Here is a 135,000-nt window from a genome sequence, read left to right as displayed (position 1 = left end):
ATGAATGAGCTGTGTTTTTCCACATCAAAAGGCCCTGGAATCAGAGCTGGTGTTTGATCCGGTCCATCTTCTGGCTGAGAACCAGTCCTGGGTTTCATGGCAGGGCCTGCCCTGCCCCTGTGTGTGTGTGTGTGTGTGTGTGTGTGTGTGTGTGTGTGTGTGTGTGTGTGTGTGTGTGTGTGTGTGGGTGTGGGTGTGTGGGTGTGTGTGTATGCGTGCGTGCGTGCGTTTGTGTGTGTATCTTGTGTAGAAGCATGCATGTGTGTGAAGCCTGGCAGTGAAAGAGCTTAATGTTTCTCTAGTTTCAGTGATGTATCTACAAAAGGAGTATGATTCGGAATAACTCTGAACTTTTAATAATGTTTAAGGATAATGTTTAAGGAAAGTGTTTAGGGATAATGTTTAGGGACAATGTTTAAGGATAATGTTGATGGATAATGTGTAGGGATAAAGTTTAGGGATAATGTTTGTCAATAATGTCTAGTGATAATGTTTAGCTATAACGTTTTGTAATAATGTTTTGCGATGATGTTTAGTGATGCTAGCAATAATGTTTAAGGATAATGTTTAGGGACAATGTTTAACGATAATGTTTAGTGATAATATTTCGCAATAATGTTTTCATAAATCTTCATGAAGATCGTTGCCATTGACACAGCTCTCTCAACAATACGCTTCTCAGAGAGATTAGTGATAGACATCTCTGCTAAACGTTCTGTTGTGGTTAATTTCTGCATTACCAAATGAGGAGAGTTAAACTTAACACACGAGTCAGAGTTATACTTAAACTACATCTTTAATAATAAGAACTTTGCAATAGCACTGACTTTCAATGATGCACCATTTCTAATGAACCATTGAGAGTGACAACACAAAAGTACAAAGATCTTTTATAGCCAAGATACACCCCTCAACCTACATGACGAACAACAGATACATAGAATGGTCATAAGGTTAAGATTTGTATGAAAGATATCTATAATACATAGCAGACAGCAACTGCTGTGTCAGCAGTTTTCATTGTAAAGACCAGTGTCTGGTCCTCCTACTCCAAACTGGAGCGGTCTCTCCCTGGTACGGTATAGCACAAAAACATTACCTCATGTTATATGGAATGCTCTTTAGGTTTTATCACCCAAAGACATTGTAAATCTCCTCTGTCTGTGTTATCTCATAGAGGCCCATCCTCAGTAGAACACACACACAATAGTTAACAGAATACTCTATTCTGTCGAATAAAACAACCATTATAATACAATACAAGCATTATAACATAATCTTGCAATTTCCCTGACAGTTCCCATAGCAACCCCTGCCTTGTCTTGTTGATGAAGAGCTAAATATCAACAAGGGAGATGATGCTGCTATAGGCTATAAAGATATATTAGCAGGAACAACATGTCACAACCAGTTAGTGTGTGTGTGTGTTTACACTCTGCCTTCACCCATGTCAGTTTGAGAGAACACACGAGCCTGTTTCCTTTTGGAAGACACAGAAACACAATGAGAGAGAAAAGAGAAATATAATCTATTTGCGTACTGACTTTGTTCCAAGACTAAAAAGGTCTAATGGTTCTATTGCAATGTTCATGAATGTGTTCTTTTATCTATACCAGCTGTATGCTGAGAGACATTTAGTCCATAAGGTGAAACCTCAGACAGTGAGATTGTAGGACAGAGAGCTCCAGGGTTGTCTATTGATATGCTTCAATAAGTACAGTGCTTTTTCTGCCGTGGAAACATGAAAACTGAACTCAGCCAATGAGTAAGATTGGGCTTCCTTTGTGCTGAATCAGTGTTTCCCTCTGATGAAACCTAATATCGTCTAACACACACACACATGCATGTCTGTACACTCACACATACACTCAGATACACACACCTATACACGCACACACATACTGTACACACACACACTCAGAACCAACCCCAATAGAATGCAGTTTCTCCTGATCTATCCAACAGATCTCTGATCTCATACAGTAGACAGTAGAGTTGGAATAGGGACAACACAACATCACATTCACTATCTGAGAGATGCAATGACACTGTCAAGTCTTATTCCATATGGAGTGAACTGACGCTCACTTTATTGACATTGAGATGTGGAGAATGACCTCACTTTTCAATGCAATCATTTTGTTTTTAATTATAAATGTTGTTTCTCTCTCTATTTCTGTCTTGTAGCCCTGTTCTTCTTTCATCCTCTTTTTCCTCCCTCCTCCTTTTCCTCCTCCTCTCATTCTGCCTTTTTACATCTCTCTTTTTCTTCTCTCCCTCCTGTCTTCCCCTCTCCCCCTCATCTTCTACTCCTCCTCCTCTGTCTGTCTCTCCATCTGTATATTGTACGCCCCTCTCCCTCCTCTTTACCCTCATCCTTCTTCCTCTCCTCTATCTCCATCTCTGTTCCAACAAGCGCTCACAGACTCACTGAATTTGCAATAAACCTTTCTGGGAAGGGGGTTCCGCTAGCGGAACACCTGGCATACAGCCAGTGAAATTGCAGGGCGCCAAATTCAAACAACAGAAATCTAATAATTAAAATTCCTCAAACATACAAGTATTATACACCATTTTAAAGATAAACTTCTTGTTAATCCAACCACAGTGCCTGATTTCAAAAAGGATTTACGGCTAAAGCACACCATGCGATTGGCCTAGCCACAAAAAACCATACAGCCATTTTCCAAAGAAGGAGAGGTGTCACAAAAGTCAGAAATAGCGTTAAAACTAATCACTAACCTTTGATGATCTTCATCTGGTGGCACTCCCAGGACTCCATGTTAGACAATAAATGTTTGTTTTGTTCAATAAAGTTAATCTTTATGTCCAAAAACCTCATTTGAAATTGGCGTGTTATGCTCAGAAATGCATTGTCTCAAACAAACATCCGGTGAAAATGCAGAGCCACATCAAATTACAGAAATACTCATCATAAAAATTGATATAAGATACAAGTGTTATACATAAAATTAAAGATACACTTCTTGTTAATCCAGCCGCTGTGTCCGCTTTCAAAAAGGCTTTACAGCTAAAGCACACCATGCGATTATGTTAGGTCAGCGCCTAGCCACAAAAACCATACAGCCATTTTCCAACCAAGGAGAGGTGTCACAAAAGTCAGAAATAGCATTAAAATGAATCACTTACCTTTGATGATCTTCATCTGATGGCACTCCCAGGTCTCCATGTTGGACAATAAATGTTTGTTTTGTTCGATAAAGTTCATCTTTATGTGGAAATACCTCCTTTTTGTTCACGCGTTTAGTCTAGTAATCCAAATGCACAAAGCGTGGGCACAAAGTCTAGACGAAAAGTCAAAAAAGTTCCATTTGAGTTCGTAGAAACATGTCAAACGATATTTCTAATCAATCCTTAGGGTGTTTTTATCATAAATATTAATAATGTTTCAACCGGACAAAACTGTTTTCATTAGAAAGGAAAGGGAACGGAGCTCGCGCTCATACGCGTGACTAAACTAAAGACTTTCAGCTAAGCCATCTGCTTAGAGTGGTCTTATTCGCTCCCCTTTCACAATAGAAGCCTGAAACAACTTCTAAAGACTGTTGACATCTAGTGGAAGCGTTAGGAAGTGCAATCTGACCCCACAGACACTGGATATTTGATAGGCATTCACTTGAAAACTACAAACCTCAGAATTCCCACTTCCTGGTTGGATCTTTCTCAGGTTTTTGCCTGCCATATGAGTTCTGTTATACTCACAGACATTATTTTAACAGTTTTGGAAACGTTAGTGTTTCCTATCCAAATCTACTAATTATATGCATATTCTAGCTTCTGGGCCTGAGTAACAGGCAGTTTACTCTGGGCATGCTTTTCATCCAAACTTCCCAATGCTGCCCCCTATCCCTAAAGAGTTTTAATTGCAATTCATCTGATCACTCTTCATAACATTCTGGAGTATATGCAAAATGCCATCATTCAAACTGAGGCAGCAGACATTGTGAAAATTAATATTTGTGTCATTCTCAAAACTTTTGGCCACGACTGTATATTGTGTGTTTTGGATCATTGTCTTGCTGCATGACCCAGCTGCACTTCAGCTTCAGCTCACAGACAGATGGCCTGACATTCTCCTGTAGAATTCTCTGATACAGAGCAGAATTCATGGTTCCTTACTGTGGAATGCAGTGTTTGGTTTTCGCCAGGCATAATGGGACCCAAGTCGTCCAAACAGTTACACATCTGTCCATAGAACATTCTGCCAAGAGTCTTGATGATCATCCAGGTGCTTACAGATGCTTTTTGGCAAACTTGAGTCAACTGTTTGGTCAACATTGGTCCCATTATGTCTGGTCAAAACCAAACACTGCATTCCACAGTAAGAACCTTATAGCAACGGACAAGCATGGTGGTGGTAGTGTGATGGTTTGGGGATGCTTTGCTGCCTCAGGACCTGGATGACTTGCCTTAATAGAAGGAACCATGAATTCTGCTCTGTATCAGATAATTCTACAGGAGAATGTCAGGGCATCCATCTGTGAGCTGAAGCTAAAGCAAAGCTGGGTCATGTAGCAAGATAATGATCCAAAACACACAATCAAGTCTACATGAAAATGCTTAAAAAGCAACACATTTGAAGTTTTAGAATGGCCTAGTCAAAGTCTAGACCTAATCCAAATTGAGATGTTGTGGCAGGACTTGAAATGGCAGTTCATGCTTGTTAAAGCAGTTCTTCATGCAAGTGTGGGCCAAAATTCCTCTGCAGGTATGTGAGGCTGATCAACAACTACAGGAAGCGTTTGGTTGCAGTCGTTGCAGCTAAAGGTGGCAAAACCAGTTATTGAGTGTAAGGGGGAAAAAACAGTTATTGAGTGTAAGGGGGAAAAAACAGTTATTGAGTGTAAGGGGGAAAAAACAGTTATTGAGTGTAAGGGGGAAAAAACAGTTATTGAGTGTAAGGGGGAAAAACCAGTTATTGAGTGTAAGGGGGAAAAAACTGTTATTGAGTGTAAGGGGGAAAACCAGTTATTGAGTGTAAGGGGGCAATTATTTTTTCACATGGGGGAATTGGGTGTTGCTTTGTTAAATGAAATAAATGAAATAAGTATATAATTGTTGTGTTATTTGTAAACTCAGGTCCCCTTTATATAATATCAGGTTTTGGTTGAAGATCTGATAACATTCAGTATCAAAAATAGGCAAAAAATAGAGAATATCAGAAAGGAGGCAAATACTTTTACACAGCAGTGTGTGTCTCTCTCCCTCTCTCTCCCCTCTCCCTCCTGTAATCCTCCTCCTCCTCTCTCCCTGATGTTGATAGGAGAGGACAATGTTCTGTACTGGGGTGACAGACCATTCACAGAGAGGTGACAATTAACGTCACAAACACACACACACAAACGTATAAGAACACGAACATACACACACGCATGCAAAGAAGTGACAGTCACATCATGTAGACAAATATAATCACATAGACAAAGACAACAAACCTCACTGTGGTCTCCAGGTGACAAAGACAACAAACCTCACTGTGGTCTCCAGGTGACAAAGACAACAAACCTCACTGTGGTCTCCAGGTGACAAAGACAACAAACCTCACTGTGGTCTCCAGGTGACAAAGACAACAAACCTCACTGTGGTCTCCAGGTGACAAAGACAACAAACCTCACTGTGGTCTCCAGGTGACAAAGACAACAAACCTCACTGTGGTCTCCAGGTGACAAAGACAACAAACCTCACTGTGGTCTCCAGGTGACAAAGACAACAAACCTCACTGTGGTTTACAGGTGACAAAGACAACAAAAACCTAACTGTGGTTTCCAGGTGACAAAGACAACAAAAACCTAACTGTGGTTTCCAGGTGACAAAGTCAACAAACCTCACTGTGGTCTCCAGGTGACAAAGACAACAAACCTCACTGTGGTTTACAGGTGACAAAGACAACAAAAACCTAACTGTGGTTTCCAGGTGACAAAGACAACAAACCTCACTGTGGTCTCCAGGTGACAAAGACAACAAACCTCACTGTGGTTTCCAGGTGACAGACAACAAACCTCACTGTGGTCTCCGGGTGACAAAGACAACAAACCTCACTGTGGTTTACAGGTGACAAAGACAACAAAAACCTAACTGTGGTTTCCAGGTGACAGACAACAAACCTCACTGTGGTCTCCATGTGACAGACAGCAAACCTCACTGTGGTCTCCAGGTGACAGACAACAAACCTCACTGTGGTCTCCAGGTGACAAAGACAACAAACCTCACTGTGGTCTCCAGGTGACAGACAGCAAACCTCACTGTGGTTTCCAGGTGACAGACAACAAACCTAACTGTGGTCTCCAGGTGACAGACAGCAAACCTCACTGTGGTCTCCAGGTGACAGACAGCAAACCTCACTGTGGTCTCCAGGTGACAGACAGCAAACCTCACTGTGGTCTCCAGGTGACAAAGACAACAAACCTCACTGTGGTCTCCAGGTGACAAAGACAACAAACCTCACTGTGGTCTCCAGGTGACAAAGACAACAAACCTCACTGTGGTCTCCAGGTGACAAAGGTGAAGAAGTGGAAATCAAAAGCAAAACATGTTAAACTGAAGTGATGTATTTAAACAGAAAATACACAGATTAATTTGCTGACATTTTCATACATCAAAACGTTCCCTTTGTGTGTATCATAAGAAGCCCCACTCGTGACTGGTCGGCAGGTCAGTGATGTCAGCCAATGCTGTCAGGATTTGGAAGTGTTTATCTGATGGAGCTCAGCTGTTCTGAGAGTCGTTACTATGGAGACGTGCTTGGAGGAACAGACTATGACGCTATCTAACAGAAAATGGCCTTTTAAATAAGCTAACCCCAAGACTCTCAATTCATTTTTACTTGATTCCTCACATCCTCTCTGCTCACCTCCTTCTCAAAACACATTGGACAATAATATCTCAGGGGAGGGACCATGGACCTTCTCCTCCAATAAGGTTGAATTAGGAGTCCAACTCTTACCTTTTTATCCTAACCCCTTACCCCTGGACTATAAAGCTAACGCTTCACAAAGAACAACTAGCTGAAGTACATCAACAAGTCTGATGTCACTTCTGTTCTTCCTGCATGGCCAGACCATCTAGTGACAACTAGTGACTACTAGTGACTAAAACTATGTAACAGAAGAGCAGCTGTTCTGTGTTACAGAAGAGAAAATACACAAGAACAAACAGCCCATCCTTAGACACCACATACTTCTGTAATCACACACTGTGACGTGGAATGATGAACGACTGGAGAGTTTATATTAGTTGATGAGAGAATATCGAGCAGTTGAGTTTCTTTCAGTTTGATTAGCGTCATTATCTCTTAATCTAAGCTTCTTTCCCATGTCTCTCTACATTTGTGTTAACAGTGACTTTCTCATGTCTCTCTACAGTTGTGTTAACAACAGTGACTTTCTCATGTCTCTCTACAGTTGTGTTAACAACAGTGACTTTCCCATGTCTCTCTACAGTTGTGTTAACAACAGTGACTTTCTCATGTATCTCTACAGTTGTGTTAACAACAGTGACTTTCTCATGTATCTCTACAGTTGTGTTAACAACAGTGACTTTCTCATGTATCTCTACAGTTGTGTTAACAACAGTGACTTTCTCATGTCTCTACAGTTGTTAACAACAGCAATTTTCCCATAGAGGGCACTGAGTCTGAGTCATCACTAGGCTAAACAGACACCCACTCTATCAGCGACAGTGCCTTTAGAGAGAGGAGGGAGGGAAGAGAGGGGATAGGCTGAGAGAAGGAAGGTATAGAGTGAGGGGAAGTAGAGAGGGAGGAGAGAGGGAGCGGGAGAGAGGAGGGAGAGAGAAGGAAGGAGAGGGCAGGTAGAGATAGATAGAAGGACTATCCTCTGAGTTGAGAGTCAATTAAATTCAAAACAACTTTATTAGGAAAGGCATATTCAGTTTACAAGTGTAAATATCAACATCAAAACCAGACCTCTCTCCAATATAATACATCCTCCTTTAGACAGCACACTATGAATGGGGTGGTTGAGTAGGTAACCCTCCCCTCAGATTCCATCCACCTCTACCCAGCAGTTCCTCAGTCACATTAATAACAGTGTCTATCTGAGTGAAGTCTGATCTCTCTCGGGAGGCTGGAGATCGATGCGCTGTGATGATTCTAAGATAAGAAAACTCTAGGTGGCTAATCAATGATGCTAACAGCCCAGCCTGCTAAGCCCAGCATGAAACCAACTGGTTCTAGGTGTGTGTGTGTGTGTGTGTGTGTGCAGAAACCAAATGGCAATCTCTTAAATCTTGTTTGAAAAACACTCTTCCAATAAGGGTTTTAATTGAAGGTTGACTTTAGGATGTGATATGTTATCCTCATCTGTATTCTCAAAGCTATATAACAACATTACTGCAATGTTGCTCCGGTGAGCATTAAGAACATTATTGCACTTAATGGACTGTTGGGAAACATCACCATCTTGTGGCTGAACATTGACATAGAAAACCTGCCTTCACTACTGCTGATGGTCGATTGTCTGAAAACTACAGGTAATTAACTGCTGCTCGACTTGGACTGAAATAGGTGCCGGTACTCATTTTTGGTGCCGGTACTGTTTATATTTAGGTGCAGGAACTCCACAATACTTTGGAGCTAATATTCTATAAGAGGTACAGGAGCTCAAGTAGAACATTTGAGGTGCCGGTACTCAGCTCAGGTGAACTCCTGCCCAAGTCAAGCACTGCAGGTAACTGCCAAAATAATGGAAACACTTGAGTACACGTGGGATACAAAGTATATTGAAAGCAGGTACTGTATGTCCACACAGGTGAGGTTCCTGAGTTAATTAAGCAATTAACAGCCCATCATGCTTAGGGTCATGTGTAAAAATGCTGAGCAAAACATTATTTTGGCTACCATGGCTATGTCCCCATAGGATGACAATGCCCCCATCCACAGAGCACGAGTTGTCACTGAATGGTTTGGTCACTGAATGGTTTGGTCACTGAATGGTTTGGTCACTGAATGGTTTGACCAGCTTGAAAACGATATAAACCATATGCCATGGCCGTCTCAGTCTCCAGATCTCAACCCAATTGAACACTTATGAGAGATTCTGGAGCGGCGCCTGAGACAGCATTTTCCACCACCATCAATAAAACACTAAATAATGGAATTTCTTGTGGAAGAATGATGTCGCATCCCTCCAATAGAGTTCCAGACACTTGTGGAATCTATGCCAAGATGCATTGAAGCTGTTCTGGCTCGTGGTGGCACAAGGCCCTATTAAAACACTTTATGTTGGTGTTTCTTTCATTTTGGCAGTTACCTGTACATTACTGATGCTGAACTGATTGCTCAATTCAAATCAAAGTTCACTGTCATATTCACAGGATACAGCGTAGTACACAACACAATGAAATGATTTATTGCAAGCTCTCCTTGCAGTTCAACAGCAAAAAAAAGTATTTAACAAAAATATAGTAAGAACCATTAACATGCAGGACAAAAAGTCACTGTTGTAGTAAATCATGTAATAATCTAATTTCAGAGGTTTACTGAACATATGACAGTGCATACAGACCTGGGCTTCCTGTTGTATTTATTGGACTGTTTTCATTCTTCCCAATGTCATGTTATATCAGGAAGAAGAATATGGATCTCGTCCACTAAGATGATATGGTCCACAGAGATAGATGGACAGGTAGGTCTTATTGGATTACATTATGAAGAAGATGACCAGCACTGGTAAACTGTGATTTACTATGTTAACACATGAAATGATAACCTTATCCACAAAATAAATTGGTGCTGATTACAATACTTATTTATGACATTTGTTACTGCATTAATAACTGGAATTGAATAATTACATTATCAATGTAAAATGTTAGTACATGATCTGCTGATTTATGTAATATGTATTACATTATAAATAATTATTACATTATTTGGTCACTATTACATTATCAGTTATTTTAACAGTATTTCAATGTTTGGTATAAACCAGTCAGTCAGTGACATCTACAGGAGTGATGACCAGTGGGGATGAGTTTCTACCAGTGTAATTATTACCAGGGCTGAAGAATGGATAGAGTTTCTCAGTGAAGGTACAGCCAGTGAAAGAGTAGATATGAGACCTGGCCTCTATATTGTAGAAGGAGACCTGACCCTCCTCATAATCCACAAACACCCCCACCTTCTGGGGCTTCTCTTTCAGGTAGAGGGGGACAGGGGGGACAGCACCAGCCCAGTAGTCTCCATTCCTCAGCATCACAGTCCAGTATCCATCCTCAGGGTTCAGGTAAATCGTCCCTTTTCTGTTGATGGACTCTCTGGCCACTCCTAAAGACCAGCCAGTCTTCTCCTTCACCTGCACCTCATGGTAGAATCTCCCTGAGGAGAAGCCCTCCTTTCCCAGGACACAGACAGAGATATCAAACCTCTCTGGGTTGTCAGGGAGATGCTGCCATATGTCTCCACATCTAACTTGTTTCCTGTCTTCAGACAGGATGAGTTTAGGATGTGCTGTATCAGGATCTAGAGTCACATCCACTGTGGAGAGAAACACACACTTTATTAGAATTACAAAATATCACTGGATATATAACATACGTCTGGGGAACTACATTTTACTGTATAATACATTATTCTCTGACATATGGCTATTTTGCAAAAGGTATGACATCTAATGTAATGTATTCATGTAAGCACTCTAGATAGAGTTGTTGTATAAACCGTGTGCATAAACCTTCTGCTGTCTATCATACACAACAGAAGTAAACATGCAGGACTGTTGAGTCTAACTGCAGAGTAACATACAGGACTGTAGAGTCTAACTGCAGAGTAACATACAGGACTGTTGAGTCTAACTGCAGAGTAACATACAGGACTGTTGAGTCTAACTGCAGAGTAACATACAGGACTGTTGAGTCTAACTGCAGAGTAACATACAGGACTGTTGAGTCTAACTGCAGAGTAACATACAGGACTGTTGAGTCTATCTGCAGAGTAACATACAGGATTGTTGAGTCTAACTGCAGAGTAACATACAGGACTGTTGAGTCTAACTGCAGAGTAACATACAGGACTGTTGAGTCTAACATACAGGACTGTTGAGTCTAACTGCAGAGTAACATACAGGACTGTTGAGTCTAACTGCAGAGTAACATACAGGACTGTAGAGTCTAACTGCAGAGTAACATACAGGACTGTTGAGTCTAACTGCAGAGTAACATACAGGACTGTTGAGTCTAACTGCAGAGTAACATACAGGACTGTTGAGTCTAACTGCAGAGTAACATACAGGACTGTTGAGTCTAACTGCAGAGTAACATACAGGACTGTAGAGTCTAACTGCAGAGTAACATACAGGACTGTAGAGTCTAACTGCAGAGTAACATACAGGACTGTTGAGTCTAACTGCAGAGTAACATACAGGACTGTTGAGTCTAACTGCAGAGTAACATACAGGACTGTTGAGTCTAACTGCAGAGTAACATACAGGACTGTAGAGTCTAACTGCAGAGTAACATACAGGACTGTTGAGTCTAACTGCAGAGTAACATACAGGACTGTAGAGTCTAACTGCAGAGTAACATACAGGACTGTTGAGTCTAACTGCAGAGTAACATACAGGACTGTTGAGTCTAACTGCAGAGTAACATACAGGACTGTTGAGTCTAACTGCAGAGTAACATACAGGACTGTTGAGTCTAACTGCAGAGTAACATACAGGACTGTTGAGTCTAACTGCAGAGTAACATACAGGACTGTTGAGTCTAACTGCAGAGTAACATACAGGACTGTTGAGTCTAACTGCAGAGTAACATACAGGACTTAGACAATAATTTTCTGATTGTTTCAAGATCAAAAAAATGAAAGGTAACACATTACTTGAAGGGGGTATACATAAGGCATTTATAACATCTTTATGAAACCAGTCATAAAACCTCCATGAGTGTTGAACTATCATTCATAAGAACCTGTTAACAATACTATCTAATAACCTAGTACTACCTTAAAGAATCTAAACTGTCACTTTAAGGAGTCATTATTGTCATACTAACCATAGTCCATGGTCATATTCTTCAGGTTTCTTCTCACATACTCAGCCTCTCTCTGTTGCTGTGGGTCTGAGGTGAGAGTAGCTATGATCTTATTCATGTCAGCACTTCTGATGTTCATCAGTTCTTTCTCAAATGTTACCTCTTGTTTTAACACAGCATTCTTCTTATTGAGTTCACGAACATCATGTTTAAGATTAGAGTTCTCCTGCTCCAAGTATAACTTAGAGATGTTCTTCCGATCAGAAATCTCCTCATCAGAATCTTTTTCCTCCTCTTTAACTTCTATTATCTTCCTCTTTTTAGAGACACTCTCTCTCTCCTCCTCCTTAAGAGAAAACATGAAACACACAGTTCAGGTAATATAATACATTCACAGTTCAGTTCATCTCATTCTAATAGTGTTAGAAGTGCTTGTAGATAAGTGTTTGTAGTCATTTCACATAGTGTATTGTTAATGACAGCACCTCTATGACGCTCTCTGTCTGTCCAGCGTTGCCATTGTGGTCTTTGTGTCCCCCGTCTCCAGTGACCTCAGACAGGGTGTGTCGCTGCAGTGCTGGGACAGTGTAGTGGTGCCTGACGTGGCTCTCACAGTAGGAGACAGTGCAGGTCAGACAGGACTTCACCGCTCTGAGCTTCTGTCCAGAGCAGATATCACAGGCCACATCCCCAGGCCCAGCGTAGCCCAGAGCAGGGAGGGCAGGACTGAAGCCTGCCTGCTGGAGCCCCTGGAGCAACCTGGCCAAGGCTGTGTTAGTGTAGAGCACAGGCCGGACTCTGGATCTCTTACTGCACTGGAGACACACATAGTCTCCTGCAGGGTCGGGCTGGGCCCAGTATGTGCTGATGCACTGCTTGCAGTAACTGTGTCCACAGGGAATGGAGACCGGCTCCCTCAGCACCTCTGAACACACAGAGCATCTGAACAGATCCTCAGTCAGCAGACTGACACTGAGAAAGAGATGGGGGGGTGTTAGTACATGGCCTTCCTCCTAAACTCTACCAGACTGCAGTCTTCTAAAGCAGCTGATTTACTCTCTCTGGCCTTAGATCAGACTCCACTCTCTCCTGCTTAGTCCAGAAATTCATACAGAAATATATATCTAGCTGCAGTCACTCTGGACAGGCCTTTATACCACCCCCTCTCACCTTAGATCTGGAAGACAGACTTCTGCTCTGAAGTTGATGTCTTGGCCCATTGACCTGTCACTCTTCATAGACAGACAGCTGGGAGCAGGAGACTCCACTCTCTCCTGCTTGACACTATGTATCAGACAAAATCATACCTTAGATTTAATATAGTGTTCGCGAAGCACAGCGAGCTAGTTTTCCCTTTCTGAATGTCACAACTGTCTTCAAGAATGGACCAAGGCGCAGCAGGTATGTGGATACTCATGTTTTTTAATTAAAAAAAAAGGAGTAAAGTATCCACTGGACAAAAAACAATAAAGACGACAGCAACAGTCTTGCAGGCACATACAACGCAGTGCAAGGACAACTACCCACAACCCCAAAGAAAAACACACACTCCTATATAGGACTCCCAATCAAAGGCAACTCAACACACCTGCCTTCAATTGGGAGTCCAATCACCCACACAACATTTAACAAACACAAACCCTCTGCCACATCCTGACCAAGACTAACACAATTACGCCCTCTGCTGGTCAGGACGTGACAACAGTTCAGGAAGCTGAGCCAAGAGCAGAACATAGCTGGTCCCACAACTGTCAGACATTGGTATATAATGGGTTAAGATAAACAAACATGCATCTTTTATATGTTGCATATATTAGTTAAAGCTGGAACAATGTTCTCACCTTGAGTGAGGGAGATTTACAATTTTGAAGTTGATGTCTTGGCCCATTGACCTGTCACTCTTCATCGTCAGACAGCTGGGAGCAGGAGACTCCACTCTCTCCTGTTCTATACTATGCATCAAATAATGAAGCATCACATTATGACAATTTCAAGGAATATACTCCTTCCTGTTTGACCCTACACATCAAATTGAATATAAAATAAGGCCTAATTCTGTTTCATGTTTTCTTATTATGAAGGCAATATCTGAGACAGTAAGGTGGTTTGTAAATATGATTGTGTATGTAGTTTGTGCTGTAGAGTATTTATCAGAATGAAACTGAGCATTGGTTAGTGTTTATCCCTCAAACATCCCCTCTCTCTGACTCACCTCCTGCTCATGACTCCAGGATCTCCCTCAGGCTCCATACAGTCTGATGTCTCTTTAAGACTCTGGACTGCTCAGACAGATCTCACTCAGAAAACCTAGCCAGTAAACATAAACAGTTATGTCTATATATACAGTACAATATAAGGCTCTATCTATACGTAATTTCACACAGCATTGTATCTTAGTAATCCTGCATTATGTCTCCTTTTATAAAGCACAGCTGTTTTTTATCAACCAAATTTTATGTCACGTTTGGTAATGAACCCTATAGTGGGCTGTAATGTCACGTTTGGTAATGAACCCTATAGTGGGCTGTTATGTCACGTTTGGTAATGAACCCTATAGTGGGCTGTTATGTCACGTTTGGTAATGAACCCTATAGTGGGCTGTAATGTCACGTTTGGTAATGAACCCTATAGTGGGCTGTTATGTCACGTTTGGTAATGAACCCTATAGTGGGCTGTTATGTCACGTTTGGTAATGAACCCTATAGTGGGCTGTTATGTCACGTTTGGTAATGAACCCTATAGTGGGCTGTTATGTCACGTTTGGTAATGAACCCTATAGTGGGCTGTTATGTCACCCTTTATAGAGTATGACATAAGCTCATAGATGACTTGTGAATCATCTATATAGAGCTTAAAGACTTGATGTATGCAATATAAAGCCTTTATAAGTTGTAGTTAGTTTAAAGAGGAACTCTGCCTTCTTACCTGATCTCATAAATCATCTGTTGTAGGGTTATTCAGTAGGCTTCCTGTTCATGTTTTCAATCTCTGCAAAAGAGAAACCATTGTCAAACAGGAATAGGCTGTATGCAGAAGCTGGCTGGCTGCTCAAAGCCAAAGTAAAGTAAATATTTCCAATAATAAATATATATATATAAATATTCCTTTACTTATACAGATACAGTGCCTTCGGAAAGTATTCAGACCCCTTGACTATTTCCACATTACGTTACAGGCTGTAACCTAAAGGCTGTAACCAAAATGTGAAAAAAGTCGAGGAGTCTGAATACTTTCCGAAGGCACTGTAGACCCAGAAATCCATTTTTGTCCTCTCTAGTGGACATCAGTTCTTGGTCTGTATCTCTGAGGCCATACAAGCCACTGTATTAAGTCCTGTTGTCCCTTTGACAGGACATTCTGGGCTTTCAACGATAACACGTGTGGGGGTGTGTGACCTTTATATTCCTGGTTAAAAAAAAAATTATGCATCAAAATTATACATTTGATGGAAATTTGAAAAGAAGTGTGTGTAATTATTAATGATAATTTTTGTGATTTTGATATTTACATTTTTTCTAGTAAGTAAATATCTCAGGAATAGTTCAGTGAGCTGTCAGGACTGTGTAATATTTGTTTCTAAATAAGAGTTTATCAAGAAATTACACCAGGATGCCGCAACTATGTTATTCACCTACTGTCATTTTTTCATATTTGTGCCCTAATAACCACTAAAGAGGACAATTTTGCCCTTACAATAAAATATATATAGCAACATATTTGCCCCCCAAAAATAGGTAATGTTTTCACCTAAATACACATATGTTATGTAAAAAATGTATAAACTGTTGAGAGGCGGTCTTAGGAGATATGGCAAATGTGCCCACTCTGGTTTTGGCACGTGCGCTCTAGCCAACAGCTCGCAGAAAGGGGCCTACAGTGTGGGTAGGCTACCAACGTTATGAAATTATTATAAACACAACATGAGCTGAAATAATAAATCCCAGAAATGTTCCATACACACAAAAGGCGCCTTTCTCTCAAATGCTGTGCACAAATGTGTTTACAGCCTTGTCAGTGAGCATTTCTCCTTTGACAAGATAATCCATCCAACTGACACGTGTTTTATATCAAGAAGCTGATTAAACAGCATGATCATTACACATGTGCACCTTGTTCTGGGGACAATAAAAGGCCACTTTAAAATGTGCAGCTGTGTCACACAACACTGAGGAGTATTTATGCCTGTAATAAAGCCTTTTTGTGGGGGGAAACTCATTCTGATTGGCTGGGCCTGGCTCCTCAGAAGCCATGGCTTCACCCCTGCCCAGTCATGTGAAATCTATAGATTAGGGCCTAATGAATTTCAATTGACTGATTTCCTTATATGATCTGTTACTCAGTAAAATCTTTGAAATTGTTGCCTGTTACGTTTATATTTTTGTTCAGTATATATCAATATTTGCGCATAAAGGCGTTTCCACCGCAATTTCCCACATTATACATTTTACCTAACGTTACACAAAAAGGTCTCACCATGTCAAATTTGTCTGTCTGAATCTATAAAATTGTATCGGCATTTCATGTTTCTATATATATGAGCCCGCTCGTGACCTTTTTCATGCGTCAGGTGGTTGGATGGAAACCTGGTTATTTAGATCCAAGTTGTAGCGCCTTTAGAAAAATGTCTTTCCCTAGTGAGTATACTGAAACTCCTGAAAACTACAGAATGGAGCCCAAAATGTACTCCACTATGACTGTCATTCATAGCCATTTTACACATATCGGATACAAAAATGATCATTTCAGTAGTACCAGAACTTTATCAGAACAATCAAATACTTGCGTTAGCGGGTTACATAACGTAGGCCTACACTCTATACCTTAACACATGGTGGTTACGGCACATGCATTTCATGAAAGACAATAATAATAAAACAAATTGTTTCTATAAAACTTTAAAACATGAAATAAAACATGAAATTAGATTATTGCATCTTATTTACCAATCTCTGCAAACAATTAGAACAGGAGTATCGAACTGCGTGTCCTCTAAAATGGTGTGTTTAACTTTACTTTTACTTTCAGTTTGACAGTTAAAGAGATGCAATTCTGCGTCCTGCTCTACTCCACACAGTTGACTGGACTGGTAAAGACTGCAGTGTCTTCTACTGACCAGCAGGTAGCACTAATATACAGAGTGTTGTGCACTTTAACTCAGTAAGCCTTTTCTCTCTCTCTCACACACACACACACACACACACACACACACACACACACACACACACACACACACACACACACACACACACACACACACACACACACACACACACACACACACACACACACACGAGTGGATTGGTTGGGGATGCATTTTATTGGTCTGATCCCAAACCAATCTCACACTACCTATCATTAGGCCCTTGATGCCATTTGTAGCACTGAAGAGAATAAAGTCACAGCTGTGCTTGATCCAGTGACTCTGCTGTTAAGCACACTATCTCCTGTGCCATAAAGGTCAGGATCTCTTGTCTGCGGACATTACTTCTCCTTCTGGTTTTGAGTGGATAGCTACTCTAGTCTCCAGGCTCCATTTTAAGCTCTGTTGGGGTGTGTTGACTTTCCACCATATTGGAACTGGGCCTCGGAGTGTGTCCTAGTGTGTTGTGGTGCAGGTGATCTCAGAGGGAAAGAGAGAGAGAGGGAAAGAGAGAGAGAGGGGGAGAGAGAGAGAGATTTCTACTTGAGACCAGGAATGAGCAAACATTATAGGATTTGGGGGATTTTTTTTTTACTGATTTGTTCGTAAAACACACACACCTTCCATCTCAGAGAGTAGCTTTGTCTTTCTCTCCAGCCCCGGTATCTCTCAGAGAATAGCCCTGTCTGTCTCTCCAGCCCCGGTATCTCTCAGAGAGTAGCTTTGTCTGTCTTCCCAGCCATGGAATCTCTCAGAGAATAGCCCAGTCTGTCTGTCCAGCCCCGGTATCTCTCAGAGAACAGCCCTGTCTGTCTCTCCAGCCCCGGTATCTCTCAGAGAATAGCCCTGTCTGTCTGTCCAGCCCTGGTATCTCTCAGAGAGTAGCCCTGTCTGTCTCTCCAGCCCCGGTATCTCTCAGAGAATAGCCCTGTCTGTCTGTCCAGCCCTGGTATCTCTCAGAGAGTAGCCCTGTCTGTCTCTCCAGCCCCGGTATCTCTCAGAGAGTAGCTTTGTCTTTCTCTCCAGCTCCGGTATCTCTCAGAGAATAACCCTGTCTGTCTCTCCAGCCCCGGTATCTCTCAGAGAGTAGCTTTGTCTTTCTCTCCAGCCCCGGTATCTCTCAGAGAATAGCCCTGTCTGTCTGTCTGTCCAGCCCTGGTATCTCTCAGAGAGTAGCCCTGTCTGTCTCTCCAGCCCCGGTATCTCTCAGAGAATAGCCCTGTCTGTCTGTCCAGCCCTGGTATCTCTCAGAGAATAGCCCTGTCTGTCTGTCCAGCCCCGGTATCTCTCAGAGAGTAGCCCTGTCTGTCTGTCCAGCCCCGGTATCTCTCAGAGAGTAGCCCTGTCTGTCTCCTCAGCCCCGGTATCTCTCAGAGAATAGCCCTGTCTGTCTGTCTGTCTGTCCGCCCTGGTATCTCTCAGAGAGTAGCCCTGTCTGTCTCTCCAGCCCCGGTATCTCTCAGAGAATAGCCCTGTCTGTCTGTCCAGCCCTGGTATCTCTCAGAGAATAGCCCTGTCTGTCTCTCCAGCCCCGGTATCTCTCAGAGAATAGCCCTGTCTGTCTGTCCAGCTCTGGTATCTCTCAGAGAATAGCCCTGTCTGTCTCCCCAGCCATGGTATCTCTCAGAGAACAGCCTATAGGAAGCAGCAATGCCATCACTTTTGGCCAGATGTACTCTCGGTCTGTGATGAAGCCAAGGACAGTGTCTCAGTAATCTGAAGCAGTTTCCTCGTCGTCTCCTCTCCTTTATCTACACCAATCTGAAAACACAGGCTAGATGAAAGCAAGGAGGTGCAGATGCAAGGATTTGACATTAGACTATTGAGACACACCCCTTGGAGAGGGGTGTGGGTGTGTGTGTGTGTGTGTGTGTGTGTGTGTGTGTGTGTGTGTGTGTGTGTGTGTGTGTGTGTGTGTGTGTGTGTGTGTGTGTGTGTGTGTGTGTGTGTGTGAATTAGTGAGAGTTGTCCTCTGGCTCATGCTGTATCCAAGATGCCATCTGCAAACAGATATTCTTAGAGCCTGAGGGTATCATAACAGGATATGATATGGAGAATAATCACGACCAAGTAAGGAATCTTGTAGGGTTTGACCCTGTCTGTGTCACATTGTGTTAGTGTGCGCTCCACTATGTTGGCAAGACAACAAACCACAGGAAAGACGGTTGTTTAATGTTAAGCCATGTTAGGATTTTGAAAGTCATGTACAGCTGACATTAGGATGGTAATTCAAAATATAGGGATAACTTCTAGACAGTAAGGAGTCCTACACTTTACAATAGTAACACATCAGTCTGGTCCTATGGAAGATTCACTGCACATGATGCGTACAGTAAGTAATGCCATCGATTTTGGTAGTGTTTACGTCTGTGTGTGTGGGTGTGTGTGAACATGTTTGTGTGTGTGTGTGTCATGCTCTCTCAGGACAAAAGCAATACTGTGTCATCAGCCATCAGCAGCGCACACACACACACACACACACACACACACACACACACACACACACACACACACACACACACACACACACACACACACACACACACACACACACACACACACACACACACCACACACACACACACACACACACTGCCCTGTTTGTTGTCAAGTGTGTCCCTGCTGCTAGCTGGCCCTGTGTGTTAGCGGCTTCCTGTCTTCGTCTCCTCTCTTCGATCTTATCCACAAATCTGAAGAAGAAGAAAAACAGGCGGAAGGAAAGCACCACAACGGATTCATTAGCTTTCACCTACAGATGAAGGATCTTCATTTTGCATTGCAGGAAAGTTTTCCTGCAACAGGGTGATCAAATAAACATCCCACATTTGTATTCAGCTCTGAGTTCTGTGTCACAGTGCAGATGAAGTTCATTTATATTTGAGGAGAGAAGCTGCATCAGAGTATTGAGATGCAGCCCTCAGCCCTCTGACTGCAGGCCTGGCTGTCTGACTCACTAAGCCTCCTCTGCCTGATCTGAAGGAACAATATCCTTTATGTATCACATAGCTACAGTAATACCACCATAGAAACAGAATCGCATTCTTGTTCTGTGAATACTGCTAGTGTATTAGCTATACATCTGTAACAGCACAGAAGAAATGTCTCAACATCGATCAAGTTCAATGCAGATCCATAGATTATATAGATATACAGCTCTTGTTCTATGATGTAGGCCTATTTGTCTACTCTAGGCTATTTGTGCATGATGAAATCATTGTCATCACATATTCTAAGTATTTACATCTAGATAAAGAAATGGGAGCTCTGCACACGGAATATAGTTGCTTCCCAGTGCTTCATTACCACACCCAAAAAGACAATATAGAAAGACAATCTAGTGAAGGTATTTCATTTTTAAAAAGCATCTTACTATACTGAACAAAAAATAGAAACGCAACATGTAAAGTGCTGGTCTTATGTTCCATGAACTGAAATAAAAGATCCCAGAAATGTTGTATATGCACAAAAAGCTTATTTCTCTCAAATTTTGTGAACATATTTGTTTACATACCTGTTAGTGAGCATTTCTCCTTTACCAAGATAATCCATCCACCTGACAGGTGTGGCATATCAAGAAGCTGATTAAAAAGCATGCTTATTACATAGGTGCACCTTGTGCTGGGGACAATAAAAGGCCACTCTAAAATGTGCAGTTGTGTCACACAACACAATAGATGTAATAAGTTGAGGGAGCGTGCAATTGGCATGCTGAATGCAGAAATGTTCACCAGAGCTGTGGTCAGAGAATGTAATGCTAATTTCTCTACCATAAACTGCCTCCAACATTGTATTTGGAAATCTTGCAGTACATCTAACCAGCCTCACAACCGCAGACCACATGTAACCACACCAGCCCAGGACCTCCACATCCGACATCTTCACCTGCGGGATTGTCTGAGACCAGCCACCTGGACAGCTGATGAAACTGTGGGTTTGCACAACCGAATAATTTCTGCACAAACTGTCAGACAATGTCTCAGGGAAGCTCATCTGCGTGCTCGTCGTCCTCACCAGAGTCTTGACATGACTGCAGTTCGGCATCGTAACCGACTTCAGTCGGCAAATGCTCCCCTTTGATGGCCACTGGCACGCTGGAGAAGTGTGCTCTTAATGGATGAATCCCGGTTTCAACTGTATCAGGCAGATGGCAGTATGGAGTCGTGTTGGCAGGCAGTTTGCTGATGTCAACATTGTGAACAGAGTGCCCCATGGCGGTGGGATTATAGTATGTATGGGCAGGCATAAACTACAGACAACAAACACAATTGCATTTTATTGATAGCAATTTGAATGCACAGAGATACCGTGACGAGATCCTGAGGCCCATTTTCGTGCCATTCATCACCTCATGTTTCCACATGATAATGTACGGCCCCATATCGCAAGGATCTGTACACAATTCCTGGAAGCTGAAAATGTCCCAGTTCTTCCATGGCCCACATACTCATCAGACGTCACCCATTGAGCAAGTATGGGATGCTCTGGATCGATGTGTATGACAGTGTGTTCCAGTTCCTGCCAATATTCAGCAACTTTGCACAGCTAATGATGAGGAGTGGGACAACATTCCACAGGTCACAATCAACAGCCTGATCAACTCTATGCGAAGGAGATGTCTTGCTGCATGAGGCAAATGGGGGTCATACCATTTAATGCTTTCCGATCCACATCCCAACCCTTTTGGTATCTGTGACCAACAGATGATTATCTGTATTCCCAGTCATGTGAAATCCATAATTAGGGCCTAATTTATTTATTTCAATTGACTGATGTCCTTATATGAACTGTAAAATCTTTGAAATTGTTGAATGTTGCGTTTATATTTTTGTTCAGTGTACTTGCAATAGACCTTTGCAGGCACTAATGTGCAGTCATGTCATATTCTCCAGAATGCACCAAAAGCCTTCTCTTGTAGGGGGTTGGGATTCCCTAACCACCCGCTGTTATGACAGAAACACAAAGCAAGACATGACAGCGGCTGTTGGAATTGTTTTAACACTGTTAATAATTGACTCTGTTTCGACCAACCGTTTCGACCAGCTCTTATACTGATTGACAGCACATCATCGATATCGAAGCATTTTCCCCAAACCCCACATATCTCTGGAAGATCAATGAACGCCTGCGTATTCGTCACACTGGTGCGTGATCCCCAAACATGGAGCGTCATCAACATAGAAATGATAAACTAGAGCGGGTATATTGTCTCTGACCGAATGGGGACATTTGCCATTAAATATTTTTCTGACATTTTAACATATTTACAGATAAGGTAATTTAATAAGATTAAATATTGCGGCAATTAGAAAATATAACTACATACGCTAGTGTCGTTCACAATCTAGACATTATGTGTCTATGGTCATGCAGTCGTGCTTTCGGATCGCCGTGAACGCGCATGTCAGGTTCGCTGCAGATATTCTTCCTTCAGCGAAGCGCTGCCTGTAAGAATCCCGACGCTGTGTGTTTTGACACTAACAGCGAAGGCAGCCTATTTCACATACATGTACACAACAGGACAACCTGCTATTTGATTCAAACCGACTTCAGTCCACCTCTTCCGCGGCGTTTTAGCGGAAATTCGGAGAAACAAAAAACAAGCCGCTGGCAGACCGACTACAGACGGATGCAATTCCCAGCAGCAGTGGCGAGTTAGATGGAGAAACAGAGGGTGGACGAGTCGCTGTCGTAAATAATTAAATATCCAGACATCTGTTGAAGCTAAAAGAAGGGGAAAATGCATCTCCACCAGGTGCTAACGGGAGCTGTGAACCCCGGTGACTGCTGCTATTCTGTGGGGAGCGTCAACGACATTCCTTTCACCGTAGGTTTTATTTTGATATTGAATTGATCTGACGCTATTTGGGAGACGATGATTAGCTACCTAGCTGTCAGCGATAGCATCCTTGCTAACAAACCAGCGCTAGATAGCATCTTGGCTAGACAGAGCGCTAACAAGATTCACAGAGTCGTCTGCATGAAGTGCACGGATATATTCACGGGTAACGTTGAGTCAGGTCTGTGAGGCTGCCAATCCACCACATCATTCATTCGCCCTGACATTAACGGTCGGCATTAGCCAGCTAACAGTGGGTGTTCAAGGTTATCCTACGGTGTTCGCAGAGGATATAGAGCCAGAGCTAACGTTCTGTTTATTTGCTTTGGTCCTAAGACGGAAAGCCTGTAAAATGACCTTTATGATGCTGCGTGTTAAAAGGGTCGACAGGGGAATTCCTTTGATGTTTTTACGCAATCTCATATATAACATCGCACATCGATAATAATTCAGTTTTCTTTCCAGCATCCAAACAATACATTGAATGATATGATTGAAACGCCACACCTATCCCGGGGCTAGGGCTTGGTGTGGGGGTGTGTGTGTGTGTTGTGAACGAGACTAGCTAACATTGGCGTCAGTGTGTTTCATGTATCATTAGCTCGAGCGGCTGTCAAGCTAGCATCAGCTGTGCAGGCGGTGACGTAGACAGCTAGCTGGCATCCTTTCAGAGCAAAGAGGTTGCGTGTTATTCTGCATGCATCATATCGCATTTACTATCCATCTGAATAATATGATAGTCGTTTGGAAATATAGTAGTTAGTCAGTGTGCATTTTCTCATTTGATGTTGGTCACCATCAACCCCCCCCCCCCCCCCCCCCATGTTCATAGGACACCCTTACAAACAGGCCCTCCAAATGAAATCAATAGTTCCTTATTTTGTTCATTAAACAGACAAGACACACCAACCCGATCAGTCAACACACACATTTTATAGTAAGAATATAGTGGAATAAAATACAAAAAAAGTGATATTTTGAAACAGAACCCAAGCCCATGCTTTTTTCATCTGCGTTTCATATTTTTCCTACCATCGCTCCTTTGTTCGGGAGCAGGCGTAGGGTCTTAACTTAGTCATAATGTTGATAGAAAATAATAGCAATCCTATTTTGATGTGAGTCCGTGTTCATATTTGACAACCTCTGCAGGCTTTTGGAGTTGCCTATACCGGATCGATCAAAATACTAGCCCTACTGTTGATTTAGGCTACATTATAAAGCGGGTGCTTCGAGCCCTGAATGCTGATTGGCTGACAGCCGTATACCACGGGTATGACAAAACATATTTTTTTTTTACTGCTCTGATTAAGTTGGGGGTTTGTGGAATATGGCCAATATACCACGGCTAAGGGCTGTAGAATAAGCTTAGTGCCTCAGCATTATGCATATACAGTACTAAGCCGTAGGCAGAACTTTACCTCAATCATGACTAGGTCAGTTGGCGGAAATAAAACCATAGGCTTTGTTGCCTGCAGTACCTTTCATATTAAGAAAAGTAGACAAAAAGTTGTCTGGATGCTAAAGTTAGTGTAAAAACGTCTTGGTTTGAAAGGTGTATTAGTGTCCTGTCTGACTATCCTGGTTTGCTGCCAGCCTGACAGAGTGGAAGTTACTTTGGTCTATTGATTAATACATGAGTGATGTTTGCATTCTTTGTCTTGAAATTCCTTTTTTTAGCCTGTGTCTGTTTGTGTAATAGATTGCCTATCCCTCTGTGAGTGAGTGAGTGAGTATATGGAATTATCCTCTGTATGACTGTGTAACAGAGTAGCAGGCTATCTGAAGTAATAATGATATGATCATAGAAATCCCATTAGAAGTGGGCCTATTATATGGATATGATGATCTGTAAGAATTTACCATCTGCTGACAGTAGCCTGAATGGCTTTTGGCCTTAGCTCTCACACACAGCTAGCTTAACAGTAAAGTATATCTGATACTAGCCCACACACAGCTAGCTTAACAGTGAAGTCTATCTGATACTAGCCCACACACAGCTAGCTTAACAGTGAAGTATATCTGATACTAGCCTACACACAGCTAGCTTAACAGTGAAGTCTATCTGATACTAGCCTACACACAGCTAGCCTAACAGTGAAGTCTATCTGATTGTAGTCTACACACAGCTAGTCTAACAGTGAAGTCTATCTGATACTAGCCTACATACAGCTAGCCTAACAGTGAAGTCTATCTGATACTAGCCTACACACAGCTAGCTTAACATTGAAGTCTAGCTATCTGACTCTATCCCACACACAGCTAGCCGAACAGTGAAGTCTAGCTATCTGACTCTATCCCACACACAGCTAGCCTAACAGTGAAGTCTAGCTATCTGACTCTAGCCCACACATAGTTAGCTTAACTTTGAAGTCTATTTGCTACTAGCCTACACACAGCTAGTCTAACAGTGAAGTCTATCTCATACTAACCTACATACAGCTAGCCTAACAGTGAAGTCTAGCTATCTGACTCTAGCCCACACATAGTTAGCTTAACTTTGAAGTCTATTTGCTACTAGCCTACACACAGCTAGTCTAACAGTGAAGTCTATCTCATACTAGCCTACATACAGCTAGCTTAACAGTGAAGTCTATCTGATACTAGCCTACACACAGCTAGCTTAACAGTGACGTCTATCTGATACTAGCCTACACACAGCTAGCCTAACAGTGAAGTCTATCTGATACTGGCCTACACACAGCTAGCCTAACAGTGAAGTCTATCTGATACTAGCCTACATACAGCTAGCTTAACAGTGAAGTCTATCTGATACTAGCCTACACACAGCTAGCCTAACAGTGAAGTCTATCTGATACTAGCCTACACACAGCTAGCCTAACAGTGAAGTCTATCTGATACTAGCCTACATACAGCTAGCTTAACAGTGAAGTCTATCTGATACTAGCCTACACACAGCTAGCCTAACAGTGAAGTCTATCTGATACTAGCCTACACACAGCTAGCTTAACAGTGAAGTCTATCTGATACTAGCCTACATACAGCTAGCTTAACAGTAAAGTCTATCTGATACTAGCCTACACACACTGAGCTGCAGCATCTCAGAGCTGACGAGAGGGAACAGCCTAAGCAGGATTTGAACCAGTAACCCCTGCCAGGGTAAGCTGTTCACAAGCTGCTGCGCCACAAAGCGCCAGACCCCCTGTCAGTACGGTAGTACACTCACATACTGTAGTTATATGGGGAGGCTACAGTACGTGTAGTGGTACAGTCTCAGGGTGTGTTATTAGGTCGGCTTTCACTGTCTCCTATGGGTGATATCTTGGCCCTCCAGGAAATTAGCTTTAAAACTGCTATATTTTCTGTAAGCCTCATGACAAAATGTGTAGAATAGCATTATAAAACTGCAATTGTTTCTCTCTGCACCATGGCAAGAATGTGTTGAAATGCAGGAAGGGGAGCGGAGGTTAGTGCCCCGGAGGTCAGTGCTATATGCGGTACACGAGTTTCAAGTTTGGGGAAGCAAATTTTAACCTAAAAATTCTCCTTTAATAATAAAGCATTCCATGCATCACATTTGCAGACTTATGTAAAGAAGCCTATTATTCCTAATGTGATGAGTAGATTGGATAGTCATGATTTAGGCTAATAATATAACTCTTTTCACAAAATAGACCGTTCAGTGGGCTTTAGGCTATATCAGATACATCTGTTCTCCTTTCTTTGCACAGGAAAAATGTGGCCTTTTATAAACACATTTTGTGCAGTTCTACTAAACTTTATATGACTGGAGACATTAGGATCATCTTTTTTAATACGACAAAAAGTACAGGGTAGCATACTCTGCTGACCGACAAATCAGATCAATAAAAACAAGGTCGTCTCATCCATATAATAGGCCTACGAGAAGGTGGAGACCCAAATAGCCTACAATATGACATCCATCTAACCTGGAGGAGGAAATGATTGTCCAAAAACTCACTTTGATGTGGCACTGACTGACCCAACAATGATAAAGAGTGAATATTCCCACTCACCGGGGATCTGGCCGATGCTCTCCGCTGGTGTCAATAAGATAGGCTATACTGTTCGCTCAATCAAGTTGAGAATTTTCATAACTGTAAAAGATTTGTCTTTTCTGTCTTCTCTTGACAGCAATAGCCATTTTCTTTCCAAACTGTTTCCCCCTGATTGTATTTTGAGAGAGATGAGAACCTCATCACAGCAGCTGCTTGTGGTATGTAATGTTGGCCTCTGTGTGAAACTTGCTCTAGAGGGAAAATACTAAACACTTTCATGTCACTCTCACACACATGGTTGGCGCTCAGGGCGTTCTCTATATTCAGACTTCTAAATGTTATTAATAATAGCGTACAGTGTAGTGATTTTTGAACCAGCTGCTTCTAGTATGTGGTGAAACAACCATGGGAATGGAACCTAAGCTAGAGGCTACTTGCTTTGGGACATAGGCTAGCATAACATGGAAAACATGGTAACAGTTTATTGTAGGCACATTCATAAAGCCTTTAGAACAGCCACATGAGACATTTGCTTTACGAATGCATTGGCCTAACAAAATGGTGCATTTTGATGCCATGTGGTGGAGAGATACAGGCGCTGGAAATGGGGGTGTGAGCATGTGGGTCTGAGCAGGTGTGATGCAGTTGATCTTTGTGTGATGTTGTCGTTTGTACGTGTATGTTTTGTTTAAAATAATACAATTCCATCTTACACAAAATCATGAATGCATTGGCCTATACTACTACAGCTGAAAGCATAGGCCTAACGACTACTATTGTGTTCCATTGGGTTCCATCCCTGAGGGCTGGTGGCTCAGTGTCTGTCCGCGTCCACAATGGCACCCTATTCCCTATATAGTGCACTACTTTTGACCAGAGCTCCATGGGATCTGGTCATGCACTAAAAGTAGTGTACTATATAGGGAAAAAGTAGTGCACAATAGGCCGTTTATGCATCCCTCAGAGATGTCAGGGTCCATTTCAGGGGAAAGAAACCTCCAGAACCACACTAGGTCTTTACACTACACCGCTTTACACCACTCCAGCCAACGCTTGGCAATGCGCATGGTGATCTTAGGCTTGTGTGCGGCTGCTCAGCCAACGAAACCCATTTCATGCAGCTCCAGACTAACAGTTATTGTGCTGACGTTGCTTCCAGAGGCAGTTTGGAACTCGGTAGTGAAGTGATTTTTACAACCTAGGACAGACGATTTGTACACGCTACGTACTTCAGCACTTGGCCGTCCTGTTCTGTGAGTTTGTGTAGCCTAACACTTTGCGGCTGAGCCATTGCTCCTAGATGTTTCCACTTCACAATAACAACACTTACAGTGGACTGGGGCAGCTCTAGCAGGGCAGAAATTTGACGAACTGACTTGTTGGAAAGGTGGTATCCTATGACGGTGCCACATTGAAGGTCACTGAGCTCTTCAGGTGCGGACCATTCTACTGTCAATGTTTGTCTATGGAGATTGCATGGCTGTGTGCTCGACGGGTGTGGCTGAAATATCCAAATCCACTAATTTGAAGGGTTGTCCAAATATACTAAAAGTATCTTATTTATCCAATACAACAATACAATCCTCAGCTGGTTGTTGCTGGAGTAAAACAAGTGCTTTTACAAGCCCATTCATTGCGCAACAATTGCAATCACGTGTTAAAAATACTTTTGGTGCATGATTTAAAGAGCTACCATTTTTATTTCTCAACTAGTAATTGAAGTGTGCCTCCCATTCACCATTCAAGTTCAGGAAACAGGCTGTCAGCACGTCACCCACCACTTTACAATGTCAGCTGGGGGCAGTATGCATTTTTACAACATACTTCATTGTTTGAAACAAGAATGATTTATTTCATATTATGAAGCACGTCTTACCTTGCTTCAAAGTAGCCTATAGGCAAAATCCCACCATGGAAACATGGAGGCAATTATTTCATGAAGACTTCATAGGCGGCTTGGGAATTTGAAGTTCAGGCAAACTACAATTTATCCTACCATTTCTACTGTTCTGCGTGTCAGTTATGATTTTCATATGCGCATTTTCATGGAACAGTTTCATTTCGATAATAACTTTTCCTTTCTCAATGATTGGCGTGTGGTTAATCGTAACTTTTAGATGTTTATCATTTTTATTAAGTCAACTAAGGAGAGATCACCAGCCTCAGCAGGCCAGGTACTTCTATGCGTGCCCAGGCGCGCCCGCTCCCCCTCAACATTATCAGGACAGAGAAACTAGACACATGCTCGTTGCTCAAACGGAGCACTCCAAACCAATAACAATGAAAACATGTATGATGGTTATGAAATAAACTAAAACTTGTTACTGACAAGTATAGCAGGTTGTGAATTCTGGAACAACCTTTTCACTGTGAGAATGGTGAATTATTGTAGTTAATACATACATTAACATAAATGTAATGTAATCAAATGACAGGGATTAAAGGGACATTTACTACTGGTGACAAATGTAATGGGGAATTGATAAAAAAATATCTAAGGGCAAACAATTCACCCAATGAAACAATGAATGCGCAGGAATTTGCGGGTGTCGGCTGAGCCATTCTGGAGAGACTGGCCTGTATCTTCACCACACACCCCTCCCTTCTTCCTGTCTCAACATAAAACATTACACTCAAGACCCATTATCTTATTTTAGATGTGTGTTACTGACAGCCGCGACTCAATAATCAGCTAGGCCTATTGCCGAGCGCGCTACCCAAATTGCGTGCGTAGGCCTACTAGCTTGTGATGTGAAACAATCCACAGCAATTTTTTTAAAGACGCTAATGATCCTTGATTCCTCTGTGGCTAAGTCAGGCTTTCTGGGGAAGTATTGTGAATGATTTGATTTATTTCTGTATAGACAGGAGTAATTATATAATGTTTGCACATTTCCATTTACTTCCCTATTGGACCCACCATTATGCCATTTCTCTCCTGGAACAATTTTAATCATAATATGATTACAATTGTAATCATATTAGCAACCCATCCTAGTTGTTGCATGTTTAGAGTCTGTTCTGTGTAGAATAGTGTTTCCCCAGGTGCTCTGTTTAGAATGGTGTTTCCCCAGGTGCTCTGTTTAGAATGGTTTTTCCCCAGGTGCTCTGTTTAGAATGGTGTTTCCCCAGGTGCTCTGTTTAGAATGGTGTTTCCCCAGGTGCTCTGTTTAGAATGGTGTTTCCCCAGGTGCTCTGTTTAGAATGGTGTTTCCCCAGGTGCTCTGTTTAGAATGGTGTTTCCCCAGGTGCTCTGTTTAGAATGGTGTTTTACCAGGTGCTCTGTTTAGAATGGTGTTTCCCCAGGTGCTCTGTTTAGAATGGTGTTTCCCCAGGTGCTCTGTTTAGAATGGTGTTTCCCCAGGTGCTCTGTTTAGAATGGTGTTTCCCCAGGTGCTCTGTTTAGAATGGTGTTTCCCCAGGTGCTCTGTTTAGAATGGTGTTTCCCCAGGTGCTCTGTTTAGAATGGTGTTTCCCCAGGTGCTCTGTTTAGAATGGTGTTTTCCCAGGTGCTCTGTTTAGAATGGTGTTTCCCCAGGTGCTCTGTTTAGAATGGTGTTTCCCCAGGTGCTCTGTTTAGAATGGTGTTTCCCCAGGTGCTCTGTTTAGAATGGTGTTTCCCCAGGTGCTCTGTTTAGAATGGTTTTTCCCCAGGTGCTCTGTTTAGAATGGTGTTTCCCCAGGTGCTCTGTTTAGAATGGTGTTTTCCCAGATGCTCTGTTTAGAATGGTGTTTCCCCAGGTGCTCTGTTTAGAATGGTGTTTCCCCAGGTGCTCTGTTTAGAATGGTTTTTCCCCAGGTGCTCTGTTTAGAATGGTGTTTTCCCAGGTGCTCTGTTTAGAATGGTGTTTTCCCAGGTGCTCTGTTTAGAATGGTGTTTCCCCAGGTGCTCTGTTTAGAATGGTGTTTTACCAGGTGCTCTGTTTAGAATGGTGTTTTACCAGGTGCTCTGTTTAGAATGGTGTTTCCCCAGGTGCTCTGTTTAGAATGGTGTTTCCCCAGGTGCTCTGTTTAGAATGGTGTTTTACCAGGTGCTCTGTTTAGAATGGTGTTTTACCAGGTGCTCTGTTTAGAATGGTGTTTCCCCAGGTGCTCTGTTTAGAATGGTGTTTTACCAGGTGCTCTGTTTAGAATGGTGTTTTACCAGGTGCTCTGTTTAGAATGGTGTTTTCCCAGGTGCTCTGTTTAGAATGGTGTTTTCCCAGGTGCTCTGTTTAGAATGGTGTTTCCCCAGGTGCTCTGTTTAGAATGGTGTTTTACCAGGTGCTCTGTTTAGAATGGTGTTTTCACGCAAATTGCATTTAGGCAAATGTTTGAAAATGACATTTTATTGGCTGCCTCATTACATGAGTTGCATGTTCTGTTAAGATGCATAAATTACCATAATCTGTGACTCCTGTCATTGTGATCACCGTGGGTGAACGCCCAGTGGGTTATGCACACAATGCATATGGGTCCAGTAAATCAAACTATTCCTTGTCACGTTGTCCGTTGCCACATTTTACACACACACACACACACACACACACACACACACACACACACACACACACACACACACACACACACACGCCTGCCTGCCTGCCTTTTGACAAGAGCCTTCAAAGGCCATTTGGTATGCAGCCTATTTTCCCTCACAAAGCCAGTGTTTAGGTGGTCTAACATAAACCTGCCTCACACATAGCTGACTGCACTGCCAGACCAGTCAGAGTTGGCAACACGACATGACCCAGGCATCAGGGACAATGCAGGGAGTATGAATTAGGTCTATTATATGTAACATGAGAAGAGATGTTGGCTGAAGACTGAACTCTTTTCATCAGGTTAATATTCATATAATAGAGAGGGAGACTGAGTTCACAATACCAGCCCCCCCACACACACACACACACCACGCAAACACAGACACAAACACACCACGCAAACACAGACACAAACACACCACGCAAACACAGACACAAACACACCACGCAGACACAAACACACCACGCAGACACAAACACACCACGCAAACACAGACACAAACACACCACGCAAACACAGACACAAACACACCACGCAGACACAAACACACCACGCAAACACAGACACAAACACACCACGCAGACACAAACACACCACGCAGACACAAACACACCACGCAGACACAAACACACCACGCAGACACAAACACACCACGCAGACACAAACACACCACGCAGACACAAACACACCACGCAGACAAACACACCACGCAGACACAAACACACCACGCAGACACAAACACACCACGCAGACACAAACACACCACGCAGACACAAACACACCACGCAGACACAAACACACCACGCAGACACAAACACACCACGCAGACACAAACACACCACGCAGACACAGACACAAACACACCACGCAGACACAGACACAAACACACCACGCAGACACAGACACAAACACACCACGCAGACACAGACACAAACACACCACGCAGACACAGACACACCACGCAAACACAGACACAAACACACCACGCAAACACAGACACAAACACACAACGCAGACACAGACACAAACACACCACGCAAACACAGACACACCACGCAGACACAGACACAAACACACCACGCAGACACAAACACACCACGCAGACACAAACACACCACGCAGACACAAACACACCACGCAGACACAAACACACCACGCAGACACAGACACACCACGCAGACACAGACACACCACGCAAACACAGACACACCACGCAAACACAGACACACCACGCAAACACAGACACACCACGCAAACACAGACACACCACGCAAACACAGACACACCACGCAAACACAGACACACCACGCAAACACAGACACACCACGCAAACACAGACACACCACGCAAACACAGACACAAACACACCACGCAAACACAGACACACCACGCAAACACAGACACAAACACACCACGCAGACACAAACACACCACGCAGACACAAACACACCACGCAGACACAAACACACCACGCAGACACAAACACACCACGCAGACACAAACACACCACGCAGACACAAACACACCACGCAGACACAAACAAACCACGCAGACACAAACACACCACGCAGACACAAACACACCACGCAGACACAGACACAAACACACCACGCAGACACAGACACAAACACACCACGCAAACACAGACACACCACCCGCAAACACAGACACAAACACACCACGCAAACACAGACACAAACACACCACGCCAACACAGACACAAACACACCACGCAAACACAGACACAAACACACCACGCAAACACAGACACAAACACACCACGCAGACACAAACACACCACGCAGACACAAACACACCACGCAGACACAAACACACCACGCAGACACAAACACACCACGCAGACACAAACACACCACGCAGACACAAACACACCACGCAGACACAAACACACCACGCAGACACAAACACACCACGCAGACACAAACACACCACGCAGACACAAACACACCACGCAGACACAAACACACCACGCAGACACAAACACACCACGCAGACACAGACACACCACGCAGACACAAACACACCACGCAAACACAGACACAAACACACCACGCAAACACAGACACAAACACACCACGCAAACACAGACACAAACACACCACGCAAACACAGACACAAACACACCACGCAAACACAGACACAAACACACCACGCAGACACAGACACAAACACACCACGCAGACACAGACACACCACGCAGACACAAACACACCACGCAAACACAGACACAAACACACCACGCAAACACAGACACAAACACACCACGCAAACACAGACACAAACACACCACGCAAACACAGACACAAACACACCACGCAAACACAGACACAAACACACCACGCAAACACAGACACAAACACACCACGCAGACACAGACACACCACGCAGACGCAAACACACCACGCAAACACAGACACAAACACACCACGCCAACACAGACACAAACACACCACGCCAACACAGACACAAACACACCACGCAAACACAGACACAAACACACCACGCAAACACAGACACAAACACACCACGCAAACACAGACACAAACACACCACGCAAACAGACACAAACACACCACGCAAACACAGACACAAACACACCACGCAGACACAAACACACCACGCAAACGCAGACACAAACACACCACGCAAACACAGACACAAACACACCACGCAGACACAGACACAAACACACCACGCAAACACACCACGCAAACACAGACACAAACACACCACGCAAACACAGACACAAACACACCACGCAAACACAGACACAAACACACCACGCAAACACACACCACGCAAACACACACCACGCAAACACACACCACGCAAACACACACCACGCAAACACACACCACGCAAACACACACCACGCAAACACACACCACGCAAACACACACCACGCAAACACACACGACACAAACACACCACGCAAACACAGACACAAACACACCACGCAAACACACACCACGCAAACACACACCACGCAAACACACACCACGCAAACACACACCACGCAAACACACACCACGCAAACACACACCACACACCACGCAAACACAGACACAAACACACCCACACCACGCAAATACACACACACACAAAGAAAACACTATACGCAGACACACACACACTTACACAAGATACACACAGACCATACACAGCTGTCACCTACAGAACAACCCAGTAAGGTAGGGCCCCTGACGTTTATAACCCGAGGCCCTTTAACATATTATTGATGTAGGAATGTACCATTGGCAGCAGTTGGATTGACCCTCTGTTGGATGTGAAGATGTTAAATGGTGGTTGAATAATGGAGGACGTCTGGCTCCATCTTGGAGAGTAACATAGTTCACCCTGACCAGGGCTCTAGGCTGCCCTTCTTCACAAGCAGCACGTGAGCTGCTTGTGAAGAATGTAGGCGCACACAAAGAAATGTAGGAGCACAATGTAAAATATTTGAGACATTAAAGCTAGAATCTTACGTTTTCTAGGTGCACTGGTGCTCTTAAATATATATTTCAGGTTGCACAGTAAAATAAATAGGCGCATATGTGAGTAAAATGCTTGTACTGTAGAGCCCTGCTGTGTGTGGGGGTGGGTGGGCGTGTTCACAGGCCCACGGTCGGGCGGGCGGGCGGGCGGGCGGGCGGGCAGGCAGGCAGGCAGGCAGAGGCGAGGTGAGAGGTGCTTGGACAGACGTGATGAGCTGAGCGGTTGTTTCTGCTGTATCAGGTTCATGTAGATCGATGACACACACACACACACACACACACACACACACACACACACACACACACACACACACACACACACACACACACACCTTACTGTGTACAGGTACAGAACAGTGGTCTCTCAGTCATGCACACCTCATCTCTCCCTCATTTTTTCTCCCTCTCTCTCTTACACATGCATTATCTCTTCTCCTTTACTTCCTCTTTCTCCTCAACCTCTCTCTCTCTCTCTTCGGTCTTTATCTTTCTCCCTCTACTCTCCTCTTTTTTCTCTCACATACATTCTCCCTCTCTCTTCAGCCTCTCTCTCCTCCCTCTCTCTACAACCTCTCTCCTTCCTCTCTACAACCTCTCTCTCCTCCCTCTCTCTACAACATCTCTCTCCCTCTCTCTCCTCCCTCTCTCTACATCCTCTCTCTCCTCCCTCTCTCTACAACCTCTCTCTCCCTCCTCTCTCCTTCCTCTCTACAACCTCTCTCCTCCCTCTCTCTACAACCTCTCTCTCCCTCCTCTCTCCTTCCTCTCTACAACCTCTCTCTCCTCCCTCTCTCTACAACCTTGTTCTCTCCCTCCTCTCTCCTCCTTCTCTCCTCCCTCCTCTCTCCTCCCTCTCTACAACCTCTCTCTCCCTCTTCTCTCCTCCCTCTCTACAACCTTTCTCTCTCCCTCCTCTCTCCTCCCTCTCTCTACAGCCTCTCTCTCCCTTCCCTCTCCTCCCTCTCGCTTCAGCCTCTCTCTCTCCCTGCTCTCTCCTCCCTCTACAACCTCTCTCTCTCCTCCCTCCCTCTCTCTCTCCCTCCTCTCTCCTCCCTCTCTCTACAACCTCTCTCCCTCTTCTCTTCTCCCTCTCCCTTCAGCCTCTCTACAGCCTCTTTCTCTCCTCCCTCCTCCCTCTCTCTACAGCCTCTTTCTCCTCCTCTCTTCCATTTCTCTACAACCTCTATCCTCTCTCTCTCTGCAACCTCTCTCTCCCTCCTCTCTCCTCTCACTCTCTTCAGTCTCTCTCCCTCCTCCCTCTCTCTACAACCTCTCTCCCTCCTCTCTCTCTTCAGTCTCTCTCCCTCCTCCCTCTCTACAACCTCTCTCTCCTCCTCTCTTCCATTTCTCTACAACCTCTCTCCTCTCTCTACAACCTCTCTCTCTCTCCTCTCTCTCTTCAGTCTCTCTCTCCCTCCTCCCTCTGTCTACAACCTCTCTCTCCCTCCTCTCTCCTCCCCTCTCTCTTCAGCCTCTTCGTTCCAGAGTCACAGTGTTGTAAACACCTCTCAGGTCTCACATCCTCTGAAATGTTTCTCAACACACCTCTCTTTTCACGTGAACAACGCTGCATCTTTCCATGGAACCAGAACACCAGCAGCTGACTAGACTGTGTTAGACCTGGAAACATGGGACCTGTTCTAAGAGAACTCATCATTACCTAACCACTAGCCTGAATAAAACATGGAGACTTAGGATGCGTCTCAAATGGCACCCTATTCCCTTGCATCCCTATAGACCCTGGTCAAAAGTAGTGCACTATATAGGGAATAGGGTGCCATTTGGGGAGACACACTTTTCTAAGCATGGTGTAGAGAGTGATGTGATGGAGGTACAGCTGCTGTACTGTAGCCTCTCTGTCTCTCTCTCTGTTGGACTACAGTGCAGTTCACCAGACAGTCTCAGTAGGTATATTTACCTATCAGGAGGAGTGGACTGTATATGTAGCCTGGTCCCAGATCTGTTTGACTACAGTGCAGTTCACCAGACAGTCTCAGTAGGTATATTTACCTATCAGGAGGAGTGGACTGTATATGTAGCCTGGTCCCAGATCTGTTTGACTACAGTGCAGTTCACCAGACAGTCTCAGTAGGTATATTTACCTATCAGGAGGAGTGGACTGTATATGTAGCCTGGTCCCAGATCTGTTTGACTACAGTGCAGTTCACCAGACAGTCTCAGTAGGTATATTTACCTATCAGGAGGAGTGGGCTGTATATGTAGCCTGGTCCCAGATCTGTTTGTGCTGTCCTTTCAGCTCTACTGGTCATTGCTCCCAAGTGGTGCAGCGGTCTAAGGCACTGTATCTCAGTGGTAGAGGCATCACTGCAGACACCTGGTTTGATGTTGGATTGACTGAATTGTCTCTGTGTGTGTGTCTCCCCTCTCCCAGGCCTATGGTTCAGGCTGTGATATAGTGATCTTGGCCAGTGATTTTGAGTGTGTTCAGATCATCCCTGGAGCTCAAAATGGCAACATCCAGGTGGGCTGTGTCGAGTGCTCCCACCAGCTGGGCAGGGTAAGACACACACACACACACACACACACACACACACACACACACACACACACACTAGTAGTTACAGTAATGTTGTGATGACAAATGCAGTTCTGTTCTTCTCCTTGCTCTCTTCTGTCTCCTCCTCCTCTCCTCCCTCCTCCCTCCTCCTCTCCTCCCTCCCTCCTCTCCTCCCCCCTCTCTCCTCCTCTCCTCCCTCTCCCCTCCTCCCTCTCCCCTCCCCCCCTCCCTCTCCCCCCTCCATCTCCCCTCCTCCCTCTCCCCCCTCCTCTCCCCCCTCCTCTCCCTCCTCCTCTCCCCCTCCTCTTCTCCCTCCTCTCCCCCCTCATCCCTCCTCTCCTCCTCTCCTCCCTCCTCCCCTCCTCCTCCTCTCCCCCTCCTCTCCTCTCCCCCTCCTCTCCTCTCCTCTCTCCCTCCTCTCCTCCTCTCCTCCCTCCTCTCCTCCCTCCTCTCCCCCTCCTCCCCTCCCCTCCCTCTTCCTCTCCCTCTCCTCTCCCCCTCCCCTCATCCCTCCTCCTCTCCCCCTCCCCTCATCCCTCCTCCTCTCCTCTCCCCCCTCCTCTCCCTCCTCCTCTCCCCCTCCTCTCCCTCCTCCTCTCCTCCCTCCTCTCCTCCCTCCTCCCCTCCCTCCTCCTCTCCCCCTCCTCTCCCCCTCCTCTCCTCTCCCCCTCCTCTCCTCTCCCCCTCCTCTCCTCTCCCCCTCCTCTCCTCTCCCCCTCCTCTCCTCTCCTCCCCCCTCCTCTCCTCCCTCCTCTCCTCCTCTCCTCCCTCCTCCCCTCCCTCTTCCTCTCCCCTCCCTCTTCCTCTCCCCCTCCTCTCCTCTCCCCCTCCTCTCCTCTCCCCCTCCCCTCATCCCTCCTCCTCTCCCCTCCTCTCCCCCTCCCCTCATCCTTCCTCCTCTCCTCCCTCCTCTCCTCCCTCCCTCTCCCCCCTCCTCCCCTCCCTCCTCCCCTCCCTCCTCCTCTCCTCCCTCCTCCTCTCCCCCTCCTCCCCTCCCTCCTCTCCTCCTCTCCTCTCCTCTCCTCCTCCCTCCTCTCCTCCTCCTCTCCTTTGGGAATGACTGCACCATAACCCCTGGTGTGTAAAACTACTGATTCATGTTGGGATATTGAACGTTAATCTGTTTGTTTAGATTGCAGCGTCCTATGGGAACACAGTGTGTATCTTTGAACCATTCGCTACCAACCCAAACAAACGCCACAAGGTAAGCAGAGAGGCATTGACATTTTATGCTGAATAAACTGCCTTGTGTATGTGAGAGAGGAGAGCATGCCTAGTGTGTGTGTGTGTGTGTGTGTGTGTGTGTGTGTGAGAGAGAGCATGCCTAGTGTGTGTGTGTGTGTGTGTGTGTGTGTGTGTGTGTGTGTGTAATGCTGCATTGAGAGTTCCACTGTGTTTTAACTGCTTCATTACTGTTCTGCTGTGTGATTTTATCAGCCCTGAATATTCTGTTCAAGTTGTGAGTTGTGTGTGGCTGTAAATGACTGTATTAACAGAGGCTGGAGCCTGAGCATGTAGCTTATTATAGCTGCATGTCTGTGCATGTGTTGAATAACTATCTCTCTCCCTCTCTCTCTCTCGCCCCTCTCTCTCTCCCCTCTCTCTCTCTCCCCTCTCTCTCTCTCTCCTCTCTCTCTCTCACCCCTCTCTCTCTCTCTCTCCCCTCGCTCTCTCACACCTCTCTCTCTCTCGCCTCCCCCCCTCTCTCTCTCTCTCTCGCCCCTCTCTCTCGCCCCTCTCTCTCGCCCCTCTCTCTCGTCCCTCTCTCTCTCGCCCCTCATTCTCTCTTTCCACTCTATATTGTCTCCTCCTGTGTCCCTCTCCCTACACCTCTTTCTGTCTCTGCCATTAACAGCAGCTTAACTACCAGTGGCAAAAGACAGGACAGTTCTTCCTTAATGCTATCACCTATAACCTGGGCTGGGACCCACAAGGTAACGCCTCCTAACTAACTGTTGTGTGAGTGTCTGCGTGTACAGTTAGTATCTGTTTGTAACTGTGACATATATCCTCAAATTTTATTTGTCACATGCGCCGAATACAACAGGTGTAGACCTTACAGTGAAATTCTTACTTGCAAGTCCTTAACCAACAATGCAGTTTACAGAAAAATAAGAGTAAAGAAAATATTTACAAAATAAAGTCAAAATAAATAATAATGAGAAGGCCATATACAGGGGTTACCGGTACCAAGTGAATGTGCAGGGAACAGGTAACCATGTAGCCATTTAACCATGTGTATGTGTCCTGTAGTGAATGTGCAGGGAACAGGTAACCATGTAGCCATTTAACCATGTGTATGTGTCCTGTAGGGAATGTGCAGGGAACAGGTAACCATGTAGCCATTTAACCATGTGTATGTGTCCTGTAGGGAATGTGCAGGGAACAGGTAACCATGTAGCCATTTAACCATGTGTATGTGTCCTGTAGTGAATGTGCAGGGAACAGGTAACCATGTAGCCATTTAACCATGTGTATGTGTCCTGTAGGGAATGTGCAGGGAACAGGTAACCATGTAGCCATTTAACCATGTGTATGTGTCCTGTAGGGAATGTGCAGGGAAACAGGTAACCATGTAGCCATTTAACCATGTGTATGTGTCCCTGTAGGGAATGTGCAGGAACAGGTAACCATGTAGCCATTTAACCATGTGTATGTGTCCTGTAGTGAATGTGCAGGGAACAGGTAACCATGTAGCCATTTAACCATGTGTATGTGTCCTGTAGGGAAGCGTATTCTGGCAGCTACAGAGCGCCTGCAGCTGTGGGCCCCTCCGTCAGCACACACACTGATAGAGGAGGAGGATGGACCCATGACCGATGACAAACCTGCCCTCAACGACTGGAAGTGTGTCTGGCAGTGCATGTGAGTGACAGGAGCTGAGTGTGGTGCTTTTCAAGTGTTTAGTAGACATCAGGCCTGTAGACCGTTACAGCTCTTTAAAGGTAGTCAGCAATATGACGTAGTTGACACATCAGGCCTGTAGACCGTTACAGCTCTTTAAAGGTAGTCAGCAATATGACGTAGTTGACACATCAGGCCTGTAGACCGTTACAGCTCTTTAAAGGTAGTCAGCAATATGACGTAGTTGACACATCAGGCCTGTAGACCGTTACAGCTCTTTAAAGGTAGTCAGCAATATGACGTAGTTGACACATCAGGCCTGTAGACCGTTACAGCTCTTTAAGGTAGTCAGCAATATGACGTAGTTGACACATCAGGTCTGTAGACCGTTACAGCTCTTTAAAGGTAGTCAGCAATATGACGTAGTTGACACATCAGGCCTGTAGACCGTTACAGCTCTTTAAAGGTAGTCAGCAATATGACGTAGTTGACACATCAGGTCTGTAGACCGTTACAGCTCTATAAAGGTAGTCAGCAATATGACGTAGTTGACACATTAGGCCTGTAGACCGTTACAGCTCTTTAAAGGTAGTCAGCAATATGACGTAGTTGACACATCAGGCCTGTAGACCGTTACAGCTCTTTAACGGTAGTCAGCAATATGACGTAGTTGACACATCAGGCTGTAGACCGTTACAGCTCTTTAAAGGTAGTCAGCAATATGACGTAGTTGACACATCATGTCTGTAGACCGTTACAGCTCTTTAAAGGTAGTCGGCAATATGACGTAATTGACACATCAGGCCTGTAGACCGTTACAGCTCTTTAAAGGTAGTCAGCAATATGACGTAGTTGACACATCAGGCCTGTAGACCGTTACAGCTCTTTAAAGGTAGTCAGCAATATGACGTAGTTGACACATCAGGCCTGTAGACCGTTACAGCTCTTTAAAGGTAGTCAGCAATATGACGTAGTTGACACATCAGGCCTGTAGACCGTTACAGCTCTTTAAAGGTAGTCAGCAATATGACGTAGTTGACACATCAGGCCTGTAGACCGTTACAGCTCTTTAAAGGTAGTCAGCAATATGACGTAGTTGACACATCAGGCCTGTAGACCGTTACAGCTCTTTAAAGGTAGTCAGCAATATGACGTAGTTGACACATCAGGTCTGTAGACCGTTACAGCTCTTAACGGTAGTCAGCAATATGACGTAGTTGACACATCAGGCCTGTAGACCGTTACAGCTCTTTAAAGGTAGTCAGCAATATGACGTAGTTGACACATCAGGTCTGTAGACCGTTACAGCTCTTTAAAGGTAGTCAGCAATATGACTTAGATGCAGAACGTAAACGGCATAGTGGGTAAATGCAGAAATCACTCCGCCATTTCCTGGTCGCTAAAATTCGAATAGTTTGCCTAAATTCAGTTTGTGACAAAAAAAAGCAAGTATAGTGTAGAGTCATTGTACCATCTAAACAGCTGTGAAATATATTTTCCATAACCAAAGATATTCTATTTTCAGCTGTTTGAAGCTGGTGTACAGAACCGAAACTAAAATACGCAAAAACAAAAGTTAAGGACAGGAAGCATATAGCGCATATAGAACAGATCTACCATTTCTTAGACTTGCTTTCAATGAGAATTACATATCTATAACTCATATTTCTATGTTAATTTAGTGGACTTATCCAAAAAGTTACATATTGCAGCTTAAAGGTAGACTCAGCGAAATGATGTAGATGCAGAAAGTAAACGGCATAATGGGTACATTTCTGCAGTGACTGCGCGTGGCAATGTCGTTTTACTGAGGCTACTTTAAAACAGGGAGATGTTTGACACATAAACAGCGATAAGCAGCTGATACTGACTCAGCATGTTGGTGTGTGACTGTCCTGGAATGGGGAAGTGAGAGTGTGAAAGCGTTTCCCAACACGTAATGTTAGTCAGTCAGTCAGTCAGTCAGTCTACTGAAAGCACGCAGTCAGAGTTCCTAGTCTGTGATTGGTATTTGTGTTCTCTGTACTCCTCTCCAAGGGATCTACAACTGTCTCACTGTCTTTATCCTTTTAACTCGGTCTCATTGTCATTCAAATGTCCAGGTAACTGTCAAAATAAAACAAACACCTGAGTAAATGAGGGATACAAAGTCAATTGAAAGCAGGTGCTTCCACACAGGTGTGGTTCCTGAGTTAATTAAGCAATTAACAGCCCATCATGCTTAGGGTCATGTGTAAAAATGCTGAGCAAAACATTATTTTGGCTACCATGGCTATGTCCCCATAGGATGACAATGCCCCCATCCACAGAGCACGAGTTGTCACTGAATGGTTTGGTCACTGAAAGGTTTGGTCACTGAATGGTTTGGTCACTGAATGGTTTGGTCACTGAATGGTTTGGTCACTGAATGGTTTGGTCACTGAATGGTTTGGTCACTGAATGGTTTGGTCACTGAATGGTTTGGTCACTGAATGGTTTGGTCACTGAATGGTTTGGTCACTGAATGGTTTGACCAGCTTGACAACGATATAAACCATATGCCATGGCCGTCTCAGTCTCCAGATCTCAACCCAATTGAACACTTATGGGAGATTCTGGAGCGGCGCCTGAGACAGCATTTTCCACCACCATCAATAAAACACAAAACTATGGAATTGTACATAAACAAACTTTCAGTATTAAAATCAAGTCATGTATTGAAAAAGTGTAAAATGGGGAAGCACCTTTTTGAAGTAAAGACTGTAAACATGATGTTGTGGAAGAAGTGAGTGGTGTTTGCTGTTTTACTGAGTTCCCATAGAGAAGTGAAAGCAGCTGAACTGTCGCTCTCTATCTCTCTGTCTATCTCTCTGTCTATCTCTATTTCTCTCTCTATCTCTATCTCTCTGTCTATCTCTCTGTCTATCTCTCTGTCTATCTCTCTGTCTATCTCTATTTCTCTCTCTATCGCTATTTCTCTCTCTATCGCTATTTCTCTCTCTATCTCTATTTCTCTCTCTATCTCTATTTCTCTGTCTATTTCTCTGTCTATCTCTCTGTCTATCTCTCTGTCTATCTCTCTGTCTATCTCTATTTCTCTCTCTATCGCTATTTCTCTCTCTATCTCTATTTCTCTCTCTGTCTATCTCTCTGTCTATCTCTATTTCTCTCTCTATCTCTATTTCTCTCTCTATCTCTATTTCTCTCTGTCTATCTCTCTGTCTATCTCTCTGTCTATCTCTCTGTCTATCTCTCTGTCTATCTCTCTGTCTATCTCTCTGTCTATCTCTCTGTCTATCTCTCTGTCTATCTCTCTGTCTCTATTTCTCTCTCTCTGTCTATCTCTCTCTCTATCTCTATTTCTCTCTCTGTCTCTATTTCTCTCTCTATCTCTATTTCTCTCTCTCTCTGTCTATTTCTCTCTGTCTATTTCTCTCTGTCTCTCTCTCCAGGACTGCAATGTCTGTTCACATCACCAAGTGGTCTCCTGATGGGGAATACTTTGCAACAGCCGGCAAGGTACACTCACTCGAAAGCTGACATTTTACAGGCCATATCTTGTTTCCATATACTGTCAATATCCCAATCATGTCATAAATGTTTTCTACTTCTCATGTTGATTCTCCTGTAACACCTGTAGAGTAATAAACACATAGTAATGTGGCATCTAGACTTTGTGATAGCTTATTCAGGATCAAGTGTAGCCATTGTGCTTGGTACTGCACTAACCATTGTGTGTGTGTGTCTGTCTCACCTGTGTGTTTCTCTGTCCAGGATGACTGTCTGTTGAAGGTGTGGTACCCCACCACTGGGTGGCGCTCTGCTGTGGTGCTCCCAGACCTCCCAGATAAGAAAGGCCCTCAGGTCCACTTCTCCTTCATATACCTGGCCCACCCCCGCTCTGTCACCGGCCTGTCCTGGAGGAAGACCAGCAAATACATGCCCAAGTCAGAACACACACACACACACACACAAAGGACCAAACACACAAATGCACGCGGACACACATTTTAAATGGGGGGGAAAAAAATAAGTCAAGCTGATTGTATATTCTAACCTGTTGTATAGATTCCATACTAATGGAAAGATTTGGGCTGTACTAAACTGTCAATCACCAATATAAAATGATGTTTTGTGTCTCTCTCTCTCTTCCACCCACCCCTCCCTCTTGCTCCCCCCTCCCTCTTTGCTCTCCAGGGGTAGTGTGTGTAATGTGTTGTTGACGTCATGTGAGGACGGTGTGTGTAGGTTGTGGTCTGAGACGGTCCTGCCAGAGGACAGTATCCTGGGTGGTCAGATCACTGACAACACATACAGTTCCAGCCTGCCAGGCCTGGGGGGCAAGGACAAGATTCAACACGCCCTGGAGGTAGAGACAACACAGTACAGGCACACACACACACACACACACACACGCGCAAACTCACACGCAAACTCACACGCAAACACACACGCAAACTCACGCACACACACACACACACACACACACACACACACGCAAACTCACGCACACACACACACACACACACACACACACACACACACACACACACACACACACACACACACAAAATGTATTCTTCATACAAACGTTGTAGTTGTCATTTTGAATGTACACTTTATTAGTTAGTCATTTTGAATGTACACTTTATTACTTAGTCATTTTGAATGTACACTTTATTAGTTAGTCATTTTGAATGTACACTTTATTAGTTAGTCATTTTGAATGTACACTTTATTAGTTAGTCATTTTGAATGTACACTTTATTAGTCAGTCATTTTGAATGTACACTTTATTAGTTAGTCATTTTAAAAAGGCACAGAGATGTAGAACAGATTGATATTGTTGGATTCTAGCTTGAAATATACTTATTCATGTTAGCATACGAGAACTTACTTTATGTGTATAGTGAATGTATATGTATAATGAATGTATATGTTGGGGTCAGTGGAAGGTGGATAAGAACTAGGTGTATGGAAAGTTACTGAGTGAGACAAGAGGGGGAGGCAGGAAATGTAAATTCTGTCTAACATGTTATTGTTAAATCTCATGGATCCTATGGAGGGAGGCAAAGGGTAACAGTCTGGTTTCAGTCACTGATAAGGTAGGACAGCCGTGGAGGAGTGAGGAATTTGACCGAGGTCAGATGATGTGACAAGGAACAGTCCTATTACACACAATGACTACAACAATAAGAGGAACCAATTAAGTTCCTGACTTGCAACAGATATGGATTGGCTGTCTAGATGTCAAGGAGTTGACTCCTCCTAGTAGGAGGGTATAAATATATGGGCTTGGTAAACATGTCTTTGTCTTTGCAGCTGTTTGACCCAGTGGCAGAATAAACTTCTTTTGAGATTTTCCTAGTGATTCGTTTGAGTTTGTACTCTGTTTAGAACCTAACAGTATGAAGGGCTTCAATAACATGATGCTTCTCTTCTCTCTTCCTGTCCCACCCCCTGCCCTGTCATTGGTCCTCCCCGTGCCTGTCCTGTCCTCTCATTGGTCAGTCGATGAGCCACCTGAAGCACCTACGTCGTGGTCGTCGGAGGTCGTCTGCCCTGGTGTCTCACACTGAGCTGCTGCCGTCTCAGATGGGGACCCACGAGACACACACACACCGCCACATCTCTCACCACGCTAACGCTCTCTGTCACTTCCACATCTCTGCCAGCATCAACCCTGCCACGGGTACGTAGCACACACACACATCACACACACATCACACACTGCATCAGACATACATATACAGTTGAAGTGGGAAGTTTACATACACTTAGGTTGGAGTCATTAAAACTCGTTTTTCAACCATTCCACAAATTTCTTGTTTAACAAACTATAGTTTTGGCAAGTCGGTCAGGACATCTACTTTGTGCATGACACAAATAATTTTTCCAACAATTGTTTACAGACAGATTATTTCACTTAGAATTCACAGTATGACAATTCCAGTAGGTCAGACGTTTACATACACTAAGTTGACTGTGCCTTTAAACAGCTTGGAAAATTCCAGAAAATGATGTCATGGCTTTAGAAGCTTCTGATAGGCTAATTGACATAATTTGAGTCAATTGGAGGTCTACCTGTGGATGTATTTCAAGGTCTACCTTCAATCTCAGTGCCTCTTTGCTTGACATCATGGGAAAATCAAAAGAAATCAGCCAAGACCTCAGAAAAAAATTGTAGACCTCCACAAGTCTGGTTCATTATTGGAGCAATTTCCAAACACCTGAAGGTACCACGTTCATCTGTATAAACAATAGTACGTAAATATAAACACCATGGGACTACGCAGTCGTCATAGCGGTCAGGAAGGAGACGCGTTCTGTCTCCTAGAGATGAACGTACTTTGGTGCAAAAAGTGCAAATCAATCCCAGAACAACAGCAAAGGACCTTGTGACGATGAGGAAGAAGCCACTGCTCCAAAACCCGCCATAAAAAAGCCAGACTACGGTTTGCAGCTGCCCATGGGGACAAAGGTTGTACTTTTTGGAGAAATGTCCTCTGGTCTGATGAAACAAAAATAGAACTGTTTGGCCATAATGACCATCGTTATGTTAGGAGGAAAAAGGGGGAGGCTTGCAAGCCGAAGAACACCATCCCAACCGTGAAGCATGGGGGTGGCAGCATCATGTTGTGGGGGTGCTTTGCTGCAGGAAGGACTGGTGCACTTCACAAACTAGATGGCATCATGAGGGAGGAAAATGATGTGGATATATTGAAGCAACATCTCAAGACATCAGTCAGGAAGTTAAAGCTTGGTCGCAAATGGGTCTTCCAAATGGACAACGACCCCAAGCATACTTCCAAAGTTGTGGCAAAATGGCTTAAGGACAACAAAGTCAAGGTATTGGAGTGGCCATCACAAAGCCCTGACCTCAATCCTATTGAACATTTGTGGCAGAACTGAAAACGTGTTTGGGAGCAAGGAGGCCTACAAACCTGACTCAGTTACACCAGCTCTGTCAGGAGGAATGGGCCAAATTTCATCCAACTTATTGTGGGAAGCTTGTGGAAGGCTACCCAAAACGTTTGACCCAAGTTAACCAATTTAAAGGCAATGCTACCAATACTAATTGAGTGTATGTGAACTTCTGACCCACTGGGAATGTGATGAAAGAAATAAAAGCTGAAATAATTAATTCTCTCTACTGTTATTCTGACATTTCACATTCTTAAAATAAAGTTGTGATCCTAACTGACCTAAGACAGGGAATGTTTACTAGGGTTAAATGTCAGGAATTGTGAAAACTGAGTTTAAATGTATTTGGCTAAGGTGTATGTAAACTTCCGACTTCAACAGTACATACAGCTGAACATACACACAGCATCAGACATACATATACATACAGCCACACACACACACACACAGCATCAGACATACATATACATACAGCCACACACACACACACACACACACACACACACACACTGCCTCAGACATACATATACATACAGCTACACACACACACACACACACTGCATCAGACATACAGCTGCACACACATCACACATCACACACACACACACACACACACACACACACACACACACACTGCCTCAGACATACACACACTGCCTCAGACATACATATACATACAGCTGCACACACACACTGCCTCAGACATACATATACATACAGCTGCACACACACACACACACACACACACACACACACACACACACACACACACACACACACACACACACACACACACACACTGCCTCAGACATACATATACATACAGCTGCACACACAATCTCTCCGCCTCAGACACACACACTGAACTAGCAACATCAGCCTTAGCTTGTGCCGATGTTCCTCCCACATGCAGTAATATCCTGTACCCGCCCCTTTTCTCTCTCTATCCCCCAGACATCCCAGCGGTGCTAGCGGAGTCTGCCGTGTTTACCCCGGAGGACGGGAGTGGAGGAGGAGGGTTTGTGGTCCACTGGCTCAACAACAAGGACCTGTCCTTCACCACCTCCATGGACCTGTTTATGCTGCAGCTCCGCAAGCTCTCAGAACAGCAGCTGGACCAAGCCACCGACGACGCCCTCGACCAGAACGGCTCCCCCATTAAGTTTGACTTTGGTACGCTCTGTTTCAGAAACCCTCAGATCTACATGCTGTTGTTGTGAGATATATATATATATATATAAACTAGTTCTGAGTAGCTGACCCAGTACAAAACCGTTGTAGAGTTGTGAAATACATCTGGGTAATATCAGTCTGTTCCAAGGTATTCTATACACACTGACATATCATACTCTGTCCGTGTCTAACTCCCACCCTCCTTCTCTCTCTCCAGACCTAGATGAGATGTCAGAGAAGGGTTCATCAGAGCATGGTGAGGAGGGTGAGGGTGGTGAGGGCAGTACCAAGGCGTCGTCCCCAGGCTCCAGTAGCTCGGTGCCCCTGCCCTCCATGTTGCTGGAGAGGAAGATGGAGGCGTTAACTCTGGAGTGGAATAAGAGTCCTGACATGCTGTTTACCATCCACCCCACCGACGGGTCCTTCCTGGTCTGGCACGTCAAATACCTGGACGAGTACATCCAGGGGATCTTCAGACAGGTGCAGGTAAGAGGAGACTGCACATGAATCAACACACGCACGGACATGAAGAGAAACACATATTGTACATGGACACACACCTACCAGCATTATCCCACACAAGAGGAAGCAGAATTCTGCTCCAATTGGACTATTCTCTCTCTCCCCTCCCTCTCTCCATCCCTTTTTCTCCAGGTGTCGTTCTCGTCCCGTATCCCGGTGGCGTTCCCTACAGGCGACGCCAACTCCCTGAGTAAGAACATTCTGATGTACGCCTGCTCCTTCTCCAACGTGGATATCTCCAACGCCGGGGAGGAGCAGGGGAGAAGGGCCCGCCGTTTGCCCCGTTCTGCCTCTGCTGGGCTGGGTTCCTCAGCCCTCAGCCTCTCTCTGGGCCAAGCTCCAGGCATCGGCCCCGCTGTCATGATGGTGTCCAAACATGTGGACGGGTCTCTCAATCAGGTGAGAGGGAGTGGCAGACTGTGACTGTGTCCCAAACCCACCTATTCCCTATGTAGTGCACTAATTTTGACCAGGGCTCATAAGAGTATTGAGGTCCTTACATTCATGCTTAAAAGACAAACTACAACCATATAAAGTAAGACTTGTGTGTAGACATTTTGTGACTCAAAGTTTTCCTTTCAATCCGTTTCCCTCTCTAGTGGGCGGTGACGTTCGCCGAGCGCTCGGCGTTCTCCAACGTTCTAACCGTGTCTCATACGTTCCGTTACTGCGGTCACCGGTTCCACCTCAACGACCAGGCGTGTCACACCGTCCTCCCCCTACTGCTGACCTCCTCCCACCACAACGCTCTCCTCACCCCCCCCTCCGCCCCCGGCAGCATCGACCTCGACCAGCCACCCACACACACACCTCCCCCCAGAGGACGGCGCAGGTAGGGAGGGAGGGAGGGAGGGAGGGAGGGGGAGGGTGTGTGTGTGTGTGTGTGTGTGTGTGTGTCTGTGTGTCATATGCGGAAGCCATGAGGACCCTCTAGGACCCTCAATGTCTAGAAAATGTGTGTGTGTGTGTGTGTGTTTACAAAATGTTCACTCGAGTGTGTATCAGAAATACGTGTGTGTGTATATGTGCGTGTGTGTGTGCATGCCTGCAAGCGTGTGTGTGTAATATAATCTCGTGTGTGTGACAAACACATTTTTTATACAAACTCATTATCCAGAGAGACTTATAGTAGTGAATGCATACTTTTTCGTACTGGTCGCCCGTGGGAATTGAACCCACAACCCTAGTGTTGTAAGCGCCATGCGCTGCCAACTGAGCCACACACTGTGACAAACTCTGTGTGTGTGATCCCCCAGGAAGCAGCTGCGTAACGCGGCCACCAGGACCTTCCATGACCCGAACGCCATCTACAGTGAGCTGATTCTGTGGAGGGTGGACCACATAGGACCCCTGTCCTGCACTGGAGGGGTGTCAGAGCTGGCCCGCATCAACTCCCTACACACATCAGCCTTCTCCAATGTAGCATGGCTGCCTACCCTGGTACCCAGCTCTGTGCTAGGTTAGCACACACACACACACACACACACACACACACACACACACACACACACACACACACACACACACACACATACTCTGCAATACAGAAGCCATTTCTAGTGTGCTCTGAAGTGTATTGTTGAAGGATGTATATAATGTATAACAGTTGTCCATGTGTGTATCACATGTTCAGACAAGGTACTGGTGAAGTACTCCATGATTGTCAAGGGGTGGTTTGGCGACACCTGTAGGGCTTCAAGTTGAAGTTGCAATTTTATTGGGCGTATATAGTAACTACATGCAGAACCTTAGTCAGAGCGCTCACATTTAAAACAGCATCTCTCCCCTCTATCTCCAGGTACGTACTGTAACAGTTCCAGTGCGTGCTTCGTAGCGTCAGACGGTAACAACTTGCGTCTCTACCAGGCTGTGGTGGACGCCAGGAAACTACTGGACGAACTGTCAGACCCTGAGACCTCAGTAAGTAAACACAGAGACAGACTCACAGACACGTACAGATGCCCTCAGTCAGATTAACAGTGAAATCCTGAGACCTCAGTAAGTAAACACAGAGACAGACACACAGACACGTACAGATGTCCTCAGTCAGATTAACAGTGAAATCCTGAGACCTCAGTAAGTAAACACAGAGACAGACAGACAGACACACAGACACGTACAGATGCCCTCAGTCAGATTAACAGTGAAATCCTGAGACCTCCGTAAGTAAACACAGAGACAGACTCACAGACACGTACAGATGTCCTCAGTCAGATTAACAGTGAAATCCTGAGACCTCAGTAAGTAAACACAGAGACAGACTCACAGACACGTACAGATGTCCTCAGTCAGATTAACAGTGAAATCCTGAGACCTCAGTAAGTAAACACAGAGACAGACTCACAGACACGTACAGATGTCCTCAGTCAGATTAACAGTGAAATCCTGAGACTGAAGGGACTGGAACTTTAAAGCTTCAAGGTAGCTGGTTAAAGACTCTGTTAACCTCCCTCCCTCCCTCCCTCCCTCCCTCCCTCCCTCCCTCCCTCCCTCCCTCCCTCCCTCCCTCCCTCCCCTCCCTCCCTCCCTCCCTCCCTCCCTCCCTCCCTCCCTCCCCCCCTCTCTCTATGTCTCTCTCCATAGAAACTAGTAGGAGAGGTATTTAACATAGTGAGCCAGCAGTCGACGGCCAGACCAGGCTGCATCATAGAACTAGATGTCATCACTAACCAGGTAAGAAATACCTATCTGACTGTCTCTTGTGCCGAATACAACAGGTGTTGACCTTACCGTGAAATGCTTACTTACAGGCCCTTAACCACACCTGTCTTTCTATCTAAGCAGTAAGTCAAGAGACCATGCTATATCATTAATCTAGTCACAGGTAAATGGTGGTGCTCTGTGCACAGAGGAAGTATTTTACCTTACATATATATGGTAGCTTATCAAAATGTAATTTGTTTTTCAATTGTTTGTGGGTCTTTGTAATCTGAGGGAAATACGTCCATCTCTCTCCTTCTCCCTCCCTCTGACCCTCTATCTCTCTCAATTCAATTCAAATCAAATGGCTTTATTGGCATGGGAAACACATGTTAACATTGAAAAAGCAAGTGAAGTAGATAATATACAAAAGTGAAATAAACAATAAAAATGAACAGTAAACATTACACTCACAGAAGTTCTCTCTTTCTCTCTATAGTGTGGATCGACCACCCAGCTCCTTCATGTCTTCCAGGAGGACTTTATTTTGGGGTATACACCTCAGGAGGACCCAGAGCTCTACACTACATCCTACCCTTCTACCGAGGGTACGGGAGGTTGGAGGGAGGGAGGGAGAGAGAGAGAAAGGCAGGGAGGGATGAAGAATTGAGGGTGCGAAAGGATGGACAGAAGAATGGATGGATGGATGAATTATGAATTGTTTAATGTATGAATGACATGATTAGCCTCAGGAGGACCCAGAGCTCTACACACTGACCTTCCTTCAACTCAGGATGGGATGGACAGGCGGATGGATGGATGGATGGATGGATTGATGAATGAGTGGATGACTGAACTGAAGAACTTGTAAAAAAGTTGTTGTGTTTCTCTCTCCTCTCCAGAGTACCACCCTACTCCGTTCTCTGAGAAGTTCTTCCTGGTTGTCATAGAGAAGGACCTGAACATGAACTCTGTGCTGCAGATGTGGCACCTGCACCTACAGTCCGTGCAGGCCTGTGTGGGTGAGTACCTAACCTAACCACAACCTAACCTAGGCCTGTGTGGGTGAGTACCTAACCTAGGCCTGTGTGGGTGAGTACCTAACCTAACCACAACCTAACCTAGGCCTGTGTGGGTGAGTACCTAACCTAACCACAACCTAACCTAGGCCTGTGTGGGTGAGTACCTAACCACAACCCAACCTAACCTAGGCCTGTGTGGGTGGGTGAGTACCTAACCACAACCCAACCTAACCTAGGCCTGTGTGGGTGAGTACCTAACCTAACCACAACCTAACCTAGGCCTGTGTGGGTGAGTACCTAACCACAACCCAACCTAACCTAGGCCTGTGTGGGTGAGTACCTAACCTAACCACAACCCTGACCCAACCTAACCACAACCTAACCGAACCTAGGCCTGTGTGGGTGAGTACCTAACCACAACCCAACCTAACCTAGACCTGTGTGGGTGAGTACCTAACCACAACCCAACCTAACCTAGACCTGTGTGGGTGAGTACCTAACCACAACCCCGACCCAACCTAACCACAACCTAACCTAGGCCTGTGTGGGTGATATAATACAGTACAGTATAATAGAGTACAGTAGGCCCCAGTATAATAGAGTAATGTACAGTAGTCCCCAGTATAATAGAGTACAGAAGGCCCCAGTATAATAGAGTACAGAAGGCCCCAGTATAGTAGAGTACAGTAGACCCCAGTATAATAGAGTACAGTAGACCCCAGTATAATAGAGTACAGTAGACCCCAGTATAATAGAGTACAGAAGGTCCCAGTATAGTAGAGTACAGAAGGCCCCAGTATAGTAGAGTACAGTAGACCCCAGCATAGTAGAGTACAGTAGACCCCAGCATAGTAGAGTACAGTAGACCCCAGCATAGTAGAGTACAGTAGACCCCAGCATAGTAGAGTACAGTAGACCCCAGCATAGTAGAGTACAGTAGACCCCAGCATAGTAGAGTACAGTAGACCCCAGCATAGTAGAGTACAGTAGACCCCAGCATAGTAGAGTACAGTAGACCCCAGCATAGTAGAGTACAGTAGACCCCAGTATAGTAGAGTACAGTAGACCCCAGCATAGTAGAGTACAGTAGACCCCAGCATAGTAGAGTACAGTAGACCCCAGCATAGTAGAGTACAGTAGACCCCAGCATAGTAGAGTACAGTAGACCCCAGCATAGTAGAGTACAGTAGACCCCAGCATAGTAGAGTACAGTAGACCCCAGCATAGTAGAGTACAGTAGACCCCAGCATAGTACAGTGCGGCGGTCCCCGGCATAGCGGAGTAGTACGGCGGTCTCCGGCATAGCGGAGTAGTACGGCGGTCCCCGGCATAGCGGAGTAGTACGGCGGTCCCCGGCATAGCGGAGTAGTACGGCGGTCCCCGGCATAGCGGAGTAGTACGGCGGTCTCCGGCATAACGGAGTAGTACGGCGGTCTCCGGCATAGCGGAGTAGTACGGCGGTCTCCGGCATAACGGAGTAGTACGGCGGACTGCGGCATAGCGGAGTAGTACTGCGGCATAGCGGAGTAGTACTGCGGCATAGCGGAGTAGTACTGCGGCATAGCGGAGTAGTACGGCGGATTGCGGCATAGCGGAGTAGTACGGCGGACTGCGGCATAGCGGAGTAGTACGGCGGATTGCGGCATAGCGGAGTAGTACGGCGGATTGCGGCATAGCGGAGTAGTACGGCGGATTGCGGCATAGCGGAGTAGTACAGTGGATTAGTATACACATTGAGGCCTGTGTAGTTTGTATATGGATTTTGTTGAAGATAACGTTTTTTCTCGGTTTGTTTAGATGACTATATGAACAATAAAGTTTTCTCTCTGTCTCTCTCTGTGTTCAGATGATCCGGTCCCAGAGAGGTCGTACCAGTCTCAGCTGACGATCCCATTCCAACAGAGTACAGCTGACACATCCTCCTCCCCTCTCTCCCGCTCAGCCTCCACAGCTAACCTGCAGTCAGCCAGCAAACTGATCCTCAGCTCCAAGCTGGTCTGTAGCCACCGCCTGGACCTGCCTGTTGGGGTGGAGGTGACCAGGGCTACGCCCTCCGCAGGTACGGATGGATATGCACGCGCGCACCACACACACACACACACCACACCCCTCCACAGGTAGACTAATAACTTTACTTTTACATATTTGTAAAAACAGTCAAAATGTAATATATTCCAAAGTAAAAGTTTTAAAACCAACAGCACATCATAGAAAATTGAAACGCCTCCCAAGTCAGGGACTGGATCCTAACAATTTAATATGGCATTGTCCTCCATGTCTCTGTCTTCAAGTCATCTGAGTTAGTCTGATTCTTTTGTAACAGTTATTCTATACTCTCTCTCTCTCCGTCTCTCTCCCTCTCTCTCCAGGTCACCTGAGTTCGTCGTCCATCTACCCTGTGTGTCTGGCCCCCTACCTGATCGTCACCGCCTGCTCTGACTCCCGCGTCCGGTTCTGGCGCTGCTCTGTGGAGGGGGAGAGCAGGGTCTATCACTGGGAGCCCTGGGCTCTACTCAACGAGGAGGAGGATAACAACAGTGCTGTGTGTGTCCCGGGACGTCCTGTAGCCGTGTCCTGTTCCTACACTGGACGACTGGCTGTGTCCTTCAAACAGCCCCGGCCTGGACACATCCCGGGACAGGTAGGAGAGGACTTTTACTGTACGCTCCACTCAAGTTAATGGCTCATTGGATTAGTGCATATTCTGTTTAAGTGCAGTGTAGTTCACCTGTCTGAATTCAAGCACATTGCTTTTAATTTCTGGCCCTGAGGAATGTAAAAAAATACAGTTTAATCTTTATCAGTCATTTTGTTGAAGGTTTTACCTGAAGTGGTTGTGGTTCTGTGTCTAGATATGGTTTTGGATGAGAACATCTGATGACTAAAATGTACAATACTTCATTGTTCATTTTCCCTCAGACATTTAGTATTTTTGCATTTAACCTGACTGTTTAATGAAGTGTGTACCTTCCTCCTTCCCTCCCTCTCTCCAGAGCCATGGTCCAGCAGGGGACTTCTCCATGCACGTGTCCATCTTTGAGTGTGAGTCTACGGGGGGGTCTGAGTGGGTGTTGGAGCAGACCCTCCACCTGGATGACTTCACTAGGCCCTCCTCTACCCTGGACCCTGGAGTCAGTGTAGACTCCAACCTCTTTGTCTACAGCAGGTACTGGTGGGGTGTGTGTGAGTGTGTGTGTGTGTGTCTGTAAGTGTGTGCATGTGTCTAAAATGACTAACCCCCTCTCTCTCTGTAGGTCTGACCTGTACATGAGTCGCGACCACCACTCTCCCAACATCAAACACTACGTCCACCTGGACTGGCTGTCCAAAGAGGACGGGTCTCATATCCTCACGGTGGGGGTGGGATCCAATATCCTCATGTACGGTCGCATCTCGGGCGTGGTCAACGAACAGACCGCAAGCAAGGACGGGGTGGCGATCATCACCCTACCTCTAGGGGGCAGCATCAAACAGGTACATGCTCACACACACACACCCAACCCAAAGTCAGGATCAAACTGGTACACGCTCACACACACACACCCAACCCATAGTCAGGATCAAACTGGTACACGCTCACACACACACCCCAACCCAAAGTCAGCACCAAACAGGTACACGCTCACACACACACACACCCCAACCCAAAGTCAGGATCAAACTGGTACACGCTCACACACACACACCCAACCCAAAGTCAGCATCAAACAGGTACACGCTCACACACACACACCCAACCCATAGTCAGGATCAAACTGGTACACGCTCACACACACACCCAACCCATAGTCAGGATCAAACTGGTACACGCTCACACACACACACCCAACCCAAAGTCAGCATCAAACAGGTACACGCTCACACACACACACCCAACCCATAGTCAGGATCAAACTGGTACACGCTCACACACACACACCCAACCCATAGTCAGCATCAAACTGGTATACGCTCACACACACACACCCAACCCAAAGTCAGGATCAAACTGGTACACGCTCACACACACACACCACAAAGTCAGCATCAAACAGGTACACGCTCACACACACACCCAACCCAAAGTCGGCATCAAACAGGTACACGCTCACACACACACACCCAACCCATAGTCAGGATCAAACTGGTACACGCTCACACACACACCCACACCCAACCATAGTCAGGATCAAACTGGTACACGCTCACACACACACACCCAACCCATAGTCAGGATCAAACTGGTACACGCTCACACACACACACCCAACCCATAGTCAGGATCAAACTGGTACACGCTCACACACACACACCCAACCCATAGTCAGGATCAAACTGGTACACGCTCACACACACACACCCAACCCATAGTCAGGATCAAACTGGTACACGCTCACACACACACACCCAACCCATAGTCAGGATCAAACTGGTACACGCTCACACACACACACCCAACCCATAGTCAGGATCAAACTGGTACACGCTCACACACACACACACACCCATAGTCAGGATCAAACTGGTACACGCTCACACACACACACCCAACCCATAGTCAGGATCAAACTGGTACACGCTCACACACACACACACACCCAACCCATAGTCAGGATCAAACTGGTACACGCTCACACACACACACCCAACCCATAGTCAGGATCAAACTGGTACACGCTCACACACACACCCAACCCAAAGTCGGCATCAAACAGGTACACGCTCACACACACACCCAACCCAAAGTCAGCATCAAACTGGTACACGCTCACACACACACCCAACCCAAAGTCAGGATCAAACTGGTACACTCTCACACACACACCCAACCCAAAGTCAGCATCAAACAGGTACACGCTCACACACACACACACCCCCCATAGTCAGGATCAAACTGGTACACGCTCACACACACACACCACAAAGTCAGCATCAAACAGGTACACGCTCACACACACACCCAACCCAAAGTCGGCATCAAACAGGTACACGCTCACACACACACCCAACCCAAAGTCAGCATCAAACTGGTACACGCTCACACACACACCCAACCCAAAGTCAGCATCAAACTGGTACTTCCGTAACCTACACTACCTTGTATTCTTCACACATTTAGTCTACTGTGTATTGCTGCTACATCTGCTGTTTGTTAGCATGTGGTTCTGTCTGTATGTGTTGTCTATGCTGCTAAATGACTTGCCTCTTTGAGGACATTCAAGTTTTCAAGTGTGCGTCCCAAATGGTTGCCTGGCTAGTCAGACTCCTTGCTTCAGGCCAAACGCCACGCCCACGGATGTTAGTTTCTTCTCCACAATGAGTCTGGATCTGAGTCCCTGCCTGACCCGTCACCGAATGGGGCAGTGATTGGTCCAGAAACCCATTGGTATTCCATCAGAGTGTGTAAAGCACTGGTTTGAAAATGTGTCATTGGCTTTGATACTCTGATTGGTTAGCCACTCGTGCCCATCCTCACAACAAACAACTTCAATGTTGTCAGTCTCAGACTAAAGTACTGCATGTAGTGAACGAGAATTTAGGGTGAGACTACTCTCTGGCTACCCAAATGGCACCCTATTCCCTAATTGGTGCACTACTTTTGACCAGAGCCTAATGACTGCACTATAAAGCGTCTGGATAATAAACATTATTATTATTATTATTATTATTATAATCATCATTATTATTACCCCCCCTGCATCCCTAACCTAACCTAATCTAATGTGAAACAGGGTATCCGTTCACGCTGGATCCTGCTGCGCACTGTGGACCTGCTCTCCTCTGTAGACGGCACCCCCTCCCTGCCCGTGTCCCTGTCCTGGGTGAGGGACGGCATCCTGGTGGTGGGGATGGACTGTGAGATGCACGTGTACGCCCAGTGGCGCCAGGACCGCAAGCCCGTCGAGGCCGATGGGGACAGCCTCTCCTCTGAAGATAACATCGCCGGGGGGATTGGAGGGGGCGGGGGGCAGACGGACACCGCTGCAACCACGGGGGGATCCTCGTCGGCGTTCAAGGGGCGCGCCCGGTCCAAGAGTGTGTTTGAGGGCAACGTGGCAATCGACGAGGCTCTCCAGGCGCCGGCGGGACTGCAGGAGGGGGGTCTATTCGAGGCAGCCCACTCCCTGTCCCCCACCCTGCCTCAGTACCATCCAACACAGCTGCTGGAGCTCATGGACCTGGGGAAGGTCCGCCGCGCCAAGGTGGGTCTGACTGACTGACTGGTCTGGGTGGAGGGGTGTCTGGCTGGGTTTGGCTGGGTGTGTTGGTGGATGGATGAATAGATGGCTGGTTGGCTATCTGTCTGGGTGGATGGGTGGGGTGGATGAATGTCTGGTTGGCTGTCGGTCTGTCTGGTGGGTCTGGGTGGATGGGTGGGGTGGATGAATGTCTGGTTGGCTGTCTGTCTGGGTGGATGGGTGGGGTGGATGAATGTCTGGTTGGCTGTCTGTCTGATTGGTGGGTGGGCTTGCATGGCTGGCTGGCTGGCTGTTCGTCCAACTGCCTGTCCACTTTATAAATGTTTGCAACTCAAGATACATTTATTGAAGTGACCAGACAGCTTCTTGAGAAGTCATAGAATGTCATGATGATGATGACAACAACATGACTACTGTGATTATGATGATGATGGCAATGATGCCGTCGATGACTATATTAATGTCTCTGCCACGGATGAGGAAGATGAGGAAGATGGTTATTCTTCTTCTTCAGGCCATCCTGTCCCACCTGGTGAAGTGTATCGCTGGGGAGGTGGCTGTGGTGAGGGACGTGGAGGCAGGTGAGGGTGGAACCAGACGCCACCTGTCCCGGACAATCAGTGTGAGCGGCAGTACGGCTAAAGACACCATCGTGGCCGGTCGCGACGGGGGACGAGATTACACAGAAATCAACTCCATTCCCCCTCTACCCCTCTACGCTCTGCTCTCTGCTGACCTGGACACCTCCTATAAGGGAGGAGAGGAGGGGGCGAAGGGAGGGAAGGTGGCCGAGGTAGAGGGGGCGAGGAAGACAGGAGGAGATCAGTACACAGACCTGTTCCAGGTAAGAGGATTCAGGTTTGAGCTGGATGTTTCAGTGACACATAGAATCGTAGTTCCTAAGTGTGTAGATGCTCAACAGATTCTTCAAAAACGTGTTGGTTTATTTTCTGTTGTATAATGTTGATATTCTGTTACCTAAAGACAAGCTATGCAGTAAATGTTTGTTGGAACCATATGACCCCTCCATGTGTTAACCTCTGGGTCCAGATGTAATCTTGTTCTCTGTTATACCCAAATCAATAATCAATCAACCAGTCAATCATCTAGTCGTTGTATGGCTCCCTCCCTCAGTTGCAGGCGGTGACGACAGATGACTTTGTGAGCTTCGCTACAGAGAAAGTAGAGAAGAAGTCTAGATTCATCAACCTGTCTCAGTACGGACCCACCTACTTCGGACCAGAACACGCACAGGTAACAACAACAACATTTATTTACTTACCAGCTTGTGGATGGTTTAGATGTTATTGTCTGGTTTAATTGTTTGTCAAGTAAATATATCGCCTCTGTGATTAATACAGTCATTTGTCTCTGCTAATCTGTCTCCCTCTCTCCATCCTTCCCTCGCTCTCTCCCTCCTCCCTCCCTCTCTCCATCCTTCCCTCGCTCTCTCCCTCCTCCCTCCCTCTCTCCCTCCCTCCTCCCTCCCTCTCTCCCTCCTCCCTCCCTCCAGGTGTTATCTAGTCAGCTGATGCATTCCAGTCTTCCAGGTCTGACCAGGTTGGAACAGATGTTTCTGGTGGCTCTAGCTGATACTGTAGCTACCACCAGTTCAGAGGTCAGCAGCTCCACTGACAAACAGTACACAGGTCAGTCTCAGAGAGAGGGAGGGTGTCTTTACCTGACCATGGTCTATTAGGCAAAACAAATAGAAATATAATGTCATTAGTCTAGTCAGAGTTGTTCCCTGATTACGTGTTCTTAATGGTTGATATAAACACACACACTGACAGTTATCTTTGTCTTTTCACCTCCTGTATCAGTCTGGTATAGATGTTATTTAGTCTTTAAGGGGGAAGTGAGAAAGAGACCTTAGCAGGTTGTTCCTCTGTTAAGTAAGCAGAGGGAGAGGAAGAAGGAGAGGGAGAGATTGAGAGGGGGTAGGGAGAGAGATTGAGAAGGAGAGGGCGAGAAAGAAGGAGAGGGAGAGATTGAGAAGGGAGAGGGAGGGAGAGAAGGTTAAAAGGTTCATGGACTAAGACACAGGACTATGGGGCACATTGAACTACCATGCTACCATGAACAAGTAGTGCACTATATAGGAAATAGGGTAGCATTTAGGGAGGAGGACCAGGCACATAGAGTGGAAGACATTTAAAGGTCTGATTCCTAAATCAGTGTTTTCATCTCTTTGTATGGATGGGTAGAGGGGGGTGGCGAGATCCCTCTCCATCGGGTGTGTTTCATTTGTATTGTTAGGTTCTACATGAACCTAGTAAAACTCACAGACGATTAGTAAAGCTTAAACTAAGTTACCCCATACAGCTGCATAAGACAAAGACATATTTCCACCAGTGGTAGTGTATATACCCCAGTTTGGGTGGAGTCTCCTCCTTCCCTCTAAACATGACAACTTCCTGCCTGGTAATAAAGATAAGTGATACAGGCCACAAACTGTTCCTTCTCCCTTAAGGTGACCTGGCCTTGACCCCCTTCCTCACTACTCCACAGCTCCACCATTATCAGTGACTACAGTCATGTGATTGCCTCTCCTCTACTCAGCACCTCCCAAAACCCCCTGGCTCCTATCCATCCTTCCTTGACCCCACCATATACATCCCTCCTACAGATACCCATTCACTTCTGGTGTAGAAACCAGACTATGGCACTCCTCATGTTTTTAGTATAACTGATGATTAGCAATATTTCAACTTTATAAATCCGAAGCCATCAGTATGGATGGGTAGAAGGGGACAGAGAGATCCCTCTCCATCTGGTGTGGAGTCTTAGGAGGAAGCTGCTCTCTCCCAAATGAATGGGAAAGACCGGCACCATCTGATTCCATCAGATCAGTGTGTGTGAGTTAATGTGCTACACTAACCCATGTGTTAATAATGTGTTTCTGTCTAGGTGGTGAGGCCCTGGATGAGTGTGGGTTGAGGTACCTGTTAGCCATGCGTCTACACACCTGTCTCCTCACCTCTCTACCCCCACTGTACCGCATGCAGTTGCTGCACCAAGGTATGGTACACACAAACACACACACACTCCTGCTTCACAATCTGTCTTTCTGAGCTGTGACGGAGAGGGTTGTAGAGAGTCTTATTGGTACATTATACTGAGACATTGATCTGGTATTGGATATGTAGGAGGACTTGCAGTGGATATGTTGTCTCTCTCTGGGCCCTGTTCCTCCCAGGTCCAGATATGTTGTCTCTCTCTGGGCCCTGTTCCTCCCAGGCCCAGATATGTTGTCTCTCTCTGGGCCCTGTTCCTCCCAGGTCCAGATATGTTGTCTCTCTCTGGGTCCTGTTCCTCCCAGGTCCAGATATGTTGTCTCTCTCTGGGCCCTGTTCCTCCCAGGTCCAGATGTGTTGTCTCTCTCTGGGCCCTGTTCTCTCCCAGGTCCAGATATGTTGTCTCTCTCTGGGTCCTGTTCCCTCCCAGGTCCAGATATGTTGTCTCTCTCTGGGCCCTGTTCTCTCCCAGGTCCAGATATGTTGTCTCTCTCTGGGCCCTGTTCCTCCCAGGTCCAGATGTGTTGTCTCTCTCTGGGCCCTGTTCTCTCCCAGGTCCAGATGTGTTGTCTCTCTCTGGGCCCTGTTCCTCCCAGGTCCAGATATGTTGTCTCTCTCTGGGCCCTGTTCCTCCCAGGTCCAGATGTGTTGTCTCTCTCTGGGCCCTGTTCCTCCCAGGTCCAGATATGTTGTCTCTCTCTGGGTCCTGTTCCTCCCAGGTCCAGATATGTTGTCTCTCTCTGGGTCCTGTTCCTCCCAGGTCCAGATATGTTGTCTCTCTCTGGGCCCTGTTCCTCCCAGGTCCAGATATGTTGTCTCTCTCTGGGCCCTGTTCCTCCCAGGTCCAGATATGTTGTCTCTCTCTGGGCCCTGTTCCTCCCAGGTCCAGATATGTTGTCTCTCTCTGGGCCCTGTTCTCTCCCAGGTCCAGATATGTTGTCTCTCTCTGGGCCCTGTTCCCTCCCAGGTCCAGATATGTTGTCTCTCTCTGGGCCCTGTTCCTTCCAGGTCCAGATGTGTTGTCTCTCTCTGGGTCCTGTTCCCTCCCAGGTCCAGATATGTTGTCTCTCTCTGGGCCCTGTTCCCTCCCAGGTCCAGATATGTTGTCTCTCTCTGGGCCCTGTTCCTTCCAGGTCCAGATGTGTTGTCTCTCTCTGGGTCCTGTTCCTCCCAGGTCCAGATGTGTTGTCTCTCTCTGGGTCCTGTTCCTTCCAGGTCCAGATATGTTGTCTCTCTCTGGGCCCTGTTCCCTCCCAGGTCCAGATATGTTGTCTCTCTCTGGGCCCTGTTCCTTCCAGGTCCAGATATGTTGTCTCTCTCTGGGTCCTGTTCCTCCCAGGTCCAGATATGTTGTCTCTCTCTGGGCCCTGTTCCTCCCAGGTCCAGATATGTTGTCTCTCTCTGGGCCCTGTTCCTCCCAGGTCCAGATATGTTGTCTCTCTCTGGGCCCTGTTCTCTCCCAGTTCCAGATATGTTGTCTCTCTCTGGGTCCTGTTCCTCCCAGGTCCAGATATGTTGTCTCTCTCTGGGCCCTGTTCCTCCCAGGTCCAGATATGTTGTCTCTCTCTGGGTCCTGTTCCCTCCCAGGTCCAGATATGTTGTCTCTCTCTGGGTCCTGTTCCTCCCAGGTCCAGATATGTTGTCTCTCTCTGGGCCCTGTTCCTCCCAGGTCCAGATATGTTGTCTCTCTCTGGGTCCTGTTCCCTCCCAGGTCCAGATGTGTTGTCTCTCTCTGGGTCCTGTTCCCTCCCAGGTCCAGATATGTTGTCTCTCTCTGGGCCCTGTTCCCTCCCAGGTCCAGATGTGTTGTCTCTCTCTGGGTCCTGTTCCCTCCCAGGTCCAGATATGTTGTCTCTCTCTGGGCCCTGTTCCCTCCCAGGTCCAGATGTGTTGTCTCTCTCTGGGTCCTGTTCCCTCCCAGGTCCAGATGTGTTGTCTCTCTCTGGGCCCTGTTCCTCCCAGGTCCAGATATGTTGTCTCTCTCTGGGCCCTGTTCCCTCCCAGGTCCAGATATGTTGTCTCTCTCTGGGCCCTGTTCCCTCCCAGGTCCAGATGTGTTGTCTCTCTCTGGGTCCTGTTCCCTCCCAGGTCCAGATATGTTGTCTCTCTCTGGGCCCTGTTCCCTCCCAGGTCCAGATGTGTTGTCTCTCTCTGGGCCCTGTTCCCTCCCAGGTCCAGATGTGTTGTCTCTCTCTGGGTCCTGTTCCTCCCAGGTCCAGATATGTTGTCTCTCTCTGGGCCCTGTTCCTCCCAGGTCCAGATATGTTGTCTCTCTCTGGGCCCTGTTCCCTCCCAGGTCCAGATATGTTGTCTCTCTCTGGGCCCTGTTCCCTCCCAGGTCCAGATATGTTGTCTCTCTCTGGGCCCTGTTCCCTCCCAGGTCCAGATGTGTTGTCTCTCTCTGGGCCCTGTTCTCTCCCAGGTCCAGATATGTTGTCTCTCTCTGGGTCCTGTTCCCTCCCAGGTCCAGATGTGTTGTCTCTCTCTGGGCCCTGTTCCCTCCCTTTTTGTATGTTTTACTAAAGCACGCAACAGTCAACAATCAAGCACTGAAGCAAAGGAACCTTTTCTCTCCTCTCTGAACACAGTCACCTGTCTCCCTCCAGGTCTGTCTACGTGTCACTTTGCGTGGGCGTTCCACTCGGAGGCTGAGGAGGAGATGTTGAATATGATCCCGGCCATGCAGAGAGGAGACCCTCAGTGGTCTGAGCTACGGGCTGTAGGGGTGGGCTGGTGGATACGCAACATCAATACCCTACGCAGGATGGTGGAGAAGGTAGGGGACGGTGGAGAAGGTAGGGGACGGTGGAGAAGGTAGGGGACGGTGGAGAAGGTAGGGGACGGTGGAGAAGGTAGGGGACGGTGGAGAAGGTAGGGGACGGTGGAGAAGGTAGGGGACGGTGGAGAAGGTAGGGGACGGTGGAGAAGGTAGGGGACGGTGGAGAAGGTAGGGGATGGTGTGGTGTGGCCTGAACTCCTATCATTGATTGATTGGTTGGTCTTCATGGTTTGATTGGTTGATCTGTGTGTAGGTGGGTAAAGCAGCGTTCCAGAAGAACAACGATCCTTTAGATGCAGCTCTGTTCTACCTGGCCATGAAGAAGAAGGCTGTTCTCTGGGGCCTGTTCAGGTAACACACCTGAAACACACCTGGACCTCTAGCCTGATCCCAGATCAGTTTGTGTTGTCTCACCTTTTTGTTTAGTTATTCACCTTTCCTGGACTTTTCTTTAAAATCCACATTTTATGTTTATCCATGTGTCAGAACGCAATTACATGAGTCATGTACGTAGGTAAATAATGTATATTATATTCTCCTCCTCTCCTCTTCCTCCTCTCCTCTAGGTCTCAGCGTGATGAGAAGATGACGGTATTCTTTAAGAATAACTTCAGTGAGGACCGCTGGCGTAAAGCAGCTCTGAAGAACGCTTTCTCTCTGCTGGGGAAACAGCGCTTTGAACAGGCTGCTGCCTTCTTCCTGCTGGCTGGCTCCCTGAAAGATGCCGTCGAGGTCCGGAAGAACACACACACACACACACACACACACACACACACACACACACACACACACACAGTCTGTTCCTAGTTTAGACCTACTTCAGCTGCACCTGTATTGTGTCTGTTGTTGTGACATCATCCTCGCCATGGAAACCTGGCACAGACCAATGTTTATGGAAGTTAACTAGGAGGTGTGTCAATGACGTGAGACTACAGCTGTGTGTGTGAATGCTCTAGTCTAAACCTGAAAGATAAGGTTGTGGGGCTGGTTAGCTGCGTAAATGTTGGGGTTACTTTACCTTGGGCTGAGGGTGCAACAGCACAGTCTCAACATGCTGATAGCAGGACACTGCCTAGAGGGGGAATGGGTTCCTACTGTAAGTGTTTGGGGATAGTTTACCAGACAGTTGGTTCAAAAGGGCATCATTGAGGAGAACACTAGATCACACGTGCATCATTTTAGTCTGTCTTAGCCATGAGTCTTACTGTTTAGTCAGTTTTAGCAAACAGTCTAAACCTTGAACCTTGATTTGCCGTTGAACAGCGTTTTTAGTCCAGCAGGAGACAGACCCTGAATACATCTATGGTTGTCAGGTTTCTTAGTAAGTCTATGTTATAAACCCTGCACATGCAGAACCTGCTTGACGTGTGGACAGTGCCTGGTGTGGCTTCTCAGAACTCCATCTACCCTACTCTAACTGTCCTCTCCTCTACTAGGACTTTATATTCCTTATGGAACACAGGCCAACTCTAACTGTCCTCTACTCTAACTGTCACTTACTTGCTAGGCCTTTACAGTGGCTTGCGAAAGTATTCACCCCCCTTGGCATTTTTCCTATTTTGTTCCCTTACAACCTGTAATTAAAATAGATTTTGGGGGGGGGTTATCATTTGATTTACACAACATGCCTACCATTGTGAAACAAACAAGAAATAAGACAAACATTTTTTTAACTTGAGCGTGCATAACTATTCACCCCCGCAAAGTCAATACTTTGTAAAGCCACCTTTTGCAGCAATTACAGCTGCAAGTCTCTTGGCATATGTCTTTGACTAGGCCATTCCAAGACATTTAAATGTTTCCCCTTAAACCACTCGAGTGTTGCTTTAGCAGTATACTTAGGGCCAATGTCCTGCTGGAAGGTGAACCTCCGTCCCAGTCTCAAATCTCTGGAATACTGAAACAGGTTTCCCTTCAAGAATTTCTATGTATTTAGCGCCATCCAGCATTCCTTCAATTCCGACCAGTTTCCCAGTCCCTGCCTATGAAGAACATCCTAACAGCATGATGCTGCCACCACCATGCTTCACTGTGGGGATGGTGTCTCAGGGTGATGAGAGGTGTTGGGTTTGTGCCAGACATAGCATTTTCCTTGATAGCCAAAAAGCTCAATTGTAGTCTCATCTGACCAGAATACCTTCTTCCATATGTTTGGGGAGTCTCCCACAAGCCTTTGGGCGAACACCAAACATGTTTGCTTATTTTTTTCTTTAAGCATTGGCTTTTTTCTGGCCTGGCCTCTCTTCCGTAAAGCCCAGCTCTGTGGCGTGTACAGCTTAGTGGTCCTATGGACAGATACTCCAATCTCTGCGGTGGAGCTTTGCAGCTCCTTCAGGGTTATCTTTTGTCTCTTTGTTGCCTCTCTGATTAATGCCCTCCTTGCCTGGTCTGTGAGTTTTGGTGGGCGGCCCTCTCTTGGCAGGTTTGTTGTGGTGCCATTTTCTTCAAACATTTGAATAATGGATTTAATGGTGCTCTGTGGGATGCTCAAAGTTTCTGATATTTTTTTATAACCCAACCCCGATCTGTACTTCTCCACAACTTTGTCCCTGACCTGTTTGGAGAGCTCTTTGGTCTTCATGGTGCTGCTTGCTTGTTGGTGCCCCTTGCTTAGTTGTATTGCAGACTCTGGGGCCTCTCTGAACAGGTGTGTAAATATATATATATATATACTGAGATCATGTGACAGATCATGTGACACTTAGATTGCACACAGGTGGACTTTATTTAACTAATTGTGTGACTTCTGAAGGTAATTGGTTGCACCAGATCGTATTTAGGGCTTCATAGAAAAGGGGGTGAATACATATGCACACACCACTTTTCAGTTTTTTTTTTTTTTACATTTTGAAACAAGTCATTTTTTTTTCATTTCACTTCACAAATGTCCATTACATGAAATTCGAATAAAAATCAATTTAAATACATTTTGTAATGCAACAAAGTAGGAAAAATGTCAAGGGGGGGATGAATACTTTTGCAAGGCACTGTATATTCCTTATGGAACACAGGTCAACTTTAACTGTCCTCTACTCTAATTGTACTGTCCTCTTTCTCCTCTACTCTAACTGTCCTCTACTCTAACTGGACACTCCTCTACTCTAACTGTACTGTCTTCTTTCTCCTCTCCTCTAACTGTCCCTCTCCTCTAGGTGTGCTTGGAGAAGATGGAGGATATCCAGTTGGCCATGGTAGTAGCCAGGCTGTACGAGGCTGACTATGAGAGCAGTTCCACCTGCCAAGCCATCCTGTATGAGAAGGTTTTGGGCTGCCAGAGGGATGGGTCGGGGTACCACTGCACCAAACTACACCCGGACCCATTCCTACGCAGCATAGCCTTCTGGATCATGAAGGACTACACCAAGGCCCTGGACACGCTGCTAGAGTGCATCCCCAAAGAGGATGATGAGAACCCAGGTGAGTAGCATGGTGGTAGATCACACCCTCAGAGAGGACAGGGATGTTTCAGCTGAAAGCTGATGCTATATTCTAACTGGATTGATTTGCATTGACCTCTATCTACCTCTTACTTTCTCCCTCCCCTCCTTTCTCCCTCTCCCTCCCCTCCTCTCTCCCCCTCCCTCCCCCTTCTCTCCCCCTCCCTCCCCCTTCTCTCCCCCTCCCTCCCCCTTCTCTCCCCCTCCCTCCCCTCCTCTCTCCCCCTCCCTCCCCCTTCTCTCCCCCTTCTCTCCCCCTTCTCTCCCCCTTCTCTCCCCCCCTCCCTCTCTCTCCCTCTCTCTCCCCCTCCCTCCCCTCCTCACCCCCCCTCCCTCCCTCCCCCCTCTCTCCCCCTCCCTCCCCCCCTCTCTCCCTCCCCCCTCTCTCCCCCTCCCTCCCCCCCTCTCTCCCCCTCTCTCCCCCTCCCTCCCCTCTCTCCCCCTCCCTCCCCTCTCTCCCCCTCCCTCCCCCCTCTCCCTCCCCTCTTCTCCCCCTCCCTCCCCTCCTCTCTCCCCCTCCCTCCCCTCCTCTCTCCCTCTCTCCCTCCCCTCCTCTCTCCCTCTCTCCCTCCCCTCCTCTCCCTCCCCCCCTCTTTCCCCCTCCCTCACCTCCCCTCTCCCTCTCTCTCCCCCTCCCTCCCCTCCTCTCTCCCTCCCCTCCTCTCTCCCCCTCCCTCCCCTCCTCTCCCCCTCCCTATCCTCCTCTCTCCCTCCTTTTTCCCCTCTCTAACCCCCCCTAGATGTGATGGTGAAGTCGTGTAACCCAGTGGTATTTAGTTTCTATAACTACCTGAGGACACACCCCCTGATCATCCGCCGCCACTACGCGTCCCCTGAGGGTGCTGTGACATCATCACTGGGCCTCACCTCGGAGAAGAGCAGCGTCGACGAGATCAACCTCATCGAACGCAAACTCTTCTTCACCACCGCCAACGCACACTTCAAGGTCTTTGATTTGCTTTAATCAATCATTTAATAACACAATTCAACCATACGTGGATACAATGCATTTAGAAGCATCGAAGATAACACAAAGTTGACAACTTTAAAAACGATATTGTATTATACCTGTACAGTCGTGGCCAAAAGTTTTGAGAATGACACAAATATTAATTTTCACAAAGTGTGCTGCCTCAGTTTGTATGATGGCAATTTGCATATATTCCAGAATGTTATGAAGAGTGATCAGATAAATTGCAATTAATTGCAAAGTCCCTCTTTGCCATGCAAATGAACTGAATCCCCCAAAAACATTTCCACTGCATTTTAGCCCTGCAACAAAAGGACCAGCTGACATCATGTCAGTGATTCTCTCATTAACACAGGTGTGAGTGTTGACGAGGACAAGGCTGGAGATCACTCTGTCATGCTGACTGAGTTCGAATAACAGACTGGAAGCTTCAAAAGGAGGGTGGTGCTTGGAATCATTGTTCTTCCTCTGTCAACCAAGGTTACCTGCAAGGAAACACGTGCTGTCATCATTGCTTTACACAAAAAGGGCTTCACAGGCAAGGATATTGCTGCCAGTAAGATTGCACCTAAATCAACCATTTATCGGATCATCAAGGAGAGCGGTTCAATTGTTGTGAAGAAGGTTTCAGGGCGCCCAAGAAAGTCCAGCAAGTAGAGGTCGACCGATTAATCAGGGCCGATTTCAAGTTTTCATAACAATCGGTAATCGATATTTTTGGCCAGCGTTTTATTTTTATTTTTTATTTTTTTTACACCTTTATTTAACTAGGCAAGTCATATTAAGAACACATCCTTATTTTCAATGACGGCCTAGGAACGGGGGTTAACTGCCTTGTTCAGGGGGGAATTGGGGATTCGTTTTTGCAACCTTCTGGTTACTAGTCCAACGCTCTAACCACCTGCTTTACATTGCACTCCACGAGGAGCCTGCATGGCAGGCTGACTACCTGTTACGCGAGGGCAGCAAGAAACCAAGGTAAGTTGCTAGCTAGCATTAAACTTATCTTATAAAAAACGATCAATCTTAACATAATCACTAGTTAGCTACACATGGTTGATGATATTACTAGTTTATCTAACGTGTCCTGCGTTACATATAATCGATGCGGTGCCTGTTAATTTCTCATCGAATCACAGCCTACTTCGACAAACGGGTGATGATTTAACAAGCGCATTTCCGAAAAAAAGCAGTGTCGTTGCACCAATGTACCTAACCATAAACATCAATGCCTTTCTTTAAAATCAATACACAAGTATATATTTTTAAACCTGCATATTTAGTTAATATTGCCTGCTAACATGAATTCGTGTCACTTCTCTAGCGTTCCGTGCAAGCAGTCAGGGTATATACAGCCGTTTGGGCCGCCTGGCTCATTGCAAACTGTATGAAGTCCATTTATTCCTAACAAAGGCCGTAATTAATTTGCCAGAATTGTACATAATTATGACATAACATTGAAGGTTGTGCAATGTAACAGGAATATTTAGACTTAGGGTTGCCACCCGTTAGATAAGATACGGAACGGTTCCGTATTTCACTGAAATAATAAACATTTCGTTTTCGAAATTATAGTTTCCGGATTCGACCATATTAATGACCAAAGGCTCGTATTTCTGTGTGTTATTATGTTAATGATTTGATATTTGATAGAGCAGTCTGACTGAGCGATGGTAGGCAGCAGCAGGCTCATAAGCATTCATTCAAACAGCATCTTCGTGCGTTTTGCCAGCAGCTCTTTGCAATTCTTCAAGCATTGCGCTGTTTATAACTTCAAGGCTATCAACTCCCAAGATTAGGCTGGTGTAACCGATGTGAAATGGCTAGCTAGTTAGCGGGTGCGCGCTAATAGCGTTTCAAACGTCACTCGCTCTGAGACTTGGAGTAGTTGTTCCCCTTGCTCTGCATGGGTAACGCTGCTTCGAGGGTGGCTGTTGTCGATGTGTTCCTGGTTTGAGCCCAGGTAGGAGCGAGGAGAGGGACGGAAGCTATACTGTTACACTGGCAATACTGAAGTGCCTATAAGAACATCCAATAGTCAAAGGTATATGAAATACAAATCGTATAGAGAGAAATAGTCCTATAATAACTACAACCTAAAACTTCTTACCTGGGAATATTGAAGACTCATGTTAAAAGGAACCACCAGCTTTCATATGTTCTCATGTTCTGAGCAAGGAACTTAAACGTTAGCTTTTTTACATGGCACATATTGCACTTATACTTTCTTCTCCAACACTTTGTTTTTGCATTATTTAAACCAATTGAACATGTTTCATTATTTATTTGAGGCTAAATTGATAGTATTTATGTATTATATTAAGTTAAAATAAGTGTTCATTCAGTATTGTTGTAATTGTCCTTATTACAAATAAATAAAAATTGTCCGATTTAATCGGTATCGGCTTGTTTTGGTCGTCCAATAATCGGTATCGACGTTGAATTATTATTTTTTTTAAATCATGATCGGTCGACCTCTACCAGCAAGCGCCAGGACCATATCCTAAAGTTGATTCAGCTGCGGGATCGGGGCACCACCAGTACAGAGCTTGCTCAGGAATGGCAGCAGGCAGGTGTGAGTGCATCTGCACGCACAGTGAGGCGAAGACTTTTGGAGGATGGCCTGGTGTCAAGAAGGGCAGCAAAGAAGCCACTTCTCTCCAGGAAAAACATCAGGGACAGACTGATATTCTGCAAAAGGTACATGGATTGGACCGCTGAGGACTGGGGTAAAGTCATTTTCTCTGATGAATCCCCTTTCCGATTGTTTGGGGCATCCGGAAAAAAGCTTGTCCGGAGAAGACAAGGTGAGCGCTACCATCAGTCCTGTGTTACGCCAGCAGTAAAGCATCCTGAGACCATTCATGTGTGGGGTTGCTTCTCAGCCAAGGGAGTGGGTTCACTCACAATTTTGCCTAAGAACACAGCCATGAATAAAGAATGGTACCAACACATCCTCCGAGAGCAACTTCTCCCAACCATCCAGGAACAGTTTGGTGACGAACAATGCCTTTTCCAGAATGATGGAGCACCTTTCAATAAGGCAAAAGTGATAACTAAGTGGCTCGGGGAACAAAACATCGATATTTTGGGTCCATGGCCAGGAAACTCCCCAGACCTTAATCCCATTGAGAACTTGTGGTCAATTCTCAAGAGGCGGGTGGACAAACAAAAACCCACAAATTCTGACAAACTTCAAGCATTGATTATGCAAGAATGGGCTCCCATCAGTCAGGATGTGGCCCAGAAGTTAATTGACAGGATGCCAGGGTGGATTGCAGAGGTCTTGAAAAAGAAGGGTCAACACTGCAAATATTGACTCTTTGCATCAACTTCATGTAATTGTCAATAAAAGCCTTTGACACTTATGAAATGCTTGTAATTATACTTCACTATTCCATAGTAACATCTGACAAAAATATCTAAAGACACTGAAGCAGCAAACCTTGTGAAATTTTAATTTGTGTCATTCTCAAAACCTTTGGCCATGACTGTAATATAGTACTTATTATAAGGTGTAATGTGGCACGGCATTAAAAACAGTAACATTGTATACTAACAGTATTTTAAGATTAGTATCATTTTTTATCTCACCTTTAATAAATAAAGGATACGTTAATTAATCTAAAAGTAATGTTACTAATAAGGAGATATGTTGGGGTTAAGGTCCTGCTATAGACTAGTGTCCTGTCCAGGGGGTGTACTGTACATCAAGCTGCCTCACCATACAGAAACAGGAGATAGACTAGTGTCCTGTCCAGGGGGTGTACTGTACATCCAGCTGCCTCACCATACAGAAACAGGAGATAGACTAGTGTCCTGTCCAGGGGGTGTACTGTACATCCAGCTGCCTCACCATACAGAAACAGGAGATAGACTAGTGTCCTGTCCAGGGGGTGTACTGTACATCCAGCTGCCTCACCATACAGAAACAGGAGATAGACTAGTGTCCTGTCCAGGGGGTGTACTGTACATCCAGCTGCCTCACCATACAGAAACAGGAGATAGACTAGTGTCCTGTCCAGGGGGTGTACTGTACATCCAGCTGCCTCACCATACAGAAACAGGAGATAGACTAGTGTCCTGTCCAGGGGGTGTACTGTACATCCAGCTGCCTGACCATACAGAAACAGGAGGCTCCTGCCATGTGAGCTGTTTTGGGCCTGCACAAGCCAAGGCTACTTACTAATTTTACTAATAGTGTTATTCTGTTCTCTAATAAAGGTGGGCTGTCCAGTGCTTGCCCTGGAGGTGCTCTCTAAGATCCCCAAGGTGACCAAGAAGTCAGTCTCCTCGTCCCCCCTAAGTAAAGGCTCTTCCATGGCCAATGTCAGCTCTAGCCTGCCCCTGGAGAATGGGAACCAGGGGGCCCTGGACTGGGCCTCTCCTGCCCCAGTTAAGGCCAATCCTGCCTGGGGTACAGAGGAGAGCTCAGCCACACTGGACTGGAGCCAGCCTCTGGTCAAAGTGGAAGACGATGGACTGCAGCTAGACTGGGGAGATGATAAGAACGATGAAGATGATGCTGATGGTGGTCTGACAATGAAGAAGACTGATGTGGAGACCAAAGCTGACGAGGGGTCTGGGGGGGTGAGACCACCTGGGCTGCAGAGAGAGGACTCTCAGGTAGGGCTGGCGACATCATCAATATAACCACTAGTCAGTATAACCACTAGTCAGCATAACCACTAGTCAGTATAACCACTAGTCAGCATAACCACTAGTCAGCATAACCACTAGTCAGCATAACCACTAGTCAGCATAACCACTAGTCAGTATAACCACTAGTCAGTATAACCACTAGTCAGCATAACCCCTAGTCAGTATAACCACTAGTCAGCATAACCACTAGTCAGCATAACCACTAGTCAGCATAACCACTAGTCAGCATAACCACTAGTCAGCATAACCACTAGTCAGTATAACCACTAGTCAGCATAACCACTAGTCAGCATAACCACTAGTCAGTATAACCACTAGTCAGTATAACCACTAGTCAGCATAACCACTAGTCAGTATAACCACTAGTCAGTATAACCACTAGTCAGCATAACCACTAGTCAGCATAACCACTAGTCAGTATAACCACTAGTCAGTATAACCACTAGTCAGCATAACCACTAGTCAGCATAACCACTAGTCAGTATAACCACTAGTCAGTATAACCACTAGTCAGTATAATTGACTGTTGAGATTACTTTAAAAGAAAACCAAGTTGATACATAAGCTTTGTGATAGTGGAAAAAGTAGTGTTGTGTTTTCCTTGTCTGTTAATAACGTATCATCCAAAAAGATAATTTCATTTTTTTAACAAGATAAAGAATTTTCTTGTTTATTGAAAATATCTAATGTATCAGTCTAATTAAAAATGTGATTTTTTTCTGTAAGAATATTGTATAGGTATGATACTGTTAATATAGAGTTATTAAGCCAGTAGTTAAGTGCTAGACATTTCCAGAACCATCTCTGCTCTCAGGGTGAGTCTGAGGTGGACGTGATCGCAGAGCAGCTGAAGTTCCGAGCGTGTCTGAAGATTCTGATGACAGAGCTCAGGACGCTAGCTACAGGCTATGAGGTGGACGGAGGGAAGCTGCGCTTTCAGCTCTACAGCTGGTTAGAGAAGGAGATAGGAGCCATGCACCGCATCTGTAACTACAAGGTACACACACACACACTTCATCTGCCACTACAAGGTACACACACACACACACACACACACACACACACACACACACACACACACACACACACACACACACACACACACACACACACACACTTCATCTGCCACTACAAGGTGCATACACACTGCATCTGCAACAACAAGGTACACACACACACTTCATCTGCCATTACAAGGTACACACACACTGTATCTGCAACAACAAGGTACACACACACACACACACACACACACACACACACACACACACTTCATCTGCCACTACAAGGTACACACACACACACACACACACTTCATCTGCCACTACAAGGTACACACACTTCATCTGCCACTACAGGGTACACACACACACACACACACACACACACACTTCATCTGCCACTACAAGGTACACACACACACACACACACACACACACACACACACACACACACACACTTCATCTGCCACTACAAGGTACACACACACACACACACACTTCATCTGCCACTACAAGGTACACACACACACACACACACACACACACACACACACACACACACACACACACACACACACTTCATCTGCCACTACAAGGTACACACACACACTTCATCTGCCACTACAAGGTACACACACACACTTCATCTGCCACTACAAGGTACACACAGCTCCCCTTAAAGGACACTGCGGGTTGCAGATTTACGCTAACTTTCCCAAAATGTCAGGTTACTTCCTGAATTGACTATATTGAAATGTAATTCAAATCAAATCAAATCAGATTTATTTATATAGCCCTTCTTACATCAGCTGATATCACAAAGTGCTGTACAGAAACCCAGCCTAAAACCCCAAACAGCAAGCAATGCAGGTGTAGAAGCACGGTGGCTAGGAAAAACTCCCTAGAAAGGCCAAAACCTAGAGAGGAACCAGGCTATGAGGGGTGGCCAGTCCTCTTCTGGCTGTGCCGGGTGGAGATTATAACAGCACATGGCCTAGATGTTCAAATGTTCATAAATGACCAGCATGGTCAAATAATAATAATCATAGTAGTTGTCGAGGGTGCAACAAGTCAGTAACACAAGAGTAAGTGTCAGTTGGCTTTTTCATAGCCGATCTTTGAGAGTATCTCTACCGCTCCTGCTGTCTCTAGAGAGTTGAAAACAGCAGGTCTGGGACAGGTAGCACGTCCGGTGAATAGGTCAGGGTTCCAGCAGGTCTGGGACAACAGGTCTGGGACAGGTAGCACGTCCGGTGAACAGGTCAGGGTTCCATAGCTGCAGGCAGAACAGTTGGAACTGGAGCAGCAGCACGGCCAGGTGAACTGGGGACAGCAAGGAGTCATCAAGCCAGGTAGTCCTGAGGCATGGTCCTAGGGCACAGGTCCTCCGAGAGAGAGAAAGAAAGAAAGAAAGAAAGAAAGAAAGAAAGAAAGAAAGAAAAAGAGAGAATTAGAGAGAGCATATTTAAATTCACACAGGACACCGGAAAAGACAAGAGAAATACTCCAGATGTGACAGACGTACCCTAGCCCCCTGACACATAAACTACTGCAGCATAAATACTGGGGCTGAGACCGGAGGGGTCAGGAGACACTGTGGCCCCATCCGATGAAACCCCCGGACAGGGCCAAACAGGTAGGATATAACCCCACCCACTTTGCCAAAGCACAGCCTCCACACCACTGTTTTGGAGGGGTTGTAATTGGGTTGTAATTGTTTTGGGTTGTAACTGATTTGGAGGGGTTGTAATTGACCCCAACCATGTCACCTACTAGATCCTAATCACCACGTCTCATCAGATATACTGTACCAGAACTGGATGGAGTTGAATTAAACAGTATTTACTGTAACTGTTACTGCTACTGTACCATAACAGCTTCAAGATCAAACCCTCTGTCCTCTTCTCTTCTTCAGGTGGCGGGGAAGGAGGAGAGCCAGGAGCTGGAGAGATGGGAGGATGGAGGAGGAGTAGAGGACGTGTTTGAGGAGTCCCTGGGGGGTGGCGGGGGTACGGAGGCGGGGGCGTATGAGCGCCACCAGCTGGGGCGTAGGCGTCTTGCAGCCAAGCAGCTTCATGCTGAGAGGAGGAAGGCGTGGCTGAGGAAGAACCAGGCTCTGCTCCGGGTATTCCTGTCCTACTGCAGCCTGCATGGAGCCAAGGGAGGGGGGGTCACCTCGGTACGCATGGAGCTCATCTTCCTGCTGCAAGAGAGCCAACAGGTAGGTGCTGAAGAAACACACACACAGGTCAGACACACTCTCTGTCAGTCTCTGTCAGTCTCTCTCTGTCTCTCTCTCTCTCTCTGTCTCTCTTTCTGTCTCTCTCTCTCTCTGTCTCTCTCTCTTTCTGTCTCTCTCTCTCTCTCTTTCTGTCTCTCTCTCTCTCTTTCTGTCTCTCTCTCTCTCTCGCTCTCACGCTCTCTCTCTCTCTCTCTCTCTCTCTGTCTCTCTCTCTGTCTCTCTCTCTGTCTCTCTCTCTGTCTCTCTCTCTGTCTCTCTCTCTGTCTCTCTCTCTGTCTCTCTCTCTGTCTCTCTCTCTGTCTCTGTCTCTGTCTCTGTCTCTCTCTGTCTCTCTCTCTCTCTGTCTCTCTCTCCGTATCACCTCTCTGATATATTCTTGCTCTTGTCTTCCTCTTGTCTCTCCTTGTTGTTATTGTCCCCTGTCCTCCCCTCCTCCAGGAGACTACAGTGAAGCAGCTCCAGTCCCCCCTGCCCCTCCCCACCACCCTCCCCCTCCTCTCAGCCAGTATCGCCACCACCAAGACGGTGATCTCCAACCCTGTCCTCCACCTCAGCAACCACATCCATGACATCCTTCACACCATCACACAGATGGAGCTGCCTCCACACCCTGAACTCATGGACGACAGGGTATGTATGGGTCTGTTAGTATGACAGCCTGGGGGTTCAAACTAAACACACATTTAAAACATACACTACTAAACTGTCAACAGAAATGACTGTCACAAGGAGACTTCATTGGAAGTTAAATCCCCACACAGCAGACCTTCTTTCATAATCTCATGTTGGCAATTCATAGAGAAATGGTTTGTTCCTCCATGAGTGAGATGAGTGTAGTTTGTCTCTCTCACCTCTCCAGGTGAATCTCCTGCACACCCTGGCTGCCTCTCTGTCTGCCTGCATCTATCAAGCCCTGTGTGACAGCCATAGCTACAGGTACACACACACACACACACACACGTACACACACATTTTGATGACCTATAGTTTGAGTTCATACTGTCATTTCCTGTTGAGATGAATTGTCATGACTGTCTGATCCCGACCTTGGCTCTTTCCCATGGTACCTTGCAGCAGCCAGGCAGAGGCCAATCAGTTTACAGGGATGGTGTACCAGGGTCTGCTGCTGAGTGAGAGGAGACGGCTACGCACCGAGAGCATCGAGGAGCACGCTACACCCACCTCTGCTCCCGCGCAGTGGCCAGGTACCCACACAGCTCTGCCCCTGCGCAGTGGCCAGGTACCCACACAGCTCTGCCCCCGCGCAGTGGCCAGGTACCCACACAGCTCTGCCCCGCGCAGTGGCCAGGTACCCACACAGCTCTGCCCCGCGCAGTGGCCAGGTACACAAACAGCTCTGCTCCGTTCAGTGGCCAGGTACACACACAGCTCTGCCCCCGCGCAGTGGCCAGGTACCCACACAGCTCTGCCCCGCGCAGTGGCCAGGTACCCACACAGCTCTGCCCCGCGCAGTGGCCAGGTACACAAACAGCTCTGCTCCGTTCAGTGGCCAGGTACACACACAGCTCTGCCCCCGCGCAGTGGCCAGGTACACACACAGCTCTGCTCCGCGCAGTGGCCAGGTACACACACACAGCTCTGCCCCCGCACAGTGGCCAGGTACACACACAGCTCTGCCCCCGCGCAGTGGCCAGGTACACACACAGCTCTGCCCCCGCGCAGTGGCCAGGTACCCACACAGCTCTGCTCTGCTCAGTGGCCAGGTACCCACACAGCTCTGCTCTGCTCAGTGGCCAGGTACACACACAGCTCTGCTCCGTTCAGTGGCCAGGTACACACACAGCTCTGCCCCCGCTCAGTGGCCAGGTACACACACAGCTCTGCTCCGCGCAGTGGCCAGGTACACACACAGCTCTGCCCCGCGCAGTGGCCAGGTACACACACAGCTCTGCCAGTCACAGTAAATGAATGTCAATCTAACCATCGTCTGAGCAGACAGCTGAATGGACAACATGACTGCTATGTTTGCTGAATCTGTCAAGAGGTTGGGAAAGAGGGAAGGGGAGGGAGGACAGAGAGAGGACAAACATTGTTGAATTGAGAGAACAGACAGAGAGAGAGGGGACTGACAGAGAGAGAGACAGAGATGACTGACAGAAACAGAGAGGACAGAGATGACTAACAGCGAGAGAGAAACAGATGGTACTGAGTAATAGCAGCTCTGTAGCCTGTGGGGAATAAAACAGAAGGAGACGCAGGGATGGATGGATGTGTCACGCCATCTCTCCACTGTTAATATGTAGCAGGAATCTTATTACAGCACAAGTCTGTGGTTCTGTAGTACATATTCCTAATAATATCATCAGATCAATCTAATGTGGTTCTGTAATACATAACTCCTAATAATATCATTAGATCAGTCTAATGTGGTTCTGTAATACATACCTCCTAATAATATCATTAGATCAGTCTAATGTGGTTCTGTAATACATAACTCCTAATAATATCATCAGATCAGTCTAATGTGGTTCTGTAATACATACCTCCTAATAATATCATCAGATCAGTCTAATGTGGTTCTGTAATACATAACTCCTAATAATATCATTAGATCAGTCTATTGTGGTTCTGTAGTACATATTCCTAATAATATCATCAGATCAGTCTAATGTGGTTCTGTAGTACATATTCCTAATAATATCATTAGATCAGTCTAATGTGGTTCTGTAATACATAACTCCTAATAATATCATTAGATCAGTCTAATGTGGTTCTGTAATACATATTCCTAATAATATCATTAGATCAGCCTAATGTGGTTCTGTAATACATACCTCCTAATAATATCATCAGATCAGTCTAATGTGGTTCTGTAATACATAACTCCTAATAATATCATCAGATCAGTCTAATGTGGTTCTGTAATACATAACTCCTAATAATATCATTAGATCAGTCTAATGTGGTTCTGTAGTACATACCTCCTAATAATATCATCAGATCAGTCTAATGTGGTTCTGTAATACATAACTCCTAATAAAGCCTTCATTTTACCTATCAGTAGTGTGTTCTGTATAAATGTAATTATATGAAATGTATTATATGAATATGTCCGTCTATTTCCCCCCCTCCTCTAGGTGTGTCCTCTCTGATTGCTCTGGTTCAGTCAGCCCAGGGCGAGGATCAGCCCAAGCTCAACGTGTTGCTGTGTGAGGCTGTGGTGGCAGTTTACCTGTCCCTGCTCATCCACGGGCTGGGCATGCACGCTGGCAACGAGCTTTTCCGCCTCGCTGCTCACCCCCTCAGCAACAAGATGTGGGCGGCTGTGTTTGGGGGTGGGGCTAAAATCATCATCAAACCCAAACGGAACGTCGAGATCACTCCAGGTAACTTAGTAGACCCCTCGGCTTGTCACCCCAGACCTCCTCTCTACCTCTCTCCTCCTCTCTACCTCTCTCTGTCTCTCTACCTCTCTCTTTCTCGTTCTCTTTCTCTCTACCTCTCTCGTTCTCTCTACCTCTCTCCTCTACCCTTTCGTTTATCCTTTGTGTTCTGTCCTCTGTTTTCTGTCTCCCCTCATCTCTCCTCTCTGTCCCCTGTTGTAACATTCTACTTAACCTTTAACCTTTACCTCTCTCATTCTCCCCCCCCCCCCTCCCTTGTTTCACCCCCCTTTTTTACTCATGCCTGAGGCTGTGAAATCAGACGCAAGCCCCTCCCTCCCATGACTAGCCAGGCATAATAACTCCTCCTCCCCTCTCCCCACCCCCTCCTCCCTGTAACAGTTGACATTGAGGCAGGTAGGCCTGAGCAGGGTCCTCCCCCCAGCCCCAGTGTCACCCAGCCCCTCCACACTGATTCAGGGGACACAGCAGCACCTAGCTGTGAGTAACAGAGCTCCAGTGGGTTTGCAGTGCTGGGTGCAGTGATAAACTACAGTGCTGGGTGCAGTGATAAACTACAGTGCTGGGTGCAGTGATAAACTACAGTGCTGGGTGCAGTGATAAACTACAGTGCTGGGTGCAGTGATAAACTACAGTGCTGCTGTATTGCAGTGCAGTAAATGCCACTAATGTGGTTTTCCCACTCTGTCTGTTCCTCACAAAGTTAGCTAGTGTTTTCTGCAGGGATACTATTCATTGGAAGTTCATGGTTCTCTGAACGGACAGAAAGAGATCTGTCTGTCTCTGTTATTGTGTGCTGTGGTCTCATCTCATTGTATCGTGCACCTGAGTGTGTGTGTGTTTGTGCAGGTGTGTTTGCATGTTTTCCATCTCATCTCATTGTGTCATCTCTATCTGTCTGTCACCATAGCAGCAGCAGGTAAAGATAGAACGGACTCGTCATCATCAGTGACCTCTGAACCTGACTCAGGGACTAAGGCTAAACCAGGTACTCACTGTGTTTCAGGTCTGGGTTAACTAATGGTGCATTTCCACATAACACGATAATTCGTATAGCCATGCTTGTTTTGTCCTCATGTGGGTGCTAGCAAGCAGACTAGGCATCAACAGCCAATCCAGCAGGGGTGGAAGCTTGAGTGAACTTCGTTTGGTCAATAGCGTTGGTATATCGCGGAGTACTTGCATAAATTTCTGCTTTCTCCAACTTTGTTCCCGCCGTATTCATGCTCGCATCGCCCAACCGTCCCCCGCCCACTTCACTTCCCTCCATTGAAAATGAATGGGGCACCGTTGTTTCATCGCCCCCATCGTGTTATGTGGAAATGCACTGTAAGGTTTAACCAGGTACTCACTGTGCTTCAGGCCTGGGTTAACTAAAGCTAAACCAGATACACTCACTGGGCTATAGGTCTGCCTTAACTAAGGCTAAACCAGATACACCAACTGGGCTACAGGTCTGCCTTAACTAAGGCTAAACCAGATACACTCACTGGGCTATAGGTCTGCCTTAACTAAGGCTAAACCAGGTACACTCACTGGGCTATAGGTCTGCCTTAACTAAGGCTAAACCAGGTACACTCACTGGGCTATAGGTCTGCCTTAACTAAGGCTAAACCAGGTACACTCACTGGGCTACAGGTCTGCCTTAACTAAGGGTAAACCAGGTACACTCACTGGGCTACAGGTCTGCCTTAACTAAGGCTAAACCAGGTACACTGACTGGGCTACAGGTCTGCCTTAACTAAGGGTAAACCAGGTACACTCACTGGGCTACAGGTCTGCCTTAACTAAGGCTAAACCAGGTACACTGACTGGGCTACAGGTCTGCCTTAACTAAGGGTAAACCAGGTACACTCACTGGGCTACAGGTCTGCCTTAACTAAGGCTAAACCAGGTACACTCACTGGGCTACAGGTCTGCCTTAACTAAGGCTAAACCAGGTACACTAACTGGGCTATAGGTCTGCCTTAACTAAGGCTAAACCAGGTACACCAACTGGGCTATAGGTCTGCCTTAACTAAGGGTAAACCAGGTACACTAACTGGGCTACAGGTCTGCCTTAACTAAGGGTAAACCAGGTACACTCACTGGGCTATAGGTCTGCCTTAACTAAGGGTAAACCAGGTACACTCACTGGGCTATAGGTCTGCCTTAACTAAGGGTAAACCAGGTACACTAACTGGGCTATAGGTCTGCCTTAACTAAGGCTAAACCAGGTACACTCACTGGGCTACAGGTCTGCCTTAACTAAGGGTAAACCAGGTACACCAACTGGGCTACAGGTCTGCCTTAACTAAGGGTAAACCAGGTACACTCACTGGGCTATAGGTCTGCCTTAACTAAGGGTAAACCAGGTACACCAACTGGGCTATAGGTCTGCCTTAACTAAGGGTAAACCAGGTACACTAACTGGGCTACAGGTCTGCCTTAACTAAGGGTAAACCAGGTACACTCACTGGGCTATAGGTCTGCCTTAACTAAGGGTAAACCAGGTACACTCACTGGGCTATAGGTCTGCCTTAACTAAGGGTAAACCAGGTACACTAACTGGGCTACAGGTCTGCCTTAACTAAGGGTAAACCAGGTACACTCACTGGGCTATAGGTCTGCCTTAACTAAGGGTAAACCAGGTACACTCACTGGGCTATAGGTCTGCCTTAACTAAGGGTAAACCAGGTACACTAACTGGGCTATAGGTCTGCCTTAACTAAGGCTAAACCAGGTACACTCACTGGGCTACAGGTCTGCCTTAACTAAGGGTAAACCAGATACACTCACTGGGCTATAGGTCTGCCTTAACTAAGGCTAAACCAGGTACACTCACTGGGCTATAGGTCTGCCTTAACTAAGGCTAAACCAGGTACACTCACTGACTGGGCTACAGGTCTGCCTTAACTAAGGCTAAACCAGGTACACTAACTGGGCTATAGGTCTGCCTTAACTAAGGCTAAACCAGATACACTCACTGGGCTACAGGTCTGCCTTAACTAAGGCTAAACCAGATACACTCACTGGGCTACAGGTCTGCCTTAACTAAGGCTAAACCAGGTACACCAACTGGGCTACAGGTCTGCCTTAACTAAGGCTAAACCAAATACACTAACTGGGCTACAGGTCTGCCTTAACTAAGGCTAAACCAGGTACACTAACTGGGCTATATAATAATGTCTGGAACAGAATTAATGGTTCCTATGTGTTTGATTCTATTCCATTATTTCCACTCCAGCCATTATTATGAGCCGTCCTCCCCTCACCAGCCTCCACTGCCTGGGTGATCTAGTGTGGATCAGTAGTAGCCGTGATGGTTTACTATAGTAACCGTGTTGTTCCTCCATTGGTATGTTAGTTACTAGCATGTTATTGTGGTGTCGTAGTTAGGTGCCCGAAATAGTTTGTGTGCTTGATGAAAGCAACACAACTGTAATTCAACATATTTATTATTACTTATTAAATGTGATGGTAGACAAACTAATTCTGAACATCAGTTCTTCTGAATACGGTTTTGGAAACAACCTGTTGTGATCAGACATTATTAGCAGATTGTGTCAAATAAATCAATATGCTTTTGTGTTCAAATTTAGACTTGATAACTTTTCTTTGAAGTCAAGTGTTCTTTCAGGATGTGGGTGAAAGGGAGAGGAGAGGAGGAAAAGAGGCTGGAAGAGGATGTGGAGAGGAGAGAACAGAGGAAAGGAGAGGAGGAAAAGAGGCTGGAAGAGGATGTGGAGAGGAGAGAACAGAGGAAAGGAGAGGAGGAAAAGAGGCTGGTGGGGGAGGATGTGGCGAGGAGAGAACAGAGGAGAGGAGGGGAGAGAAGGGTGGAGGAGAAGAGTTGAGAGAAGAATGCTTTATTTCAAAATGCCAAGTTGTCGATAAGAATCAGCTCTGTAAAAAGTACCGCTACCTTGTCTGCCACACACACAGACCCCCCCCCCCCCCCCCCCCTCTGGAGAGCTGAGATATAAGAGTCCTTGGTCTCTCTCTGTTGTATACCAGGTCACAAGCCATGCAGATTATACTCAAGGACTCAGAAGCCTTTCAACCAGCAGACAGACGTTGATTAGAATATTATTAGAAACCTCTGGCCATATAACCATTCATAACCGTTCATAACCATTCATAACCATTCTCCTTGTCTTGTCTCATCATGATATTGTATTATGAGTTATTGTGATCACCTTGACCTTATTGTGTCTCGTAGTCTGATGTGTGTGTGTTGTACGTGTGTGTGTGTGTCTTGTGTGCGTCTTACACGCTGTTGTCTTCGTTTGTCTCTCGTCTCAGTGGTTCCAGAGATAGTCACCCAGGATAACGGTCCAGGTTTGTGTTAAAACGTGTGTCTGTCGTGTCCGCTCTCCTCTGTGTGTGTTTCTGTCTCTCTCCATGTCTTGAGCCCAGAGTTTACCATAACCATGTGACCTGACCAGGAAGACGCTGGGCCCTAACGCTAACACAGATGCTGTGCAGGGTTGCTGGAGTCAATAATCAGTTCAGTCAATTCAGTTTGTTTCCTGAATTGAAATGGAATTGAGCCTAAACCCTGGTGCTGTGCCTTCCTCCTATACCCCCAAACCTCTCCTGGGCTCTACTAGGTGATGAAGACGATGATGAGTGATCAACTCCTCTTCATCTCTTACAAGGCAGCAGTCATGTAAAAATGTTTCTATAAAAAAAAAAAAACATATGTACTAACAATCTCTCTCCCACACCCACCATCCCCTCCCCTAGCCGTGCCAGCCCCTCCCCCGGCAGAGGATGTGGACAGACTCAGACGAAGGTTTAATATGAGGATGCTGGTTCCTGGTCGTCCAGTAAAGGAAGTCCCTGCCACCCCCCCTCCCGTCCCTGCAGAGAGACCCGCCTACAGGGAGAAGTTCATTCCTCCAGAGCTCAGCATGTGGGACTACTTTGTGGCCAAAGTAAGGCGTGATGCTGCTCCGCACAACATCACTGTATACATACGCTCACTGACAAACCATTTGTTGGTACATACAGTCATTAAAACCTAAAAATAGACACAAAACAAATAAGCTCTCCTCTCTCAACCCCCCCCCCCCCCCCAGCCCTTCCTGCCCCTGTCAGACAGTGGAGCTCTGTATGACTCAGATGAGAGCGGAGCGGAGGATGACGATGACGATGATGATGATGCCTTCCTCTCTGACACACAGATGACTGAACACTCTGACCCCAACTCATACAGGTGTGTCATTGTTGTGCCTTTTCCTATTTGACATCTAAGTAGAGTTCAGCTGTGGACAGCCCTTTGTGTTGGGCTGTGGTACACTGATTGTTCAGAGTATTTTCTTCTAAGATTCAACACCCTGCTATGTTACCTGTAATGTCATGGTATGCTCTCTCTCTCTCTCTCTCTCTCTCTCTCTCTCTCTCTCTCTCTCTTCTCTCTATTCTCTCTTCTCTCTATTCTCTCTCTGCGTGCTGGGAGTGTTTGGTGCATGCTGGGAATTGTATGAGCAAGGGAGTGCGTGTGTAGAGTTAGATATTCAGAACTTTCTTTCGGTTTTCTTTCTTGGTGGCATTCTTTGTTTTCTTCTGTGCATGATTAAGGTTATCATTTTTTGGTGGTGGAATGAAGTATTTCGTTTTTCGTATCGAAATTACCCTGATTTTGGCGGGGATGGCTGCCCGAATGGGGATGCCGTCCCTGTCACTTCGGCACGGCTTTAGGTGTGTTACTGAAGCTACTGTCATGGTGGAGGAGTTTCTGGTCGCCGTAGGAGAGAAGGTAGGATATGAGAATGTTGCTTATGCGTCACGGATGAATAAAGCGGTGGTGGTTTTTCTTAAAGAAGAGCGTCTTGTTGATCGTATGGTTGAGCAAGGCGTACTTCTTAAAGGAATGTTTATTCAAGTTACGCCACTTTTTTCTCCGTCAACAAAGGTAACGATTTCAAATGTACCGCCGTTTATTCCCAATGAGCTATTGGAGCGCGAGTTATTGCGCTTTGGGAAGTTTGCAAGTTCAATTAAGGTTGTCCCGTTGGGTTGCAAACACCCGGCGTTGAAACAGGTTATGTCGTTTCGGCGACAGGTGTTTATGTTTTTGGACTCACCGGAGCAGACTTTGGAGTTATCGTTTAAAGTCAAGTATGACAATAGACTGTATATGGCTTATGCTAGTACGGGTAGTGAACAGTGTTTTGAGTGTGGGGATGTTGGTCATAAGCGACATGCTTGCCCGAAAAGGGAGAAGGCAGAGGCAGGGGCGCAGGTGGTCCTCGTAACGCCTGGGCCCACTGATGTAGGGAGAGGTGGTCCTCGTAACGCCTGGGCCCACTGATGTAGGGAGAGGTGGTCCTCGTAACGCCTGGGCCCACTGATGTAGGGAGAGGTGGTCCTCGTAACGCCTGGGCCCACTGATGTAGGGAGAGGTGGTCCTCGTAACGCCTGGGCCCACTGATGTAGGGAGAGGTGGTCCTCGTAACGCCTGGGCCCACTGATGTAGGGAGAGGTGGTCCTCGTAACGCCTGGGCCCACTGATGTAGGGAGAGGTGGGCCTCGTAACGCCTGGGCCCACTGATTTAGGGAGAGGTGGGCCGACAGTGGTTGAACAGCCACAAGCATCTGTTGCTGAGGAACAAGTTATCCGTGTTGAGGGCACGGAGTTGCAACTTGTGTTAGAGGGAAATGTTTTGCAGCAGAAAAATATTGTTGTAGAAGGTAAGGATGGATCTGAAGAGCCAGTTCCTCAGACTGGTGAGGAGGTGCCCAGTATGAGTGCTGGGGTACAGAATGGGGTTCATGTGGAGCTAGGCTACCACGTAGTGGAGGAGATGCCCACTACGAGTGCTGGGGTACAGGAGGAGCTAATCTTCCAGGTAGTGGAGGAGATGCCTGGTACGAGTGATGGGGTGCAAGTGGGGAGTATTGAGAGGGATGTGGTAGAGGGGAGTCAGGGGTCTGTGGCCTCAGTTGAGGAAGATCAGGAGAAGGATATGGATACCTCTTTTGATATGATAGCAGCTGGTAAGGACTAAATTTATGATCTAGAAGAGGTAAATCGGTTTCTGGATCAGACTTTTGGGAAATCTGTCAAATTGGCAGATTATTTTGATGTTGATAAGTTTGTGAGGTCAGCTGTGATGTTACAGAAGACAGTGGGGTTAGACCAGTTAAGTGAGAAGAAGCAGTTTCGCTTGAGGAAATGTGTTACTGCTGTCACAGCAGCAAAAGCTGGTGGGAAACGTGGTCAGGGTAAGAGAAAATGTAAACAATGATGTTGATCATGCTTCATAGGGTGTCTTCTTTTTTCTCTTTGGTGTCTCTGTGGATTCTTCTGCTTTTCCTTTCTCCTTTCTCTATGGAGGTACTAAGGGGAGGTTCTCTCAATATTAATGGTGGAAGGGACAGGAATAAGAGGGCTTGGGTATTAGAAGTAATAAAACAGAAAAGGCTTAATGTAGTTTTTCTACAGGAGACTCATAGTGATGAGGAAAATGAGGTTGACTGGGGTATGTGGTGGGAGGGGCAGCATATACTCAGTCATGGTACTAATTTCAGTGCTGGGGTAGCCATTTTGTTTCCCTCAGGCTTAGGGGTGACTGTGGTATCTACAATCGAGATTGTCAAGGGTCGGGTTTTATTGGTCAAGGTGGATGTTGTTGTTTTTTGTTAATGTTTATGCTCCTAATGAGGGTACAGAGCATATTGTTGGTTTTGATAAAATAAAGAAAACCTTAAGACAGTGTGACCAAGAGGGGTGTATGGTTTTAGGGGGGGACTGAAACTGTACAGTGGATTTTACTGTTGATCACACCGCTGAAGAACCTCATCTGCGGTCAGCTACCTGCCTGTCTGGTCTACTAACTGAGTTTGAGCTTTCTGATGTGTGGAGAGTCAGGGACGCAAAGGTTAGGCAGTACACATGGCTAAAAGTTAATGAAGGTCGTGTCAGTGCAGCAAGGTTAGACAGGTTGTATCTATCTGATCACTACTGTAGTAGGGTTGGAAGGTTAGACAGGTTGTATGTATCTGATCACTACTGTAGTAGGGTTGGAAGGTTAGACAGGTTGTATCTATCTGATCACTACTGTAGTAGGGTTGGAAGGTTAGACAGGTTGTATGTATCTGATCACTACTGTAGTAGGGTTGGAAGGTTAGACAGGTTGTATGTATCTGATCACTACTGTAGTAGGGTTGGAAGGTTAGACAGGTTGTATGTATCTGATCACTACTGTAGTGGGGTTGGAAGGTTAGACAGGTTGTATGTATCTGATCACTACTGTAGTAGGGTTGGAAGGTTAGACAGGTTGTATGTATCTGATCACTACTGTAGTAGGGTTGGAAGGTTAGACAGGTTGTATGTATCTGATCACTACTGTAGTAGGGTTGGAAGGTTAGACAGGTTGTATGTATCTGATCACTACTGTAGTAGGGTTGGAAGGTCAGACAGGTTGTATGTATCTGATCACTACTGTAGTAGGGTTGGAAGGTTAGACAGGTTGTATGTATCTGATCTCTACTGTAGTAGGGTTGGAAGGTTAGACAGGTTGTATGTATCTGATCACTACTGTAGTAGGGTTGGAAGGTTAGACAGGTTGTATGTATCTGATCACTACTGTAGTAGGGTTGGAAGGTTAGACAGGTTGTATGTATCTGATCAATACTGTAGTAGGGTTGGAAGGTTAGACAGGTTGTATGTATCTGATCACTACTGTAGTAGGGTTGGAAGGTTAGACAGGTTGTATGTATCTGATCACTACTGTAGTAGGGTTGGACGGTTAGACAGGTTGTATGTATCTGATCACTACTGTAGTAGGGTTGGAAGGTTAGACAGGTTGTATGTATCTGATCACTACTGTAGTAGGGTTGGAAGGTTAGACAGGTTGTATGTATCTGATCACTACTGTAGTAGGGTTGGAAGGTTAGACAGGTTGTATGTATCTGATCACTACTGTAGTAGGGTTGGAAGGTTAGACAGGTTGTATGTATCTGATCACTACTGTAGTAGGGTTGGAAGGTTAGACAGGTTGTATGTATCTGATCACTACTGTAGTAGGGTTGGAAGGTTAGACAGGTTGTATGTATCTGATCACTACTGTAGTAGGGTTGGACGGTTAGACAGGTTGTATGTATCTGATCTCTACTGTAGTAGGGTTGGAAGGTTAGACAGGTTGTATGTATCTGATCACTACTGTAGTAGGGTTGGAAGGTTAGACAGGTTGTATGTATCTGATCACTACTGTAGTAGGGTTGGAAGGTTAGACAGGTTGTATGTATCTGATCACTACTGTAGTAGGGTTGGAAGGTCAGACAGGTTGTATGTATCTGATCACTACTGTAGTAGGGTTGGAAGGTCAGACAGGTTGTATGTATCTGATCACTACTGTAGTAGGGTTGGAAGGTGTGATACTATTCCTGTGGGTTTCTCTGATCACCATATTGTTACTGTTGATATTCACTTGTCCTGTCCACGAAGGTCATCACCTTACTGGTATTTTAATGTTAAATTGTTACATGATGTCATGTTTTGTGAAAGGTTTTTGTTGTTTTGGGAAAAATGGAGGGTTACAAAAGGGAATTTTGAGTCCTTGAGACAATGGTGGGAGGTTGGGAAGGCCCAAATACGATTAATTTGTCAACAGTATACTGCTCTGTCTCGAATTGAAGTCAAAGAGACTATCAAGGCCCTTGAACAGGACATCAAATCTATTGAATTGAAGCTGCTCACTCAGAACGACCATGGAATAGTCATGAACTTACAGGACGAGACATTAACTGAGGTTGTTTCTGCATGAAAGAGTGAAGGGTGCCTTGATTAGGTCTCGTTTCGCTTCCCTCAAGGATATGGATGCTCCTAGCGCTTTTTTTTAACCTAGGACAGTCGACATTACAACGTAAACAGATGGTCTGCCTTCGTCTCCCTGATGGGAAGGTGACCACGGATGACAGTGAAATGCGTCAACATGCCGTGGATTTCTACTCTGCCCTCTATAAGGCGGAGGATTGTGACTCTCTGTGTACTGAACTGTTGCTACACGGTCTTCCTCAATTGGGACCTGAGCAGAGAGCTGCTTTGGACTCTGACATTACTCTGCAGGAGATGTCCACAGCAGTCATGCAGCTCTCATCAGGCCGAGCCCCTGGCATCGATGGTTTACCATCTGAGTATTATAAGCACTTTTGGGGGTCTATTGGGGAGGATTTTTATGAAGTGGTGTGTGAATCTTTTCATGAGGGTTCTCTTCCTGTATCCTGTCAGCGTGCGGTGCTTTCACTGTTGCCAAAAAAGGGGGATTTGGCTCTCATAAAAAATTGGAGACCTGTTGCTTTGCTGTGTGCAGAATATAAAATTGTTTCTAAATGTCTCTCAAACAGGTTGAAAGAGTATCTGGGATTGTTGGTCCACAAGGACCAGTCCTACTGTGTACCTGACCGCTCTATTGTTGACAACTTGTTTCTAATAAGAGATGTTTTAGACATTTGTAAACTGTCTGATGTAAATGAGAGTTTACTTTCTTTGGATCAGGAGAAGGCTTTTGATCGTGTGGACCACCAGTACTTGTTTTAAACAATGAAAGCCTTTGGGTTTGGGGATGATTTTTTTGTCTTGGATGAATTTACTCTATGCTGGGTCCTCGTGTATGGTGAAGGTGGGGGGTGGTTTGAGTTGCCCCATCCCTTTCCAAGGAGGCATTAGGCAGGGATGCCCAATTTCAGGGCAGTTATATAGTCTGGCGATTGAAGCAATGATTTGTTTTTAAGAGCGAGGCTTACTGGTTTCTCTGTGCCAGGTGTAATGAAGGGTCCCATGATAGCACTGTCTGCGTATGCAGATGACGTGACAGTTTTTATTACAGGGGCTGAGGATGTTAAGGTTCTTTCAAACGCTCTAAAGGTGTATGAGGGGGCCTCCTCAGCTAGAGTCAATTGGGGAAAGAGTGAAGCGCTGTGGGCAGGTCAGCTTCAGATGGGGTCTGCTCCACAGTTACCAGGGGGGCTTCAGTGGGGCAGAGATGGGATGAAGACTTTGGGGGGTTTTTCTAGGCTCTGATGTATTTCAGAAAAAGAACTGGGAGGGTGTAGTGGAGAAAGTGTGTGCCAGACTGTCAAGATGGAAATGGGTGCTGCCCCGGCTGTCTTATAGGGGAAGGGTACTGGTAGCTAATAATCTTGCTGCCTCTACCCTGTGGCACAGACTAATGATTTTGCAGCCACCAAAGGGTCTGATACAAGAGCTTCAGAGGACCCTTGTCAATTTCTTCTGGTCTGGACAACACTGGATTAAAGCTGCAGCCCTGTACCTGCCACTACACGAGGGTGGGCAAGGCTTGGTGGATATTTCCTCTAGGATCATGGCTTTCCGGCTTCAAGCAGCCCAGAGGCTGTTGTACAGAGACGGTTCTAGCTGGGTCGACACAGCCTACACAGTGATGAGGAGAGCGGGCTGTTTGGGCTTAGACAAGCACCTTTTCCTCTTAAAGCTGGAGGGCGTGATTTGCCTGGCCTGACTCCATTTTATGATTCTGTTAAGCAGGCTTGGAGAGTTTTTGTCAAGTCCCGTAAGGCCTGCACGCCACCAGGGATGTGGCTTTTTGAAGAGCCTCTTTTTCACAACACTGCCATCCAGTCCCGTGTTCTGGGTTCGGCTAGCCTACGTTCATGCCTGTTAGGCGTGGGGTGTACTAAACTGGGTCATCTGATGCGGAACAGGAATAGATCGTTGGAGGAGCTGGGAGAAAGAGCGGGGATCCGATCATCTCGCCTACTGAGGAAGGTCGTCGCTGAGGTCTCTGACTTCTTGCCAGTACTTCATCTGCAGTATGTGACTGACATTTCCAATTCTGATCGGTGGAAGGAGGGTCTGGATGATGTGTTCCCTGCACTGATTGTTAGTGCTGCGGCGGGGTCATTCGAGGAGGACGTGGGGATGCTGCTTTCCTTCGACACCCCGGAGCTGGGGGAGTTCAAGGAGGTGGGAAAGAAGGCCATGTACAGAGTATGTGTAAAGGTGTCCCATGCCTCTTCCCGGAAGGGGTAAAATCGACGAGGTGGGCGGGTGTGCTTGTTCCAGGTGTCTCTCCAAAAGGCTGTTGGCGATCACTATACAAACTGCCTATTGATAAGAGGACGGCTGACCTCCAATGGAGGATAATACATGGAGCCATAGCCACCAACATGCATCTGGTACACCTGGACCCTACTGTTGGGGAAGGGTGTCCATTTTGTGCTGAGACTGAAACTCTGACACATCTGTTTTTACAATGTCCCAGGTTGGTCAGGATGATTGACATGATCACCAATTGGTTCTCAATGTTGGGAGAGGTTTTCTCTTCCCAACTGTATATATTTGGGCCAAAGTACAGGTTCAGTCAAAAAGGTGTAGTTGTGTTGCTTAATTTTGTGTTAGGGGCAGCAAAAATAGCGATATGGAAGACCCGAAAGAACAGTATTCGGGGACAGGGGTCTGTGGATGTGGTGGGAATGCTGGAGGGAATGTTGGCAGCGAGACTAAGGGTTGAGTTTGCCTATTATAAACTGGTCAACAATATTGATATGTTTATGAGTATATGGGGTATTCAGAGGCTGTTGTGTTTAGTTACTGTGGAGGAGGAATTGGAGTTGTGTTTTTAATTCATGTGTAACTGTGGTTTTGTATGAGTATTCATTGTGTGGTGGGCTCCCAGACCCAATAAAGATTATTTCAAGCTCCTCTCTCTTCTCTCTCCTCTCTCTCCTCTCTCTCTTCTCTCTCTCCTCTCTTCTCTCTCTCCTCTCTTCTCTCTCTCCTCTCTCTCTCTTCTCTCTCCTCTCTCTCCTCTCTCTCCTCTCTCTCCTCTCTTCTCTCTCTCCTCTCTCTCTCTCTCTGCCTCTCTGTATGTAGTTGGTCTCTGATCCGTCTGGTCATGGTGAAACTGGCTCTACATAATGTCAAGACCTTCCTTCCTCTCACTGGACTGGACTTCACAGGTACACACAAACACACACACTAGGGTTGAATGGCAGGAAACCGTTTACCGGGATTTACCGCCCAAAACCACTCCCTTTTCCCAGGATAAATAACTGCGAGAAACCGGTAAATGATAATAAATTATTTATATGAACAGCAAGGCGTGAAATGGAAATGTTAAATTATATGTGATGTCTAAATCTGTCTTCTCTAATGCCTGTGCATAATGAATCATCAACACTCAGGGTGGGGACAGACAGCCCATCTCAGGGTGGGGACAATCTCAGGGTGGGGACAGACAGTCCATCTCAGGGTGGGGACAGACAGCCCATCTCAGGGTGGGGACAGACAGCCCATCTCAGGGTGGGGACAGACAGCCCATCTCAGGGTGGGGCCAGACACCCCATCTCAGGGAGGGGCCAGAGAGCCCACCTCAGGGTGGACCACAGTTCACAGTGCATGTCGACCTATCATCTCATCATGGTAACTTGTTTTCTTGTGACAGGAAGGCCTGCATTTTCTGCAGTATAGTCTATATTACAGTAATATAAAACCAAGTGTTGTCTAATATACCCAACTCCATCTGGCTTTCAGGGGTCACCTTATTTTTTAATTGTAAAGATATATATTTTTGATTGTAGCTGCAGAGTTTTAAAACAGCCTGTCACTCGAATATCGTTGCTTTAAATGAGTGCCCGCGCAGTCTCTCTCTCTCTCCATCAACTCCATTCAAATTGCATCCAAAATAAATCATCCTGTTCTAGATTGATATACAGCCCTATATATAGATGTCCTAGCCTACCTCTTTCAGGTAATACATTCAATGCAGTATTAGTCTTATATTTAGCTAATTAATGATGGGTTATGCATAATAAGCTTGTAATTTCTAGCCTCTTGTCTCTTGCTCAATACGCACACACCTGTGCTCCGCTGGCCTCTCTCCTTAAAAAACGCTCCTTAGCTCTTGGAGTCCCATGCAGGAAAAGCTACACTAGAACAGCTTGCTGGACATTATTATATTTTAGCATTTCTTATACCAATAGACTATTAGAAGAGGGACACAAGCTCTTGTTTGCTGAATGTTAAATACAGCAGCCAATAGAACTCACAGGTAGTTTGAAAGAAGAGCGAACTCGCGATGGTGGTAGGTTATATTTATTCAGACCCATAACCATTCAATCTTCATGAAGAGAAGTGAAAGCCTTCTGCATCTCATTCTGGTCCTATATTATTCAAGGATGTCATTAGAATGATGACGATAAGAACAACAAAACGTATTTCATTTAACTGTTGAAAGAGAGGAAGGAATGAAGCAACAATAGAGAAAGAGGAGGTAGGCTAATAAAATTAGGGGGAAGATTATGAAAGGCCAGCCTACTAATTATACAAATTCTATTCAATTTCAGAATTAATATCTAATTTGCTAGCCTATAGTTGTAACTTTGTAGGCTGCATGTGCTGCACTAGAATCACATGATCTCTCCCTGCTTTATCATGGTTTGAACGAGGTGAGTAATTCCAGGTCATTTATAGCATAATACAATGCAGTACAGTAATACAGTCCACACTCAAAAAGATTAGCCTGCTGGAGCTAGTTTCATTTATTTACCCAAGAGAGCATATAGCTAGCTACGTCTATGGGCTTTTATGTTTTTCTGTCGTGTGTAATGTGCAGTGGCCTATATCATATATGTATTGGATAAGGGCACCATCATTTGGGCTTTTTTGGGCTTGGGCTCATTAAATGTCTTTAATATAGGGCTCATCAGGCGCAGGTAGCATCAGGGTTGAATTTTGGATCAAAGCTCTAATCACATCCAGACAGGCCTATTTCTATACTTTCTAATTCTCTTGAATGACACTTCCAGTTTTGCCGAGATATTCCGGGTACCCCAGGAGAAAAGTGAATTATTCTGGGGATGGAACAATTGTAATATACCGGGAAAATATTCAACCCTAACACACACACACACACACACACACACACACACACACACGTTAGAGCGGCGCAACCAAAACAGTTTTTCTTTCTGTTATCGTCCTCTCCTCCCTCCATCAGACCTGCCGGTGACGTCTCCTCTGGGGAATGCTGTACTGAAGACACTAGAGAACTGGGAGACCATACTCCAGGAGAGGATGAACAAGTTTGATGGTCCTCCTCCCAACTACATCAACACCTACCCCACTGACCTCAGCTCAGGAGGGGGGCCCGCCATACTGAGACACAAAGCCATGCTGGAGCCTGACAACACACCTTTCAAGTGGGTATTGTTCACACACACAGATACATAGACTACACACACACACACACACCACACACAGATACATAGACTACACACACACACACACAGATACATAGACTACACACACACACACACACCACACACACACACACACAGATACATAGACTACACACACACACACACACACACAGATACATAGACTAGACACACACACACACACAGATACATAGACTACACACAGATACATAGACTACACACACACACACAGATACATAGACTACACACACACACACACACACAGATACATAGACTACACACACACACATATACATAGACTACACACACACACAGATACATAGACTACACACAGATACATAGACTACACACACACACACAGATACAGACTACACACACACACACAGATACATAGACTACACACACACACACAGATACATAGACTACACACACACACACACACAGATACATAGACTACACACACACACACACACAGATACATAGACTACACACACACACACACACAGATACATAAACTACACACACACACACACACACACAGATACATAAACTACACACACACACACACACAGATACATAGACTACACACACACACACACAGATACATAGACTACACACACACACACACAGATACATAGACTACACACACACACAGACACATAGACTACACACACACACAGACACATAGACTACACACACACACAGACACATAGACTACACACACACACAGACACATAGACTACACACACACACAGACACATAGACTACACACACACACACAGATACATAGACTACACACACACACAGACACATAGACTACACACACACACAGACACATAGACTACACACACACAGACACATAGACTACACACACACAGACACATAGACTACACACACACAGACACATAGACTACACACACACAGATACATAGACTACACACACACAGATACATAGACTACACACACACACATATACATAGACTACACACACACACATATACATAGACTACACACACAGATACATAGACTACACACAGATACATAGACTACACACACAGATACATAGACTACACACACAGATACATAGACTACACACACACACACAGATACAGACTACACACACACACACACACACACACAGATACATAGACTACACACACACACACACAGATACATAGACTACACACACACACACAGATACATAAACTACACACACACACACACACACAGATACATAAACTACACACACACACACACACAGATATATAGACTACACACACACACACAGAGATACATAGACTACACACACACACACACACAGATACATAGACTACACACACACACACACACACACACAGATACATAGACTACACACACACACACACAGATACATAGACTACACACACACACACAGACACATAGACTACACACACACACACACACAGACACATAGACTACACACACACACACAGATACATAGACTACAGACAGACAGACAGACAGACTCATGTTCTCACATGTTTCTGTATGTGTGTCTCGTGTTCCAGGAATAAGAACCACATTTCGTTCCCTGCGAGGCGTCTCTGGCACTACCTGGTGAAACAGGAAGTTCTTCAGGAGACTCTGATTCGCTATATCTTCACTAAGAAGAGGAAGCAGAGCGAGGTAACGAGCTAAACTGGACCCCTGGTACAATCTGTCTGTCCCTCCACTTCCCCTACACCTACATAATGTCTGGTCTCATACACCAGGCATCCTTTATTTACCTGGTTATTACTTACACATTAAACAAGTCAAATGGTCATTATATGTTTCAAGGTGGATTCAGAAAGGTGTCATTATATCACCTAACTTGTTAATGATTCATTAAGTGGATTCAGAAAGGTGTCATTATATCACCTAACTTGTTAATGATTCATTAAGTGGATTCAGAAAGGTGTCATTATATCACCTAACTTGTTAATGATTCATTAAGTGGATTCAGAACGGTGTCATTATATCACCTAACTTGTTAATGATTCAGAATGGTGTCATTATATCACCTAACTTGTTAATGATTCATTAAGTGGATTCAGAAAGGTGTCATTATATCACCTAACTTGTTAATGATTCATTAAGTGGATTCAGAAAGGTGTCATTATATCACCTAACTTGTTAATGATTCATTAAGTGGATTCAGAACGGTGTCATTATATCACCTAACTTGTTAATGATTCATTAAGTGGATTCAGAACGGTGTCATTATATCACCTAACTTGTTAATGATTCAGAACGGTGTCATTATATCACCTAACTTGTTAATGATTCATTAAGTGGATTCAGAACGGTGTCATTATATCACCTAACTTGTTAATGATTCATTAAGTGGATTCAGAAAGGTGTCATATCACCTAACTTGTTAATGATTCATTAAGTGGATTCAGAACGGTGTCATTATATCACCTAACTTGTTAATGATTCAGAACGGTGTCATTATATCACCTAACTTGTTAATGATTCATTAAGTGGATTCAGAAAGGTGTCATATCACCTAACTTGTTAATGAGTACATAGCAGGTAACTACTGAGAACCAGGTTTAACATAGCGTTACCTCCTCCAGTACAGCCTCTCCTACAACATGCACCATGTCAGACAGATCATCTGTCTGGATGTTTCCTTAGTCATCTTCACCACAATAGTTCTTCAAAACCCCACATTCTATTGATGTATATTTTATAGATCCTATATTTTGAGTAAGGTCCATAATTATTTTGTACATTATGGCCTAGTTAATTTAACTTCTGAATGGTAGTGTATATCTCACACACACACACACACACACACACACAGACTTTTATTGTTATTATTATGGTTTTGATGGCCTTGTATTGTGTAATCAAGAACAGAGGATTCTGTGATGTCTGCACACCATCACTACTATCATCACTTCTATTATTAGTATTATTATTACTAAAATGTTCATTATCATGTCTGCAGACATCCACTAACACAGACACACATCTTATACTAACACAACACTAAATTAGAACCACATCCATAGATCCTGCTTTGTTGAGATTTGAGTAGAAAGTTAAAGATGTGATTTCAAACTAAAGAGGAACCTTATACCTGACTTCCAGTAACTAGACTCTTTAAGGTGTGTTTCTTTTGACTTGGGCGTTGAGACCGGGCCCCACCCTCCCCTCCACCCACTGTCATTGCATTGAGAGAGACGTCTCCTACCTCCCCAGCACTCCACTCTGTTACCATGTGATAGGACATTGTTTGGGTTAGGAGAAGCCTTTGCCTCATCCACATATTGACACATTGACTGTGTGTGTGGCTGCGTGTATCTACCATCCAGACAACCCTTTCATTTTTGTTTTCTTCATTTTGTGTTTTGTTTGTTTTGTGCATGTGTGTTGTGTTGTGTAGTGTGTTGAAGGCTTTATGGATCTCCTCAGCCCAAACTGTGTATCTGGAGCTCTCAGGTTCAACAAGGTAGTATCAAGGTGTCTGTCTGTACAGTGTGAACTGGTACCTGCTCAGGGCTGTGAAAGTCTCTCTTCTAATCACCGCTTGGCATGCTACACCTCACCATTACTACTCACTAACCCAACATGACTAGGGTTTTCCAGAGCTACACCTCACCATTACTACTCACTAACCCAACACGACTAGGGTTTTCCAGAGCTACACCTCACCATTACTACTCACTAACCCAACACGACTAGGGTTTTCCAGAGCTACACCTCACCATTAATACTCACTACCCCAACACGACTAGGGTTTTCCAGAGCTACACCTCACCATTAGTACTCACTACCCCAACACGACTAGGGTTTTCCAGAGCTACATCTCACCATTACTACTCACTACCCCAACACGACTAGGGTTTTCCAGAGCTTCACCTCACCATTACTACTCACTACCCCAACACGACTAGGGTTTTCCAGAGCTACACCTCACCATTACTACTCACTACCCTAACACGACTAGGGTTTTCCAGAGCTACACCTCACCATTACTACTCACTAACCCAACACGACTAGGGTTTTCCAGAGCTACACCTCACCATTACTACTCACTAACCCAACACGACTAGGGTTTTCCAGAGCTACACCTCACCATTACTACTCACTAACCCAACACGACTAGGGTTTTCCAGAGCTTCACCTCACCATTACTACTCACTAACCCAACACGACTAGGGTTTTCCAGAGCTTCACCTCACCATTACTACTCACTAACCCAACACGACTAGGGTTTTCCAGAGCTACACCTCACCAATACTACTCACTAACCCAACACGACTAGGGTTTTCCAGAGCTTCACCTCACCATTACTACTCACTACCCCAACACGACTAGGGTTTTCCAGAGCTACACCTCACCAATACTACTCACTAACCCAACACGACTAGGGTTTTCCAGAGCTTCACCTCACCATTACTACTCACTAACCCAACACGACTAGGGTTTTCCAGAGCTACACCTCACCATTACTACTCACTAACCCAACACGACTAGGGTTTTCCAGAGCTTCACCTCACCATTACTACTCACTACCCCAACACGACTAGGGTTTTCCAGAGCTACACCTCACCATTACTACTCACTAACCCAACACGACTAGGGTTTTCCAGAGCTACACCTCACCAATACTACTCACTAACCCAACACGACTAGGGTTTTCCAGAGCTTCACCTCACCATTACTACTCACTAACCCAACACGACTAGGGTTTTCCAGAGCTACACCTCACCATTACTACTCACTAACCCAACACGACTAGGGTTTTCCAGAGCTTCACCTCACCATTACTACTCACTACCCCAACACGACTAGGGTTTTCCAGAGCTACACCTCACCATTACTACTCACTAACCCAACACGACTAGGGTTTTCCAGAGCTACACCTCACCATTACTACTCACTAACCCAACACGACTAGGGTTTTCCAGAGCTTCACCTCACCATTACTACTCACTACCCCAACACGACTAGGGTTTTCCAGAGCTTCACCTCACCATTACTACTCACTAACCCAACACGACTAGGGTTTTCCAGAGCTACACCTCACCATTACTACTCACTAACCCAACACGACTAGGGTTTTCCAGAGCTACACCTCACCATTACTACTCACTAACCCAACACGACTAGGGTTTTCCAGAGCTTCACCTCACCATTACTACTCATTAACCCAACACGACTAGGGTTTTACAGAGCTTCACCTCACCATTACTACTCACTAACCCAACACGACTAGGGTTTTACAGAGCTACACCTCACCATTACTACTCACTACCCCAACACGACTAGGGTTTTCCAGAGCTACACCTCACCATTACTACTCACTAACCCAACACGACTAGGGTTTTCCAGAGCTACACCTCACCATTACTACTCACTACCCCAACACGACTAGGGTTTTCCAGAGCTACACCTCACCATTACTACTCACTAACCCAACACGACTAGGGTTTTCCAGAGCTACACCTCACCATTACTACTCACTAACCCAACACGACTAGGGTTTTCCAGAGCTACACCTCACCATTACTACTCACTAACCCAACACGACTAGGGTTTTCCAGAGCTTCACCTCACCATTACTACTCACTAACCCAACACGACTAGGGTTTTCCAGAGCTACACCTCACCATTACTACTCACTACCCCAACACGACTAGGGTTTTCCAGAGCTACACCTCACCATTAGTACTCACTACCCCAACACGACTAGGGTTTTCCAGAGCTTCACCTCACCATTACTACTCACTACCCCAACACGACTAGGGTTTTCCAGAGCTACACCTCACCATTACTACTCACTAACCCAACACTTCCAGGGTTTTCCAGAGCTACACCTCACCATTACTACTCACTACCCCAACACGACTAGGGTTTTCCAGAGCTACACCTCACCATTACTACTCACTAACCCAACACGACTAGGGTTTTCCAGAGCTTCACCTCACCATTACTACTCACTAACCCAACACGACTAGGGTTTTCCAGAGCTTCACCTCACCATTACTACTCACTAACCCAACACGACTAGGGTTTTCCAGAGCTACACCTCACCATTACTACTCACTAACCCAACACGACTAGGGTTTTCCAGAGCTACACCTCACCATTACTACTCACTAACCCAACACGACTAGGGTTTTCCAGAGCTACACCTCACCAATACTACTCACTAACCCAACACGACTAGGGTTTTCCAGAGCTTCACCTCACCATTACTACTCACTAACCCAACACGACTAGGGTTTTCCAGAGCTACACCTCACCATTACTACTCACTAACCCAACACGACTAGGGTTTTCCAGAGCTTCACCTCACCATTACTACTCACTACCCCAACACGACTAGGGTTTTCCAGAGCTACACCTCACCATTACTACTCACTAACCCAACACGACTAGGGTTTTCCAGAGCTACACCTCACCAATACTACTCACTAACCCAACACGACTAGGGTTTTCCAGAGCTTCACCTCACCATTACTACTCACTAACCCAACACGACTAGGGTTTTCCAGAGCTACACCTCACCATTACTACTCACTAACCCAACACGACTAGGGTTTTCCAGAGCTTCACCTCACCATTACTACTCACTACCCCAACACGACTAGGGTTTTCCAGAGCTACACCTCACCATTACTACTCACTAACCCAACACGACTAGGGTTTTCCAGAGCTACACCTCACCATTACTACTCACTAACCCAACACGACTAGGGTTTTCCAGAGCTTCACCTCACCATTACTACTCACTACCCCAACACGACTAGGGTTTTCCAGAGCTTCACCTCACCATTACTACTCACTAACCCAACACGACTAGGGTTTTCCAGAGCTACACCTCACCATTACTACTCACTAACCCAACACGACTAGGGTTTTCCAGAGCTACACCTCACCATTACTACTCACTAACCCAACACGACTAGGGTTTTCCAGAGCTTCACCTCACCATTACTACTCATTAACCCAACACGACTAGGGTTTTACAGAGCTTCACCTCACCATTACTACTCACTAACCCAACACGACTAGGGTTTTACAGAGCTACACCTCACCATTACTACTCACTACCCCAACACGACTAGGGTTTTCCAGAGCTACACCTCACCATTACTACTCACTAACCCAACACGACTAGGGTTTTCCAGAGCTACACCTCACCATTACTACTCACTACCCCAACACGACTAGGGTTTTCCAGAGCTACACCTCACCATTACTACTCACTAACCCAACACGACTAGGGTTTTCCAGAGCTACACCTCACCATTACTACTCACTAACCCAACACGACTAGGGTTTTCCAGAGCTACACCTCACCATTACTACTCACTAACCCAACACGACTAGGGTTTTCCAGAGCTTCACCTCACCATTACTACTCACTAACCCAACACGACTAGGGTTTTCCAGAGCTACACCTCACCATTACTACTCACTACCCCAACACGACTAGGGTTTTCCAGAGCTACACCTCACCATTAGTACTCACTACCCCAACACGACTAGGGTTTTCCAGAGCTTCACCTCACCATTACTACTCACTACCCCAACACGACTAGGGTTTTCCAGAGCTACACCTCACCATTACTACTCACTAACCCAACACTTCCAGGGTTTTCCAGAGCTACACCTCACCATTACTACTCACTACCCCAACACGACTAGGGTTTTCCAGAGCTACACCTCACCATTACTACTCACTAACCCAACACGACTAGGGTTTTCCAGAGCTTCACCTCACCATTACTACTCACTAACCCAACACGACTAGGGTTTTCCAGAGCTTCACCTCACCATTACTACTCACTAACCCAACACGACTAGGGTTTTCCAGAGCTACACCTCACCATTACTACTCACTAACCCAACACGACTAGGGTTTTCCAGAGCTACACCTCACCATTACTACTCACTAACCCAACACGACTAGGGTTTTCCAGAGCTTCACCTCACCATTACTACTCACTAACCCAACACGACTAGGGTTTTCCAGAGCTTCACCTCACCATTACTACTCACTAACCCAACACGACTAGGGTTTTCCAGAGCTACACCTCACCATTACTACTCACTACCCCAACGCGACTAGGGTTTTCCAGAGCTACACCTCACCATTACTACTCACTACCCCAACGCGACTAGGGTTTTCCAGAGCTACACCTCACCATTACTACTCACTAACCCAACACGACTAGGGTTTTCCAGAGCTACACCTCACCATTACTACTCACTAACCCAACACGACTAGGGTTTTCCAGAGCTTCACCTCACCATTACTACTCACTAACCCAACACGACTAGGGTTTTCCAGAGCTTCACCTCACCATTACTACTCACTAACCCAACACTACCAGGGTTTTCCAGAGCTTCACATCACCATTACTACTCACTAACCCAACACGACTAGGGTTTTCCAGAGCTACACCTCACCATTACTACTCACTAACCCAACACGACTAGGGTTTTCCAGAGCTTCACCTCACCATTACTACTCACTAACCCAACACGACTAGGGTTTTCCAGAGCTACACCTCACCATTACTACTCACTACCCCAACACGACTAGGGTTTTCCAGAGCTACACCTCACCATTAGTACTCACTACCCCAACACGACTAGGGTTTTCCAGAGCTTCACCTCACCATTACTACTCACTACCCCAACACGACTAGGGTTTTCCAGAGCTACACCTCACCATTACTACTCACTAACCCAACACTTCCAGGGTTTTCCAGAGCTACACCTCACCATTACTACTCACTACCCCAACACGACTAGGGTTTTCCAGAGCTACACCTCACCATTACTACTCACTAACCCAACACGACTAGGGTTTTCCAGAGCTACACCTCACCATTACTACTCACTAACCCAACACGACTAGGGTTTTCCAGAGCTACACCTCACCATTACTACTCACTAACCCAACACGACTAGGGTTTTCCAGAGCTACACCTCACCATTACTACTCACTAACCCAACACGACTAGGGTTTTCCAGAGCTTCACCTCACCATTACTACTCACTAACCCAACACGACTAGGGTTTTCCAGAGCTTCACCTCACCATTACTACTCACTAACCCAACACGACTAGGGTTTTCCAGAGCTACACCTCACCATTACTACTCACTAACCCAACACGACTAGGGTTTTCCAGAGCTTCACCTCACCATTACTACTCACTAACCCAACACGACTAGGGTTTTCCAGAGCTACACCTCACCATTACTACTCACTACCCCAACACGACTAGGGTTTTCCAGAGCTACACCTCACCATTAGTACTCACTACCCCAACACGACTAGGGTTTTCCAGAGCTTCACCTCACCATTACTACTCACTACCCCAACACGACTAGGGTTTTCCAGAGCTACACCTCACCATTACTACTCACTAACCCAACACTTCCAGGGTTTTCCAGAGCTTCACCTCACCATTACTACTCACTAACCCAACACGACTAGGGTTTTCCAGAGCTTCACCTCACCATTACTACTCACTAACCCAACACGACTAGGGTTTTCCAGAGCTTCACTTCACCATTACTACTCACTAACCCAACACGACTAGGGTTTTCCAGAGCTACACCTCACCATTACTACTCACTAACCCAACACGACTAGGGTTTTCCAGAGCTACACCTCACCATTACTACTCACTAACCCAACACGACTAGGGTTTTCCAGAGCTTCACCTCACCATTACTACTCACTAACCCAACACTACCAGGGTTTTCCAGAGCTTCACATCACCATTACTACTCACTAACCCAACACGACTAGGGTTTTCCAGAAGTCACGTTTGTAAGATTCCTGGAATCAGGAAGGAATAAGAATCTGTAATCCTTTAACCAGGATTTCTGAAAAACGTAAGAATCTGTTGAAAGTTAGTAGAATTGTTTAACCTTACCTACTACCTAACCTCACTGTCACTAACCCACTACCTCATCACATCACTTCACCCTACTGACTGTCACTAACCCAGTACCTCATCACCTCACTGTCACTAACCCACTACCTCATCACATCACCTCACCCACTGTCTGTCACTAACCCACTACCTCATCACATCACTTCACCCTACTGACTGTCACTAACCCAGTACCTCATCACCTCACTGTCACTAACCCACTACCTCATCACATCACCTCACCCACTGTCTGTCACTAACCCACTACCTCATCACATCACCTCACCCCACTGTCTGTCACTAACCCACTACCTCATCACATCACCTCACCCCATTGTCTGTCACTAACCCACTACCTCATCACATCACCCCACTGACACGGTCTGTCACTAACCCACTACATTTACATTTACGTCATTTAGCAGACGCTCTTATCCAGAGCGACTTACAAATGACCTCATCACCTCACTGTCACTAACCCACTACCTCATCACATCACCTCACCCCACTGACATGGTCTGTCAATAACCCACTACCTCATCACATCACCTCACCCCACTGACACGGTCTGTCAATAACCCACTACCTCATCACATCACCTCACCCAACTGACACGGTCTGTCAATAACCCACTACCTCATCACCTCACTGTCACTAACCCACTACCTCATCACATCACCTCACTGACACTGTCTGTCTCTACCCCCACTAACACACTGACACTGTCTGTCTCTACCCCCACTAACACACTGACACTGTCTGTCTCTACCCCCACTAACACATTGACACGGTCTGTCTCTACCCCCACTAACACACTGACACGGTCTGTCTCTACCCCCACTAACACACTGGCACGGTCTGTCTCTACCCCCACTAACACACTGACACGGTCTGTCTCTACCCCCACTAACACACTGACACGCTCTGTCTCTACCCCCACCAACACACTGACACGCTCTGTCTCTACCCCCACTAACACACTGACACGGTCTGTCTCTACCCCCACTAACACACTGACACGGTCTGTCTCTACCCCCACTAACACACTGACACGGTCTGTCTCTACCCCCACTAACACACTGACACGGTCTGTCTCTACCCCCACTAACACACGGTCTGTCTCTACCCCCACTAACACACTGACACGGTCTGTCTCTACCCCCACTAACACACGGTCTGTCTCTACCCCCACTAACACACTGACACGGTCTGTCTCTACCCCCACTAACACACTGACACGGTCTGTCTCTACCCCCACTAACACACTGACACGCTCTGTCTCTACCCCCACCAACACACTGACACGCTCTGTCTCTACCCCCACTAACACACTGACACGGTCTGTCTCTACCCCCACTAACACACTGACACGGTCTGTCTCTACCCCCACTAACACACTGACACGGTCTGTCTCTACCCCCACTAACACACTGACACGGTCTTTCTCTACCCCCACTAACACACGGTCTGTCTCTACCCCCACTAACACACTGACACGGTCTGTCTCTACCCCCACTAACACACGGTCTGTCTCTACCCCCACTAACACACTGACACGGTCTGTCTCTACCCCCACTAACACACGGTCTGTCTCTACCCCCACTAACACACTGACACGGTCTGTCTCTACCCCCACTAACACACGGTCTGTCTCTACCCCCACTAACACACGGTCTGTCTCTACCCCCACTAACACACGGTCTGTCTCTACCCCCACTAACACACGGTCTGTCTCTACCCCCACTAACACACGGTCTGTCTCTGTCTGATCATTCCTTCTGTAGCTGGGCCTAAAGTCTTTCATTCGTCTGCTGCTGGACCCATTCTTCCTCTTCATCTCTTCCTAAATACTATCATCCCCCTCTGTAATAATGACTTATTCCTGCTCCTCTTCCAGCTCTGACAGAGAGGTGTCACGTGGACCTAACCTGCATGTTCTCACTGAGTGCTCACTGTCTCACTGTGGTGTGTCGCTGTGTGTCAGTGTAGGGGTGTTGTGATGGTGTGTGGCTGTGTGTGTATGTAACAGGTGTGTATGCTAAGATATTGTGTGTCTGTGTACAGTATGTATGTACCAGGTGTACTAAATGATGGCGGGTGCTGTGATAATGTGTTCCAGGTGGAGGGAGACTTAGGCTACCCAGGAAGGAATGCTAAGATCATCCACAAGGAGTCTGACATCATCATGGCCTTCGCCATCAACAGGGTGAGAGACATCTGCAGTGCACACACACATATATGGGCGCACATGTACACACAAACACACACACACTCAAAGCTTTCCCATTTGATGTAGTTTGACATTCAGGTGCCATGTTCGTCAGGTTTTACAGGTCGACACCATAGAGAGAAATGAGTAGAGTGGATTCCATTAGACTGGCCAATAAGGCCACCAGTTAACATATAACAGTCTAAGCCCTGTCTAATTTTATACTTTTTTTTACATTTATTTAATCCCTTATTTTTGTTTCTAAACAGTCTCCATATATACTTCCATAAATGATTTTAAACGGGTACTGGGGGCCTTTAGACTGGACTTGTGAGACCTGTGGACGTCCTAGAGCAGAACAGCCCATATATACGTGTTCCTGAGAGTCTCACCTTTACACAGATCAGTGTTTAGCCCAAACTGTTGGGACCCTACAGACAGAAGTTGGCAGATCGGCAGAATCGGCTTCAGACCAGTCCCAAGACGCTTGTGGGGTCGTAGAGCAAAACGGAGAACACCATCATGTTCCTGAGAGTCTCCTCCGTAAAGGGATTTTTAGGCCAAACCGTTCCGTCGCTACAGACGATTTTGTGAGAGTACCGATTTTCGTATGTCTCATGGTCTGACAAACACTGCTCTAGCTCTGTCACCTTTCACCCCAAATTCAGAATTGTTACATAGGCGGATTCGGTGGATTGAGGCACATCCAGTGCAAAAAAAAAGATATCTCTAACTTAAACTGATGGATTTTTGTATTATGCTAAATAGATTTCCACATGGGCGTGGACATCGGCCTTAGGGTGTTAACACACAGTACACCACATCTAAATGTTTCTTTACATTGGAATGTCTCTTCTACTCATTCAGATTATCTGTTATACATTTACTGGCCTCTCTTCTCTCCCCCCTCGTCCCCTCCTCCCCTCTTCTCTCCCTCTCTCCCTTATCCCCTCCTCCCCTCTTCTCTCCATTATCCCCTCCTCCCCTCTCTTCTCTCCCTCCCTCCCCCCTCTCTCCTCCCCCTCCAGGCTAACACCAATGAGATAGTGCTGGCGTCCACTCACGATGTGCAGGAGGTTGATGTGTCCACTCTGTTAGCTGCTCAGCCCTACACCTGGATAGGAGAGGACTTTGACAAGGAGTCACACAGGTCAGTACACTGTTACACACACACACACACACACACACACACACACACACACACACACACACACACACACACACACACACATATATATATATATATATATATATATATATATATATATATATATATATATATACATACATTGTGTTGGACTTCTTTCTCTCCTCAGTTCTGATGACGTGGACTACCGTTCTTCCCACACTAACGTTGCCCAGGCCTCCTCTACCCCGTCCCACTTCAACCCCAAAGACATGGCAGCCTCTGCCTCCATGCCCTGGCTGGGGAGTGGGCAGACCAGCATGGGAGCTAGTGTGGTACGACACACAAACATCCTCCACTCACTCACTCACTCACTCACTCACTCACTCACTCACTCACTCACTCACTCACTCACTCACTCACTCACTCACTCACTCACTCACTCACTCACTCACTCACACATACACACAAAACATTCTACACACACAAAACATCCTCCACACACTCACACACACACAGATGCATAGTATACACACACACACACATACTGTGTGTGTGTGTGTGGTGTGTGTGTGTGTGTGTGTATATACACTACTGTTCAAAAGTTTGGGGTCACTTAAACATTTCCTTGTTTTTGAAAGAAAAGCAAATTTTTTGTCCATTAAAATTACATCAAATTGATCAGTAATACAGTGTAGACTTTGTTAATGTTGTAAATTATTATTGTAGCTGGAAACGGCTGATTTTTAATGGAATATCTATGTAGGCGTACAAAGACCCATTATCAGCAACCATCACCCCTGTGTTCCAATGGCACGTTGTGTTAGTTTATAATTTGAAAATACTAATTGATCATTAGAAAACCCTTTTGCAATTGTTAGCACAGCTGAAATCCCGGAGTCCCCTCTTCACGTTGAGACTGGGGTTTTGCAGGTACTATTTAATGAAGCTTCCAGTTGAGGACTTGTGAGGCGTCTGTTTCTCAAAATAGACACTCTAACGTACTTGTCCTCTTGCTCAGTTGTGCCCCGGGGCCTCCCAGTCCTCTTTCTATTCTGGTTAGAGCCAGTTTGCGCGGTTGTGTGAACGGAGTAGTACACAGCGTTGTATGAGATCTTCAGTTTCTTGGCAATTTCTCACATGGAATAGCCTTCATTTCTCAGAACACGAACAGCATGATGAGTTGCTGAATAAAGTTATTTGTTTCTGGACATTTTTAGCCTGTAATCGAGCCCACAAATGCTGATGCTCTAGATACTCAACTAGTCTAAAGAAGGCCAGTTTTATTGCTTCTTTAATCAGGACAACAGTTTTCAGCTGTGCTAACACAATTGCAAAAGAGTTTTCTAATGATCAATTAGCCTTTTAAAATGATAAACTTGGATTAGCTAACACAACATGCCATTGGAACAGATGGGTGATGGTTGCTGATAATGGGCCTCTGTACGCCTACATAGATATTCCATAAATAATCTGCTGTTTCCAGCTACAGTAGTCATTTACAACATTAACAATGTCTACACTGTATTTCTGATCAATTTGATGTTATTTTAATGGGCAAAAAAAATTGCTTTTCTTTTAAAAACAAGGACATTTCTAAGTGACCCCAAACTTTTGACATTTCAGTTGAATGCATTCAGTTGTACAACTGACTAGGTACAGTATCTCCTTTCCCACTTTCCATTTACTTGGAACTTGTCAGTGCAGTGTAGTCCAGTGAGAGAGGTAGTAGTCTGTACTGACCTGTAGAGGGGCACAGTACTCAGGAGTGAAACCTCCATCCCAGCCTGTCTGGCTCACAGCTCACCACTCTAAACTCAAGGTCCTGTCTGTTTATTATGAAAACCCCCTCCCTATTGTCTCTCCCCACACTGCTCTGGTGTCATAGGAAATATGTGCAGCAGTACCTAGCAGAACTCAACAGAGTACTGTAAGACGGTACGGTTTAAAGCAAGCAGACAAACGTTCTTCTTTTAATGTTAGACGTCATTGTCTCACCCTATTCCTCGCTCGCTGTGTCCGAACTGAGGCCCACTAGCTGGACCTAGTCAGTCCAGTGAATATTGACACTGGTTATCTATCTCAGGCCAAACAGACAGAGAGTTGAGGACTAAACAGGCTGGTAGATGAGTCTATGTTACCAGAGATAGGCAGTGTGTGTGTTTGTATGAGAGAGATGGGACAGTATCAACACACAGATACCCAGCTCTCACAGCGTCTCCTCGGCTGCCCAAGGTACAGGCCTGCGTCACCGCATCACCCACTTCTCAAATATGTCCCCATTCAAGTGATAATCCTTCATGCTACAGTCAATATGGAGTACTGGTGCCTTGTACCAGAAGTATAAATATGTCCTAGTCTAGGTGGTGAGTCTTGGTAAGGCCAGACTGCATGGAAAGACAGTGTCGTTGACTTATACTGTATGTGTAAAATAGGTCCCAGTTGAGATGATGAATCCCCTTTAGAGTGAAAGGTTGTAGAGTAGTTTTAATGAACTAAAAGAAAGACCTGCACACTGCTCTGGCCAGTATCACTTCAGTTTATGAAGCCAACGTATCGGCCTGGTGGCCTTCATCAGAGCTGTTTCAGTTCAGAGAAATGTCCTAGTTGAGTACTGAACTCCGTAGTGTAGGGCATCACTGTGTATTGGCTGAATGTTTTAAAGACTGAGGTTTCAAATCAAGTTTGATGTATTAGGTTATTTGAATGTTGTTTTTCAGATTATGAAGAGGAACCTGAACAATGTGAAGAGAATGACCTCCCACCCCATATTCCAGTACTGTAGGTATCATCTAATGTGTACAATACCATATACCACTACTAGGTTCTATACAGTACCATATACCACTACTAGGTTCTATACAGTATACCACTACTAGGTTCTATACAGTACCATATACCACTACTAGGTTATATACAATACCATATACCACTACTAGGTTCTATACAATACCATATACCACTACTAGGTTCTATACAGTACCATATACCACTACTAGGTTCTATACAGTATACCACTACTAGGTTCTATACAGTACCATATACCACCACTAGGTTATATACAATACCATATACCACCACTAGGTTATATACAATACCATATACCACTACTAGGTTCTATACAGTACCATATACCACTACTAGGTTCTATACAGTATACCACTACTAGGTTCTATACAGTATACCACTACTAGGTTCTATACAGTACCATATACCACTACTAGGTTCTATACAGTATACCACTACTAGGTTCTATACAGTACCATATACCACTACTAGGTTATATACAATACCATATACCACTACTAGGTTCTATACGGTACCATATACCACTACTAGGTTCTATACAGTACCATATACCACTACTAGGTTCTATACAGTATACCACTACTAGGTTCTATACAGTACCATATACCACCACTAGGTTATATACAATACCATATACCACTACTAGGTTCTATACAGTACCATATACCACTACTAGGTTCTATACAGTATACCACTACTAGGTTCTATACAGTATACCACTACTAGGTTATATACAGTACCATATACCACCACTAGGTTATATACAGTACCATATACCACCACTAGGTTATATACAGTATACCACTACTAGGTTCTATACAATACCATATACCACTACTAGGTTCTATACAGTACCATATACCACTACTAGGTTCTATACAGTACCATATACCACTACTAGGTTCTATACAGTACCATATACCACTACTAGGTTCTATACAGTACCATATACCACTACTAGGTTCTATACAGTATACCACTACTAGGTTCTATACAATACCATATACCACTACTAGGTTATATACAGTACCATATACCACTACTAGGTTCTATACAATACCATATACCACTAGTAGGTTCTATACAGTACCATATACCACTACTAGGTTCTATACAGTATACCACTACTAGGTTCTATACAGTATACCACTACTAGGTTATATACAGTATACCACTACTAGGTTCTATACAATACCATATACCACTACTAGGTTATATACAGTATACCACTACTAAGTTATATACAGTATACCACTACTAGGTTATATACAGTATACCACTACTAGGTTCTATACAGTACCATATACCACTACTAGGTTCTATACAGTATACCACTACTAGGTTCTATACAGTATACCACTACTAGGTTCTATACAATACCATATACCACTACTAGGTTCTATACAATACCATATACCACTACTAGGTTCTATACAGTACCATATACCACTACTAGGTTCTATACAGTATACCACTACTAGGTTCTATACAGTATACCACTACTAGGTTATATACAGTATATACCACTACTAGGTTATATACAGTATACCACTACTAGGTTATATACAGCATACCACTACTAGGTTATATACAGCATACCACTACTAGGTTATATACAGCATACCACTACTAGGTTATATACAGTATACCACTACTAGGTTATATACAGTATACCACTACTAGGTTGTATACAGTATACCACTACTAGGTTGTATACAGTATACCACTACTAGGTTGTATACAGTATACCATATACCACTACTAGGTTCTATACAGTATACCACTACTAGGTTCTATATGGTACCATATACCACTACTAGGTTCTATACGGTATACCACTACTAGGTTGGATACAGTATACCACTACTAGGTTCTATATGGTACCATATACCACTACTAGGTTGTATACAGTACCATATACCACTACTAGGTTCTATACAGTATACCACTACTAGGTTGTATACAGTATACCACTACTAGGTTCTATACGGTACCATATACAACTACTAGTTTATATACGGTACCATATACCACTACTAGTTTATATACAGTATACCACTACTAGTTTATATACAGTATACCACTACTAGGTTAAATACAGTATACCACTACTAGTTTATATACAGTATACCACTACTAGTTTATATACAGTATACCACTACTAGTTTATATACAGTATACCACTACTAGTTTGTATACCACTACTAGGTTAAATACAGTATACCACTACTAGGTTAAATACAGTATACCACTACTAGGTTAAATACAGTATACCACTACTAGGTTAAATACAGTATACCACTACTAGGTTCTATACAGTCTACCACTACTAGGTTATATACAGTATATACCACTACTAGGTTATATACAGTATACCACTACTAGGTTATATACAGCATACCACTACTAGGTTATATACAGCATACCACTACTAGGTTATATACAGCATACCACTACTAGGTTATATACAGTATACCACTACTAGGTTATATACAGTATACCACTACTAGGTTGTATACAGTATACCACTACTAGGTTGTATACAGTATACCACTACTAGGTTGTATACAGTATACCATATACCACTACTAGGTTCTATACAGTATACCACTACTAGGTTCTATATGGTACCATATACCACTACTAGGTTCTATACGGTATACCACTACTAGGTTGGATACAGTATACCACTACTAGGTTCTATATGGTACCATATACCACTACTAGGTTGTATACAGTACCATATACCACTACTAGGTTCTATACAGTATACCACTACTAGGTTGTATACAGTATACCACTACTAGGTTCTATACGGTACCATATACAACTACTAGTTTATATACGGTACCATATACCACTACTAGTTTATATACAGTATACCACTACTAGTTTATATACAGTATACCACTACTAGGTTAAATACAGTATACCACTACTAGTTTATATACAGTATACCACTACTAGGTTATATACAGTATACCACTACTAGTTTATATACAGTATACCACTACTAGTTTGTATACCACTACTAGGTTAAATACAGTATACCACTACTAGGTTAAATACAGTATACCACTACTAGGTTAAATACAGTATACCACTACTAGGTTAAATACAGTATACCACTACTAGGTTATATACAGTCTACCACTACTATGTTATATACAGTATGTGTACTATACAGCATACTGACGGCCTGTACACAACTCTGTTTGAATGGCTGGTCTGTTCCTTGAAATAGGGGAATTTCAAACATTTCCTAATGTTTCTGTGTGTGTGTTAGATATGACTGGGGCTCAGGACGGCAGTGTCCGTATGTTTGAGTGGAACAGGCCACAGCAACTCATCTGCTTCAGACAGGCAGGCAACGCCAGAGTCACACGCCTCTACTTCAACTCACAGGGAAACAAGGTCCACACACACACACACACACACACACACACACACACACACACACACACACACAACAATACTATTTTTCATCCTCATTATTATGATTGTGCTGATCTCTCTGTCTGCCTCTGTCTGTCTGTCTGCCTCTCTCTCTCTGTCTGTCTGCCTCTCTCTCTCTGTCTGTCTGCCTCTCTCTGTCTGTCTGTCTGCCTCTCTCTCTCTGTCTGTCTGCCTCTCTCTGTCTGTCTGTCTGCCTCTCTCTCTCTGTCTGTCTGCCTCTCTCTCTCTGTCTGTCTGCCTCTCTCTCTCTGTCTGTCTGCCTCTCTCTCTCTGTCTGTCTGCCTCTCTCTCTCTGTCTGTCTGCCACTCTCTCTCTGTCTGTCTGCCTCTCTCTCTCTGTCTGTCTGCCTCTCTCGCTCTGTCTGTCTGTCTGTCTGTCTGTCTGTCTGTCTGTCTGTCTGTCTGTCTGTCTGTCTGTCTGTCTGTCTGTCTGTCTCTCGTCCGTCTGTCTGTGTCTCGCCGTCTGTCTCTCGCTGTCTGTCTGTCTCTCGCTGTCTGTCTGTCTCTGTCTGCTGTCTCTATCTCTGTCTGTGTCTCTATTTCTGTCTGTGTCTCTATTTCTGTCTCTCTGTGTCTCTGTCTGTCTCTCCAGTGTGGTGTATCAGATGGAGAAGGCTTCCTCAGTCTGTGGCAGGTCAACCAGACCTCCTCCAACCCCAAGCCCTACGTGGTACGTAACACACACACACACACACACACACACACACACACACACACACACACTCACACACACACACACACACACACACACACACACACACACTGATGCTTGAAGGATTAGGGATGGGGATTTTACAGAGGGTAAGAGAGTGGGCGTGCGTGAGTGATAGAGCGATTGGGAGTAATTCATTACCACTCTGTCTGCTTGGCTGAGGCTAACACAGCCTTCTATCTCCCTTCCTCTCTCTCCCCATCTCTCTTTTCTTTCTCTCCCTCTCTGTTCTTCCCCCCTCTCTCTGTCTCGCTCTCTCTCTTTTGCTCTCTCTTTTGCTCTCTCTTTTGCTCTCTCTTTCGCTCTTTCTTTCTCTCTCCCTGTCTCTCTCTCGGTCTGTCTCTTTCCCTCTCTCTCTCTCTCTCTCTCTCTCTCTCTCTCTGTCTGTCTCTCTCTCTCTCTCTCTCTCTCTCTCTCTCTCTGTCTCTCTGTAGAGTTGGCAGTGCCACTCTAAGACCTGTGGTGATTTTGCCTTCATCACTTCCTCCAGCCTCATCGCAACGGCAGGACAGTCCAACGACAGCAGGTCAGTATCAACATTACATATCATAACTACACCAGTCTTACTACTGTCATAACAGTAACTCCAATGACTGAAACCTTTTTCTCCTTTTCTCCTCCAGAAATGTATGCCTGTGGGACACTCTTGTTTCACCTAGTAACACCATGGTGCATGGTAAGATTTGGTTGTCATTTCAGTCCACCAGGAATGAACATGCAAAGTTACCACAGTAGATAAAACAAGTCAAATGAAGTAGTTAGATGCCACAATTGTGTCTCCATTACATGAAAGATTAGGTGACCGGTCAAATCTTGACTTGATCAAGCAAAGGAGAGGAGAGTGGGGTTAGGACATTTTTTACATTCAGCATCACTCCATCAAGGGAAATATAGACTTCTTTTTAACAAAAATATTTAAGCAATAAGGCATGAGAACTCTGGGAGTATTGTGTGATAACTCCAGACTAAGGACTGTTCTTAGGCCAGAGGTGAAGAATGTAGCTAGCAGAGGTTCAATGATAACTCCAGACTAAGGACTGTTCTTAGGCCAGAGGGGAAGAATGTAGCTAGCAGAGGTTCAATGATAACTCCAGACTAAGGACTGTTCTTAGGCCAGAGGTGAAGAATGTAGCTAGCAGAGGTTCAATGATAACTCCAGACTAAGGACTGTTCTTAGGCCAGAGGTGAAGAATGTAGCTAGCAGAGGTTCAATGATAACTCCAGACTAAGGACTGTTCTTAGGCCAGAGGTGAAGAATGTAGCTAGCAGAGGTTCAATGATAACTCCAGACTAAGGACTGTTCTTAGGCCAGAGGTGAAGAATGTAGCTAGCAGAGGTTCAATGATGACGAGAGACAAGAACTTCAATAAATAATGATTTAATAAATCAGTTATAAATAGGCAACAAGAACTGGATGTTTGTATTTGTATTTATTAAGGATCCCCATTAGTTCCTGCCAAGTCAGCAGCTACTCTTCCTGTGGTCCATTAGTTCCTGCCAAGGCAGCAGCTACTCTTCCTGGGGTCCATTAGTTCCTGCCAAGGCAGCAGCTACTCTTCCTGGGGTCCATTAGTTCCTGCCAAGGCAGCAGCTACTCTTCCTGGGGTCCATTAGTTTCTGCCAAGGCAGCAGCTACTCTTCCTGGGGTCCGTTAGTTCCTGCAAAGGCAGCAGCTACTCTTCCTGGGGTCCGTTAGTTCCTGCCAAGGCAGCAGCTACTCTTCCTGGGGTCCAGTAACATTAAGGCAGTTGTTGTGTATCCCTGGAAATAATCAGAATTCATGGAAACATTACAGTTTTGAAAACATAGTTTGGTCAAAAAAAGTGGTCTTACCCTGTTTATGGGGTAAGTTGAGCTGCCTACACATTTCTGTGCCTATTTAAACTATGTCTGTCTTTATTTTCTGATCACAATTCATCACAATGTCTTGTTTGTCTTTTAATCATTTTAAGCATCTGTTAACACAGGCTTAACACCTACACCTTTGTACTTGTTTTAACACATTTAACATAGGCCCTGGTGTTACCTAATATCCCAGCGATACTACCTCATGCTACACCTGGAAATAAAACACTTCATTTTGCTCAACTTGCCATTGGCTCAACCGTTGGCTCATCTTATCCCATTGGCTCAACCGTTGGCTCATCTTATCCCATTGGCTCAACCGTTGGCTCATCTTATCCCATTGGCTCAACCGTTGGCTCATCTTATCCCATGGCTCAACCGTTGGCTCATCTTATCCCATGGCTCAACCGTTGGCTCAACTTATCCCGTTGGCTCAACCGTTGGCTCAACTTATCCCATGGCTCAACCGTTGGCTCAACTTATCCCATTGGCTCAACCGTTGGCTCAACTTATCCCATTGGCTCAACCGTTGGCTCAACTTATCCCATGGCTCAACCGTTGGCTCAACTTATCCCATTGGCTCAACCGTTGGCTCAACTTATCCCATTGGCTCAACCGTTGGCTCAACTTATCCCATTGGCTCAACCGTTGGCTCATCTTATCCCATGGCTCAACCGTTGGCTCAACTTATCCCATTGGCTCAACCGTTGGCTCATCTTATCCCATTGGCTCAACCGTTGGCTCAACTTATCCCATGGCTCTAACGTTGGCTCAACTTATCCCATGGCTCTAACGTTGGCTCAACTTATCCCATGGCTCAACCGTTGGCTCATCTTATCCCATGGCTCAACCGTTGGCTCAACTTATCCCATGGCTCAACCGTTGGCTCAACTTATTCCATGGCTCAACCGTTGGCTCAACTTATCCCATGGCTCAACCGTTGGCTCAACTTATCCCATTGGCTCAACCGTTGGCTCAACTTATCCCATGGCTCAACCGTTGGCTCAACTTATCCCATGGCCATTTGCTCATCTTACCCAAGGCAAACATTTTTACTATATTAGCCCACAGAAATCCAAGGATGCACTTTCATGCTAGGTTTAGGACCTCATCCTGAAGAGCCCAACTGATGTATAGAACAATCTTTAAATGATCTATAGATACAAGCATCATGAAACCTCTAACACAATTCATTCATTTGACTTAGTGAAAATCAGTTTTTTTTCACCTTGCTTACCACTTTTTCACAGACTCCATGAAATGATGTCCTCTTCCTAAATGTTTGGTCAAATTATACATTTTGTGTATGGCTTCCTAGAAACAAGGGCTGGTTCAACTTACCGTTTGGTTCAACTTACCCCACTCTCCCCTGTATTAGTGTTGTCACTCATAACTCATAGTTAGAATATCATCTGTGTCTCTCCAGCCTTCCCGTGCCATGAGAACGGTGCGACGGTGTTGCAGTACGCTCCCAAGCAGCAGCTGTTGATCTCAGGAGGCAGGAAGGGCTTTGTGTGTGTGTTTGACATCCGACAGAGACAGCTGCTACACACCTTCCAGGCCCACGACTCAGCCGTCAAAGCCCTGGCACTCGACGCCTCCGAAGACTTCTTCGTAACCGGCTCAGCTGAGGGGAACATGAAGGTGATTTTCCTTATTACTTTTTAATGAGGAAAATGGTATTAGAATCTTCCTGAATTTAAATGGAATTGTTCCCAACCCTGTCAACCATGAATCTGTGCTCTCTAGCTGTTTTTCAATGACCAAATGTGTGTAAAAATGTATTTAAGTCACAGGATTGATCTGTGAAAGACATCATGTAATTCCATTAATGTTATTGATCATTGCCTTTCTCTTGACCTCTCTCTTTCACTCCCCCTCTCCTTCTCCTCCAGGTGTGGAAGCTGGCAGGCCATGGCCTCATGCACTCGTTTAGCACAGAGCATGCCAAGCAGTCCATCTTCCGGAACATCGGAGCGGGCGTCATGCAGGTGGAGACCCGCCCCGGCAACCGCATATTCACCTGCGGCGCCGACGGAACCCTCAAGATGAGGGTTCTACCCGACCGCTACAACATCCCCTCTAGCATCTTCGACATTCTGTAGACCCCAAACCACTTCCTGTACTATCTGTAGAGAGGTCATCTGATTGGTTAGTGGTTGAACGTTGAAACGATAACCAAACTTTCACTAGAATATTCAACATCTTGTAGAAACGTAAATACCTGAAAGTGGTATGTCTGAATGGCGGTGGATAGGAAGGAGTAAGGTTGAAAGATTAACCAAACTTTCTTTCACTAGTATAACATTGTGTAGAGAGCCTAGACTTGTGTGAGAGAGACGAAGAGAGATCGGGGTAAAGGTTTACAGATAGATCACTAAGTATATTACACTACTGGATAGGCTGGTTGAGAGGGCTCTAATGGTATGAGTGACGTAGAGGTGAAATGTTGAGAGATGACCAAGGTTTCAGCAGCTTTGAGAGAGCGACAGAGAGTGTACGGTACGGTATGACTTTACCTAGCGGAAATCGTATCAGAAAAGTTCAATTGAGCTGTGAATATTTTTTTCTTTCCCAAAGCCTAAAAGCGTGTATTAAAACGTAAAAGCAACAGGTTCCATACTTGATTTTAACAGTTAGATTTCCTGTCGTTTTAAAAGCGGCTGCTGGACGTTTACGAGTGTATCAGTCCATATGAAAGCTATGCATGACTTCCTGTTCTGGTTTTAAGCGGTGCAATCTCACGGTTTATTGATATGATAGTGCTCTGTACAAGTGCTCAAAACTCTTAAAGTGTCTATCTGTTGTCATTTTGTGCCCATAAGCTGAACAAGTCTCTTAGCGTCTACATTTAACCAGCACTGTGGTTCCTTTAGTCAGTCAGTCAGTGGTCTGGTGTGACTCTAAAGTTGTTGGATCTGCATTTTGTTGAAATGGTTTTATCCTCTTCATTCCCTGGCTAATCTCACTGTTAATGACAAAGTTTAATGGCACATTATCCCCATAGTGACCCCATCCCATAACACTGGCTGCCCAGTGACTCGCTAGCCTACTCCATCGATAGATCTGTTGATTGATTGATCCTAGCTATGTGATCACCTCTCTGTATCTGCTGTCTGCCTGCCGTCAAAAGCCTGTTTGTGCGGCAGCAGTGGCCTCCCTGCTAGAACGTTGTTTGGAAGATGGTGTGTTTTGATCCTGTGACTGTGTGTAGTCTATGTCTCATCTGTCTGTTCCACTGAACCCCCCCCTCCATGGGGTCTGTTATGTTCTGTATGGTTCTGTTATGTTCTGTATGGTTCTGTTATGTTCTGTATGGTTCTGTTTTTGCACAAACATTTTGTTGTTGTTGAACTATTTACTTATTTGTTTTTGGTTGGTTGTTTCTTTGCAGGCTGTTGTGATTTGTGTTGGACTTTTTGCCTTTTACGTTAGGAATGTAAGGGGTTAATACTGTATTTTACTGGGACATAGTGCAACATGGCATAGGTTTGTGTTTGGTGATACTACTGTACTGTATTGTTTTTACAAACCTTATTGAATAGATATTTGCACTCAAATCTGGGGACACTAAAAGTTTATTTCAAAACGAATAGGCTATGAGAAGAACAAAGAAACTACTGTTACATACAAATGAATGTCTGGCTGTATTTGGCCTAGTAGTAAAAAGTGAAATAGTTTTAATATATAAATATATCAAATACCACAGCAGCTTGTACAAACATGAAAGCGTTTTACTTAATTTTTTGTTTTGTATCATACCGGCTGGATTAGTTGTATCTTTTGTTAAATGTTTGTATTGTTTTTATTATTAAACAGATTTGTGTTTCCTTCCCTCCCTCTGGGTACCACGTCTGATCTCTGACATCTATGTTTGCATATTCTACCTTCTGTCGTGTGTATAATGCTAGTACTTATGAAGCCTTATAATGCCTTATAAACATTCATAGGTCACCTTATAGATGCAGTCATAGAGTACCATTAAAAACATCACAGTGAAGCAATAACATGCAAGGCGCCTTACAAAAAGGTACCGAGCCTTGTTTTGCTTTATGGTACATTCTTCATAATGCTCTATAACATCTATAAGGGGATATTCATGTCTATATAAGATATTAACACTTCATAATGCTCTATAACATCTATAAGGGGATATTCATGTCTATATAAGATATTAACACTTCATAATGCTCTATAACATCTATAAGGGGATATTCATGTCTATATAAGATATTAACACTTCATAATGCTCTATAACATCTATAAGGGGATATTCATGTCTATATAAGATATTAACACTTCATAATGCTCTATAACATCTATAAGGGGATATTCATGTCTATATAAGATATTAACACTTCATAATGCTCTATAACATCTATAAGGGGATATTCATGTCTATATAAGATATTAACACTTCATAATGCTCTATAACATCTATAAGGGGATATTCATGTCTATATAAGATATTAACACTTCATAACAAGGTGCTTTAGGTAAAGTGTTGTTCAGGTATGTACAGTATATATCTAAAGCTCACTATGGTGAGGCTATGACTAGAGAACTAGAGAGAGTCCAGAGAGAGACAGGAATATATAGCAGGCTGTTCTACCGTGGTCAAAGTTCTACCTTTGTAAGTTGAATAAATCATTTTTATTTCATCAGGTTGATTTTATGCTTGTTTCTGTATTTTCTCTCTCTAGGCATGATAATCAGTAGAGACCATGCAGCGGAAAATATCATTGTCGGGAATAAACATATGTACAGATTTTCAATATAGGTATTTTTAAAACATTTTGCTCTCTGTAAGGGATGCTGGTCATGGTAGGATTCAAGTAAATATGGAAACTAATTTCTGATACATATTTTGTCATGCAGTCACAGGGAAAGTCTAAGGGTTTTACAGCTATAAATAGTAGTTACTCCACAAAAAGCCAGGTTTCCAGGGTAGACCTTAAAAAAGACTTACATTTTCCAAATAAATATAATATACAAGTGAGAGACATAAAAACAATATATAACAAGTCAAACGGTTAGTGAGAATCCTTACAAAAAGATAATTCCACGATCTCATATGGAAAACAGTACAGCAATTATTTTACTGTTTAAACCATCGCCACAATACAATATAGACAATAACAATTATATTATAATGATCTACTTCCTACTCTGATAAGCCCTTATTCAGTTAACCTCTACATTGGAAAAGGTACAGTGTGTGGGTCTTTGGAAGCTGTAATCCAATTTAAATAAATATTTTAACAGCACTCACAAAGAGGGTGTTTTATCCCAGCCAGCAGTCCCAAAAAGCCATTAGAAAAGAGTCCTTGTTGAGATGGCATAAAACTAAAGAGAAGCCGTACATATTCTAAATAAAAAATAACCATCATATTCACGAGTGCTGTTCATCTTAATTAAGCACTTGAAAAAGCTGGCCATCTTTAATCAGAATACCATTAAAATACCATCCGAATACTGTCAAAATACTGGAAAAATGCCATCAAAACACCCTCAGAATACCATTAAAACATCCTCAGAATACCATAAAAACACTATCAGAATTCCGTCAAAACACTGTCTCAGTCATCAGAGATGAAGCGCACCATATACAGCTTCACGTAGCTCTGATCCCACACATACAGGTGTCTGTCATTGGGGCTATAGGACAGCATGGCCAGCACCCCACCAGGGGACCTCAGGTCAAAGGCCACGTTGACCGGTTTCCCCTTCAGGAGGTCAAAGGCGAAGGTCACACAGGTGTCCTTGGTGTCGGTGACGTAGAGCACGCCACAGGCCACGAAGGCGTTGCCGGCCTTGGTCCTGGGGTAGGTGGTGTTGATGTATGATGTGACGGAGAAGCTCTTCAGGTCCAGCTGGGCCACCATAATGCTGTCGTCCAGACTGGAGGCAAAGATCAGCCACAGGCCGTTCTCATCCGCTGCAAGCTTGAAGTAGGTCTTGGAGTTGTATAGAAGGTAGGACAGGTTGTGGTACAGAGCATTGTCGATGGCCAGGGTGTGGAGACGCTTGGACTGCAGGTCGAACCTGGGGGATGGATGGAGAGATGGAGGGTGTAAGAAATAAACAATGTACATTTCTACATTTACCTTTGCTTTCAGTTTGCTTTCCTTAGGAACTGTGCACCACAGTCACACCAGCAGAAGAAAATAACAGTCACAGGATCAGGATCACACACAGCCAGTGACATCACAAAGACACAATATTTTAATTGCACAAGGAGACTTTAATTGCACAAGGCCAAAAAGTTTCACATTGATTTCCCTCTGACAACTATCCATTGTTCTCAGACAAGTATCTAGTGCGGTAGGAGCTAAGGGATCAATTAGATTCAAGCAGGATAACTACCATCCCTTCTTTGTAGGTGCCAAACTGTGGTTCTTTACCTGGCCAGGTTGGAGGTACCAAACTATGGTTCTTTACCTGGCCAGGTTGGAGGTACCAAACTATGGTTCTTTACCTGGCCAGGTTGGAGGTGCCAAACTATGGTTCTTTACCTGGCCAGGTTGGAGGTACCAAACTATGGTTCTTTACCTGGCCAGGTTGGAGGTACCAAACTATGGTTCTTTACCTGGCCAGGTTGGAGGTACCAAACTATGGTTCTTTACCTGGCCAGGTTGGAGGTACCAAACTATGGTTCTTTACCTGCCCATGTTGGAGGTACCAAACTATGGTTCTTTACCTGGCCAGGTTGGAGGTACCAAACTATGGTTCTTTACCTGGCCAGGTTGGAGGTACCAAACTATGGTTCTTTACCTGGCCAGGTTGGAGGTACCAAACTGTGGTTCTTTACCTGGCCATGTTGGAGGTACCAAACTATGGTTCTTTACCTGGCCAGGTTGGAGGTACCAAACTATGGTTCTTTACCTGGCCAGGTTGGAGGTACCAAACTGTGGTTCTTTACCTGGCCAGGTTGGAGGTACCAAACTATGGTTCGTTACCTGGCCAGGTTGGAGGTACCAAACTATGGTTCTTTACCTGGCCAGGTTGGAGGTACCAAACTGTGGTTCTTTACATGCCCATGTTGGAGGTACCAAACTATGGTTCTTTACCTGGCCAGGTTGGAGGTACCAAACTGTGGTTCTTTACCTGGCCAGGTTGGAGGTACCAAACTATGGTTCTTTACCTGGCCAGGTTGGAGGTACCAAACTATGGTTCTTTACCTGGCCAGGTTGGAGGTGCCAAACTATGGTTCTTTACCTGGCCAGGTTGGTGGTTCCGGCGATGTGATAGTAGAAGGATCCGTTATGAACAGCATGGCCACACCCCTGGTAGAACTTCCTGCCGTCGATGACCTCACAGGTGGCATTCTGGAATGAGGTGATGCTCTTATACTCCTTCACCGTGCGACCTGGAGACAGATAATCAAAAAGACATTTGATTGGTTGTTGTGTGTAGGAGGTACCCGAGAAGTGCTAAAGATAACGTGATTGGCTGTTGTCTGCGTTTGGCTGGTACCAGAGAAATGCTAAAGACATTTGATTGGCTGTTGTGTGAGTTTGGGAGCTACCAGAGAAGTGTTCGGCCACCCAGATGCGTTTGTCGTTCAGCACAGCCGTGTCTTTCATCCACGTTCCGAACGTACTCTCCATCTTAGACACATTACGGGGGTTGATCAGTGACTTGATGATGCACTCTGGGGGACAGAAGATAAAACATTTATTGTTTAATTGATTGCTAGATTGATTGGTTTGCTTATTCAGTCATATTCAGGTTTTGTCTGAGGGTTTTCACAAATCCTTGAAGTCATTCAAGTCATTGTACCGTTTTTCTTATTTAGTGGTATCTCTTGTAACTTCCCAGACTCTTTGGTGGACAGAGTCCCATCATTTGGTACAGCATGTGACGGATCTGAAATAGTCAATGATAATCAATGAAAGAAGTGATGATGTTAGAATCAATAGGAGAGTTGGAAGTGGGTAGGGGAACTGTAGGATAGATAGTAACAGGCTGACCCACCCAGGGTCTGGGCAGTATGGATGGGGGGGGGGGGGTAGATACGGGAGTTGGGTAGGATAAGTAGCAGTGTGCAGGGTAGTTACTCACCCAGGGTCTGGGCAGCGTGGATGGGAAGATTGGCCCGGTGGCTCCTGTTTCTGGGGGGCGCCTGGGGTCCTTGTGGGCCAGGAGGTCCAGGAGGGCCAATGGGGCCTGGAGTACCAGGAGGACCAGCCGGACCTGGGGGGCCTAGATAGACCCAAAAGACAAGGATTTTCACAATCACGTTGTATTTCAGGTAGAGCTGTCCAAGCATAAACTGGATCGACTGGTCATGAAATAGGATAGGGCTTGCCCACTCTAATGTTGCAACATATTCAGGTACCTTAAGTGTTGTGCTAAGACCACATTCATTTTCAGTTCTAATGAAGATCTGTTAAGATTTTGCAATAAAGGTATGTGCTGAACCATTTGAGTGTACACTGGTGACGGTACAGCAACTCTCATCATGCACTGTAGGAGTCATAGTGATGTTGTAATTGTGAGGTATCTAATATAGACAGTGGACATTGTCATTTCTGTCCGTTCTTACCCTCCAAGATGACATCATTGGACGATTGTGTATTTTCCCCTGCAGGTCCTGGGTCTCCTCTATCTCCTTTCTCTCCCGGCTCACCTTTCTCACCTGTGAAAGAACACGGTTACCGGTTTTCATATGTGCAGGTGATTTACAAATCCTAACTTGAGACATGGAATGGAACAGGAATTCATAAAGGCCTGACCCAAAAATAAACCCTAGCTTCATAAGATTCTCAAAGACCACAATCAAATGAGTCAAGCTTGTGTAATGTGCAAGACGTGGGTTCTTTTAACTGACCTAATGTTAAGAAAAGAATTCCCACAATGTGAACTAGACATGGGCCGACTAAATCATCGCTTCCAGTCTGTAAATTCCAAGGATTCGTCAAGTCAAAGCCATTCCAGTAAACCATGAACCATTCCATTCACTTCTCCCGGGCTGCTAAAATAGGGCTCTGGTCAAAAGTAGTGCACTATATAGGAAATAGGGTGTGAATCATGTCCTTCCCTCCTGAGGAACGCACCAGTGGGCTGATGGGAGAATGAGGTTTACAGCCCATTCAAGAGCAGCCCAAAACCACAGAGTCATGAATAACATTAGTCTACTGTGGGACAGAAGAGCAGTTTCCTTTCTTCCTCCGTTTCCGGTTCTATGGTGTTTGAATGGAGAGAAACCGAAGCCCACCACAGTGGAGAACATGATTCAGCATTGTGACACATCACATATCTCTGGATAGATCTGAATGGCTGTCCAATGACAGTTGGAATTAAGAATAGGCGAAAGGAAGTGTTATGTATGTGAAGATCTGTGTGGGTGTGGCATATGTGTGTATCTGGGTGCACTGTGGGGTAATTGCGTGCAAGCGTAGGTGTGTGAGTGTGTGCATGTGTATGTCTGAATATATGTGTGTGTGTCTCTGCGGATGTGTGTGTGTTTCTACACTGTGTTTGTGTGTGTGTGTGTGTGCGTGCGTGCGTGCGCGTGCGTGCGCGTGCGTGCGTGCGTGCGTGTGTGCGTGCGCGTGCGTGCGTGCGTGCGTGCGTGCGTGCGTGCGTGCGTGTGTGTGTGTGTGTGTGTGTGTGCGTGCGTGCGTGCGTGTGTGTGTGTGTGTTAGGGTGCATGTTATTGACCCTGAGGAGATCTGCTCTACCCTTTCTATATGTTCTATTATCTCTCTCTTTTCAGTCACAGAACCAGAGAGAGCCCCAGGTAACAATACATAATGGACACATCAGATGATGGACAGATAGATACAATGAGGCAGAAAATAGAGAGTAAGAACGATTCTCTCTGTTACTGTAAAAGGGTCTTTCACTCCGTACCTCTCTTCCCTCGTTTTCCATCAGTCCCAGGCAGTCCATCTAGTCCTGGGATGCCATCAGTGCCATTGTGCCCAGGCAGACCATGCAGGCCAGGTAGCCCTGCCATACATACATTACAACCACAGTACTTTACATGGTCAGGCAGACCTATCGTATACAAACACATTACAACCACAGTACTTTACATGGTCAGGCAGACCTATCATAAATACATTACAACCACAGTACTTTACATGGTCAGGCAGACCTATCGTATACAAACACATTACAACCACAGTACTTTACATGGTCAGGCAGACCTATCATAAATACATTACAACCACAGTACTTTACATGGTCAGGCAGACCTATCTTATACAAACACATTACAACCATGCAGGAGTAATATCTGAAGTACAGATGCATATCCGTGGGCAAAACATTTAATAAATACACAATCTTAAGCAATATCCCAGAGATGCTCTGGAAGAGTCCATACTTAACATTATGTGTGGGTCCAGGTTGTTGTCTGTCATTTTGCCATGGTTACACCAAGTTACTGGGATATGCTTATGGGTCACTCTAGCAAAAAGCTGTGGTACGGCTAAAAAGGGTTTGAGTGATGGCTGATGATCAATATGAATCATTAAAGTGTTTAATCAGTTGATAACTTACCAGGGGGTCCAGGAGGGCCGGGTGGTCCTACAACACAACATAGAGAGATCAGGGGATGATAACACACAGCACCTTGACTGGTGAGAATGTTGGAAAGTGTGTGAAACTCCACTTGAATTCACTTCAGAGTTACAGTAGGGAAAGAAGAGTGTGAATTAGTATTACTGTTCTTGTCATTATTGGGACATACCAGCTATGCAGACTCCCTTGGTGCTGTTACAGATATCCAACAACACTTTGACCTGGAATCAAACAAACAAATAAACCCCTTTTATTTAGGAAGAGAAGAAATGAGATGCATACAGCATGTCTTCAAATTTTAGCATGTATGAACATTTCAGTAGAATACAATAGAATGAAATAAATGAAACTATATAAAAATGACATAAGACTTCAACACAGTTTTGTCTTTAACAAGAGTCATGAATCTAGTCTGTTAAGAGTCTGTTCATTGTTTTTCTATGACTGTTTGTTCTAGCTGTAAAACACAGCTTTTTCTCTTTCAAACGGATCATGTATATAAATGCCAGTGCTTACGTCTGAGATGCTCACTACATACCTCAGCACACACACACACACACACACACACACACACACACACACACACACACACACACACACACACACACACACACACACACACACACACACACACACACACACACCGCACACACGCACACACACGCACACATATACAAAGAGAGACATGGAGTAGCCTAGCTTACCGGCACCATAGAATAGGTCATCATCATCATCATGTCGTCCTGTATCTCAGTCTTCTGGAAGCCCTTTGTCTTCCTGTGTTTGTGGTTCAGCTCATGTCTCATCTTCTTCCCCATCTCCTTCCCCTTCTCCTTCCCCATCTCCATCTCCTTCCCCATCTCCTTGTCCATCTCCTTGTCCATCTTTTCCCTCAACCCGTTGTGTAACTCCTCTCTCAACTCAGGGTGTACCTCCTCTCCTGTGTCCAGCCCACCTCGCCCCGTTTCCTGCCCCTGATGTAGCCCCTGGGTCACCTCCTGCCCCTGATGTAGCCCCTGGGTCACCTCCTGCTCCTGATGTAGCCCCTGGGTCACCTCCTGCCCCTGATGTAGCCCCTGGGTCACCTCCTGCAGGAGTTCCTGCCTCTCCTGATGGTTCAGCTCCCTCAGCTCTAGCCTCAGCTCCTCCTTTAACTCCTGTCGTAGCTCCCTCTCCAGCTCACGACTCCTCTTGTTACGGGAGTACTGGTACTCCCCCTGCTCCCTCTGCTCCTTCCCCAGACCCCTTTCACCTCCTTCTGCACCTCCTCCACGCAGCCCTGCAAGCCACCCTGGGCCTAAGATAAGATCAGAAATACCTGTACTTGATTAATCCCTGAGGGGTAATTGTTTTATCAATCATTGCATCGTCAGGGAAACCCAGAACTAGTGTCAGCAATTCATCTATGTAATGTATGTCTGTCCACGACAGATTCATCATTACAGTATGTACACACAGCCACAAAGACAAACAGACAACGATCAACAATAAAAGTAGTGAAAACATAGCAATATAAAAAGAGCAGCACCTCCTCTTAGCTCCGCCAGCCTCCCTGCGCCTCCTGCTGCTACACCTCCTCGGAGCACCTCCTGGAAGAACTCCACCACGGAGCTCTGTTCCACCTCCTCCAGCCTGGCCTCGGTGAGCTCCACACGGCTCCACAGCTGGTTCTGTTGCACTAGGAGCACCAGGAGAGCCACAGTGTTGACCAGTGCCAAGGCACACGTCCCGTAGATAATCACCCGCAGGGGGACAGACAGACTGGGGCGTGAGGGGAGCATCTCACACCCTCCAATCCCTCCTCCACCTCCTCTCTTCCGGGAGTCAGCGACTAGCTTCAGCATTCAGAACCGGATAATATGGTTAGAGACAGTCCAAGAAGTATATCTTCTCCAACAGAATCCAAAAACACAAAGGGAGTAAGTGGAAGATTAGTCCCAGGTCTAGTCTAGTGGGCTAGAGCAGAATCCAAGAAATACCCTTTCTTCTAAAGAGGGAGACTACAATTCCAATAGAATCCAAGAGGACAGAAGTGTATATGTCTACTCCAGACCATCGATAATGTACGTCTGAGTGAGAAATCAGGTCCAATTCCAATCCAACAGAACAGATGATGTATCTGTAGTCCCAAAGTCTAGACTGCGTCTGTATGTCGAGTTCAGTCTGAAGAAGAATCTGGTCCTAGTGTTCCAAATAGAATCAAAGAGGTCCCGAAGGAAAGATGTCCTGATCTCTAGGTCTGATCTGAAGAGACTTGGTGGTCTCACTGAGGACAGAATGGTACTCCTCGTTGTGTTGAGTGTGTGTCAGTTGAGGGGAGTCAGGGTTATGTGTGTGTGTGCACACAGTAGATTAGAGGTTGTGTGTGTGTGGGAAAGTGTGTGTGTATGTGCGTGTGTAGGGGTGGGCATTACACAATCCTCTGGGCTTGTCTGGGAAGGGAAGAAACCCCTCGTCTGTTCAGTCACCTGATTTATATTCCACACAACCCATTCTAGAGCAACCACAGTGGGCTGGGGCTGACATCACACACACACACACACACACACACACACACACACACACACACACACACACACACACACACACACACACACACACACACACACACACACACACACACACACACACACACACACACACACACACACACATACAGATACACACATACAGATACACATATACACATACGCACACACACAAACACACACACACATACATACACACACACACACACACACACACAGACACACACACACACACACACACACACACACACACACACACACACACACACACACACACACACACACACACACATACTAAGAGGATCCTGAGGCTATAACTCTTTGTTACTGTACTCTTCATATGCACTCTTCCCTCTACCCCTGTACAACAATGTCTTTGCTACAAAACCCTCCATCATGTAGATACTCATCTCAAATGGATTTATACACAATTGAGGTTTTGGGGTCTACAAGTCATTACATCACATCAACACACTAGTGAACAAGCCATTCAAGCCATTTCAATCAAGTCTGTACACAAATGTGTTCACATATACAATGCTGTAGTACTTTGGTAGAGGAATTGAATTATACTCCATGTAACATCACAAAATCGTAGTTATTTTAAAGATGAAAAGATCTAAAACAACAAGTCTAAAAAGGGAAATGTCACAAATCAAGAAAAAACTATCTTGGAAATAACTGGAGGTCTTTAGACATCAACACAAATCAATGTCTAAGAGAGAGCAAGAGAGAGACAGAGACAGAGAGAGAGACAGAGAGAGAGACAGAGAGAGAGAGACAGAGAGAGACAGAGAGAGAGACAGAGAGACAGAGAGACAGAGAGACAGAGAGACAGACAGACAGAGAGAGAGAGACAGAGAGAGACAGACAGAGAGACAGAGCGAGAGAGACGGAGAGAGAGACAGAGAGAGAGACAGAGAGACAGAGAGAGAGACGGAGAGAGAGAGAGACAGAGAGAGAGAGAGAGAGACAGACAGAGAGAGAGAGAGACAGAGAGACAGAGAGACAGAGACAGAGAGAGAGAGAGAGAGAGAATGAGGATGAGCATGGTTTTCCAGTACATTAGGTGCTCTGCTCCCTTCCACATTTACACATCCTTCGCTCCCATCTCTCCCCTATATGCCCTCAAGGCTCTCTACACCGCTCTGTAACTGTAACAGTGACCCATTGAGAGAGAGAGAGAGAGAGAGAGACAGAGAGAGAGAGAGAGAGAGAGAGAGAGAGAGAGAGAGGAAGAGACAGAGAGAGAGAGAGAGAGACAGAGAGAGAGACAGAAAGAGACAGAGAGAGACAGAGACAGAGAGAGAGAGAGAATCACCACTATGCCATGATGAGGATGAGCATGGTTTTCCAGTACATTAGCTGCTCTGCCCCCTTCCACATTTACACATCCTTCGCTCCCATCTCTCCCCTATATGCCCTCAAGGCTCTCTACACCGCTCTGTAACTGTAACAGTGACCCATTTCTGTAATTGCATTTGACCAGAAAAGTGTAATTTCTTCAGTATGTAACATTTAATCAGAAAAACAACCTGACATCTCTCTCCTCTGAGCGTTGGAGTGTTTATGAATCACTCCAGAGAAGTGTTGACCTGAAAACTCAGTTGATTTGGGTGTCATTGAAACACAGCAATTGTTTTTACAATATGCATATCATGAAATATCAGAAAAACATATGTGAAAACATTTTCACTCAATTCGTTGATTGTGCAATTTGGTGCTTGATTGAATAGACCCCCAAAGACCCAGTAATTATTAGGTAAGTATTGTGTAATAACCATTTCACCATTACTACTGTATTTAAGTGAAGAGTACTGAAACCGACCCACCTCTTGTGCCAAACAAATGTCAGCACATGTTGAAACGTGAGTACAGATTCCAACACCTTCACAGACACACATATGCATGCACACACTAATTTGCACACACACACACACACACACACACACACACACACACACACACACACACACACACACACACACACACACACACACACACACACACACACACACACACACACACACACACACACACACACACACACACGCGCACACACACACACACACACTCACACAGGAGTTCTGATTGACACAGACAGTAAACCTGAGTCTATGTGAGGTTTGGTATTACAGTAAGACCTTCCACTCTGCTCTGTTCACCCAGACTCCTCCCCTGGGGCTGTAGGTCAGTGGCAGGCAGAGGAGAGGGAGAGGAGAGGAGAGGAGAGGAGAGGAGAGGAGAGGAGAGGAGAGGAGAGGAGAGGAGAGGAGAGGAGAGGAGAGGAGAGGAGAGAGAGGAGAGGAGAGGAGAGGAGAGGAGAGGAGAGGGAGACAGAGAGACAGAGAGACAGAGAGACAGAGAGAGACAGAGAGACAGAGAGAGGAGAGGAGAGGGAGAGGAGAGGGAATATCTGCAATGGGCTACAGTAAATGAGAGCGAACCCGGGTAAAAAAAATATATATATATATATATATAATTTTGAATACTTTATCTGGGCTTGATTGAGTTTGCCTGGCACAATGGAACCAATGGAATAGTCCAAAAATATACCAGGCAGGCTTACGCAAACGCTCAAAGTATCTGAAAGATTTCAAATAGTATATGAACCCAGGTTTGGAGGGGAGTACAGTAGAATGCAAAGTAAGTGGAACATGGGGTATATCCACTCTACTGCATACAGACACACACACACACACACACACACACACACACCTCCTCGCAGTCAACCAGCTCTGGGTTCAACCTCTATCCCCCTTACAGAGTGATCACACCCTGGGAGATACACTGCTTCCCAAGTGTTTGCTTTCGGAAAGTATTCAGGCCCCTTGACGTTTTACACATTTTATTACGTTACAGCCTTACTCTAAAATCGTTTTTTTATATGTTTTTATTATAAAAAATGGAAAACTTAAATATCACATTTGCATAAGTATTCAGACCCTTTACTCAGTACTTTGTTGAATCACCTTCGGCAGCGATTACAGCCTCGAGTCTTATTGGGTATGACGCTAGAAGCTTTGCACACCTGTATTTAGGGAGTTTCTCCCCATTCCTCTCTGCAGATCCTCTCAAGCTTTGTCAGGTTGGATAGGGAGCGTTGCTGTTCAGGTCTCTCCAGAGATGTTCGATCGGGTTCACGTCCGGGCTCTGGCTGGACCACTCAAGGACATTCAGAGACTTGTCCCGAAGCCACTCCTGCATTGTCTTGCCTGCTTAGGGTCGCTGTACTGTTGGAAGGTGAACCTTGGCCTCAGACTGAGGTCCTGAGCTCTCTGGAGTAGGTTTTCATCAAGGATCTCTCTGCACTTTGGTCCGTTCATCTTTCCCTCAGTCCTGACTAGTGTCCCAGTCCCTGACACTGAAAACATCCTCACAGCAAGATGCTGCCACGACCATGCTTCACCGTAGGGATGGTGCAAGGTTTACTCCAGATGTGATGCTTGGCATTCTGGCCAAAGAGTTCAATTTTGGTTTCATCAGACCAGAGAATCTTGTTTTTCATGGTCTGAGAGTCCTTTAGGCAAACTCCAAGTGGGCTGTCATGTGCCTTTTAGTAAAGAGTGGCTTCCGTCTGGCCACTCTACCATAAAGGCCTGATTGGTGGAGTGCTGCAGAAAGAGTTGTCCTGAAAGGTTCTCCCATCTCCACAGAGGAACTCTAGAGCTCTGTCAGAGTGACCATCGGGTTCTTGGTCACCTCCCTGACCAAGGCCCTTCTCCCCCGATTGCTCAGTTTGGCCAGGCGGCCGGCTCTTGGAAGAGTCTTGGTGGTTCCAAACTTCTTCCATTTAAGAATGATGGAGGCCACTGTGTTCTTTGGGACCTTCAATGCTGCAGACATGTTTTGGTTCCCTTCCCCAGATCTGTGCCTCGACACAATCCTGTCTCAGAGCTTTATGGACAATTCCTTCAACCTCATGGCTTGGTTTTTGCTCTGACATACACTGTCAACTGTTGAACCTTATATAGACAGGTGTGTGCCTTTCCAAATCATGTCAAATCAATTGAATTTACCACAGGTGGACTTCAATGAAGTTGTAGAAACATCTCAAGGATGATTAATGGAAACAGGATGCACCTGAGTTCAGTTTCGAGTCTCATAGCAAAGGGTCTGAATAGTTAAGTAAATAAGGTATTTCTATTGTTTATGCAAAAACTTTGTCATTATAGGGTATTGTATGTGGGTTGATGAGGAAATGAATTAATATAATCCAAAATCAAATCAAGTCAAATGTTATTGGTCACACACACGTGTTTACCAGATCTTATTGCGAGCGTAGCGAAATGCTTGTGCTTCTAGTTCCGACAGCGCAGTAATATCTATCATGTAATCTAACAATTCCACAACAACTACCTAATACACACAAATCTAAGTAAAGGA

At 45.4% G+C, this 135,000-nt stretch overlaps 3 protein-coding genes across 10 annotated transcripts; 1 reads left to right on the top strand and 2 right to left on the bottom strand.

Annotated features, from left to right (window-relative positions):
- Window positions 1-9,366: 9,366 nt before the first annotated feature.
- On the bottom strand, window positions 9,367-17,090 carry LOC106587314 (E3 ubiquitin-protein ligase TRIM39). Of its 2 annotated transcripts, none has more exons than XM_014175583.3 (8): window positions 16,953-17,090; window positions 14,935-14,997; window positions 14,222-14,316; window positions 13,851-13,956; window positions 13,180-13,293; window positions 12,495-12,981; window positions 12,031-12,355; window positions 9,367-10,516 (listed from the first exon to the last, which is right to left on the bottom strand). In XM_014175583.3, the coding sequence occupies exons 4-8, from the start codon at window positions 13,913-13,915 to the stop codon at window positions 9,972-9,974; spliced, it is 1,536 nt and encodes a 511-aa protein (XP_014031058.2). In that variant the 5' UTR covers window positions 13,916-13,956; window positions 14,222-14,316; window positions 14,935-14,997; window positions 16,953-17,090; the 3' UTR covers window positions 9,367-9,971. The 2 variants fall into 2 exon arrangements, with proteins under 2 accessions (XP_014031058.2, XP_014031057.2); XM_014175582.3 differs by having other exon boundaries at window positions 13,851-13,961; window positions 16,953-17,089.
- Window positions 17,091-22,546: 5,456 nt separating this feature from the next.
- On the top strand, window positions 22,547-121,391 carry LOC100286620 (dmX-like protein 2). Of its 7 annotated transcripts, none has more exons than XM_082969643.1 (56): window positions 22,547-22,973; window positions 37,394-37,519; window positions 38,652-38,723; window positions 39,378-39,453; window positions 40,246-40,384; window positions 43,795-43,861; window positions 44,117-44,289; window positions 44,540-44,711; window positions 45,854-46,034; window positions 48,221-48,439; window positions 48,657-48,925; window positions 49,094-49,360; window positions 49,561-49,793; window positions 50,218-50,420; window positions 50,760-50,881; window positions 51,545-51,634; window positions 52,101-52,209; window positions 52,504-52,623; window positions 54,470-54,682; window positions 54,993-55,264; window positions 55,617-55,789; window positions 55,878-56,097; window positions 58,335-58,805; window positions 59,317-59,646; window positions 59,937-60,056; window positions 60,316-60,451; window positions 61,713-61,823; window positions 64,426-64,595; window positions 64,852-64,949; window positions 65,165-65,330; window positions 67,751-68,015; window positions 68,776-68,981; window positions 73,230-73,631; window positions 74,464-74,664; window positions 76,584-76,889; window positions 77,349-77,540; window positions 77,770-77,846; window positions 77,985-78,115; window positions 80,009-80,257; window positions 81,186-81,263; window positions 85,004-85,194; window positions 85,339-85,475; window positions 93,117-93,202; window positions 95,242-95,443; window positions 97,009-97,126; window positions 98,877-98,942; window positions 107,517-107,603; window positions 108,635-108,756; window positions 108,923-109,067; window positions 111,453-111,513; window positions 114,827-114,954; window positions 115,589-115,666; window positions 116,143-116,234; window positions 116,332-116,384; window positions 118,980-119,197; window positions 119,449-121,391. In XM_082969643.1, exons 1-56 carry the CDS (start codon window positions 22,887-22,889, stop codon window positions 119,656-119,658), a joined length of 9,306 nt encoding a protein of 3,101 aa, XP_082825769.1. In that variant the 5' UTR covers window positions 22,547-22,886; the 3' UTR covers window positions 119,659-121,391. The 7 variants fall into 7 exon arrangements, with proteins under 7 accessions (XP_082825769.1, XP_045564242.2, XP_082825768.1 ...); XM_045708286.2 differs by having other exon boundaries at window positions 22,548-22,973; window positions 39,375-39,453; window positions 74,482-74,664; XM_082969642.1 differs by having other exon boundaries at window positions 22,548-22,973; window positions 39,375-39,453.
- A 792-nt stretch (window positions 121,392-122,183) lies between these two features.
- Window positions 122,184-130,398, bottom strand: LOC106587315 (gliomedin). Its single transcript, XM_014175589.3, has 11 exons — window positions 129,615-130,398; window positions 128,791-129,383; window positions 128,256-128,307; window positions 128,066-128,092; window positions 127,412-127,510; window positions 126,102-126,194; window positions 125,618-125,758; window positions 125,336-125,422; window positions 125,082-125,207; window positions 124,772-124,922; window positions 122,184-123,598 (listed from the first exon to the last, which is right to left on the bottom strand). The coding sequence occupies exons 1-11, from the start codon at window positions 129,928-129,930 to the stop codon at window positions 123,133-123,135; spliced, it is 2,151 nt and encodes a 716-aa protein (XP_014031064.3). The 5' UTR covers window positions 129,931-130,398; the 3' UTR covers window positions 122,184-123,132.
- Between the last annotated feature and the right edge of the window lie 4,602 nt (window positions 130,399-135,000).

This window comes from Salmo salar, chromosome 26 (genome assembly GCF_965601325.2).
Source record: "Salmo salar chromosome 26, fSalSal1, whole genome shotgun sequence".
Classification (NCBI taxonomy): domain Eukaryota; kingdom Metazoa; phylum Chordata; class Actinopteri; order Salmoniformes; family Salmonidae; genus Salmo; species Salmo salar.
Note: the sequence above shows the minus strand (reverse complement) of the source record. Positions and strands in the feature narration are given on the sequence as shown.

Coding starts and splice junctions, on each gene's coding strand:
- LOC106587315 (XM_014175589.3), bottom strand. CDS start 129,930: ATGCTGAAGCTAGTCGCTGACTCCCGGAAGAGAGGAGGTGGAGGAGGG. Junction 129,384..129,614: donor GCTGGCGGAGCTAAGAGGAG/GTGCTGCTCTTT, acceptor ATCTTATCTTAG/GCCCAGGGTGGCTTGCAGGG. Junction 127,511..128,065: donor CGGCCCTCCTGGACCCCCTG/GTAAGTTATCAA, acceptor TATGTATGGCAG/GGCTACCTGGCCTGCATGGT.
- LOC100286620 (XM_082969642.1), top strand. CDS start 22,887: ATGCATCTCCACCAGGTGCTAACGGGAGCTGTGAACCCCGGTGACTGC. Junction 74,665..76,583: donor ACCGCATCTGTAACTACAAG/GTACACACACAC, acceptor TCTCTTCTTCAG/GTGGCGGGGAAGGAGGAGAG. Junction 116,385..118,979: donor TAGTAACACCATGGTGCATG/GTAAGATTTGGT, acceptor GTGTCTCTCCAG/CCTTCCCGTGCCATGAGAAC.
- LOC106587314 (XM_014175582.3), bottom strand. CDS start 14,259: ATGGAGCCTGAGGGAGATCCTGGAGTCATGAGCAGGAG. Junction 13,962..14,221: donor CCTGGAGTCATGAGCAGGAG/GTGAGTCAGAGA, acceptor TTTGATGCATAG/TATAGAACAGGAGAGAGTGG. Junction 12,982..13,179: donor GTCTGTCTTCCAGATCTAAG/GTGAGAGGGGGT, acceptor TCTCTTTCTCAG/TGTCAGTCTGCTGACTGAGG.